Source organism: Staurois parvus, unplaced genomic scaffold (genome assembly GCF_062004578.1).
Source record: "Staurois parvus isolate SC_StPar_1 unplaced genomic scaffold, SC_StPar_1.0 ptg001051l, whole genome shotgun sequence".
Lineage (NCBI taxonomy): Eukaryota > Metazoa > Chordata > Amphibia > Anura > Ranidae > Staurois > Staurois parvus.
Window position 1 is genome coordinate 1,669,358 of NW_028318847.1, and position 144,179 is coordinate 1,813,536.

General features: G+C 43.8%; 1 protein-coding gene across 1 annotated transcript; it reads left to right on the top strand.

The window, feature by feature from the left end:
• The first annotated feature begins 3,630 nt into the window (after nt 1-3,630).
• On the top strand, nt 3,631-71,637 carry LOC149440816 (transmembrane protein 272-like). Its single transcript, XM_089658117.1, has 6 exons — nt 3,631-3,652; nt 5,304-5,351; nt 45,425-45,484; nt 45,598-45,774; nt 60,375-60,532; nt 71,151-71,637. The coding sequence occupies exons 2-6, from the start codon at nt 5,315-5,317 to the stop codon at nt 71,205-71,207; spliced, it is 489 nt and encodes a 162-aa protein (XP_089514243.1). The 5' UTR covers nt 3,631-3,652; nt 5,304-5,314; the 3' UTR covers nt 71,208-71,637.
• The last annotated feature ends 72,542 nt before the right edge of the window (nt 71,638-144,179 follow it).

Sequence of the window (144,179 nt, forward strand, 5' to 3'; positions counted from 1 at the left end):
CTTGCTACAGATATGTAGTAAGAGTACACTCATTCATGGGCTTAAGGTATTTGATTTTGGTCTGGTGTTAACCATTTGGATGTAAGGTAAACAATGGCAATGGTATTCAGTTATATTGTTGTGCGCAGTACATTCCACTCCAATAGGAATTAATTACAGCTGAGCATACATTTTTTATATATTTGAATAAAGGTTATATTTTAGATTCATCAATTGGCCAGATGGTGAGTAGGGAAACGCACCCTCGTTCAGTAGATTTGTTATTTTCCAAAAATTATGATTTTCAATTAGGGCTTAGTTCAATAGTCAAACCAATTATATACACTTTCTGGGATTTTTTTTTTACCCAAGACAAGTAGCAGAATCAATTTTGGCCTAAATTTATGAAGAAATGTGATTAAAAGAATTAAAAAATGTTTTAAAATATCAAATGGTAATCCTAGAACAAATACACCCCATTTATAAAGAAAATCTAACATTTATTCCAAAATAGAACACACACAAAATGCATAGGATAAAATTAAACACATTTTTTTGCCAAAGGTTGAGGGTTAATCTGTCAACAGGGTATGTTAACCACTTCAATACCGGGCACTTTTACCCCCTTCCTGCCCAGGCCAATTTTCAGGTTTCAGCGCTCTCACACTTTGAATGACAATTGCGTGGTCATACAACACTGTACCCAAACTAAAATTGTATCATTTTGTTCACACTACTAGAGCTTTCTTTTGGTGGTATTAATTCACCACTGCGGTTTTTATTTTTTGCTAAATTAACAAAAAAAACCCACATTTCCTGGAGTACTAACAGCCAATCTAATTTCTTGAGGCCCAAAAATGTCAGAACAGTACAGATATCCTTCAAATGACCCCTTTTTGCAGTAGACAGTCCAATATATTTCATAAGAGGCATGGCAAGTTTTTTGAAGTTGTAATTTTTTTGTCATAATTTTTCGGAAAATTAAGAAATTAAAAAAAATATTTTCACAATTTTTGTTTTTTACGTACTGTCACCAGTGCAGTACAGCATCATCATATAACTGGTGTGGTGATGATCAGGGACCCTGACTGGTGACAGTATAAAAAAAAAAGATCATTTTTAAAAAATGTTATTTTATTTTTTTATTTTTTTTTTTTTTTTCATATTGCACTATGACCAAAGTAGTAACATAGTAACATTGTACTACTTTGGGGAGGTGATTATTTTTTTTTTTTACACAATTTGTTTGCATATAGCAAAGTATTTCTTTGCTATAAGCAAGTATTTAACTGAATTAAATCGATTAATTCAACTTTTTTTTTTGTGATTAGCTGTGATTGGCCACGGCTAATCACATGACACAGATGGGCTGTGATTGGCCCAGCCTGTGCATGTGATCGCTGTGACCATTCACAGCTAGACACAGTTGTATACAATGGATGGCATGAGAGGAAGCAATCCATTGTACACAACTGCCATGTGACCTGCCGGCACGTGCAATGCGCGTTCTGGGAAGGACGTCATATGACACCCTCCAGGAGGGACAAAGTGTCCGCCATCATTTGACCATAGGCAGGGCAGCAAGTGGTTAACAGGCTACAAGCCTTTGTAGAATCACAATAATAAAGTGTAAATCAAATAACTATATTCACAGTAAGTACCATTTCCCTATTATTATAGGGCAGGGGTAGTAAATCAAAACTCATGGAGGTCCGACCAGTAAAATTTTCTTCCAACAGAGGTCTGAACCACATTTTTTTTTCAGCCCTCTCCTACTGTATATCACAATCCCTATACTTCAGTGTCCTCAGCCCTGTCCCTCCTTTTTGTATTAACCAGCAAGCGATTGGCTGCTAGCACTGCCCTGCTTCCAATCAGCTGCTGATTAACTTAAAAAAGTAACCCTGGCAGCTCTCGCACTCTATTCAATGCTGTATTGTGCGTCCCGCATCCGATCAAGAAATGTTATGACAGCTCCCACTCCCGCACACTGTACTGGTATTCCACACTCGCTCCAGAAATGTTTAGTCTCCTGCTGTCCGCTCTGCTGTTATAACAGCGGTGGAGGATGCTGGGAAATAAGCGGCTCCTAAATGGCGTGATCGGGTGCGGATGAAACAGTGGCTAGGTCCGCATCTGGACCATGGACCGCCATTTAGTGATGCCTGTTATAGGGGATCCCATCAGGAGCGCAGAATATAAGATTTGGATCATTGCATATACTAAGTCTGTGCTTGAAACACTCATATAGAGGGCATCAAATGCTAGACAGTCCCAGCATATCCCACATGGCTTATAAAAACTTGGGCTGAAACTTGCAGTTGTTTAATAAACTCAAATGTGCAAATGTGTGGTACAAATTTCAATTCAAGAGAGTGAGTCCACATAGACGGTAGATCCACAGATGTAAGCTATAGTGGCTGCACATGTACACATCACACTGCATAAATGGGTGTATTCTGTAATCCACAGTCTTTTGTAAGAACTCCCAAATGTTCTGTTCACTTATCATATACTAACATCCAGGGCTTTTTTTCCTCAGAGAATAGGTGCAGGAACTCCCCCCTTCTGATTCACCCCTTGTCTCCTCCCCCTACCCACCTCTGAGCACTAACCCTTGGTTCCACCCCCTACCCACCTCCCATTACCACCCCTTTTAGAGAATACAGAACAAAGCATAATTTTGTGGTGACAAATAATTTGTTTGGAATGTGGTTATGGTAACAAGAAAAATAGTAAAATAGATTACCTGCAGCCAGCAATGATATATCCCCCAGCAACAGTAGACCAGCAACAATGGACCCCCACAACAAAACTATCCTTCCAGCAACAATAGATCCACCAGAGCAACAATAGACTGCAACATAACAGCAACAACTGATCCCCCAGAAGCCAACATCAATAGACCCCCTCCCTCAACAGTAGATCCCTCCCAGCTACAACGTACCACCCAGTAACATAAGACCCACCCCAAGTAAAAAGAGATCCCCACCAGCAACAATAGACCCCCCTGCTAAAATAGATCTCCTTCAGCAACAATAGACCCCCCCAGCAGTTAGTATCAGTAGACCCTCCAGCACACCCAAGCACCCCTTGCTATTACATACATTCAGTGCTGGAGGTGCTGAGGTGCCGGAATTGTGTTCCCCCACGTTCCTGCTGAAAAAAGGCCCTGCTAATATCACACAAGCAATGGTAATATGGTAATTCCATCCAAAGTCCATTCCAATGCAAAAAAAGAAGACGAAATCATATACTTAGCACTCCAGGACATAGTGAGACTGTAAGGGCATCAGGCACACAGTAAGTCATCAGGTCAAATAGCCGCCTGACCTGTTTTGCCGAATCACACTGGCTGCATCAGAGGCTGTTCTTGACGAAGGAAACATTGATCTGTGCCACGTGTCGTTTACTGACTCTGTTTTCTCATGTTGTAGGTACAGGATTAGCATGCTTGCTAATCAGTTAATAAAGTTAAAAAAAAAACTGACAGTGGTTCTAACCCTGTACTTTTCTATATAAAAATGGTGTGGCTTTAGATGTACTTTCACTTTTGTTTTCAGTTTGTTGAAGTTAGAAGGAGGTCTCTGGGATGTGCCAAAGCTATATATAATGACAGAACAACGAAAGTGGATGTGAATAACTGATGAAGCAAGGAAACTACTCATAAAAAGTAAGTAGCAAAGACATCTATAACTGTTCACAAAATCAGAAGCCAGAGAAACAATCCACTACACAGACAGCATCACGACATTTACTGTATTATTCATATATGAATCACACTATATGTTTTCACTTTAAATTCTGTTGTTTAAAATAAGCAAAATTGGAACATGAAAATGAAAGCATTTAGTGAAATGGTGTTGGTAATAAGTGAGAATTAAAATCAGAATGCATTTCTAAAAAAAATGCTAACCCCCACAGAAAGAGAGGGAGAGCAGACAGAAAAATACTGTATATTATACAAAAGATATATAATGATAAATGTATTCTAATAAATCAAAACAAGCTACAGCAATCTGACAAATCATAATGGAACCTGTATTGTATAGCTTTGTAGTTGTTTTTCTTTTCAAAAAACGAGTTTCTCTTGCAATGACATGCACAAACATATTATACAATGCAATAGTGTGCAGTGATAAAGGATTCCGTGTTGTCTTTAGGCTTTTAAAAAATCTTTGACTTTGATGACCATCTTTGCCTCTGTGATTCATTCCTTATCCCACACACCTAATCTAGCTAATTCTAATGTTTTCGTCATAGAATGTTTTATTAAAGCTGAACCCCAGGAAAGTCCTCCTTTGCAGTGGGGCTGTACCTGCACTGTAAGGGTTAACTGCTCATTTATGCCTAAGGAATGGAGAAAAACAGTTTTACTTAATCAGTCTTCTGCTCCTGCAGGCTCCTCTGCACAACTAGATTTGCCTGCAGGCTCCAGAACCAGAACTCCGGCAGTCTAAACCAGGGTATACATAATCAGTTTTCTTTTTTTTCAATCAAACAGTGCGTGATGCAGGGATTTCTCCCATTAAGCTACTGTATTCTGGAGAGGCCCTGTTTTCTTTTTCCTGGTTGCAGTGAAGCAAAAAGAAAAGTACATGTGAACTATGCACTATCTGTTCTGTTGGGTTATATACAGAATTTCTAACAGTTTCCCTTTTCAATCAAACAGTGCGTGATGCAGGGATTTCTCCCATTAAGCTATTGTATTCTGGAGAGGAACTGTTTTCTTTTTCCTGGTTGCAGTGAAGCAAAAAGAAAAGTACATGTGAACTATGCACTTTCTGTTATGTTGGGTTATATACAGAATTTCTAACAGTTTCCCTTGGCAACAGCAGTCTTTTTTATTTGCAGAAAGTTTAAAGCTGGCCATACACCATACAAACTTCAGCCAGTTCATCAGAAACTGGCTGAAACTCAACTGGTGGATGGCCCTGCCAGCCCTCTCCTGCCTAACATTTTAAAAATCAAAGGAAGGATGGAAACTTGTCAGCTGAACAGTGGCTGCATCCAATCAGAAGGCAGCCTCTGTCTGGAAATTCTGGCAGCCTCCGGTGGCAGCTTTGAGACTATCATAGCCCAGCAGGGATCTGGTAGATTTTTTTCATTCTTTTGTTTTTTGGTGCATGGCAAGCTTATTATTTTCCACTCAATCCAAAAATGTTTTTGCATTTCTTTGAAATTTGTGTGTATCAACATTATTTTGTCATGATGAAGAGTGCATATCTGGAAACTTAAAGAAAAGAATAACATACAGTCCAAAATAAAATTGCTATTTTAAACAGTCAAGTTGATTTTTTCATCATAAATTAATTTTTTTTCAGAAACCCTCACTATGTCTGATTCTGCATCCTCTAACACGAACCTCACAGGTAAGAAAACATGACAGATTATTTATCTGTTGATAGACTCTGATAAGTAGAAAACATCTCAGCACATCCTAGGGTACTATAAAAAAAAAAAATAAAAACACAAATTGGTATACTTACACATTTGAGACATTCCTCAGTCATTGATATGGTAGATTTGGTAATTAAGGCTACAATGCAAAAGTGATAAGTACCCACATACATTAGATAACATACTCAGTTTCTTGGCTATATAGGGTGATGATAAAAAATTTGGGACTTCTAAGTGACCAGCAAGTGACATTGGACACTTTAGTAAGGAATATGTTATGTGCAGCACAGCTGACAAAGTTCAGTAGTCAGGACTAAGTAACATACAATAACACTTATAATGCACATTGCCCAAGAGTGTGGAATGTATTGTGCAGTATACAGAATACAGCAGTCAGAAGTACAGGTGAAACTCAAAAAATTAGAATATCGTGCAAAAGTTCATTTATTTTAGTAATGCAACTTAAAAGGTGAAACTAATATATGAGATAGACACATTACATGCAAAGCAAGATAGTTCAAGCCATGATTTGTCATAATTGTGATGATTATGGCTTACAGCTCATGAAAACCCCAAATCCACAATCTCAGAAAATTAGAATATTGTGAAAAGGTGCAATATTCTCGGCTCAAAGTGTCCCACTCTAATCAGCTAATTAAGCCAAAACACCTTCAAAGGGTTCCTGAGCCTTTATATGGTCTCTCAGTCTGGTTCAGTAGGAATCACAATCATGGGAAAGACTGCTGACCTGACAGTTGTGCAGAAAACCATCATTGACACCCTCCATAAGGAGGGAAAACCTCAAAAGGTCATTGCAAAAGAAGTTGGATGTTCCCAAAGTGCTGTATCAAAGCACATTAATAGAAAGTTATGTGGAAGGGAAAAGTGTGGAAGAAAAAGGTGCACAAGCAGCAGGGATGACTGCAGCCTGGAGAGGATTGTCAGGAAAAGTCCATTCAAAAGTGTTGGGGACTTTCACAAGGAGTGGACGGAGGCTGGAGTCAGTGCATCAAGAGCCACCACACACACACAGACAGATCCTGGACATGGGCTTCAAATGTTATATTCCTCTCGTCAAGCCGCTCCTGAACAACAAACAATGTCAGAAGCGTCTTACCTGGGCTAAAGAAAAACAGACCTGGTCTGTTGCTCAGTGGTCCAAAGTCCTCTTTTCTGATGAGAGCAACTTTTGCAATACATTTGGAAACCAAGGACCCCGAGTATGGAGGAAGAATGGAGAGGCACACACTGCAAGATGCTTGAAGTCCAGTGTGAAGTTTCCACAGTGTGTGTTGATTTGGGGAGCCATTTCATCTGCTGGTGTTGGTCCACTGTGCTTCATTAAGTCCAGGGTCAACGCAGCCATCTACCAGGAGATTTTGGAGCACTTCATACTTCCTTCCGCAGACGAGCTTTATGGGGATGCTGACTTCATTTTCCAGCAGGACTTGGCACCTGTCCACACTGCCAAAAGCACCAAAACCTGGTTCAATGACCGTGGGATTACTATGCTTGATTGGCCAGCAAACTCGCCTGACCTGAACCCCATAGAGAATCTATGGGGCATTGCCAAGAGAAAGACGAGAGACATGAGACCGAACAATGCAGAAGAGCTGAAGGCCGCTATTGAAGCATCCTGGTCTTCCATAACACCTCAGCAGTGCCACAGGCTGATAGCTTCGATGCCATGCCGCATTGAGGCAGTAATTGCTGCAAAAGGGGCCCAAACCAAGTACTGAGTACATATGCATGCTTATACTTTTCAGAGGTCAGATATTGTTCTATGTACAATCCTTCTTTTATTGATTGCATGTAATATTCTAATTTTCTGAGATTGTGGATTTGGGGTTTTCATGAGCTGTAAGCCATAATCATCACACTTATGACAAATCACGGCTTGAACTATCTTGCTTTGCATGTAATGAGTCTATCTCATATATTAGTTTCACCTTTTAAGTTGCATTACTGAAATAAATGAACTTTTGCACGATATTCTAATTTTTCGAGTTTCACCTGTATGTAATGTGTAGCATTAAATAGTTCAGGAGTATGTCATGTACAACACAGCCTATAAATTCAGGAGTATTTAATAGAAAACACACCTTAAAAGAGAAGAGTAGGAGTGCAAAAAATTAAACATCCATATTCAGCTCTATGGCTGCAGCATCAGAGTGATACTACAGCTGTCCCCCACTGGCTCTAAGCTGAAGAACTAAGCAATCACATGACTGCTGATCAGTCCACTCTGAGGAGACTGCCAGTCACTGATCTCTGCTTTGCTCATCCAGTGCTCACTGGAGCACCAGGCTGGGGAAGGAGTGGAAGCAGCTGTCTCAGGTCTCAGAGGGGACTGTGAAGCTGAGCCAGTTGCTGATCAGGCATCTGGGTGGATCCTGACATTTTGTCAGGATCCTTCTAGCGCATTGAGTGGCTCTGTGATGTTTTTGGGTCACAGGAGAGCACAAGTAAGTGTACTCCTATGACTCATAGGAGAAGCATGACCAAAAAAGCTTTCTTTTTTAAAAAGTGGAGCAGTCAGGAGTATGTAATGGACTGCACAGCTTACGGAATGCAACAGTGAGAATTGCGTAGCAGCTTACAAATGACAGCAAGCAAGAGTATGTAACACATAGCATTACTTACAGAGTGCAGAAGGTATGTTTGAGGTATGCACTCTGCAGTAAGCCTCACACTATTGGTCATTCAGCGGTCTGATTACCCTCTGCCTGACAGTCAAATGGCTATCATGTCCATACCTAACTGTTAAACAAGCATCATATACAGGTGTCTGCCCCTGCCAGATCTCATAAACAGAATAGCATCAGGTACAGAGTAAGAGGAAGTAGTGTTGGAGTACAAATCACATGGTTCCACACCCACAATTCACAGGAACCTTGTGAACTTTACATCTCTAATTACAAATCTGATTACCATTGGTTGGCTAGTGGTCTAAAGTGCCATCTTTTTATACAGCCTACTTAATGGTGCTCTATGCAACCCTCCCACTGGCTCACTGGCATTTACATTTAAAGCCCAGTGTACCTTGGTAGTCAATGTAAGGAACAGATTTCCCTATAAAAAGCTGCTGTACATTGGTGTTCATTGTCAAAGCCCCATTGTGTTAGTGGTCAGTGTAAATGTCCTCTTTGCAGTGGTGATTGTTGTAGTGTCCTTTAACATAGGATCCTATGAAGAATGAATCTTTTGTAGGCAAGTGCTGATCAGTAAAGAAGAGCGAATGTGCCTGGGTTCTTTTTGCGAACCATGCCTGAAAATTGAAAATTTTAATTTGAATCTCCATTGAAGTTTATGGAGGAAGGGAGGGGTGTGTGCAGCAAATCCTTAATACTCAATTCTGGCTATTTTCAAGGCTAATAGACAAGAGATTGTGAAAAAGGGCATTGGGCATGAGGCACTGCAATCCAACAATGTTTTGTTTTTTCCTATTAATGCCATACAGTAGAGGGAGAATCTTCCTTTTAATGCAACATTGAAGACAACATGAGTAAAACACCAGTCCTTTTAATTACCTGCTTAGGAGCTGAATTTAGGCTCTTTGTGGTGTGACAGTGTGAGGCCCTGCCACTATGAAAATGGTATAGGAATGATGCAGGATTCGCATGAGGGCAGAGTACAAAGCTCCAGAGCATTTTATTAATGGAAAAGACTGGTTTGCCAGTATACTCCAGGTTTTGTAGTCAGTAAATCAGGGTCTGGAGCTTGAAGGCTTCAAAGAGATTTGGGTGGGAAAAAGGCTTAAATCTTGTGTACATGTCTGTCTGGAGAACTGACCATAGCTCAGAGCCTTTATTTGTAGGTAGAGTTGTGCTCCAGCAAGGAGAGGTGATTCACTCAGGATACGAGACTCTAATTTGGAGGGATTACCTTACCTGAAGGACTGGGAGAGTTGGGACTGTTGAGTGAGTCTGAAAGACTGAGAATACTGAGGCAATTAGCGAGTCCAGGGTAATGGAGGAGGTCTGTAAGTCTAAGAACAGTGTGAGAGCCAAGGGTGCTAGGAGAACCATGAGAACCCTATCTAGAGGCTAGGAGTGGGTGATAAAAATACAGCAGCAGACAGCAGTGTTTTTCACATCATGTGTGCAAGCGGGTTGCAATTGAGCTAGTTGGGTGCTGCACCAGACAGAAGGAATAGATTTAACCAGTTTCCATGGTCTTTCCTTGGTGGAAAACCCGTAACCCGATCATCCAGCATGCGAAGAAGGAGGGAGAGAGAGAGAGGCCTACTTTTGCCTCGTCATCTCTAAGAAGTGCATAGTTACGGTTAGGGATGTAGAGACAGAACTGTTTTTTTTATATTATGGACTTTGTATGCTTGGAGTCTTTCTTAAGTGAAGCATTGAAATCTTGCCTTCTGCCCGGTCTGAAGTCATTTAAAGGAGTGCAATGCAAGTAACCAACCCATTTCTACAGCTGTTGGGTCACTAGCATATTAAGGTATGAAGAGATAGCACTTTAGAGTCACCCTGCTGCAGTACAACAGGTGGTTACCATGGGTAACAGAATTCTACAGCCTGTTGTTAGCAAGTGCCTGTTATAGATGGAACAGCCTCTAGCAGCGAGGGAGATGTTATCAACACTCCTTCTGCCATGGTCTGTCTCCCACAGCAAAGGAAGAGGACTCACATCTCAGAGGTCCCATCCTGAGAGGTACAGAAGCTCAAGAATCAGGTCAATTAGTTGGTGCACCGCGGGGCCTACTCTGCTACTGGGACTGATAGTGAAAAACTCTGGACAGGTGGTTGTGGACAAGACTCAGTGTGTTCCTCCTAATTGTATATTACAGTAGAAGGATGTACATTTACACAAGGACCCGAGAGTTAACTGAAGAATAATTGTAGTGCAAGTGTGCATGGTGTATGTTTATCTCTAAGAGTAGAGGCCCATTTGAAGATTGATTATTCCCCCATGGCAACCTCAGTCTTGTCCTAGGGCATTGATAAAAATGGCACAGAGTAAAGGTACCCCATATGGTACCCTCATCTCCTGTACTATGTCTGCAGTGTTTCACCATCTCCTGTACTATGTCTGGAGTCTCTGACCATCTTTTGTAGTATGTCTGTAGTCACTGACTGTCTCCTATAGTATGTCTGCTGTCTATGACCATCTCCTGTAGTATGTCTGCAGTCCCTGACCATCTCCTATAGTATATCTGAAGTCTCTGACCATCTCCTGTACTATGTCTGCAGTCGCTGATCATCTCCTGTGGTATGTTTGCAATCTCTGACCACATCCTGTGGTATGTCTGCAGTCTCTGACTATCTCCTGTAGTATTTCTGTAGTTTCTGACCATCTCCTGTAGTATGTCTGCAGTCTCTGATCATCTCCTGTATTACGTCTGCAATCTCTGGTCATCTCCTGTAGTATTTCTGCAGTCTCTGACCATCCCTTGTAAAATGTCTGCAGTCTCTGATCATCTCCTGTAGTATGTCTGCAGTCTCTGACCATCTCTTGTAAAATTTCTGCAGTCTCTGATCATCTCCTGTAGAATGTCTGCAGTCTCTGACCATCTCTTGTAAAATGTCTGCAGTCACTGATCATCTCCTGTAGTATGTTTGCAGTCTCTGACCATCTCCTGTAGTATGTCTACAGTCTCTGATCATCTCCTGTAGTATGTCTGCAGTCTCTGACCATCTCTTGTAAAATGTCTGCAGTCTCTGATCATCTCCTGTAGTGTGTCTGATGGGAGAGTGACAGTCCTTCTCAGAGATGGTGGGGAGAGAGCAGTGTGCGGAGATGGAGGTGATGTGAGGTGTATACGTGTAATATAGGCAGTGTGTGTGTGATGTGAGGTATAAATGTGTAATACAAACTGTATGTGATGTGAGGTGTGTAATATAGGCTGCATGTCAGTGACATTACACGCACATATACGGACAAAACATACATGGACAAAAAAGCACAGGTATACTGTCATTACATGCATACAAATATATATATATATATATATATATATATATATATATATATATATAGTTTTTTCAGTGGTATGATTTAGTGGTGAAAATCATTAGGCCCCCCCAGTTTTGACTGTGGTGTTTTATGTGTTTTATGTGCCCCCTCTATGTATTGTTCCTAGAGTCACCCTGGATGGATGAGACCTAAAAGATAATCAATTGACGGAAAGGATACATTTACGTGGCACCAAAAATAACACCTTTTGTAGATACAAGCCCTTTCTTTAGACTCATGGTGTAGTGCTACCGTTGGTGAAGTTCTACAGTAAAAACATAAATGGTACAAACACAGAGATTAAAAATAGCGTAACTAACACACTGTAAGATACTCTAACAAACTGAAGCCAAGCTCGAGCTCACACTGCAGTTACAGCAAACAGTTTTTCTCATTTTGAGATAAATGTTTTACATGAATAAATAAAAGCTGAGCATTGTAAGCACCCCTGTCAGTGGTAAATGTCTCAACTGATACATCTCCAGGAGAACTTTTTCTGTTGAAAACAGCTGACTTATCAGCTTGATCATTTGATGAAAATAAAGAAAAGAAAGCCTAAAAAAGAAAACTATTACAGCCATCACATCTATGAATTGGTAAGCGGCAATATAATAAAGGTTTGCTTTTGGGTTTAATACCGCTTTAAGGAAGCTCATAGTATACTGTCTGATATAATGTACTATGTTTAAAAAATAGAGTATAATGGTTCTCCTAAAGAAGACCACAAAGCATACAAATTAATGATTAATAGAGTTAACACTTATCAAAAAAGCAGAAAAAGAATTTGTAATGATAAACTATTCTGCTCAGCCCTTTTTTTACCATCCTCCAAAGATCAACAAGAGGCTCAAATATCCTCCAGGCCACAAAGTATTGATTCTTTCAGCCAAGGGGCTTATTAAAAAAGAATGAATGGATTCCTCTATCCACACAAGCAAGATGGATTGGAAGATCCTCCCCATTGATCCTCCCCATTGTATTCTGACTTCTGTCAGAATACACTGATCAGTGGCTACAGCCTTTTTTTGATTTAATTTGTTGGGTGAGTGGTAGTCAATAAAGGGATTGGCAAAGATTGATGGCACAACCCAAATTAAATTTATGCCTTTTTTTCCATGAATTGAGCTTTATTTCGGTGGTATTTGATCACCTGTGCGTTTTTTATTTTTTGCGCTCTAAAAAAAAAAGATTGACAATTTTGGGAAAAAAACAATATTTTTGACTATTTGCTATTAACTATTTCCATACCGGGCACTTTTACCCCCTTCCTGCCCAGGCCATTTTTCAGGTTTCAGCGCTCTCACACTTTGAATGACAATTGCGCGGTCATACAACATTGTACCCAAACTAAAATTTTATACTTTTCTTCACACAACTAGAGCTTTCTTTTGGTGGTATTTAATCACCGCTGGGGTTTTTATTTTTTGCTAAATTAACAAAAAAAAAACGAAAATTTAGAAAAAAACCCATGTTTTTCTTGTTTCTGTTATAAAAGTTTGGAAATAAATAATTGTTCTTCATAAATTTAGGCCAAGATGTATTCTGCTACATGTCTTTGGTGAAAATAACCCAAATTAGGATGTATTTTTAGTTTGTAGGAAAGTTATAGAGTTCACAAACTATGGTATAGATCTGTACATTGATCAGTCCTGAAGTACTGCCAGCCAATATAATTTCTTGAGGTCCAAGAATGTCAGAAAAGTACAGATATCAACCAAATGACCCCTTTTTGCAAAGTAGACAGTCCGACGTACTTCATAAGAGGCATGGCGAGTTTTTTGAAGTTGTATTTTTTTGTCATAATTTTTCGGAAAATGAAAAAATTAAAAAAAAATTTTCACTATTTTTTTTTTAAATACTGTCACCAGTGCAGTACAGTGTCATCATATAACTGGCATGGCGGTGATCAGGGACACTGACTGATGACAGTATGAAAAAAAAAATTGGCCCAGCTTGTGCATGTGATTGCTGTGACCATTCACAGCTAGCCACACTAGTATACAATGGATGGCATGAAGGAAGCCATCCATTGTATACAACTGTCATGTGACCTGCTGTGATTGGTCACAGCAGGTCACATGGTACCGGCAACAGGGCTGGTACTCAGATCTGTCATCGGCCGTGTCCGAGGTACAAGGCCGGTGACAGATCGCGCCGCTGTGCGGCTCTGCAGGCGCGTAAACTGTACATACTGCCATATGGCGTCCACCTGGAACGCTGAAGGATTTTGCCGGCCGCCAAACGGCCATTAGCCGGGTGGCTAATGGTTAAACATGTCCAGTAAAAAAAATTTTAAAAATTAAATTTCGTCATAAATTTAGACCTAAATGTATTCTGCTACATGTCTTTGCTAAGAAAAAAACCAATATGTGTAAATTAATTGGTTTACGTGAAAGTTATAGAGTTTACAAATGGCAGTAGATATACTGTGATTTTTTAATTTTTAATAATTTTTTTACTAGTAATGGCAGCGATCAGCAACTTATAGCGGGACTGCGGGACTGCAGGACTGCGGTGGGAATTCTGACACTGAGGAGGGAACTGACTTGGTGTCACTGACATCCCCAGTGACACCAATACTGCTAATAAAAAGCACTGACACTGTACTAATGACACTGGGCAGGAAGTGGTTAACATCTGGGGCGATCAAAGGATTAACTGTGTGCTGTTTTACTGTAAACTGTGAGAGTGTGCTTCACTGTAAGCACATTGCTATGCATGGCTCTGCTGTGCAAAGCCATGCATAGCAGTGCGCAGGAGCTGACAGGGTAGCGAACTGTATTGTTTACTTACAGTTTTCTCCCTTCGTTGGTAATGCTCCTCAATCGCTGGGTGCTGGCGAGAGATCACCGGCTAGGACCCAGTGATTGACAGCTGAGGATGTGAGTAGCGGCACGGGTAGGGCGCTCGCGCATGCCCCGTACCCGGACATGCTAAATCAAGTATATATAAGGATTTTGCACACCCCTGCTGCCCTGTAGCAGTATATCTGCTATAGGGCGGCGGGAAAGCGGCTAATAAGCTCTCCATTGGGATGCTTTGGTGAGATATCAGCGTCTAAACAGACTCCTGATGTTTCTGATGTTTCACCTTTGAGACAGAGAAAGAAGATTGAGAACTCTGTACAGTGCTTCCTGCTCATTCACAAATTGAAGCATAGTAAACACAGTTATTAATGGACAGTGTTAGTGATCAGTAAAGTTCAGAAAATGAATGGGCCAGTAAATAACTTATTTATCAGCCGCTTTCCTGCTCGCCATCCTGACACATCCCCCGCAGCAGCCAGCGGGAGAGGGCAATGAGGAACTCAGCAGTGCTGCGGGGAGAGGGGGCAGGAGATCAATCAGGGGCCTGGGGTCAGAAAGAAGAGGAAGCTGGATAGGAGGGGTGGTGGGGGCAGAATATAGCAGAACTGATCCCCTCCATTTTCCTCCTGCAGGCACTGAATGCCTGTGGGAGGGAGAAGAGGAGAAGCAGGCTTTCAGCAGCTGCAGGAGGAAAATAGAGGGGATCGGTTCTTCTATATGCTGCCCTGCCGCCCTTCCTGTCCAGATGTACAGGGGTTCCTGGTAGCTATGACCCCTGTAGTTATGCCCCTGTGTGTGAGTTTACGTATGAGTGTACCCAGGCCTGGACTGGCCATAGGGCACACCGAATATTTACCCGGTGGACCAGGGCCACCTGGATAGGTGGGGCGGCTGGGGGATACATACAGTAGAGGATTCGGACCGTGTATTTATCTCTATGTGCTGCCAGCGAACCCCTCCTATCATCTCCTGCAGCCCTGGGCTTCTGTATGCTCCCCCCGCAGCCAGCCCCCCCTCATCTCCTGCAGCCGTGGGCTCCTGTATGCTTCCCCCTGTGGCCGGCCCCCCCTCCCTGCAGTTGCTGTGGGGCATCTGTTAGGATAGACTGTCCCCACTGCTGACAGTTCTCCGCCCACCACAGATGGGAGAGGAGAGAGAAAGCTGGTTCTGCCTCTCCTCCTCCCGCCCTCTCCTCCTGTGTCTGCCCCGCCCACACTCCCCACCAGTCTTGTGTCTTCTCCCTTTCTTTCCTTCTTTCTTTCTCTCTCTCTTTATCTCTCTTTCTCCTTTTTCTATTTCTTTTTTTCTCTCTCTCCATCTTCTTTCTTTCTTTCCTTCCTCTCTCTCTTTTTTTCCTTCCTTCCTTCCTTGCTTTCTTTCTCTCTTTCTCTATCTTCTCTTTCTTTCTCTTTCCTTTTTAATATTTTGTTGAGAATCCTTTACTGGCAATGACTGCCTGAAGTTTGGAACCCATGGACATTACCAAAGACTGGGTTTCCTCCTTTCTGATGTTTTGCCAGGCTCTATTTGCAACTGTCTTCAGTTTGTCTTGTTTGTGGGTCTTTCTGCCTTTAGTTTTTCCTTCAGCAAGTGAAATGCATGCTCAGTTGGGTTGAGATACAGGTGATTGACTTGGCCATTGCAGAATATTCTTTTCCTTCGAAAAGCTCCTGGGTTGCTTTTGCAGTGTATTTTGGATCATTGTCCAGCTGTACTGTGAAGCTCCATCCAATCAACTTTACTGCATTTGGCTGAATCTGGGCTGACAGTATATCTCTAAACACTGCAGAATTCATCCGGCTGCTTCTGTCTTCTGTCACATCAATAAACACTAATGACCCAGTGCCATTGGAAGCCATGCATGCCCATGCCATCACACTGCCTCCACCATGTTCTACAGATGATGTTGTGTGCTTTGGATCATGAGCTGTTCCAACCTCTCTCCACATTTTTTCTTCCCATCATTCTGGTACAGATTAATCTTAGTTTGATCTGTCCAAAGAATGCTTTTCCAGAACTGGTCTGGCTTTTTTAGATGTTTTTTGGCAAAGTCTAATCTGGCTTTTCTATTCTTCAGGCTTATGAATGGTTTGCACCTTGTGTTGAACCCTCTGTATTTGCTCTCGTGATGTCTTCTCTTCATTGTAGGACTTTTACAATGATACGCCCACCTCCTGGAGAGTGTCCTTCACTTGTCTGGATGTTGTGAATGGGTTTTTCCTTACCATAGAGAGGATCCTGCAATCATCCACCACTGTTGTCTTCCGTGAACGTCCATGCCTTTTTATGTTGCTGAGCTCACCAGTGCGTTCTTCTTTCCTCAGAATGTACCAAACTGTTGATTTGGCCACTCCTAATGTTGCTGCTATCTCTCTGGGGGATTCATTTCATTTTTGAAGCCTTACAATGGCCTGTTTCACTTGCATGGACAGCTTCTTTGAAAGCATGATGTAGGTTCACAGCAATAGATTCCAAATGCAAATACCACACTTAGAATCAACTCCAGACATTTTGCCTGCTTAATTGATGAAGAAATAACGAAGGAATAGCCCAAACCTGGCCATGAAACAGCTTTTGATTCAATTGTCCAATTACTTTTGGTCTCTTGAAAAAGGGGGGATGGCTAGTCTTAAGAGCTGTAATTCCCAAACCCTTCCTCCAATTTGGATGTACATACCCTCAAATTAAACCTTAGAGTGTGCACTTTTAGCCCATATCCAATATATAACTATAGCTTGAATATGTTTTGGTCTATACCTGAAAAAGGCTAAAATTGTGCCTGTGTCCAAATATATATGGACCTAACTGTATGTACAGTATATTTATGTGTATATATATATATATATGTATGTCTGTACATTACTGTTAAGACTTGTTCACATGGGCATACCTAAGCATAAACTGTGTGAGGTCTGGGTTTGCCCACACAGGCATGAGATGCACAGGTAAGAGTTAAAGTGTTACTAAACCCACAACCAGGGGCGGACTGACCATTTGGAAACTTGGGCACTGCCCAAGGGCCTGGGGTCAGTAGGGTGCCCCATGAGATGCCCCTGGTAACTTTTTCATAGGCTTTTTTGACTTTGGGCAAGGACACAGGGGCCCCATGATCCCCTATTGCCCGGGGGCCCCATGAGTCGTCAGTCCGCCCCTGCCCACAATAGTAAAATAAGTCTGCATTGCGTAAAAAGACTGTTTGATACTGTCTTCTCTGATCCTCCCCTTCTTCCACTGTCCCCTAAATATCTCCTGATAGAACAGAAGTTTGGAGTCACTCTGCACATGTTGAGTTTGGTGTGTATTGCTACAGAGGTTTTATTTTTTCTTGGGAGATTGCATGTGATCAGCACAGGCCAATCAGCACTCTCCAGAGGACAGGGGTTCTGCATCCTCCTAGTGCAGAAAGAAAATTCCTACAAGTAAACCAGTGCTCTGCTGGACACTGATAGAAGTCTCGAGACTGCTCTAACTGCTGATGAGAAAAGGTATTTAGCAGTTTATGTTTACTAAAATAATTGCATTTCCATGTTCTGTGGGAGACCAGATATAGTGAATGCAGTGTCCTGGGTTTAGCAACACTTTAAAGGTAGAGAAGAGTTGATGGGGAATGGATGAGAAGGTGATCAAATGGGTTTGCTTGGTAATGGTGAGACTCGCAGAGAGCCCAAGAATAATGCCACATAGCGTGATACTGCATTCAATAGGGTATTTATTCCAAAAAAGGTGCAAAGCATACAAGGAAAGAATAAGCAAAAACTGAGCATGTGTATAAAGATGGCCGCCAGCGGCGGTAGGATGCAGGATGCTGTAGCCCATTACTCTGACGCGTTTCATGCGAAGCACTTAGTCATAGGGTGCAGGCTTACAGCACCAGACGTCTATCCGCATGCGCCGGATCACCGGCAAAATGGCGGCCCCTAGATGTGATGCACGCCATTTTTTGCCTATAAATAGAGCCAAATAGATGTCTGGTGCTGTACGCCTGCACCCTATGACTAAGTGCTTCGCACGAAATGTGTCAGGTTAAGGGGCTGCAGCATCCTGATGTACTGCCGTCGCTGGCGGTCATCTTTATACAAATGGTCAGTTTTTGCTTATTCTTTCCTTGTATGCTTTGCACCTTTTTTGAAATAAATACCCTATTGAATGCAGTATCACTCTATGTGGCATTATTCTTGGGCTCTCTGCGAGTCTCACCATTCACAGAGGCCGGTTTAGAAGTGTCCTGAGACAGTGGTACCATTTGAGAGGTCCTTAAAGGCACAGGCGCAGGAACCTGATCATACCTGGAAGTGATTGTTCTGGCTGACCTGATGAGACGAATATGATCTCAAATACGTTTGGATAGCGCACTTCTGGTGAGTGCGCAATTCTCTTATTTTTCATCACATCACTGGTCACTCCTGATTATATGGAATTTAACTCCTAGAATTAAGATCTGTTATGACCTAAAAGTCTACAATTGGGACTTATTCTCACTGACTCACCTCCCAAACCACCTAACTGTGGTAGATTACTACTTTGTGCACCTTATTAATATTGCACTTTCATTGTGGTATTGTTTGGTTTATTATATCTTTTGCTCATTCATACAACAGCGCTGCACTATTTCCTATATACAATCCATTTTTAGAGGTTTTATGGTACCTTTAGGTGTCCTAGCTGCTGTCACTTTCCAATAGCGCTCACATATCTTTATCTGTATAAAATCAAGCACCTAGACATGCAGACTGCTTTTATGAACATTTGTGAAAGAATGAGCCGCTCTCAGGAGCTCAGTGAACTCAAGCATGGTACCATGATAGGTTGCCACTAGAGATGAGCGAAGTATTCAAAAATTCAATTCGGCTGATTCGGCGAATTCGAGGAATAAATTTGATTCGATGCGAATATATTCGCTGCGATTTTAACTTATAAAAGGGTGTTTCTAGGCTTCAGAGAGCCTTTATATTAGTGCAGAACACTGTACCTTTAATTTAAATGCCCTTGGAGTCTGCTGGGGAAGAGAAATAATACTGTCAGTCAGTATGACATGCAGATGAGTGCCGTCGATCTTAGAATCACCGCACACTTCACTCATTTGGGCAGTCACGGGGCCAAAACCAGAGTGTGGAGCCACAGTGCGGCGGTGGAGGCAGCAGCAATGGGAGGCCATACAGCACCCTATGACAAAAATGGAACCCACCAGCAGTGTGAGGAGACCTGAAAGTGGCACATGGCAGAGTGTGGCGATGGAGACAGCAGCAATGGGAGGCCGTACAGGGACCCATGACACACTCTGGACCTGGCAGCAGCATTGGGAGGCGGTACAGGGGCCCATGGCAGATTACGGGCCTGGCAGCAGCAATGGGAGGCCCGTAATCTGCCAGCACCCTATGACAAAAAATGGAACACACCAGCAGTGTGAGGAGACCTGAAAGTGGCACATGGCAGAGTGTGGTGATGGAGACAGCAGCAATGGGAGGCCGTACAGGGACCCATGAGAGACTCTGGACCTGGCAGCAGCATGAGGAGGCGGTACAGGGGCCCATGGCAGATTACGGGCCTGGCAGCAGCAATGGGAGGCCCGTAATCTGCCAGCACCCTATGACAAAAAATGTAACACACCAGCAGTGTGAGGAGACCTGAAAGTGGCACATGGCAGAGTGTGGCGATGGAGACAGCAGCAATGGGAGGCCGTACAGGGACCCATGAGAGACTCTAGACCTGGCAGCAGCATGAGGAGGCGGTACGGGGGCCCATGGCAGATTACGGGCCTGGCAGCAGCAATGGGAGGCCCGTAATCTGCCAGCACCTTATGACAAAAAATGGAACACACCAGCAGTGTGAGGAGACCTGAAACTGGCACATGGCAGAGTGTGGCGATGGAGACAGCAGCAATGGGAGGCCGTACAGGGACCCATGAGAGACTCTGGACCTGGCAGCAGCATGAAGAGGCGGTACAGGGGCCCATGGCAGATTACGGGCCTGGCAGCAGCAATGGGAGGCCCGTAATCTGCCAGCACCCTATGACAAAAAATGGAAAACACCAGCAGTGTGAGGAGACCTGAAAGTGGCACATGGCAGAGTGTGGCGATGGAGACAGCAGCAATGGGAGGCCGTACAGGGACCCATGAGAGACTCTGGACCTGGCAGCAGCATGAGGAGGCGGTACAGGGGCCCATGGCAGATTACGGGCCTGGCAGCAGCAATGGGAGGCCCGTAATCTGCCAGCACCCTATGACAAAAAATGGAACACACCAGCAGTGTGAGGAGATCTGAAAGTGGCACATGTTTGGGGCATGATTCATGGCGGATTTAGTCAGTTGTGTCAGGAACTGGTGGTTTGAAATCCAGACTAATCCACGCCTGATTCATTTTCACAAACGTGAGTCTCTCCACACTTTGGTGGACAGTCGTGTCCTCCGCGGAGTTACAATACCTCCTGCCGCACTAAACACGCGCTCCGATGCCACGCTACTGGCCGGGCATGACAGCCTTTCAAGGGCAAATTCAGCTAGCTGGGGCCAAAGGTCAAGTTTCGTTGCCCAGTAGTCAAGGGGATTGTCTACCTCGGTTGGCAGGGTGCTGTCCAAGTAGGCCCAAGCCTGTTGTTTGAGGTCCTGCTCCAGGTCCACCTGATGCTGCTGCTGCTGCTGCGGCTGGTTAGTAGTTTCCTCACTGCGCTGGTGAAGAAAGCTACTCATCATCGACTGCAGACTGAGGCAGCCGCTGCTGGTGGAGCTGCCACTGCTCTTACCACCCCACCCCTCCCCTGCTGCCATGGCAGCGGAACGCGAGCGCACAGGGCCCACAGTGTCTGAGGATGGACGTTGGCGCAGAACAGCAGAGACCAACTGACTACATAGGTGGTTTTTATAGTACGTTATTTTGGCCTCCCTCTCAGCAGGTGTGAAAAAGGCCACCATTTTTGAACGGTAGCGAGGGTCCAACAAGGTGGACAGCCAAAATTCATCCCTCTGTCTGATGGTTATTATTCGGCTGTTGCTACGCAAGCAACCGAGCATGCTATGGGCCATTTGTGCCAAGGAATGCGAGGGACTCCCTGCCTCCATCTCCACAGCATACTGCCACGGTGCGTCTGGGTCCTCTGTCTCCTCCTCCTCCTCCTCTACCAGATGCTCCTGCTCCTCCACTCCTGTCCGCTGAGTGGAAAAACCACCCATTTCACTCAATAATTCCTGAGCACCAATGTCCTCCTCTACCTCCTCCTCTTCTTCTTGTCCTGCCCCCACAGGGGTCATGTGGCGTTGAGATCTGTGCGCCACGTCTACCGCACCCTGACCAGCCATTGTTAACAGCATTTGTTCCAGGACGTGCAACAGAGGAATGACGTCGTTCATCCCATAGTCCTGCCGACTCACGAATAGCGTGGCCTCCTCAAAGGGCCTGAGCAAGCGGCAGGTGTCACGCATGAGCTGCCAATGGCTGACATCGAAGTTACACAGGGGAGTACCTTTATCCGCTTGTAACATCAGGAAATCGGTGATGGCCTTTCGCTGTTCGTAAAGGCGGTCTAACATGTGTAGGGTTGAATTCCACCTTGTTGCAACGTCGCAGATGCTGTGGAATTCCGTTCTGCCGCTGCAGCTCAAGGAGGGTGTGCTTTGCGGTGTAGGAATGGCTGAAATGCATGCAAAGTTTACGTGACATTTTAAGGATGTCTTGCAGTGGGATGGTGGATTTTAGGAACCGCTTGACAACCAGATTGAACACGTGAGCCATGCATGGCGCATGGCACAACCTTCCTTGACGCAGAGCAGACACCATGTTCTTTCCGTTGTCGGTCAACATGGTTCCGATTTTCAGTTTGCGCGGAGACAGCCATCTGTCGATTTCTCTGTTCATTACACTCAGAAGTTCCTCCCCTGTGTGACTACGTTCGCCAAGGCATACCAGGTGCAGCACAGCGTGACACCGTTGCGCCCTGGACATGTGATATGCCGGTCGGGTAATGGGACTTGGCACGGGGGTGGCGGCTGAGGACACGGCGGAAGAAGAGGTGGTAGAGGCGGACATCTTTTCTGGACCAAGGACGTGCAAACGTGGAGGCAAAAGCGGCGTGACCTGTCCAAGTTGCTGGTGCGGCTGTGCCGGCACCACGTTCACCCAGTGGGCCGTAAATGACATGTACTGTCCCTGACCGTAGTTACAGCTCCACACGTCGGCACTGCCATGCACTTTGGCAGAGACCGACATGCTCAAAGACTGGCCCACCATCTCTTCTACATGTGAATGCAGGGCTGGCACTGCCTTTTTGGCGAAGAAATGACGGCTTGGCACTCTCCACCGCGGCGCGGCACAAGCCATCATTTCTCGGAAAGGTGCTGAGTCCACCACTTGGAAGGAGGGACTGCAGCACCAGCAACTTGGATAGGAGGACGTTCAGCTTCTGCACCGTCGGGTGCGTGCTCGCAAACTGTTGTCTCTTGGAAACGGATTCCAAGAAAGACTGCTGACGGAATCCGTGAAGAGGAGTAGCAGGAGAAGGAGCATCTGAACGAGCGGAAGATGCCAACGAGCGACAACTCTCCTCAGCAGAGGTGTTGGAGCCTTGACTGGCTGATAGAGGGCGATTGACGTCGGGTGACGGAGCAAGTAACGGAGCAGGTGATGGAGCGGGGGCTGGGGCAGGCAGAACCGCCGTATCTTTATCACGGTTTTCCCAGGCCACCAAATGGCGACGCTGCATATGCTGCCGCAACGCTGTAGTCCCAACATGGGCCCCCTGGCCACGCTTGACTTTCTGGCCACATAGTCGACATACGGCTACGTTTACTTCCTCGGGCGGCTTGACGAAAAATTGCCACACCGCCGAGTAGGAAACTTTGCCCCCGATACTCCTCACTGGCTGACTGCTACTTCCTCCGTGCACACCGACACCACTACTGGCCGTGGTGGTGGGCTGCAGTGGAGCTGGTGCTCTACTCCGTGGCCGTTTGCCTCCACTGACACTGCTGCGACCCTGCTGCCCCCTGGGCAACCCACCGACTGTTTTGCTCGCTGTCAAGCTGCCACCCTCTTCTCCTGATGATGCGGAAGCAATAGCCTGATGACGACGAGGCTGCCAAGTGCGATCAGCCTCATCATCAATTAGGGTCTCCGCCTCACTACTAGCCCTCTCGGCTGCGTGTGGTTCCGGAGACAGACCTGTCTCTAGACCGGCTACCGAGCCACTCTCCTCGCCAGTACTTCTTCGCCTGGCTGCTGAAGAGGCGGATGTCTCCCCCCGTTCCTGACCGCCCTCTGTTAGCTCTTCCTCACTGTACAGTAGGGCTGAGCCCACAGCATGCGATACTTCGCTTGGTGAGGGAACACCAAAGGACAGGGGCAGGTAGAGGACACGTGATTTCAGTGGGCTTGCTCCCGGGCCATGCCAACTAACGGTTGTGTCTGACGTACCCACCGACCGTTGGCTGTAGGTGTCAGAGGTGACCTGGGAAGAGGAAGACGACCGAGCCAACCAATCGATGACGGCAGGGTTGTCGGTGGAGACACGACCGCTGGATGACACCGGGAGCACTGGCCTCTGGCTGCGACTAGTGCTGCCTCGACCCCTTACTCTGCTGCCACGTCTGCTCGCTCCTAAAACATTGCCTCCTCTGCCACTCCTCTGCATGTTGTCTGACATACTCTTTAATTCAACGATTCTGTGTCCCTGAGTAACAATTCTGTGTCCCTGAGTAACAATTCTGTGTCTGTCCCTGAGTAACAATTCTGTGTCCCTCAGTAATAATTCTGTGTCCCTGAGTAACAATTCTGTGTCCCTCAGTAACAATTCTGAGTCTGTCCCTGAGTAACAATTCTGTGTCCCTGAGTAACAATTCTGTGTCCCTGAGTAACAATTCTGTGTCCCTCAGTAACAATTCTGTGTCCCTCAGTAACAATTCTGTGTCTGTCCCTGAGTAACAATTCTGTGTCCCTCAGTAACAATTCTGTGTCCCTCAGTAACAATTCTGTGTCTGTCCCTGAGTAACAATTCTGTGTCTGTCCCTGAGTAACAATTCTGTGTCTGTCCCTCAGTAACAATTCTGTGTCCCTCAGTAACAATTCTGTGTCCCTCAGTAACAATTCTGTGTCCCTCAGTAACAATTCTGTGTCTGTCCCTGAGTAACAATTCTGTGTCTGTCCCTGAGTAACAATTCTGTGTCCCTCAGTAACAATTCTGTGTCCCTCAGTAACAATTCTGTGTCTGTCCCTGAGTAACAATTCTGTGTCTGTCCCTGAGTAACAATTCTGTGTCTGTCCCTGAGTAACAATTCTGTGTCCCTCAGTAACAATTCTGTGTCCCTCAGTAACAATTCTGTGTCTGTCCCCGAGTAACAATTCTGTGTCTGTCCCTGAGTAACAATTCTGTGTCTGTCCCTGAGTAACAATTCTGTGTCTGTCCCTGAGTAACAATTCTGTGTCTGTCCCTGAGTAACAATTCTGTGTCCCTCAGTAACAATTCTGTGTCCCTCAGTAACAATTCTGTGTCCCTCAGTAACAATTCTGTGTCCCTCAGTAACAATTCTGTGTCTGTCCCTGAGTAACAATTCTGTGTCTGTCCCTGAGTAACAATTCTGTGTCTGTCCCTGAGTAACAATTCTGTGTCTGTCCCTGAGTAACAATTCTGTGTCCCTCAGTAACAATTCTGTGTCCCTCAGTAACAATTCTGTGTCTGTCCCTGAGTAACAATTCTGTGTCTGTCCCTGAGTAACAATTCTGTGTCTGTCCCTGAGTAACAATTCTGTGTCCCTCAGTAACAATTCTGTGTCCCTCAGTAACAATTCTGTGTCCCTGAGTAACAATTCTGTGTCTGTCCCTGAGTAACAATTTTGTGTCTGTCCCTGAGTAACAATTCTGTGTCCCTCAGTAACAATTCTGTGTCCCTCAGTAACAATTCTGTGTCTGTCCCTGAGTAACAATTCTGTGTCCCTCAGTAACAATTCTGTGTCCCTCAGTAACAATTCTGTGTCTGTCCCTGAGTAACAATTCTGTGTCTGTCCCTGAGTAACAATTCTGTGTCTGTCGCTGAGTAACAATTCTGTGTCTGTCCCTGAGTAACAATTCTGTGTCCCTCAGTAACAATTCTGTGTCCCTCAGTAACAATTCTGTGTCTGTCCCTGAGTAACAATTCTGTGTCTGTCCCTGAGTAACAATTCTGTGTCTGTCCCTGAGTAACAATTCTGTGTCTGTCCCTGAGTAACAATTCTGTGTCCCTCAGTAACAATTCTGTGTCCCTCAGTAACAATTCTGTGTCCCTCAGTAACAATTCTGTGTCTGTCCCTGAGTAACAATTCTGTGTCTGTCCCTGAGTAACAATTCTGTGTCTGTCCCTCAGTAACAATTCTGTGTCCCTCAGTAACAATTCTGTGTCCCTCAGTAACAATTCTGTGTCTGTCCCTGAGTAACAATTCTGTGTCCTTAAGTAATGTTTCTGTGGCCCTAAGTAACGGTTCTGTGTCCCTATGTAACGATTCTGTGGCCCTAAGTAACGTTTCTGTGGCCCTAAGTAACGTTTCTGTGTCCCTAAGTAACGATTCTGTGGCCCTAAGTAACGTTTCTGTGGCCCTAAGTAACGTTTCTGTGGCCCTAAGTAACGATTCTGTGGCCCTAAGTAACGTTTCTGTGGCCCTAAGTAACGATTCTGTGGCCCTAAGTAACGATTCTGTGGCCCTAAGTAACGTTTCTGTGGCCCTAAGTAACGTTTCTGTGGCCTTAAGTAACGATTCTGTGGCCCTAAGTAACGTTTCTGTGGCCCTAAGTAACGTTTCTGTGGCCCTAAGTAACGTTTCTGTGTCCCTAAGTAACGTTTCTCTGGCCCTAAGTAACGTTTCTGTGTCCCTAACTCTCTCCCTCAATACAGCCAGGTCTGCCTCTCTTGAATGACTGGAGGCAAATGGAGAATTCTAAAATGGCCGCCATTTATAGCTCGACCATTACACAGTGCTGGCTGGCTGGCTGCTGATTGGCTAATGCGATCACATGTCATGAATGAATGCATTATGGGTCAGCGCGCCTTGTCTGCACGCCTTCCCAGACATCTCCGCTCCGTCGCCGCACATGTCGCCGCCATTTTAGGAAAAATTTTGATTCGCGCATCCGAAGTCTGCTAATTTTCGGATTCGTCGCGAATCAAATTTTCCTAATATTCGAAACGAATTCCACTTCGCCGAGTTCGATTCGCTCATCTCTAGTTGCCACCTGTGCAATAAGTATATCCATGAAATATCCTAGTATGTGTATAGTGTATGTAAGAGACCCATTAAATGACACATAACACTTGTATTTCTGAAAGCATTCCTGAATTACATCTTTTTTTCACACCTGTTTAAAACTGTTGTACAGTAGTGTACAGTAATGGATAAATTAACCACTTCAAGTCCGGACACTTTAACCGCCTTCCAGTCCAGGCCAATTTTCAGTTTTCAGCACTATCACACTTTGAGTCATGCAACACTGTACCCATATGAAAATTTTATCCTTATTTTTAGATAGATAGAGCTTTCTTTTGCTGGTATTTGATCCCCACTGGATTTTTTATTTGTACTATTCTTATTATTCATATAAATTATTCTTATTATGCATATAAATTAAAAAGTACCGAAAATTGTGAAAAAAAAATGCTTAGATTTGCTTAGATTTTGTTATAAAATTTAGCAAATAGATATTTTTTCTTTATAAATTTAGGCTAAAATGGCGCAGCTGTCAGATGGCCGGAGCCAGCATTGAGAGCGGAGCATTTCTTTTGTTTTGTTTCTTGGGACAGTGGTGGCAGCAGGTATCGTGACTGGTGTTGGATCTACTTCAGGGGACATTTTTAAATTTTTTGTTTTTAATAAAGGATTTGTCAAAGACTGTCTCCTGTCATTTTTCACTACACTTTTTTTTGTGAATGGGTAGCGGTACCCTGTACCCCATACTCCATCACATAGGGGGGGCTAGGATCTGGGGGCCCCTTGTTAAATTAGATTCCGATAAGCCCCCCACCTGTAGACCACCAGCCACAGTTGTGGGGAAGAGGCCCTTGTCCCCATCAACATGGGGACAACGTGCTTTGGGGGGGAGCCCACGCCATCACAAAGCACCTCCCCATGTTGAATTGTGGGCATGTGGCCTGGTATGGTTCAGAAGGGGGGGCTCACTCGCCCCCCCCCTTTCCTGACCTGCTGAGCTGCATGTTCAGATAAGGGTCTGGTATTGATTTTGGGGAAGGCCACGCCATTTAAAAAAAAAATGTTGGCACGGGGGATACCTTCAAAATCCATACCAGACCCGAAGAATTTGGTATGAATGGGGGGGACCCCCACACATTTGATTAAAATTTTTTTTTTAATTGCTGGGCAATGCCGCCAATTCTTTTTACATTCCCCACTGACAGCTGAAACAATAAAGAATGTTTTTAGGAGCTGCACAGTATCTTACCGCATAGTCAGAGACAGTAAGATATCGCTTAGTGAATTGTCCCCTCTGCTCGAAGTTTGCAATCGAACTTTCGTTATGTTCGAATGTTCAACTGTGAACCGAACAGGGGGGTGTTCAGCCCAACACTTATGTATAATTAGATACATTTTTGAACAAGAATTCCGTACAGTTTATAGGTCAATTGGCAGAAATTTTGAATATAATTTTTGGCTGATGAATATTTCTGCCTAGTATGGACACCTAAATTTCTGCACTGTTGCAGAGACGCACATTAACCCCTTCCTGCAGCTGTTTAAGAACTTCTAAATGCCAGGAGGCAGAGGTATGCATTCCAGTCAAGTTACTGCTGCGATTAGCTCTCACAGTGGTCACATGATCTGAAAGCTCCTGGTTGCAAGTGTGCGTCGGGAGCTTTCTGGTCCCCACAGATAACTGTGTTGGGAGCACACACAGGGTGTGCTTTCTCAGATCACTAATGTATTTACATACATATATGTGGGCTCTCAGCATTAACCACCTCCCGCCAGCCTATAGTAATATGACGGACGCAAGGCGGTTCTCTCGTTCTGGGAGGACATCATATGATGTCCTCCCATTCTCACCGTGCATGCGCGGCTCAGGATTGGCAGTGCGCTGTGTCCCTCGGACACAGCGGATTACCGATCCCGGAAAGAGCCGAAGATGTCGGCTCGGTCATGTGATCAGCTGTGTCCAATCACAGCTGATCACATGTAAACAGGGAAATGCCGGTTATCGGCCTTTCTCTCCTCTCGAGCTATCACGCTGAAACCTCGAGAGGAGAGGAGAGCCGGTAATCGGCTTTCCGCAGAGGGGACATGTACACTGATCATCAGGGCACTGATGATCAGTGTGCCCTGATGATCAGTGTAGCCCCAGCAGTGCCACCTGTCAGTGTCCATCAGTGCCTTGTGCCAGTGCTCATCAGTGCCTCGTGCCAGTGCCCATCAGTGCCACATATCAGTGCCTACCAGTGCACATCAATGCCACATATCAGTGCCCATCTGAGCTGCCTTTCAGTGTCACCCATCAGTGCCAGTCAGTGCCACCTATTAGTGCTGCCAATCAGTGCCAGTCAGTGCCGCCTATCAGTGCCAGTCAGTGCCGCCTATCTGTGCCGCCTATCAGTGCCTGTCAGTGCTGCCTATCAGTGCCAGTCAGTGCCGCCTAACAGTGCCAGTCAGTGCCGCCTATCAGTGCTGCCTTTCAGTGCCCATCAGTGATGCCTGTCAATGCCCATCAGTGCCACCTACCAGTGCCTCCTCATCAGTGCCCATCAGTGCCACCTATCAGTGTCTATCAGTGCAGCCTATCAGTGCCCATCACTGCAGCCTCATTAGCACACATCAGTGAAGGAGAAAAATCACTTATTTACAAAATTTTATAACAAAAACTAAGAAAAAACTTTTTTTTTTCAAAATTTTCAGTGGTTTTTGGTTTGTTTAAGAAAAAGCCCATAGGTGATTAAATACCACCAAAATAAAGCTCTATCTGTCACAAAACAAATGATAAAAATTTCATATGGGTACAGTGTTGTATGACCGCACAATTGTCATTCAAAGTGCAACAGCACTGAAAGCTGGAAATTGGCCTGGGCAGGAAGGGGGTATAAGTGCCGTGTAGGCTTGTGGTTAAAGCCCACCTATCTAGAGGCTGCATATATGTGTACCTCTGGCAGGAAGTGGTTAAAAATACCTCTCTATGCAGTGAGCAATTTGCTCTCATAAGATCAGTTCAACTTGATCAACACCTTTTTGTTCCTCCAGGTTCTTCCTCCCCTAGCCTGCAGTTTTGAGGAGGACATTACAGTGATCCTCATCACACCAGATTGTTCAATGACTGCTCAGTCCTCAGTCTTCAGTGAGCAGAGAGCGGTGACTGTCAGTCTCTGGCTCTCTCCTCTGCCCCTCTAGCGCTCACTGCTGTCTCAGGCTTTGGAGGGGACTGGAGTGGCAGGCTCAGACTTTCAGCAGCATGCTGAGAAGTTGGGCCAGTTGCCTCTCAGGCATCTTGTTGGATCCCGACATTAATATCAGGTTCCTTGCAAAATGATGTCAGCTGACAGCTGATGTACAGGTATTATTATATTATACAGTATTTATAAAGCGCCAATAGTTCGCTCAGCGCTGTACATTACAAAGGGGGACAGAACATGTGACAGAACAATACCAATACAATGCAAAACATGAGGGGATTGAGGGCCCTGCTCTTTCAAGCTTACAATCTAGGAGGGAGGGGATGGTGGCACAGGAGGAGATAGCTGTGGGGGATGGAGTGGTAGGAAGAGTGGAGGAGGTCGGTCAAGTTAGCAGGGGGTGGGGTAGGCTTCCCTGAAGAGATGGGTTTTCAGGGTGCGCCTAAAGGAGAGGAGAGTAGGTGATAATCTGATGGGTTGGGGCAGGGAGTTCCAGAGGATGGGTGACACCCTGGAGAAGTCCTGGAGGCGGGCATGGGAGGAGGAGACCAGGGAACTAGAGAGAAGGAGGTCTTGTGAGGAGCGGAGTGTGCGTGCTGGGCGGTACTTTGATATTAGGTCAGTGATGTAGTTTGGGGCAGTGTGGTGGACGGCTTTGTACGTCAGTGTTAGGATTTTGAATTTGATCCGTTGCGCAATCGGAAGCCAGTGGAGGGATTGGCAGAGGGGGGTGGCGGAAATGGAGCGGTTGGAAAGGTGAATGAGTCTGGCAGCCGTATTCAGGATCGACTGAAGCGGGGATAGCCAGCGGCGAGGCAGGACAGTGAGGAGGGAGTTGCAGTAGTCGAGTCGTGATATGATGAGGGAGTGGATGAGCTGTTTAGTGGTTTCTGGGGTTAGGAACGTGCGTATTTTGGCGATGTTGCGGAGGTGGAGTCTGCACGAGTTTGTTAAAGATTGGACTTGCTTAGCCTGCTTGTTCCGCCCGCCTGCCTGCAGTAAATGTACTGTGGACGTTCAGGAAGCAGTTAATTTCAGCATATGCAGAGTCATGTATGATTAATCGTTCCTCTAGCTGCCACACAGCAAACTTGCATGTTTTTTGAACACTTTTAAATAAAATGAAAAGTAAGCAGCCAGGTGGCTGATTGGGTTTGCCTATAATTGTAATAAGATGAACATCAGACCACATTTTAGGAGCCATTTATATGGAAATCCTGGAATTAAGTGCACAAAAACTTTTTCTCGCAATTGTAGATGACAAGCCCAAATAAAACCTGAAAATGGTCTACAAAGTGCTTAATAATTAAAAATGTGCAGCAAAATCTAGGGGCAGGCGGTAGTTCTTCTAAGATCTAAAATGAGTACATTGAGTAGGTTTGCAAACTTTATAGAGTACCATTGTTCTCAGGGGCGATGCCAGTAGGGTGCTTAGGGGTGCTAAAGCACCTCCAAAGATATTGCTAGAACCGCCATAGCACCCCCATGGTTGCTGACATGGGACTCAGGGTTGTGCCCTGCACTGGGATGCCGCCCTACTCTCCTCTTGTAACCCTCCAGCTCCCAGGCCATATGTTGTTCCCCAATCACTGAGTGGCCTGCCCTCTGCCTGTCCAACGCCGAGAGAGTTACAATACAAAGGAAGCTGCGACAGCCAATGGGAGATTTTCAAGCAGTGGGAGAGTCAGTCTAGAAGCGAGCGAGAGTGTGGGTGAGTGTTTACACAGTGCTCATTACTGTCATGGTATACACTGCATTGTCATCACAAAGCCTGGTGATGGTGCAGGAAGCCCTTGAGTGGTGTACACACATGGTGGGAGCATGGGAACTCTAGAAAAGTGTAGGTGTCGGAGAGGTAAGTAAAGTGGGGGATTGGAGTGACTAGGTAATGGCGAGGAGTCACAATTTGGTGGGAAATCCTGACTGGTCAATTCTTCTCCCAGGTGACCTTGTCTGGGGAGGGGGTACTGATGAATCCTTCTCCCAAAGAGGGGAGTACATCTCTCTGTATGCACCAAGATCACACCGACCCTCCCTGATGTTTGTTGGCAGGTTGGCTGAGTCCATTTGCCATGTTTCTTCAGCCCTGATGTAAGCTGGAACTGTGCAGAACTCCAGAATAACCAAAGACCACCTTACATCAGAGTACCCCTTTACACCAGAGTCTGTAGCATTCCCCCTTACACTGTAAGGGGGGCTTGAAGACTCGTATGTAAAAGGGAACTCTGTGGACTCTGATATGGGAAGAACTATGTGCATTCTGATGTAATGGGGAAATTTGTGGATATAAAGGAGAACTCTGGGGTAGGAGGCGAAGGAGGCTCTAGTGACCAGAGATCTCCTTATATTAGAGTTTTCCTTTTAGCAAGAGTCCACAGCATTCAACCTTATTTCAGAGTCCTCAGAGTTCTCCTTTTCATCAGAAGCCACAGTGTTCCCTTTTACATCAGAGTCTATAGAGTTCCCCCTTGCACTGTAAAGGCTAATCCTCCAGACTCTGATGTAAGAGAGAATCCTGTAGACTCTGATGTAAGGGGGAACTCTGTGGACTCTGATTTAAGTGGTAACTCTGGGGTCTCTGGTGTAAGGAGGAAGTCTGCGGACTCTGATGTAAAGGGGAACTTTGATGTGAGGTGGGGCTCTGATGGAATCCTGATGTATAGAGAAATGCTGGGGGACTCTAATGTGAACACAGGGTTCATCCTGATTGATGAACTTTTGTTTTGTACATTACTTATTCCTGACCCCTGCACTCTATACATTATGCTGTACATTACATAGTCCAGACTAAGATGTTCATAGTCCCAACAGTTGCTGGTTTTATTGAAGTTCTTCTTTAAGGTTGGCTCATTCAGTCAGTCCTTTCTGTGTGCATGAAAGCATATGCAATGGAAATGTTTAATTTTTAAAAAATGAACCTTTGTCCTGAGGTTTTATGTGTCTGTGAGGCAGTTGTGGTACAGTAATTAGGAATATTTTGTGGGTACAAGGACCATTATATGTGTGCAGTTTATACAGCGACTAGGTCCAGATTCTGTTTAATGATTTCCCTTTAAGCCTCTCCCACTTTTAGTTAAAATCTGTCAATGTATAATGATCATCACAACACGCTGCAGAACTTATCTTTTATCATCCTGATCATGCTCACATTTTGCCACAGCTTGGTATTTTTCATCGTTAAGCCAGCAGATTACTTGTCCTGAGTATTGTTAATGTTTATATATTGTTTATACTGCTTAAATATACTGCCCCACTACATACTGCTCACTGCTCCACTACATACTGCTCACTGCCCCAACTACATACCGCTCACTGCCCTCACTGCATACTATTCACTCCCCCAATACATACTAAAGGGGACACACTGACTGCTATACTCCTGGAGGTTAATTATTATTTAATGTTGGGGGTTAATTATTCTGTAGTTATTAATGCACAATCCTGGGGGTTTATTGCTGTGCTGGGAGTTACTGTGCCACCCTGTTTTTTTTTTATTGTGCCATGCTGGGATTTATTGTTGTGCCATGCTAAGACATTATGTATTGCGCATTGTTGGAGGTTAATTGTTGTGCCGTGCTGGGGGTTAATTATTGTTATGTGATTGGGGCTAATTATTGTGCCAGGCTGTTTATTTTTGTTCAATGCAGGGGGTTAATTATTATGCCGTTCTGGCCTTAACACTTGCTGGGGTTATTGCTGACCCTGACACTTGCTGGGGATATCATTGCTGGTCCCATTTGGGCTTTTTTTTACTCCAGAAATGTCTTTAGTAGTGATGGGCTGAACACCCCCCATTTGGTTTGCGGTTGAACATTCGAACCTACTGAAAGTTCAGCCGTGAACTTTGAACAGGGATGATTTACTGAGCGGTAATTTAACCGCATCTGAGTATGCGGTAAGATACCGCTCAGTTACTAAAATACTGCATGAGTTTTATTATTAAGTCATGCAGTATTTTAGTAGTGAAACTTTAATTCATGTTTCAGCTGTCAGCGGGGTTCCCTGCTGACAGCTGAATGTCAAAAGAATTGTGGGAAAAAGTTTTAAAAAAACGGCATAGTGCCCCCCCTCACATCCATACCAAGCCCTTTGAGTCTAATATGGATTTTGAGGGGAACCCCCCACGCCATAATTTTTTTGGAAAATGAAGTGGGGGTCCCCCCCAAAATTCATACCAAACCCTTATCCATGCATGCAGCCCAGCAGGTCAGGAAAAGTGGGGAAAGAGTGAGCCCCCCCCACCTCCTGAACCATACCAGGCCACATGCCCTCAACATAGGGGGGATGCTTTGGGGCAGGAGGGCTTCCCCCCAAAGCATCTTGTTGATGGGGACAAGGGCCTCTTCCCCACAACCGTGGTTTTGGCGGCCTGTGGGCAGGGGGCTTATTGGAATCTGGAAGCCCCCTTTAACAAGGGGGCCCCCAGATCACAGCTCCCACCTATGTGAATGATTATGCGTTACATGGTACCGCTACCCATTCACAAAAAAAGTGTAAAAAAAGACAGGAGACAGTCTTTTCCAAGTCCTTTATTAAAAATAAAAATAAAAGTAAAAACAATGTCCCCTGAAGTAGATCCAACATCAATCATGCCACCACCGACACGAAAAAAGGAAAAAATTCTGCTCCGCCCTCGAAGCTGGCTCTATATGACAGGTCCTAAATAGGGTGATGTCTCAAGGGGGCGGGGGCAGGGGTGATCCCTCAGGTCATCATGCCCTGTGATTGGCCAAAGCATTGCACCTGACCTGTGATCAAGTGCGATGCTTTGGCCAATCAAAATACACTGTCAGGGAGCAGTGCATTGTGGGGCGCAGCGGGCAAACAGCCCGTTGAACGCCCGTACCGCTCGTGTGTTCATCGTACACACGAACGGCCCATGTTTAAGTCGAACATGCAACCCATCGCTACGCTTTAGTGTGCCCCAAGTCCCTATTTTGTCTTTACTATAATGGGATAGACCATGAAAAAACACCCAATTTTTGGCCATGCCCACCTTTGGCCACACCCAATTTTTGGCCACAGGAGCACTCCAGGAGGCCCGATACATGTGCCACATGAGCACCCTCTCTCATTCTTTCAGCACCAACATAGCGCCCCCCAAAAAAATTGTCTGGAGACGCCCATGATTGTTCTTTCTCACTCTGTATAAGGACCAGCCACCATTCTCAAATTAACAGAAGTATGTGAACCATCATTGTTAGTAACTGAACTGAAAGACCACAAATAACATAATTATGCCAGCACATAATGTACAAAATGTACACAATCAGGTAAGAAAAAAACATTGTTCTGGCCATTAACTGGCAATCTTTGCTCATGAGGGATTCTTGCCAGAATTTAGAATAAACCTCTATAAAAATGTACTAAAGAGATTTTTGAAGTCATATGTAGAATAATTTTTACATTTATTTGTTATACAATATGTATAAATCAAAATGTCTAATTTATAAAGTACCATGCATGTTTTTATTGCATACAGTATGTATGTATATAAATATGAAAAGCGATTAATCTTGACAACTTTTGTATGTTTTATATATAGTTTAGTGGGTAACATTGGTTAAAATAAATGAAAGGTGCTGGATTTCATTTTCCTATAAAGGTGCTTGTGTGAATAGCTAGTGCAACAATGAATTCAGATAACTGAAATATTTGAAGCTGAAGATAACAGATTCAGATCAATTATAACTAAAGCCTTTTTTTAAACATCTCTGTCCAGTAGTAAATTACCAAAATATATTAAAAATATCTAATAAAAAAAAAATGAGCACAAGGGGCATTACTTACTATCAATTGATGCGCTTCTTGTGCTGCTGGCTCCTGCCTTCTCTGAAATTTTCCAGCCTCTGATTCACTGGAAAATTACGGGGGTTAATAGAGATGAGGGACCTGCCATATGCACTCAACAAAAGTGCAAACTATGCCTGTCCTTTCTGCCCACCTCCTTTATTCATGGAAGCTGTACTTTAGCTTCTAAGAAAGAAAAATGACCTATGAATGAAGGATAGGAGGATGAAAGAAAAGTCCACCTCTTCTATTCATAGAACACATTTCTATTATCATTCACTTTAATGAGATATATGGGAAGGAGAAACCAGAACCATGATGGCCCTTGTGTGTGTGATTTGTTTATTCTGATGCAGAGCAAGAGGCTGTCAGTAACAGTGGATCTCTGCTGATTACACAGGGATAGTCGCACAGTCCTGTGTTAGCTGCAGGAATGAACAGTCAGTATGACATAGTTACATAGTTAGTTTGGTTGAAAAAGACACAAGTCCATCTACTTCAACCAATGACAGTTTAGTTCTGCAGTGCAAGTGTGATGGATTTGGTAAAATGCCTATTTCGTTTCCTATTGAATATATATATATATATATATATATACGCTATTTCTATAAGTTTTTTTTTTGTTTACAAACAATTTTATTGTACATAAGTAGACAGTAAAACAACAGCACAGTATGAAAGTGATATTGTCAACAAAAATATGGCACATTTGAAATGTACAATACATAAAAGTATATTAACATAAAAAAGAAGATAGAGGAAGAAAGAAAGTTATGAGTGCATGAGATACATAAATGATAAAACAGATTGAGTGATACAGCTATCAACAATATATGTCAGCCATTCTTTACCGGGGATGTTGTCAATCATGCAATAAATGTCCTTCCATGACTCCCATTTTTTATCGTATAAGTGCATCTTATCCAGTAGTGTATAATGAATACGTTCCATAAGCATTACAGCGTCAATTCTGTGTAAAACAGATTCCAAGGGTACAGCATTAGACCGCCAATGCAGGGCAATGGACCACAAAGTGGCAATACATAATGTATGTAGCAATCTCAGAGTGGCATCAGAGACCCCTGGGATATGAACCCCCAATAAACAGGTCTGTATAGACAACTGTATCGGGTTGCCCGATAGTGAGGTAGCCACCTCAGATATCTTACGCCAGATCAAAGATATGTTTGGGCAATCCCAAAACATATGGACCAAAGTACCTGTGCGGCCACAGCCCCGGAAACATAAAGGGGATGTTTGTGGAAACATTGTATGTAGTCTGGACGGAGTATAATACCATCTGGTTAAAACTTTAAGAGCCGTCTCACGAACCGAAAGAGATCTAGAGCTCTTGCATATATTATCCACCATGGAGTCCCAATCCTCATCCGAAAAAGTGATACCACAATCCTCCTCCCACCTCTGCCTGTACATAGGAGGAGCATGAAAAAGACAGATTAAAAAATGGTGATAAAGATCTGAAATAAGACCCCTACCTCTAGGAGAGTCACGGCTGACACGCTCAAAAAAAGAGATCGGAGAAGACGGGGTAAGGCCAAAGTGCGCATTAAAAAAGTGCCTAATCTGTCTATAACGAAGGTACTCATGAAGAGGAACATCAAATAGCACGCGCAGCATATCGAAGGTAATATAAGATCCTCCTCTTTGGAAATCAGACAATCTGATAAAGGATCGATCAATTTCTATAAGTTTTATAAATATTTACTTTTATACTTTAATACATATGTTGTGTGAATATTTTCTGCCTGCTGGGCTTTGTGGTACTATAAGAAATCCTTGCTTAAGAAATGTCTGCTCACACACACAGACCCCCTCCCACTGTGTGATTTGGGAAACAAAGGAATGTTTTTCTCTCTTTAAGATAAGAAGGAAGAAGATCACACCTATACCATGACGGAGATTGTTTTCGTGTAAAGTGACCAATCAAAGACTAATATAATGCTTATGCTGTTATCACGTGATGTTCGCGTCATTTTTCATATATAAACTCACGGTTTCATTTCAATAAATTAGAGAGAAGTTTTCACAGACCAAACGTGTCAGTGTGAGTTTCTTCATGTGCGCACATTCCAGAAGCTGGCTAGCATCATAAATTAGGACAGGAACAGATAAGCACTAGACGATTAGGTCCTCGACTAAATCAACTGGTGCCAAGAAACCCGGGAACTCTGAGTAATTAACCTGCAGCCAGCCGATCTGAAAAGGCGTTCGGTGTCAGTCAAACTGGACAGGCCGGAGATTGATCACCTCTGGAGCATGGTAAGATATATTTTGCTATCTTACCATTGCTTATCCTGTCTTTGTTGTTGATTCATACCTGTGCCTAGTACGGCTGCTAAAGGTCACTAAAGGCAGGTAACCTTGCTTGCCCGGAGTTTATTTAAATATACCTGCATGTGCTTATCTGTTACCTGGGTCTCTGTTGTGTGTTTTTATGTATCAGTCTTGAGGTGGAAGAGGAGTGGACCTACTGAGGGTTTTGACACATAATTTCTCTTGGGTGTGTGGTAACCTTGTGTGTTGACCACAAGAGAGGAGGTGTCGGGTACGCGTCACGTAGGGTGACAGCGGGGTGCCGTAACCGTGTTTGTGTGGGTTACGAAGATTTACTCAGTGATCTGTACTCATAGCCCACCAAGATAGACTGCTATGTTATGTCCTAAATGTGTGTCTGTGAGTTAATGTTTGCCATTCATAACAGAAGGTTGGGGTTTGTTAAGGGTTAAGGAAAGTTTGGACAGCAGCCTGTGAAGTGTCTTAGATTCCTGTTAGGAAGGACAGAGAAGGGGGGAGGAGATGGGTCAGAAGCTGATAAGACCCCTAGAAAGGAATGTTAGCATGTGACCTGGTTGCAGAGAGAGAAGAGGAAAAGAAAGGAATTAAAGATAAGGAGGTATGGGAAAAAAAAAAAAAAAAGAAGAAAGATGTCTTAGTTGACAAATATTTGCTGAAGACAGCAAGAAGCTTGGTATAATATAGCCAAAGTTATCCACAAAGAGCAGTGGACAGAACAGGTATTGCTACAGGAAAAAAGAAAAAAAACTGTTTGTGTACCATTAATGTGTTAAATATTGAAAAGGATTACTGGCATGTCATATTGTGAAGAGGTGTGAAGGAAGTGGAGCAGTTAAAAAAGTTATCTAAAGTAGCGAAAGTTTGTAAGCTGAAGGTCAGCGTTGCCTGGCATAAATTATTATAGGAACAGAGAGGAATTTTATGTGATAAAGGTTTACTGAACGTGACAGAAGCTTGGTAAAAAAAAAAATAAATAAAAAAAAAATAAACTGTAAAAGCGTTGCATAAAGAAGGATGGTTGGAAGAAATTCAATAAAATGGCGATTGTATAATGTATGTGTAGCATAAAAGTGAAAATGGAAGTGTGCTAAAACCACCGCCCTATGATGATAGAATTCAGAACAAAGGAGGCCAGGAACAGCCCTGCCCTTCATCTAACGCCCACTTTATGCCCACCACCCCAGCCCTGCCCAGTACTCTTCCTGCTAGCAGCCATCTTGCTACACCTGCTTTGTCCCTTCCTGCCCAGCCCAGTACACTTCCTGATGGCAGCCATCTTGCTGCACCTGTTTTGTCCCTTCCTGCCCAGCCCAGTACACTTCCTGGAGGCGGCCATATTGGTACACCAAATTAGACAAATGGAAGGCCAACGCCTCGAGTGAGCCGCCTCTACCCAGTGTGTCCGGTCTTACAAGTCAATGGTACATTCTACGTAGCACCGGATGTGCTGAGCAGAATCCCAAGTTGTTTATGGTCCACAGGACCTGAAGATATTGTACGTTTAAAAGGTACCCCCAATTATGGTGGAACTGAAGCCTGGAGCTCCACTACCCAGGAAACCACAGTACCCACTGAAACCAGCGCAATCCAAGGCCATTTCGAAGCAGGTCAAGTCCCTTTTGGCAAATGGTGCACTCATACCTTGTACCTCTCCATGTAATACACTTTTGTTCTGGATAAAAAAGAAGACACCCAAAGGAGAACCAGAGAAGTACAGGATGGTACAGGACCTTCGAGCAGTGAATGAAGCCACTGTCTTAGAGACACCTATCGTTCCAAATCCCCACACTTTACTCATAGGGGTACCTCCAACAGCAAAGTATTTCACCGTGGTGGACCTGGCAAATGCATTCTTCAGCGTTCCCTTGCATCCTTCCTGCAGATACCTCTTCGCTTTTACCCATGAGGGGAAGCAATACACCTGGGCAGTTATGCCACAAGGGGCGCAAAATTCTCCGAGCCAGTTTGCCAAAGCCATGACCACCATACTGGGCACGTGACAAAAGGAACATTCGGCAGTGGTCCTTCTTCAATATGTGGATGACTTTCTCCTCTGTGCTGATGACCTGCCCACGGCTGAAGAAGCCTCAGAGAGTTTACTATGTTACTTGGCACACCAAAGCTGTAAGGCCTCTAAACCAAAGTTGCAATGGTGCTCTACAACAGTCGTGTTCTTGGGCCACTGCCTCTCACATGGAACAAGGCATCTTACGGAGGAAAGAGTTAAGGCCATCCAGAACTTGCCACTACCGTTAGGCCAGAAGCCACTCCATGCCTTTCTTGGCCTCATATTCTACTGTAGATCATGGATTCCTGATGTTTCTTGGTTTATGCAACCACTCTACGATGCTCTCAAGTCTGAGCCCTTCCATCTGTCCGAAGAGGCCGCCTCCAACTTTTTGGCTCTACAACGCTTACTTTCTTTAGCCCCAGCCCTAGGTCTACCAGACTACGAGAAACCTTTCAAACTGTTCGTGTCTGAACTCCAAGGCCATGCCACAGGAGTATTGGCCCAGTCCCATGGCGACCGCCTACGACCCGTAGGCTACTACTCATGCCGTTTAGACCCAGTGGCTAGAGGAGCACCGTCGTGTCTGCATGCAGTTTTCGCTGCTCCAGCTCTGCTGGATAAGACCTCTGATATCGTACTGGGACATGAACTTGTTCTTCTGGCGCCGCATGACATTGCTGCCATTTTAAACCAAGTCCAACCTAAACATTTGTCCACAGCGAGGCATCTTAGACTACAGTGTTCCCTCCAACTTCCTGATAACGTCACTCTCCTACGTTGCCAAACCCTGAATCCGGCCACTCTCCTCCCAATTGCTGAGGGGGGTAATGAAGGTAATGCAGAAAGTGGAGAGGATGATGGAGCCACTGAGCCTCATTATTGTCTTGAAGTGATGAAAATGGAAACCTTCCATCTCCCCACAGTGAGTGAAACACCACTGCAGGACCTAGACCTCACCTTTTTTGTTGATGGTTCCAGATATGCAGATGATGGAGGCAAATATTATACAGGATTTGCGGTCACTACTGCAGACACAGTCCTACAGGCAAGAGCCCTATCACCAGCAATATCTGCACAGGGAGCTGAACTTCAAGCACTTACAACAGCATGGCAGATGGCGGAAGGAAAAAAAGAATTTATGACTGCGGCAGGTACGTCCATAAGACATGGAGCAGCCATTGGACGACTGCTGGAAGCACTTTTTCTACCAATTCAAGTGGCTATTCTGAAGGTAAAAGCTCATGGGAAATTAAACTCTTCAGAAGCCAAAGGCAATAATCTGGCAGATTAGGCAGCAAAACGAGAGGCCATGGGACCACCAGAAATGGAAGGAGAGGTGACCGGAGAGTGGGAACCAATATTCACCTTACAGACTTTACCTGTGGACAGAAGCTACCTCAAGGAACTCCAAGAAGCAGCAAGTCCAGAAGAAAAAGAAAGCTGGAGACGGAGAGGAGCTATTCTCAAAGACGGTCTGTTTGAGTGCAACAAGAGGCTTTGTTTATCCAGGAATATGTTTCCAGCTGTAGTACAGTGGGCACACGGAGCAGCCCATCTGTCAAAGAGCCTCATGAACTCTTTTATCAACAAGTACGATATAGCGCCTGGAATCACCACATTGACGAACAATTTTTGCAGAACATGTGCCATCTGTGCAAAAATGCAATACGGGACACACAGAGAAGACACCACAGAAACACTTGGCCAAACCCCTATACCCTTTTCAAAGGATACAAATTGATCATATCCAGATGCCAAAGAGTGGGTGGTTGAGTACACCCTAGTGGTGTTGGACATGTTTTCCAGTTGGCCAGAGGCCTTTGCTGTAACTAACATGACTGCTAAAACAACTGCGAAGAAACTCCCCACTGAGGTTGTATGCAGATATGGGCTTCCAGAGGTGATAGAGAGTGACCAGGGCCCCGCCTTCACAGCTTCAGTAACCAAAGAAATATGGGCGGCATTAGGAGTCACTCTGGCGTTTCATACCCCCTATCACCCCCAAAGTAGTGGGAAAGTAGAACGAATGCTAAAAGTAGCCCAAGAGACTGGCATGAGTTGGCCAGACAGTCTGCTTATTGCCCTATTTAGTGTCAGATACACACCAAGAGAGAACACTCCCTATCCCCTTATGAGATTTTGTTTAGCTCAGTCCCCAAACTTGGTTGTTATTTTCCACAACAGTTGCAATTACAATTTGATGTGTTAACTGATTATGTGACTGTATTATCACGTGAATTAACCCGTATCCATGTCCAAGTGTTTTCTCCATTCCAGATCCTGAGTCAGATACAGGAACTCACAGCCTATTACCCGGAGATTGGGTATTAGTAAAGAAATTTATGAGGAAACATTCCCTTGAGCCAAGATATGATGGTCCCTTCCAAGTTCTGCTGACCACAGCCCCTTCTGACAAGGTGGCCGGGAAGAACACTTGGATACACGCCTCCCACTGCAAGAAAGTCCCAAACCCTGAGGGAAAGGCGTCATCTACACCATGACAACTATGTTGTATATCCTTTTTCTTATAAGTCTGACAGAGGCTCAACAGGTGGATATCACCGAAATAGGTGACACCACTATATTTTGGTACAACTCATCCAACACTCATGTAGCTATTTTCACCTTTGATTTCTGTAGTATAGATCCCATGTGGTGCTATGACCATAATTTATATGATCTTGACACAACGAGCATGTTCCGATAGTAGTGACCAGGTATACATATATGTCATGGATGATTACTGGGGACCAAAAGATTAGAATCAGATTGGAAGGGATTTGGACTGGTGAGTATGCTCTTGCAAAGGCCATTATGCCTCTCCACATCCTAGCAGAAAATACCCCTGACCCAACGCCTGGCCGTAGGAGGAAACAAAAAGCTCCTTCTGGTAGTTTTGACCCACATGTGTATATAGATGCTATTGGAGTCCCAAGGGGGGTGCCTAATAAATTTATAGCCAGAGACCAAGTAAAGCAGGCTTTGAATCCCTGATTCCCATGATAACTGTTAATAAAAATGTAGATTGGATAAATTACATATACTACAACTAATAGAGGTTTGTGAATTACACCAGGGATGCCCTTCAAGGAATCGTTGACCAGCTAGCCCCTACATTCTACATGACATTCCAGAATAGAATGGCTCTGGACATGATTTTAGCGGAAAAAGGAGGTGTTTGTAAAATGATAGAAGGAACCGGAACATGTTGTACATATATTCCTGACAATACTGGCCCGAATGGTAAGGTTACTCTGGCTATAAAGAAATTAGAAGACCTGTCAGTTGAGCTGAAAAAGAATTCAGGGATCACAGACTCGTGGGATCAATATTTCAGTTGGATGAGTGGGTGGCAAAAGATACTTGCCCAAATAGGGGTAATTGTACTAATAATTCTGATTCTCCTGGTCCTGGTTGTATGCTGTGTTATACCATGTGTGAGGAAATTGATGAGCAAAGCTGTAGACAACAGTACACCTATCTTCCTGAACCAGGAGCAAGAGGATCCCCACATGATAGATGAAGAAAAACCTTATACCCCATTACGGTCCCTCCCTGCCACCGGTAATCTCACAATTTTGTAGGGATAGCATCTGACTTCCTTATGTACAAAGTCTGTGGCAAGGGAGGTGATGAAATAGTCATCACCTGTCTAACGTGCAGCATAAAAGAGTTCCAAGGTACATAAGGACAGATGAGCGAGGTCTTATAGGGACAGAGGAAAATAGTCATTTAAGGGGGGACTGTGATGGATTTGGTAAAATGCCTATTTTGTTTCCTATTGAATAGGCTATTTATACGCTATTTCTATAAGTTTTATAAATATTTACTTTTATACTTTAATACATATGTTGTGTGAATATTTTCTGCCTGCTGGGCTTTGTGGTACTATAAGAAATCCTTGCTTAAGAAATGTCTGCTCACACACACAGACCCCCTCCCACCGTGTGATTTGGGAAACAAAGGAATGTTTTTCTCTCTTTAAGATAAGACAGAAGAAGATCACACCTATACCATGACGGAGATTGTTTTCGTGTAAAGTGACCAATCAAAGACTAATATAATGCTTATGCTGTTATCACGTGATGTTCGCATCATTTTTCATATATAAACTCACGGTTTCATTTCAATAAATTAGAGAGAAGTTTTCACAGACCAAACGTGTCAGTGTGAGTTTCTTCATGTGCGCACATTCCAGAAGCTGGCCAGCATCATAAATTAGGACAGGAACAGATAAGCACTGGACGATTAGGTCCTTGACTAAATCACAAGGACAAGACTACCTATTTCCTGCCTCATGGGATTAAAATGGAGGCCCTAAAAGCTGCATGCATGATGCTAGCCACCAGTTAAACAGCAATGGCTCAGAAGAAGCATGACAAGCTGGTCATACTCTATGCAATCTGATTGTACAATCACCTTTAGATCTACCATCAGCAAGTGGGTCAAGGGCTATCATGATATAATACAAATTAAATTGGTTTTCTAGGTTTGCCCTCATACTACATAATTTAGTCTAAATAAGATAGTATAGAGAAGGTTGTATACTATATAGCCATATTTAGCTGTATCTGCCAATGTAGGCTCCAGGCTGAAATAAGAAACAATGGAGGGCAATTAAGTGACCCAAAGGAAAGCATGAATGTTTGTGACTTTGTGCAACATTTCTGTTAGAGCAGGGGTCTCCAAACTGCGGCCCTGGAGCTGGATGCAGCCCTTTGCTTATCTTTATTCGGCCCTTGGGGCACTATTCTTCCCTCACATAAAAGGCACCATTCCCCCCACTGACACTTACAATGGGCCATTATTCCTCCCACTGACGCCAACATTGGGTGACTATTCTTCCCGCTGACACCAATGATGGGGCACTATTCCTCCTGACACCAACAATAGGCCATTATTCCTCCTACTGACACCAATGATGGGGCACTATTCCTCCCACTGACACCAACAATGGGCCATTATTCCTCCTACTGACACTAATGATGGGGCACTATTCCTCCCACTGACACTAATGATGGGGCACTATTCCTCCTACTGACACCAATGATGGGGCACTATTCCTCCCACTGACACTAATGATGGGGCACTATTCCTCCCACTGGCGCCAACATTAGGGGACTATTCTTCCCACTGACACTAATGATGGGGCACTATTCCTCCTACTGACACCAACAATGGGCCATTATTCCCCCCACTGACACCAACAATGAGCCATTATTCCTCCCACTGACACCAATGATGGGGCACTATTCCTCCCATGACACCAATGATGGGACACTATTCCTCCCACTGACACCAATGAATGGGCACTATTCCCCCCCACTGATACCAACAATGGGCCAATATTACTCCCGCTTACACCAATGATGGGGCACTATTCCCCCCACTGACACCCCCAATGGGCCATTATTCCTCCCAATGACACCAATGATGGAGTACTATTCCCATTACTGGCACCAAAAATGGGACCTAATTTCTGCCACTGACACAAACAACGGGCCACTATTCCTCCCATTGATGCCAACGATGGGGCACTATTCCTCTCTCTAATACCAAAGATGGGACATTGTTTAGTCCCACTAATGCCAAAATATTTTCTACTCCCACTGGTCACAGTCCCCCTAAAGTCTGAATGATAGTAAACCAGCCCTTTGTATAGAAAGTTTGGAGACCCCTGTGTTAAAGAAATAGAGACAAATAAAAACATATTTATGGTTCGAGTAAGCTAATTACTTTTGTTTCTTCAATGTATTAGCATTGTGATATAATTGTCCACAATTAACATGCTACTTGATATAATTTCAGGTTTACAGATATGCAGTATGGTATTCTACACACCACTCAGCATAGCTATGATTGTCGTAGGTAATTTCAATATTTGATTTGTTTCCAATTACATATAGCAGTAATTATTTTGCTAATTTTATATTGTTATGCTGTACATTATGTGTAATTACTTTATTTTGTTGTATCAACAGGGTTCTTATACAGTGATAAATGCCATGTTGCACCTACGATCCCAATCTACCTTACAGTGGCTGGAGTAATTTGTCTAGTTGGATTCGTGCTCTTACCATTGAAGTGTATCTCGGTGATGGCAACGCATATTGTGGAGAGAATTCTGGGTTTCTTTTCACTGTGCTGGTTCATTGCAGGTATATGTACAGTATAAAAGATGTATTGTAGTATATTACACATACAAAGGTGCATAAATAGAGGTACAGAAGGTGCCAATACTCTATATCCCATGAACACTAGCATAACTGCTATTTCTCCTTAAAGCCTAGCTTCAGCTTTTCTTTTAAATTATTATTATTTTTGAGACAGTGAGGAGGAATGAATATTTCTGTAAGGCTTTTTGATGTCCCTGAACCCATTGGAGAGATTTTTCTTTATTGTCTCTGTGACACCAGAACAAAAAATGGGAGCAAGATAGCACAAACAGCAATTACATTGTTAGAACTTTTAGCCCTTCCCATGTTATTAAAAATATGTTTTTTGTTGTATCTGTTTGGACAGATCTTTCGTCACTTGATGGGAAGTTAGTGAAAGCCTTCCCTAGAAGAACCAGATAGCTATAAGGACTCCAACCTTTCTACATTCTTTGCAAAGAAAGCTAAACATTAGAGATGCACCAATACCGTTATTTATTGGCGAATACTTGCCGATACTAAATACCGATAATTTGCGGTGTGATTTGTGTCAATGCATAACGTATGGAGGCAAATTGCACCACAAGGATTAGCATGCGCTTTGAATAGGAATGCAATAGCTTTCCAAATTGCATGCAGTTTCCTTACTAATTCTGTGTGACCCCAGGTTGTCATAGCCTGAGTTCACACAGGAGCGGTGCAAGGAGGTTTCCCGCAACAGACAGTGGGATATATATATGGTGGCAGATGCTTCATATTCTCAGTGCTAGAAGAGGAGAAAAAATGGAGGGGATTTGAAGTTCTTGACACTTTCTCTCTTCTCCTTGCAGCAATGACAGTTCAGGCTAGAGAACTTTTGATTGGTCAGCACCATCACATGGGTGGTGCTGACGAATCAGATACCATCTAGTCCAAACTGTCATTGCTACAAGGAGAGGAGAGAAAGTGGCAGGGATTTCAAATCCCCTGCCACTTTCTCTCCTCTCCTACCACTGAGAATATAGAGCAGCTGCCTCCATGGTATACATTCCCACATGCCCACTCTAAACTCGCTCATGTGTGATCTCGGGCTATGACAAGTCTGGGTTCACGCAGGAGCAGTGGGGAAATTAAATGTGATTTGGACAGGAATCACATCGATGGTAAGGCCTAGTTGGGTCTCCAATATGTCCGGAGCTAGTCTGACGTCATTGGGATGCAATGCGTTTCTGAGCATGTGCGTGAACCAGTATGGGCCGGCACGCTCTTTCATCAGGCACGGTGGAGCATAGCAGAGCATAAAATTGTCATACAGTTTACACTTAGAAGTGCTGTGTCCTTTGTTTATTCTTCTACTCCAGAGTTTGGTTCACTCCATCGCAGCCTGCCCTGGTGCTTACTGGATTGCCTTTGCCCTAACTGGAACTTTATCCATTTATTCATCACCCTTTGATATCACTTAGTGTGCCTGCAGCTGGTTTTCTTATATATTTGTTTGGTTTATTCAACCACTTTTCTATCTTTTCTAGTTTTTTTTTTTCAGTTTGCAATATCCAATAAGAACCATAGAATGATTTATGATTACAAGGCAACATAAATAGGTCATTGCAGAAGTCTTGAAGTGATTGTAAAGGCAGTTTTTTTAAAAACAAACATACTTACCTGCTCTATGCAGTGGTTTTGCACAGAAAAGCCACAATCCTCCTCTTGGATCCCCCGCAAGTGCTCTTGGCCCTTACTCCTGCCAAGTGCTGCCACAGCAAGCAACTTGCTATGGGGACACCCAAGCTGGCTCGCTCTCAAGCAGCTGCTCTGAGTGTCCATTTACACACAGATGTCGCTCAGCCCCGACCCCTCTCTGCATTGGCTCACTGGCTGTGATTGACAGTAGTGGGAGCCAATGGCTCCTGCTGCTGTCTCAGCCAATGTGGAGGGAAAGAACCAGGACAGCCGAGGCTCTCGTACACATTTCTGGATCGAGATGGGGCTCAGGTAAGTATTTGGGGGCTGCTCCACACAGAAGGTTTTTTTACCTTCATGGAATGCATGAAGGTATAATACCTTGGGCCTTTACAAGAACTTCTAATGTGCTATAAAAAAAGGGTACACATATGGAGCTACAACGATTTACACACTTAAGTATACAACATTTTTTCCCTGTGATCTAAGGCAATAGGTAATCAGTTTCTTGCATTTCCCTTCAGGTTGAACATAGGTCCCACAGTGTATACCAAAATTCTAGCCCCTGTCTTCGCAAAGCTCAGAACCAGGGTCACATTGGTACCTCAGTGCTTACTTTGACAGCTTAATCATCAAGACAGTATTGGCTTGGGAGATTTGTCTCCTGCTGCATGGGAAGATATTGAGGTCTGAGAACCCTCAAACTGAACGGGGAAGTTGGGTTGTGCACAATATCATTTTAATTACACTGGGGTTTGAAAGTCTGCAATGTCGTTGAAATTTAAGTTTGTTGCTTGTGGACCAGCCAGTTAATTTTTTTTATTTATAAAGTCACTCTTTCTCTGGTTCTCCTGCACTAGTCAGATCAGCTGCAGAGTCTGCCAGTAACGATTCAGTTGGATAGTGCCCAGAATGAGGTGAACTTCATCTTGCCATGGGCAGAGCTTTATGTTCCCACTCTGACCGCAGTTCATATTGCAGGAGAGTTACATAGGCATGTGGATTTCCTCAGCCGATGACAGTTGTCACCAGGGTAGTGAACTCTCTACCTGGAGGTATTTGAGGCTATCAGTGCTGGGGCACGCAGGACGTGAATCTGGTGGCATCCAGGTTCAATTCAAAACTGGAAAGGTTAATTGCAAGGACCAGGGATCATCAGGCGTTTATGGTAGATGCCCTGGTGTCGCCATGGGACCAGTTCTTTTTGATACTGTATACTGTAGGCCTTTCCTCTATTACAGCTTTTTCCGTGTCTGCTTCGCAGGATTCAAGTGGAGGGAATGCTGATGATTGATAGCACCAACTTGGCCCAGAAGGACATGATATTCCAACATCATTAATATATTCAGTGGATGGTCTTTAGATGCTTCCAACCTGCTCAGTCCACCTGTCCACAGTATGATCTTCCATGCTTTATGGTTGCTGGCTTTAATGGAATCGCTATTGAAGCCAGAGTCTTGAAGGATGGGGGGTGGATGCCTGAGGCAATCAGTCCTATGCTTTTGAGAGCTAGAACGCTACTTCAAGAAGGATTTACCACAGAACCTGGAAATCCTATGTATTCTGGTGTGAGACTAGGAGGTTTCACCCTTGCAAGAATGTCATGGACCGTATTTTGTCTTTTCTCCAGCTGGGGGTTGATATGCGATTGGCCTTGATTACAATCACATGTCAGATCTTGGCTTTCTCAGTCTTTCCAAAGGCCAGTTGCTGCTCATTCCTTGGTGCATGCCTTTGTTCAGGGTGTCATGCATATTGTGCCTCAGGACACCTTTGATTCTGTGTAATCTGAATTTTTATTTTTTACAGTCATTGGGGGGCAAGATCCTACACACTTAGTATGTTGTTTGAGCTGTAAGTGTCACTGAGGGTGTGACTTTTGGCTGCAGTGTTTTGCAGACTGCTGTATGTATTCTTTGTGGCCTGTCCGTGGTTGCTGTGTCTCCCACCCCTTATAGGTATTGCTTTAGGACATCCCTGTGAGTAAGAATTACTAGAACTGTTCTGTGTTCCATGATGTACAATTCAAAAGAATTGGATTGTTGACTTACCTGTAAAATCCATTTATTGGAGTACATCACAGGACACAGAGGTGAACCCCCCCCCCTCCCATCCAGTACTGGGATGTATGTCTTGTTACAAAAACTGAGGCACTTTCTGTAGGAGAGGGATTTTAGAGGAGAGGACTTCCTGTCTATTTGCCAGTGTGCAATCACCTGTAGGTGATGCATGGCCCTGTGAGTAGGGATTGAAAGAGCTGCTTTGTGTGCCGTGACGTCCTCCAAGAAATGTATTGTACAATTAAGTCAAAAATCTAGTTTTAGCTGCTAGAGCCCAATTCTATTTATATTTCATAAGTCCTGATCTAACAAACCTACATTAAAAGTGTTCACACAAAAGCATAAGAGGATCGTGACAAATTGGATAGCGCAGAAGACTTTGGTATGACATAAAGGAAGCTGAAGCTGCTGGAAAATCTCTGAGCTGGAAAATCACTGTACAGGATGAGGCAGAGAGTGCCATTGTCACAATGAAGACCAAAGTGTTTTCTATGTTTTCTTCAGTTACCCTTTGGTGTCACAGGGCTTATCCTTTCTGCCCCTTTGTTGAAAGATTTTCATTACAGGCATGAGCCCCTCTGCTTTAAATCATTTTCTCCTGAACAGGGAAGCTAGACTCAAAAGGAGTTCAAGCTGTCATTCAACCTGAAGATTCTTGCAATACTCCTTACTTCCAGGAGCGTAGATAAGCTGGGGGGGTCAGGGGGGTCCAACCCCCCCTTCCCCCAGAGCGTCCAACTGCGCAGCAGCTAGACTAGTGTGTAGCTGCTAGTGTTCAACAGCCTGTATCCTCCATACTGCATAATAAAACAGACAAGCCACCGGACCATGGACTATCTGAGGTGACATCAAGTAGGAGGGATTTTTGAGAGAGCTCCAGCTACCCATTGGTTGAGGAGTCAAGGGGGCAGGGCAGCCTATAGGCTACAGGCTCCCCACCTCCCACTGCCTCCTCAGCCAATGGGTGCACATAGTGTTTTGTCCATTAGTGCAGCTAAATCATCCCGCGCTGCAGGCTTCCTGTAGTGCAGGATGGAGCGGGTCTCAGGGCTGGCTCTGGTGAGGAGAGAGAATGCAGAAAATATTTTCCCTTGTAGAAATGAAAAAGAACAGGCAGCTGTTAGAAGTGCCTGTTCCTAGTCATTTTAATGCCACCTATTATCCTGTCCTTTTAAACAGGGTGACAGCAACCTAACACATAGGTCTCCGCTTACTGTCACCATGTTAAAGGTAGCATTAAAATGACTGCTATTAGGCTAGGTTCACATTAGCCATAGCTTTGAAAAGTGATCTGCGGTGGATCAATATTTAGAGGGCATCTAAGCAGCTGCTGTCAGATGTTCAGGAGGTGACCTGTTTTGCCAAATACAAGTTTATAATGGTGCTAATGTACCAGAACTATGAGCCAAGTGTTTGACTTGCAGTTGTGGCGTAGTCCCATTGACGTAACCTCCCTAGCGGTCTGATTATGTCCATATTTCTGTGCTCAAAGCAGTACATTTTTTTGCATGGAAATATGTATTTTTTTTATTGTAGGCCTGTAATTTTTAGGAATACCTCACTGAAATCTGTCCGAACAAGAGCCTAGTAAACATCCCGGGTATGTTAAAATTTGAAAAACGAAATCATAAATAATAATTTAATAAATAATCATAAAAAATAATAATATAATAATAAATGTAATTCAATAATATAATCAAAACAAAAACACTGAAATTTGAAATATAGCGCCAAGTTCGCACATCGCTGAGCAATGTCGCAAAATCGTTTTCAGTGTCTGATGACGAATTTCCCCACAATTCATTATCACTCAATTTTGCAAGTAGTTCTAATTTACTATCGCTGTTCTCTAACTGGTCTAAAACCGCTTTTGACCTAAAGGGACGCTTGTTGGACGCCATGGACATTTCTCAGTTTCCAGGCAGAAAGAACAGTAAAAATGCAGGCAGGGCACAGGACAAAGCACTCGGGACAAAATGTATGTGAAATGCTTTGATACAGTAATGTTTTACTATGTGATTTTAGTGTATTTAGTTAATGTCACTTTTTCACATTTTTTAATTTCCCGCCGTTCCGTCCCCCACACGTCCTGGCGTCGCAGGGAACGGAACCCAGAAGACAGATGCCGCCATGGGCCGGAGGACATTGCAGGGGACACTGCAGGAGGGACATCGCGGGAGCGCAGGACAAGGTAAGTGAAGAAGAGATCCCGGAGCAGTGCTGCAAGGTATTCCAAGTGTAGCTCGGGGTTACCGCTTGTGGTGCTGAAACTTTACCCCGCGCTACACTCGGGAATCCCTCCAGGGAGGTTAAATTGCTGAGTTTGATCAACTCAATATGCCACGTTAAAATGTTTTGCTTGTCTGTGACACAAAGCATCGTGGCCACAGCATGTGAGCATCTTCCTCTACCTGTATTTTAGACCTTAAGTGGTTGGCCAGGAGGCAGTAAAACTGAGGCTCAATCACCTGTTTTTACTGCCCCTGACCACCCATATGAAAGAGGCTTTAAAGGGGGAAAAATTATCTGTCTACAGGCACTGACCCTTTAAAAACCAGTAAATGACCATTCTTTTGTGCTTATTATTGTCCTGACCCCTGCGCTCTGTATTTGACACATTCTTGACCTCTGCTGCACGTTACGCAATCCTGACTCCTGTGCTCTGTATATTACTTATTCCTGACTCCTGTGCTCTGTATATTACTTATTCCTGACTCCTGTACTCTGTACGTTATTAACAAACAAATATGTGTATTGCTCCACCACCCTATATACTAAATCAATGTGATAAAAAACAACCTAATATAAATCAAATAAATAAACCTCCACATTGCCATATCAAGTATTAATCATTGCACACAGTGCAGTGCTGCACATCACTATTAGTGAAAATCAATAAATAATCATAGCAAACATACTCAGTTCATGAAATACATGTATTCCTTATTATGTCCGTATTCCACTGCATGTGTTTATTTCACAATATGCAAGGATGTGTTTGCCACCACTATTCCATCCTGATTTGTCCCTGCCCACTAGGAGAGCGAAGACTGCAGCAGAGAGTGTTGTTTACTAAACTGGGTAAATCATGAGGAGTGTGAGCTAGGGGAAAGAATAGCTGTGCAGGAAACACACAAAGCACCTGGAATCAGCAGCAGAGCTACATCCAGTATACAGTGCTGTGCTCCGGCAGTGGTACAGGGACTTCATGTCCCGCTTCGACAACAAAATTAAGTCAGGTTTAGCATTGCTCAGCCATTCAAAGGGATCTTTGTATTTTATCAATGAATACAAGTCTTCCTCTGATTGACTGAGGTGGGTGGATAATGTCATGATCTCCAACTCAAGCAAAGTAATAAAGCCAATGTGGTGCTTATACACTATATTGCCCAAAGTACTAGGACATCCCTCCAAATCATTGGATTCAGGTGTTCAAATCACCTCCATGGCCACAGGTGAATAAATTCAAGCACCTAGGCATGCAGACTGCTTTTAAAAACATTTGTGAACTAATGGGTCACTCTCAGGAGCTCACTGAATTCAACCATGAAACAGTGATACATTGCCACCTGTGCAATAAGTTCATCCATGAAATTTCTTTGCTAATACATATTCCAATGATCAACTGTTAGTGGTATTATAATAAAGTGGAAGCAACTGGGAATAACAGCAACTCAGCCATGAAGTGGTAGGCCATGTAAAATGACAGATCCGGGTCAGTGCATGCTGAATCACAGTGCGCAGTAGTCACCATCCGCCTGCAGAGTCAGTAACTAAAGCCTTCCAAACTTCATGTGGCCTTTAGATTAACACAACAGTGCGTAGAGAGCTTCATGGATTGGGTTTCCATGGCTGAGCAGAGACATCCAAGCCTTACATCACCAAGAAGTGGAGACATGTTCTCTGGAGTGATGAATCATGCTTCTCTGTCTGGAAATCCGGTGAACATGTCTGGGTTTGGCAGTTGCCAGGAGAATGGTGCTTGCCTGACTGCATTGTGCCAAGTGAAAATTTTTGTAGAGGGAGGATTATGGTGTGGGGTTGTTTTTCAGGGGTTGGGCTTGACCCCTTAAATCTAGTGAAGGGAACTCTTAAGATGTCAGCATACAAAGAGATTTTGGACAATTTTATTTTCCCAACTTTTTGGGAATAGTTTGGAGATGGCCCCTTCCTGTTCCAACATGACTGCACACCAGTGCACAAAGCAAGGTCCATAAAGACATGGATGAGCGAGTTTGGGGTGGAGGAACTTGACTGGCCTGCACAGAGTCCTGACCTCAACCCGATAGAACACAGTTGGGATGAAATAGAGCGGAGACTGCGAGCCAGGCCTTCTTGTTCAACATCAGTGCCTGACCTCACTAATGTGCTTCTGGAAGAATGGTCAGACATTCCCCTAGACACTCTGCTAAACCTTGTGGGCAGCCTTCCCAAAAGAGTTGAAGCTGTTATAGCTGAAAAGGGTGGGCCAACTCAATATTGAACCCTACGGACTAAGACTGGGATGCTATTAAAGTTCATGTGCGTGTAAATAAGGATCAAAGTCTTTGCCAAATTGCTACAGACCATTTGAACCTTTTTTTAAGAAATAGCATGGTTTCACAAAAGACTGTAGTTTTCAAGCAAATCTAATTTCTTTTTGTGAGGAAGTAAGCAAAGACTTAGAGGAGTGGCTGTGTATACGTAGTATATTTGGATTTTGCAGAAGCGTTTGACAGAGTTCCCCACACACTAATGTGTAAGTTAAAGTTTAAAGGCTAAGAAAATTCAGTTTATAAATGGAAAAGGGACTAAAAGACCGTTTTCAGAGAGTAGTAATTAATGAGACATACTCTGAAAGGTCTAAGGTTATTAGTGGAGTACCCCAAGGTTCAGTGTTGAGACCCTTACTTTTAAACCTATTTTATAAATTAGTTTTTGGGATTAAAAGTACCATTTCAGTCTCTGCAGATGACACCAAGCTATGCAGTGGAATAACGTCCTTACAGGATGTCTCACACGCCGACCTCAATGCACTGTTTAATTGGGCAACTATCTGAAAAATGAGGTTTAAATGAGAAGTTTACCTTTAGGAATATGTTACATATTCCGCCCATTTTTAGAGTGGAACATGTAACATGTTCCAGCAGATGCAACCTCTTTCCCTCTACTTCCACTCTCAGTGACAGCAAGAGGGGGATCTTCTCCCTGCGCCCCCTGTCACAAATTAAAACTGATGCAACCATGCGAGGCTCTGCCCGTGTCATTCATTCACAGTTTCCTGTGAATGAATGCCGACAAGCACCGTTAGCCTTTGCAGCTGATGGCTTATAGTTCTCAATGTACTGCAAGGGTGCTAGTGAGCACTCTCATAGTCCATTCAGCTTCCTTAACTGTAGTAACTGCCTGCCCATATCAGAGATATAGGCAGACAGTGTTCTGACAGTCTGCAAGAGTCTGGCATTGCACCCACGATATGCTGACCGCAGGTGCAATTATTTACAGGCTACTGACAAAAAAAATAAATGCACATTTTTTTTTACCTGAGAGACATCATTTTGCTACTGTACAAACCATTAGTTAGATCTCATCTGGAATATGCAGTTCAGTTTTAGGCACCTATTCACAAAAAGATTATTGGAGAACTAGCATTCAGAGAAGGGCAACTAAACTGATAAGAGGCATTGAGGAGCTCTACTATGAGGACAGATTAGATGATCTGAATGTATTCTCCTCTCAAGAAGAGGAGATCACCATGTATAAATAGGTCCTTATAGTTAACTTGGTGTTGAGTTATTCACTTTCAGGTCATTACAGAGGACAAGGGGGCACTCTATTTCTGGCAGAAAATAGATGCAACCTCCACATACAGAAATACTTCTTCACAGTAAAAGCTGTACAAATGTGGAATAGATTCCCCAAGAACTAGTTCTGGCCAGCTCAGTAGATTATTTAAAAAAAAAGAGCTGTATGTTATCCTAAATGTACAAAATATGACTGGATACTAAAATGTATAAGTAATAACATCACGGGTAGTTGATCCAGTTGTCTCCTGGTGGATCATAAAGGAATTTTTTGAGTCATTGAGTCATTACCTTCTCCTGGCTCATCTGTGGGTATACAGCAGGATTGTGTATAGGAAGTTTTTTTTTCTTATTGATTGAACTAGATTGACCTACGGTATGTGTTTTTTCAACCCAACTATGTAACTACATACAGTATATAGGAAATGCAGGGAGTACTTTAAATAATTTCATTTAATCACCAACTCATCCATTGGGATGTACTCCCTTAACAACAATATACTAAAAATAAACCAATAAGACCACAAGGTGTGTTCGCATAAAGAGGTAATTTATGGAACACAATGCAGTATAAAAATATATGTTTTATTAGATCAACATTGCAATAAAAATAGAACCATACAAAAATCCTCAACCTTCCACCATAAAATACAGTAAATTGATAACGTTGTCACTACACTGTTACCACAAACCCAGGCCACTCATACAATACTACCTAAGGCTATATTCATCAATGACCTGGATCCAATTTTTAAACTAGTAGGTGACCTTAGTCATGGTCACATACCTGCTTAGTGAGCCTGATATGAAGAGAAAGGCCTAATAGTGGAACAGTAACCGCAAGAGCACAGCGAGGTATGAGTGCCTGGGAATAGTCCAGTAGTCTGCGTAGGTAGACGTTGACACCTCACTGGAAGGATGCAAGGAAATAGAGCAGCTGGCAGCAGGCAGATATGGCAGCAGGACAGGCCGGTGGCACATGAGCTGGCACGATACTTGGCTGGCAACAAGCTGTGGATGTGCAGCAAGGAGCAAGAGCCAGACGTGAGCGTGCTGAACTGAAGGAGCTGTAGCAGGCTGGATGAGCAGGATACAGGGTCAGACAAACTTGGTTGATAACAGACAGGCAGATTAGGCATAACACCAGGAAAAGGCGTAGTCAGGTCACAGGCCAATGTCAGCAACAGTGAAGCAGATCAGGCAAGAACAGGAGGCGGAAGCAGAATCCGGGACAAGCCGAGGTCAGGGCTGGTAGAAGACAAGCATCATCAGGCATAGGAATCAGGAACAAAATACACAGAATGCTGTAGACCAGGGGTCTCCAAACTATGGCCCTCCAGCTGTCGAAGTACTGCAAGTCCCATCATGCCTCTGCCTCTGGGAGTCTTGCTTGTGGCTGTCAGAGTCTTGCAAGGCCTCCTGGGACTTGCAGTTCCTCAATACCTGGAGGGTCATAGTTTGGAGACCCCTGCTGTAGACCAAACAGCATTGAGCCAGTACGGCAGCCCTGTTTAAATAGCCTGTTTGGCGCCAATATTGGTGACTCTATGGCCACTTCAAGCTTAACCAGACTTTCTAATTTTGTGTCCTGCATCACAGTCACTAGCTTTAATGGCAATGCTATTGGAGCTCTGATCTTGAGAAAGTGAGGACTCTGAGGTAGTTCTCATCACTATGCACAGAGCTTGTAATGCTTGCCATACACAGGTCGCAAAATTGTTCAAACGCATTTTTGAAAAACAAACTCATGGTCATGAGAGCAAGCTATATTGCCATTGTGTAATGTCCAATTTTTGAATAATAAATCTTTCAATGGGCATAAATGAATCAGTTTTTTGTTTGTTTTATCATATATGAGCAGTACGAACAGTTCGATTTTTAACAGGCGAGAAACACATTAACCTTTCAACTTATCGTCCTTTCACCAGTAGTTTTCCAAACTTTTCCTTAATTTGTTTTCCTAAAAAACGTCACTACCAATTTTTGATTTGTATGGCCATCATAAGTTTTCCTCCCCAATACACTTCTTCAAATAGTGCAAGGCTTTCAAACCTAACCTTTGTACCTTTTCTGTCATTTAGATCCCAAGCTCTCTTAATTCAGTGATGCAACTCAGGGCAGAGTTGTGTGTCACTTTATTTATTTATTGTTGTTATAATTTTGACTTTTACTCGTTGGGTGAGTAGAAGCCAGTGAAGGGATTGACAGAGAGGGGGTGCAGACACTGAAAGGTTGGTAAATGGATGAGTCTGAAAGCAACATCCATAATAGCCTTAAGGGGGTTAGCCTAGATGTACTGAAAAGGTAAGCCAATGAGAAAAGAATTGCAATAGACAAGATTACTCTGATTACTTGTTCTATGGTGCACTTACTCATTGGCATATAAATCCAAATTAAAGACCTCCATTTTCAAATGCTTTCTGCCATGTGAGCAAGTAGTTTGCAGCAAAGGGACAGCATGAAATAAAAAGATTTCTTTTTGAATGTTTTTTTACCGAGGGGTCACACTCCCATATTACCTCCCTCACCATTCTGCTTTTCCTAACTTCTGGAGATATATCCCCAAACCCTAGGCTTTCTTCTTTTAACATTGACCAACACACTCATCACCCAACACCCTTTTGCAGCAGCCACAATTCACAAAATTTTAGGTTCTTTTCCTTCTCTTCCCAAAACTTATGCACCCTTTGGAATGCCTGCTTTGTCTGTAACAAACTCACCTCTGTCCTTTTTATTACGAACTCTTTTCATTTCATCTACTTACTGTTACTGAAACTTGGTTTCATGAATTCAACTCTGCATCTCCTGATTACCTCTCCCATGGTGGCCATCTCTGGGTTCATTCTCCCAGACCCAGTGAACTGAAGGGAGGTGGAGTTGGAACCCTATGACCACAAGCTGACTTCAACATCCCTGTTAAAGTGTTACTAGACCCACAACAGTAAAATCAGTCTGTGTATGCAGTAAAGAATGCATGATATACTCACTGTGGAACCTAAGGGGTTAATCCTCTGCATTGTGTAAAAAGGCTGATTTATCCTGACTTCTATGATCCTCCCCTTCTTCCAGTATCCCCCTCTTATCTCCTGATAAGACATATTGTGTGGAGACACTCTGCACATGCTCAGTTTGATGTGTATTGCTAGAGAGTTTTTTTTTTTTTTTTGGGGAGAGTGCATGTGATCAGCACAGAGCCAGACAGCACTATCCAGACAGAGGTTAGGGGTTCTGCATCCTCCTAGAGCAGAAAGAAAACTCCTCCTACAAGCTTTAACCAGTGCTCTGCTGACAACTGATAGAAGTCACAAGACTGCTGATGAGAAAAGATATTTAGCAGTTTATATTTACTAAAATAATTGCATTTCCATGTTCTGTGTACTGTGGTAGAGCAGATATAGTAAGTGCAGGGTCCTAGGTTCAGTAATATTGTAATGCTAACACTCCTGCCACTTCTAAACCTTTCAGTATAACCACAGCCTTTGGTAAAAAAGAACAGACAAGGGCGCACTCTCATCGTACATTACCGTGGTACACCACATGTTTTAATGAATGAACAAATGGATGTATACTCACAAACCAACAAAATTAAAAGCAGTGTATAGGGTCCACAAAAACGTCACAAAGGTGCTGTGTTTAAATGCGGGTAAGCTGTCGCGTTTCGAAACGATCAAATTTCCTGATCTTTGAAGGGCAGCACCTCTTCGGTTGGCATCCAGTTATCTTTCAAGTTTGCATGAGGATTGGAGCGCTGGTTTCGTTTGTTTGCTTTTTGGAGTGTAACCACAGCCTTTGACCTGACATGCTCCTGCTCATTCTGATGGCAACAACCTTGACCTTGTATTCTCTTACCTATGCACTCTGTGCACCCTTTCCAATAATCCTTTTCCTCCTCCAATCACTACCTTATTAATTTCACTCTATCCCTGTTTTCCACCTCCACTCCCTCCAACTGCTAAACAGATACCCGTAGAAACCTTTGCCACTAACTCTTCTCCTTTAGTCTGCTACTGACCACCTCTTTATAAATGCCCACATGGCTGAAATAACTCTTTGGCTATTGTTTGGCTGAGGTGCTTCGGAGAGGAATTGCTTCTGGGTAACAGGTGGCATAGTCCATTATCACCAAAATGTGTTGGTGTCCTCTAGAAGACTTCAGCTCTCCTGGGTCTTTAAAGCTCCTAAATGTTCCCAAAGAATGTGCCCATGGGCTAGTTCTAACATCAACTCACAATAAGGTTTGGGCACCACCAGTTGCTCAATGGTTTCCTCCACCCCCTGTGACACCTGTTGTAATAGGTCCCTTTCCATTGTGAAGTACAGGAGGGAAATCCTCTCATCTTGGTTAACTAATTCCCCATCTACTTTCACCACATTCTCACAGTAATGTGGGGTCCTTCATTTGTTCAGTAACAAAATTATTTCTGCCTACTTCTAAATCAGCAAACACTGAAGGTTGCTGTTCCTCTTCTGAGGTTGCAATCTCCTCCCTAGGTCTTGTTATTTCCCCTGTTAACAATTATAGGCAGGTGCCCATAGAAGGATTTTTTTTTCTATGCTGAGTCATGTTCTTCAGTTATCTGGATCAAGCGAGCTGTTTTTCCACTGAAATTTTACAATGTTGATGTGTGGTGGATCTGACGAATTGATTGGCTAGTTTTTCCTACCCATTTTCTAGAGATGGCACAAGGCCTCTTGGGAGATGTAGTATTAGACAGGCATTGCATGTGACAATGATGATACATGCACTGCTGAAACCTCAGAAACAGCTTAGATTTGTTGCCTAGCAATGAGCTCAGTACCATGAGAGACACCAAAGAAAGATAAAGCCCTTAGTACAAGGTATGTGTAAGTGGGGTTGTGGCACTGGCAATGGCAGGATTTACCATCTTTTTTGAGTTGTACTATAATACAAATAAGAAAAGGCATGCTACCATTGGGGTACACATTTGGATACAGGTAAGCAAAAAATATGTAGATTGTTCCTAAAATGAAAATTATTTGGCTGGATGTGTTTTGTTCTAGAATCCCATTGTACAACCAACTGTTTCTATTTGTGAAAGCCAAATGTGAACAAAACCAATACTTGCATTTTTCATTCTAGGAAGTATCTGGGTGTTTTCGGTCTATCAGGTCAACCCTAGAGACTGTGATGAAAATGTTTATGAATTTGCATTTGGAATCTTGATTTTTCAATACATCTGTCTATGTATTGCCATAGTCATGATCTGCCTTGGAATTTGCTGCGGTTCCTCCAACATGGTAAGTATTTAATAAATGATTCACATAAAAATGTATTGGTATATATTAGGAGGGATTACCATTATTCATTTGTGTTTGATTATATTGCCTTAACAAGCACAATGGCAATAGACCACCTTTTGTTATTTGCAATATTCTTGCAAAGCATGCCGCTATACTAGGATATTAAGGATAGCACTACACCAGTGTTTTGCAGCCTTTTTTCAGTCAAGGCATCCTTTAAAATTCTGCACAATCTGAAGGCACCCTTTCAAATTCTGGACAATCTAGAGCACAGGTGTCAAACTGGCGGCCCTCCAGCTGTTGCCAAACTACAAATCCCATGCGGCATTGCAAGATTGACAGTTACAAGCATGACTCCCAAAGGCAGAGGCATAATGGGACTTGTAGTTTCGCAACAGCTGGAGAACCGACAGTTTGACTCCCCTGATCTAGAGGCACCCTTTCTTAATCTGCACAAATCTCGAGCCACCCTTTAAAATTCTGCACAATCTTGAGGCGCCCATTACAAAATGTAAAAATTAAATGAATAGTTTTACAAATGCAGCAACATATGCACGTGTAGTTCACCCAACGTTAGAGGTGATATATTCTTCCAAACCAAATACACTTTTGTACACTGGTACTGACTAGTATTCCATTGTTTCTCTTCTCTCTCAGTTTCTCTCACTCACCTAATGTGACCCCAGTGCTGATGGAGAGATGCAGGGAGGGGCAAGCAAGGATGCCTTTGCAAGTGCCCCTGATGTCCTTATCAACTGATGACATCATTGGTTGTTATATCGCCGGTGTCTAGAAAGTTGTAATGGTGCACTATGAAAACCTGTGGGTTTGTGTAACTAAAAGGCAGGCTTATATACAATTTTTGGGGCAATTTTTAGGCATTTTGCCAAGGCACCCATGAAGAAACCTGAAGGCACCCTGGTTGAAAAAGGCTGCAATACAATATACTACATGCTTTTTTGGCAACAATTTGCACCTAAACAGGATTTTGTATCCACCATAAAATCTATTTATTTTGGTGGTGTGAGAAGCTGGTTCCTCTTTACAGATACTATATGGAATAACAAAAAGAGTCAATCTCTCAATGAAAAAAAGTGGCTGAGAGGTAAACCCCTATACAAAGGTCTAAAAAGAGAATTACGGGCTTTAGAGAAAAAAAATTGTACTCACCTAGGTGGATGCAGCATCGATCCGATGCTGCACCAGTCCTCCGCTGGCTCTGCACTGAGCGATCAAACACCGCTGTCGCTCAGTTCTCCCCCTCCACTCTGAGCAGAGAGCCATGACTGTCAGTTACCAGCTCTCTGCTTTGCCCCTCCAGCTCTCACTGTTGTGCTGGGCTGTGGAGGAGACTGGAGCAGTTGCCGGTTCAGGCATCTGGGTGGATCCCAATCATATGGTCGGGATCTTTTCAGAGTCTGGACCAGTCACAGGAGTGCAGAACTAACTGTACTCCTGTGATCCATAGAAGTACAGTCAAAGAAGCTTTGGCTATACCTTTCCTTTAACTAAAGAATGAGTATGTGAACTAACACAGAAGCAACACACACTGTATCAGCTCAAATTAATCCAAGAGAAAAAATACCGGGTAGCAAAACAGGTGGATTCACACAGAAATTTATGTTTCTTAAAATATAGACAGGTGATGATTATGAATGAAGTTTGGATTTTAAATGAAATTAAGATAACCTGCATAGCGGATGCTATATAAGGATATATAGGTTGTTGCTAGCACCTGACACAAAAAATGAGTGTGATGATGAAACTAAATAAAAGCTGCTCTGCCAATCCTGTTCCTTTTTTAAAACCACAGTGAAAAAATCTTCTAAAAGTGTTAAACACCTCCCTATTATTGGGAAAGTGCATAAGTGAAAAAAATCCCCACCTGTTTACAGCTGTGATGAGTAAATCATAAAAAAATGTAAAACATATACAATGAGAATTTAGTGGGCGTGCAATAATACACCTCCCCCACCTGCTAATATATGTGATAAGTGAACCAATCAATGTATCAAATCAACTATTAAATGAATATAAAATACATTTGAAGTTAGATTATTTAGTGTCTATGACAGGTGCTCAATGCACCTTCCCCTATCACAACTCGCACAAATGTCCATATATCAGAAGCAATGCATCAAAACCATTGATTGGTTTTTAACAAAATTTTATGATTTACTCATCACAGTTGTAAACAGGTGGGGATTTTTTTTCACTTATACACTTCCCCAGTAATAGGGAGGTGTTTATAACACATTTAGAAGATTTTGCACTCTGGTTTTATAAAGGAATTGGATTGGCAGTGCAGTATTTATTTTGTTTCATCAAAGTTTGGATTTTGACCACTTTTAGCTGCTGTCCTGTCAATAGCAAACAATTCTTCTTTGCTGCGTGATTTCTCTTAAAATAAAAAAGGCTTCTGTTTTAAGAAAAGGGTATGTATTTTTGGGGTCTTCGTTTATTTTGTTGGTTTATTGTTAATTTTATGTTGATATAGCCTTTCTTTCAGTTTTTACTGTCTTTTTGCAGAAAGTCTTTCCTTAAAAATTAATGGGCTGTTGTGTTAGTGGGTATTATTTGTGCGTTTTACTTGCTTTGGAGATACATTGATTTTCATTGATTTTTGATAGGGTCTTTTTAAGTTAGCAGAATGTTTAGTTTTTTTCAGTTTTTTGTTTCTCTGCTGCAAGGCTTACTTTTAGGAAAGTGGGATTTTGTTGCATTTTGGAATTTTCTCTACGTCCTGGGCCTTTAAGAAGTTCTAAATGCGTGGAGGCGGGCATTCCAGTCATGTGACCGCTGTGATTGGTAGTCATAGCAGTCACATAATCGGAAAGCTTCCGATCGCTAGTATGCATTGGGAGCTTTCCGGTACTCGCCGGGAACTGTGCTGGGAGTGTGCAGGGATTACGATCTCCGCACAAAAATGTTTACATTTGGGATGCATATATGCGGCCTCTTTGCATTAAACCCCACCTGCGAGTGGCTGCAAATATGCATACAGCCAGTGGGAACAAGTTAATTTATATTTCATGTTGATAGGGCGTTTTTAAAATGATGAGGTTCCCGAAGTGCAGCATTCATTTGTTTCTGATCACTTATTGCTGCTGCTGCCTTTTGTTTAAAACTATTTGCGAGAATAAATTACCCCAAATGTTATCACTCCTATTTAATGCACCCCTTATCCCCATGTATGAAACAAAAATTAGGCATATACCAGTTAGGTCTATTATCCCTGATTAAAACTTTCCTGCTGCTGGATAATTTTATACTGCTGTATCTTCTGCAGCATCTTACTTCTTGCAGCAAAAATTCTGTCTGTTTTGTGTTTATTAAATTTGGGCCTAAATTGTCCTCCTGGACACTTTTACATTGGTGTGTCATCTGCAGTCTGCTAGTTCTTGTTGTAAAACACTTGCCTGTGTTCTTTGTTTCTAGAACATTTCGGTAATTTCTCCCTCATTAAAAATATCCTGCTGCTTGCTAAATTTACACTGCTTGGTCATCTGTGGTCTCTTAATTTTTGTAGTAAAACACCTGCCTCTACTGTTTGTCTCTAGTACATTCCAGCTATATCTCTGGGAATCCAGGTGATATAGTTAGCTAAATTTGGTTTATGGGGTCACACGGAACTGTTCACATTACTTCAGTCCAGGAATCAATTAGTGATGGGAATGTGACGTGCAAATATTGATGGACAATGGGCCAATATCATTGACAAGGATTATATCGCTGGATGTGCATTTACTTTGGGGGACATTTAGAAAATGTATTTTTATGTACCTGGGTTTTATTTTAACTAAACAATGTTTTTGAAGGCATATGTCTGTTTATTTAATTTAGTCAAATTAAATTTTTTTGGGAAGAGAAACATGAGAACAAACAAAGCAGCAATGACATGTACAAGAAACTATCAATTAGGAAAATGGGCTCTGAATTTAGAGATGTCACGTACCTTGGTTGGAGGCCAGACTGACGAGAGGGCTTCCTTTGTGGCTCTGTTCCGAGCACCCCTAAAGGTTTTGACAGAGGTACAAGGCTCAAAGAAGCATGGGTGCTGATAGCTTGATTGCAGGTGAATGCCACGGTCAGAGACGTAGTCTAAGTGGGCCAGGGGCATACACTGAGACAGCAGAGTGATCAGGAAGCAGGCTGGGGTAAGTACCAGGTTAGCAGGCAGAACAAGGTCTAGTAGCAAGCTGAGGTTACATGAATTAGCATTACCTGTATTAGTTTCCTGACAAGGGGTCTCTATGCATACCAGCTATGCTGTCCACATTGCCCAAAATTGTCCTGTCTTTATCTTGGGCTATCATATTCTTTATCCACATAATGTCGTTCAGTGCTTTAAAACATTCCGCCAAGGTAGTGACCATTTTCAACTTCCAATGTTTAGGGATAACTTGTTTACCTGTTATTAATAAAAATAAAATAAATTGATTTTATAGTGTCTGAGATAATAGACAATAACACTGTATGAGGGTTATTGTTATAAGCAGTAAGGTAACATTCATTATAAATTCTAAAGATTGCGTTGCAGAATGGTTTGATTTGTAGGCATCCCCAAATATGAATGAAGTTGTCTTAAAGGCAGCACTGGCATGTATGTTATAGAACATCTTAGCAGGCTTTGTGGGATAATAGTACCATCTTGTGGGGATTTTTCAATTGTGTTCCTGTGCTTTACAGAAAAGGGAAATAGACTGGGGAAGTACAAATATCTTCCACCAGTCCTCATTCGTGATATTAATTTGTCTCTCCTACTGAGACTGAAAAAGGTATTGGGGTGTATGGTCTACTATGTAAAAGGAGTTGGTATACCAGAAAGATTGCATGTTGTGGAGGTGAAGATTGAATGCAAAGGTGTTGAAATATTTTTTTTTACTTTAACTTTTTTAGGAATGGTTAAGGGATACTAATGTACCCTAGTATTCATTCCCCCAAGAGGTGGCAGATATTTGGGCTATCCAATAATATAAAGGGTGCTTCTAAATTGCACAATATATGTACACTGCACTTATAAGCCCAACTATTCCTTAGGGCATTGGAAATGGGGAAAAGACACTAACTCCTCATAACTGGGACAGCCCACATGAAAGAAAAATATATTTGAAATATATTTTAAAAATATTCTTCCCAAATACCGTATTTTCCGGTGTATAAGGCGACTGGGTTTAGAAGACGACCCCCTAATTTTCCAGTTAAGCCCAAAATAGGTTTTGGGCTGTACTTGTCGTATAAGACTACCCCCCTTCTGAGGCAACACCATTTAACCCCGCGCCTACCGGGCACCTATACCCACTTCCCCCCCAGGCCAATTTTCAGCTTTCAGCGCTGTCACACTTTGAATGGCAATTGCACGGTCATGCAACACTGTACCCATATGAAATAGGTGGGACTGATGGGCACTGATGAGGAGGCAATGGTGGGTGGTACTGATGGGCATTGACAGGCATCACTGATGGGCACTGAAAGGCAGCACTGATACATGGCACTGATATATGGCATTGATATGCGGCACTGACTGGCACTGTTAGGTGGCACTGACTGGTACTGATAGGCAGCACTGATGCGCACTGATAGGCGCAACTGACTGGCACTGATAGGCAGCACTGACTGGCACCGATAGGTGGCACTGACTGGCACTGATAGGCAACACTGATTGGCAGCACTTGATGGGCATTGACAGGTATCACTGATGGGCACTGAAAGGCAGCACTGATAGGCGGCACTGACTGGCACTAATAGGTGGCACTGATTGGCAGCACTGATAGGTGGCACTGACTGGCACTGATGGGTGACACTGAAAGGCAGCTCAGATGGGCACTGATATGTGCCTATGTGGCACTGATATGTGGCATTGATGTGGCACTGATGGACACTGACAGCTGGCACTGACAGCTGGCATTGCTGGGGCTACACTGATCATCAGGGCACACTGATCATCAGTGCCCTGATGATCAGTGTACATGTCCCCTCCGCGGAAAGCCGATTACCGGCTCTCCTCTCCTCTGTCAGCGTGACAGCTCAAGAGGAGAGAAATGCCGATAACTGGCATTTCCCTGTTTACATGTGATCAGCTGTGATTGGACACAGCTGATCACATGACCGAGCCGACATCTTCGGCTCTTTCCGTGATCGGTGATCCGCTGTGTCCGAGGGACACAGCCCATCACCGCGCATTGCCATGCATCGCCGCGCATGCGCAGAGAATGGGAGGACGTCATATGAGCCAATCACGGCAAGTGATGTATTCTATTAATGAATACAGAGCCTGCTCGATTGGCTGCGTCAGAGAGGCTGATGATGTCACAACTTCAGCCAATCCGAGCAGGCTCTGTATTCATTAATAGAATACATCGCTCGCCGTGATTGGCTCAGTGCGGTACACTGTATGTAGCTGAAGCTACTGTACAGTATTACCGCACATCCAGCGGTTCGTATAAGACGACCCCCAATTGTTGGGGTATGTTTTTAAGTAAAAAAAGTCGTCTTATACGCCGGAAAATACGGTATATTGCCATATATTTGAAATGCTACAATTTTGGCCATATTCAATACATTAAATAAAAAAAATATATATATACAGTATATATATACATACACACACACTGCATGTTGAAATGCGTTTTTATTACAAAATACATTTCAAATATTTAAAAAAATACATTTCAAATATACTGTATATCTTTAAAAATACATGTCTACATTTTTGCAATGCATTTACAAATATGTAAAAATATATGTTAAAATGACTTTTTTATATGTAAAAAAAAATCTGAAGAATATATTTACAAAATATATATTTTTAAAAATATATTTCTTAAAAATATATTCTTCAGATTTTTTTAACATAAAAAAGTCATTTATTTTTATTGATTCACATATATGTTTTTAATTTTCCTTAATAAAGTGATTATTTTACATATAGTGATTTTTTTAATATATACTGTATACATTATATTACCAAAAGTATTGTAGAACCCCTCCAAATCTTTGGATTCAGGTGTTCCAATCACCTCCATGGCCACAGGTGTATAAAATCAAGCACCTAGGCATGCAGACTGCTTCTACAAACATTTGTGAAAAAATAGGTCGCTCCCAGGAGCTTTCTGAATTCAAGCATGGTACAGTGATAGGTTGCCACCTGTGCAATATGTCCATCCGTGAAATTTCCTTGCTACTTAATAACGGTTAGCTGTTAGTGGTATTATAACAAAGTGGAAACAACTGGGAACAACAGCAACTCAGCCACGAAGTGGTAGGCCTCGTAAAATGACAGAGCGGGGTCAGTGCATGCTGAAGTGTACAGTGTGCAGAAGACGCCAACTGTCTGCAGAGTCAATAGCTAAAGACCTCCAAACCTTGTGGCCTTCAGATTAGCACAACAGTACATAGAGAGCTTCATGGAATGTGTTTCCATGGTTGAGCAGCTGCATCCAAGCCTTACATCACAAAGTACAATGCAAAGCGAAAGCTGTAATGGTGTAAAGCACGCCACCACTGGACTCTAGAGCAGTGGAGACGTATTCTCTGGAGTGACGAATCACGCTTTTCTGTCTGGCAATCCGATGGACGTGCCAGGAGAACGGTACTTGCCTGACTACAGTGTGCCAAGTTTAAAGTTTGGTGAGGGGGGATTATGGTGTGGGGTGGTTTTTAAGGGTTTTTGCTTGGCCCCTTAGATCCAGTGAAGTGAACCTCTTAAGGCATCAGCATACAAAAGACATTTGGACAATTTCATGCTCCCAGCTTTGTGGGAACAATTTGGGGGTGGCCTTTTCCTGTTTCAACATGACTGCACACCAGTGCACAAAGTAAGGTCCATAAAGATATAGATGAGTGTGTTTGGGGTGAAGAAATTTGACTGGCCTGCACAGAGTCCTGACCTCAACCCAATAGAAATCCTTTGGGATGAATTAGAGTGGAGACTGAGCCAGGCCTTCTCGTCCGACATCAGTGCCTGACCTCACAAATGCACTTCTGGAAGAATGGTCAAACCAGGGTAACAAAACAAATAACATGGTGTTGCACTAATATCAATAGTATTCAGGACACAATAATTTGAAGAGTGGGGAGACAAAAAAAATAACCCTAAAATCGAGGTGATAAGTATAAAGGCCTGAATCCAGACCTAATTAGGTGCAATATGAACTGTGACAAAGACAACGTGAGTAATGATCAGCAAGTGAACATCAATAATACATAAAAATGTAAAGGCCTGAACCCAGACCAAACTAAGTGCAATATAGATTGTGATGAAATACAACGTGAACAATAGTCACCAAAATGAACATAAATAATGTGTTCAACATAATAGGACTAACACATCCTAAATAAAAGTGCACAAAAACACAGTGCAAAGAAAACTATGCCAAAATCAAATGGCAAAAAATATGTGTAAAACTAATCATATCATACTATTGATATTAGCGCAACACCATTTTATTTGTTTTGTTTCCTTGTGCTAGTGGTGTCTAGGTCTAGGTGTTTGCAGCTTTTTTCAATAGTCCTATCTATACCTATAGCAGCGCAGAAGTTTTTTCAAATTTTTTTTAGTCTTCAAACCAGGGTAACGTCAACAGGCTAGGGGATCTTATAGTGTGCCTTTGACAACTGCCAGCTAAATAATATACAGGAGATCCATGGCCAGGACTTCAGTGCATGCAGAGTGCTCTCCACCATCCATCTTCATTGCTTACCCACTGCAGGAGCTACTGCAGGAGCAAATTCAGTCTGTGGGACTATTAGGCCCAGGGGAAGAAAGAAATTATGCTTAACCGCTTCCTTGCCGCCCTATAATAGAACTACTGCTACAGGGCGGCAGTGATGTGCAACATCACACATATATATGTGATTTTCACGTTTGCGTAGAGGGGCGCTCGCGCGCTGCCCTGCCCGTGCTGCCATTGGCAGCTAGGCATGTCAATCACTGGGTTGGCACCGGATCACCAAGTAACACTGACAGGGGAGATACCTGTGTGTAAACACAGCATCATGTTTCCCTAGTAAAACACACACAGCACTTGATGTAAAACACAGCACAGCACACAGTTAACCCTTTGATTGCCCCAGATGTTAACCCCTTCCTGCCTAGTGTCATTAGTACAGTGTCAGTGCTTTTTATTAGCACTGATCACTGTATTAGTGTCTCTGAGGATGTCAGTGGCAGTTAGTCAGTTCCCACCCAGTGTCAAAACACCCACCGCAGCCCCGCTATCACTCGCTGATTGCCTCCATTAGTAGTATAAAAGAAAAAAATAAAATTCCAGTATATATACTACCATTTGTAGATGCTATAACTTTAATGTAAACCAATTAATTTACATGTATTGGGATTTTTTTTTAACAAAGACATGTAGCAGAATACATTTTGGCCTAAATTTATGAAGACATTTGATTTTTTTGATTTTTTTTTACTGGATTTGTTTTATAGCAAAAAGTAAATATTTTTTTTTTCCAAATTGTATAGCACAAAAAATTAAAAATGCACAGATGATCAAATACCACCGAAAAAAGCTCTATTTGTGGGGGAAAGGACATAAATTTCATTTATGTACAGCGTTGCGCAATTGTCATTTAAAGTAATGAAGTGCCATATAGCAAAAAATAGCCTGGTCGGGAAGGGGGGTAAATCCTCTGGAGGGCAAGTGGTTAACTAAATACTAAAAGTATCTTTATGCTTGCTCTGTTTTATTATGTGAAGAGTTACTTGAAAGATTTTTTTAGGCTGATCACAGAGGTCTGATTATGAGTTGTAAATCAGTATGCATTTATCATACATGGTGTTATTCCTGGTGTTTTGGGCAGGATTTTAATTGCTTTTATCTTAAATTGCTGCTGAACCCAGGAACCTGCATTCACTATATCTGGTCTCCCACAGTACACAGAACATGGAAATGCAATTTTAATAAATATAAACTGCTAAATAACTTTTCTATAAGCAATATATAGCAGTCTTGTGACTTTTATCACTGTCCAGCGGAGCACTGGTTAATCTTGTACGAGAAGTTTTTATTCTCCTCCGACTGTCCTATGAGGCTGGATGACCTCTGACCCACTGATTGGACAGTGCTGGATGGCCTTGTGCTATTCACATGCACCCTCCCAAAGAAAAAAAACTCGCTAGCCATACACACTAAACTGAACATGTGCAGAATGCCTCCTAGAGCTGTGTACTATCAGAAAACGGATTGGGTACAGTAGAAGGAGAGGATCAAAGAAAACAGGACTAAACATCCTTTTTACACAATGCTGAGGATTAACCCCTTAGGTTCCACAGTGAGTATAACAAGCATGCTTTACTGCATATACAGACTGATTTTACTGTTGTGGGTTTAGTAACATTTTAAGGAGTTTGCTAACCATTTGGTGTCTAATTTTCTAAGGTGACTGCTATGTACATGAGATTGATGATTGAAAAAGTGCAAGCACAATCTAAAATTGTATATTTTGGATTTATTTGCATTGTGGTGGATCTAAACTTTAGGTGTGCAGCTGCCCATATACGGTTATATCCTCTTGTGTTGACTGTGGTTGTATTGTATTTTCTAGATAGATTCAAACTAGTTACTAGTGTCTACAATAACAATGTTTTTTTTTGTTTGTTTTTTAGTCAGCAAGCATGGCTATAGATCCAGAAGTGGCACATCTTGTTTCTGCAGAAAACTAAAACTGACACACCTGAAACAACTGCATTTGGATAAATAATTATATGTTAAGAAAGACTGCATGTGCACTAGTATTATATTCCTGAGTCAAATAGCTTTAGAACTTGCATATTCTATTTATTCTAAACAATATAAATCTAATGGCCAAAAAAGAGCAAAATAATATAATATAAAGTAAATACCTATAATATAAGTAACCGATCCACCATCATCTATCTCTTAGGAAAAAATTACCAAATGATCCAGAATTTCAAAATGCATCTGTTCAGAGGTTTATGTCCCCATTTTCCATATAAAAGACCCATGGAAGCCATTCAGTTTTTCTTCTTTTCTTATCTTCAGGATTGGGTTAAATGTGGATGTAATAATTGTAAAATTTGTATTGATGTTGTTGAGTAAAAAAAAATATAAACAGCCAAAATCAGATTAGAATTATGTGGGTCATTAAAGAGTCGCTACACTTTTATTGAGAAAAAAAAAACATTCCCCTCTGGGTGACCTATGTGCATTGCAGGGATTTTAAGAAACTTTGTTGCAGATTCCTACATTTTATAATTCTGAAGGATTGGCTGTTTGTCTGTGTCCATGTGCTAAGTGAATCTGTATGGGAATGGTTGTACAATGATCATTCAGCTGCTGCACCTGCAGGACTCAAATGAGGAAACTGGCAGCTTCTGCATCCCTTTTGACGTGAGAGTTTCTTAACAAAAATTAAATTTTTGTTGGAGGGGATGCTCAAAATCTGACTTGTATCTTCGTGCAAACTTCTGGGGAAATCAGTAGGTCAATCACACAAGCAGGAAACTACATTTCTGGGGAAGCATTCTGTACACCATATGAGTACAGGACACCTCCAGGTAGCCATATTGCATTTTATAGAAAATTACAGCGCTGCAGATTGAAAGTTCCTTTTCAATTAAAATATGACTTGTGTTGCAATTGTATATGCTATGTATTTTTTTTAATTGCTATTTTTTCCCACAAAAGTGGAGTTACCCTTTTAAGCATTTTCAGGTGCTTTTTTTAATGCACATAAATAATACGTTTCTCAGAACTGATTCTGATATGGCTGTCTTTTAGGAAACATAGTGTAGCACTACCCCCTTATCACTGAGTTATTTTCAGGCTCCCTGTCATTCTGGACCTCTTTCTTAAAGCCCAACCCCTGCTGACACCACAGGATTCTTTTGACCAGAGTAATTTACCACCAGAAAGTAAACTCACACACAAATTAGAGTAAACTGATATGAGGTTTATATTAAACTTCAATGTAAGCTTAGATAAAAAGTACAAAATGGTATGGGTACGTGGAATGGCAATGATTACTCTTCGCATCTCTAAGCAAAGAAACAACACATCCAGCAGAATCTCAATCAGTGTTAGCAGGCCTGCTTTTCAGAAGTTAACCCAATACCTTCAACCCAAGGTGGGGTCAACTCCAGTGAGCAAAGAAAACTAGCAACAAGAGAACTAGCTCACTTTGGGACCTCAGAATCTGACGGCAAGGTTTAAATCTGATATAAAAGAGCTCTTTGACCAGTTTAGTCAATGTCCCTTTAAATGCAGTGAGGACTCTTCTGCATGCTCGCTAGGGCCCAGTTGCTGCACAAGTAGGAAGTGATGTAGGTGACAGTTCCTTACAGGATCAATACACAGGAAGAAGAAAGGACAAGTACTTTCCCTTTAGTGGCACTTGACTTGGGTGCCGTCCCCTTTAGTGCACTGAGAAAAGGACAGCTTTAGGCAAATAAGGTGTCAACTGGCAATAAGGCTTTTTGGCAGAGGACAACTCCACATTGGGCTGCAGTAACTAATGGCAATGGTGGTAAAAGTTCTTTTAGAAGGGTAGGCCAATGGTTAAGGGAGCACTGATATTATCTGGTCTGCAGAAAGCATGCACTGTGGTCAGCTCTGATGGAACTGTGCTGAAAATGAGTTCAACAGTAGCGGCTATGGGAGCTAGGCCGCAATACGTATTAACTGAATACAATATCCACAACTGTGTGCAGGTAAAGCAGCAGGTATGAGGAGAATGTCAGTGTTCTCTTGCTTAACTGGTGTATGGGACTCTCTCACCCGATTGGTGGCTTCCAGATGGTCCTGGCTGTCTCTTTTTGTCAGTGGATCAGGACCCCCACAGGTTCTCCGGCATCACTTGCAGTGTTTTGTCTGGTCACCTGCTGGCAGACTGTATCGCTGAACAGGGTGTCATAGCTAGCGGTCAGCGACTCCTTCTTGCCTCTCCTCTCTCTAGCTCTGTGACCTGGTCCAGTTCTCCAGCAGTCAACAACTGTTTCTCTGTTTCTTCTCCCCAGCTCTCTCCCCTCTCACTTCCTGTTCCAGTTCCCAGGCTTCCACATTTGTATGCCTCTGCCCACACGCCAGCTCTTCTGGGAAAAAAGTAGTCCCCCAATTAGCAGCCTTCTACCAAAGTCCTGCAGTTCAGCCTATAAGATCCATAAAGCTTCTACCAGAGTGTGTATTATTGAGTTACAGGACACTGCCATCTTGTGTTGATTTTAACATCCTGCAGCTGACATTACAGCAAGGGTGTTATAATAGCATCCTTACAGTGTCCATGAATTAGGATTAGGACTAGAATTGGAAAAAAGTACAGTAACAGTAGCTTGTTAGCACTTCTAAATAAGAAAAAGTATAGATCTACTGGCCATAGACTCATCTGATCTTGAGTCACTGTGCATAATGTAATTTGTTATAGCCCAAATTGGAAAATTATGAAAACATGTTATGGCCACTTTGTTTACTGCTTCTGTACCTACTACAACTGCTAACAGGGGAATATACTGTAAATATCGCACAATGCAAATATTTTAATTATATATTTTACTTTTGTCCTAAAAATTGGTTTGCTTCCTTGATGATGTATCTGCCCCCAGAAATGTTTATTTGTAGTTGCAGGAAAGGTGGGTAGAAAAAGTAATTGAGGGTTGAATACTTTAGATCAGGGGTCCCCAACCCCCAGGCTTTGGCCCGGTACCGGCCTGTTGCCTGTTTTGTAACTGGGCTGCAGCGATGTACTGCAGGAGGTGAGCAGCTGATGAGCAAAGTGGCTTTATGTTTGATTACAGCTGCTCCCTGACAGAAAGGAGGGCGGGGCCAATGATAGCGGGTGGTGGGAGATGTGTTTGTGTCCAATACAGGACAGAGTGCCACACAGACCCGCCTCCTCTGGTGCCAGCTGCCCCAGTGCCTGGCATTAATTTCCGCCCCCACTTGGTGTCCCACCCAGCAGCACCCACCCCTGGTGATTGTGGTACATCGGCTGAAGAGGACAGATGTGATCTAAGATTAGAGAAGAACAAGGAATCTAGTGGCCATGTGTCTTCCAGGACAGGATATCAGCAAGAATAGATCACTTCCATGGCCCCCTACTTAGGCATTGTGTGTGCATAGATCAGCTCAAGCATGTAGCACTACTCTCTTAAGGGTTGCTTAGTAAATGTTGGGTTCCCTGTCAATCTGGACCTCTCGTTGAAAGTCCAACCTCTGCTGACACCACCATGCTCTGGTGACCCAGATAAATCACGCCTGTAAAATGGACTCACATACATAGAGTAGTATAAACCAAAAATGAAGTTTATATTGGATTTGGAAGGAACTGAGTCAAGAACAACAAAATAACTCTGGTATTTGCAGCAAATCTGATCACTATTGGCAATTGTGAGCAAAAGTAACCACTTTCCCAATAAAATAACAGTATCTGTTAGCAGGACTTCTTTCAGAAATAATCCACTGCCACCAACCTGAATCCCCACTGAGAAAAAAGCAACTATCAAGAAACAGGCAAGCTCAATGTGGTCCCTCAGAACGAGATGACAAGGATTAAGTGTGAAAGAGAATTCTCAGGTATAATTGGAGTTGTCCCCTTTAGAAGCTCTATTATATCTTGTTGGGGCCCAACTGGTATGCAGTTGCGTCTAGTTGTGGATGATAGTTCCTCAAGGTAATCACTTCTGAGATGGTGAGGAAAAAGCAGTAGATTTAATACTTCCATGATTGAAGGCAAATAATTAGCACAAGCTTCCCTTTAAGAACTCTAATGATGAAGTGAGCTTGGAGTATTAAGTAGCAACAAGTGGATAGAGACAGTCCTCAGGCCCTCTGGTTTTGACTTGGTGTGCTGCTCTGTCTCTTGCTGTCAGAGTGGCCTGCTTGGAACCATGGCAAGCTGGGCGGTCAGTGAGTTCTTTCCAATCTCTCCCCAATCCTGGCTCTGCTGCAAGTTCAGAACTTCAGCCATCAGCACACCTCCTTCTCCTTCAATCTCTGTAATATATATATTGTCGCCACAGGGTGGAGCTGTGGACATAGTTCAAAATTAACTAATGCCACATCCTATTTTATACAGAAGTACTTTTTGGGAAATAGAAGAGAACATGGACTTTTTAGGCATTAACTAGACAGATGTATATTTTTTTTTGTTTCAATTTTTATTATACCAAAACTCAAACCATCATTAAAAACAGAATTGAGATATTCCATTAAAATACACAGACGTAATCACATTGGTTCTGAGATTTTCTTATAGTATGCAGTTTCCTACTCAAGGTAACGATCTAACATCACCAAACAATATTCCATATGTCATCATATAATCTGGGGAAGCTGCAACCTATAAGTAACAACTTCAGCTCTTCAGCTCAACATATTTTGCACATATTGCTTCTTCAGGAGATTGATACAGTGTCGTCTATTTGGACAGAATAGACAACATTTATCACAATGATAATAAGACATATATCTTTACATTAACCTGATATTTATAATGGTTAACTTACAGTGTACCAATGTAAAAAAACAACATAGGAGGGAGAGTCAGGTCAGCGGTACATCCTATTTTGAATGTGGGGGCACACCTAAAAGATAACAGCCAAGGAGCGTGAGCAGAATAGGAGGACTGAAAAGGTATGCCCTCATGGTGAGCGTTTGAGTGAGTAGTAGGTCTTTCTCATGGCCTATTATTGTATATATCTTTTCTATTACACGACCAGTGAAGGGTAAACTTTAGGCAACTGATATATAGAAACATCTCTGTACTTTTGAATATTGGATAGTACCCATGGGTAGCAACTAGAGAGGTGGTCCTCTTTAGAGTATTGGGTATTGGTAATGGAAACATGTGTGCCTTACACATACTAGTTGAACTGGGTCCTAGTAGTTGACTTTGAAGAAGACAAGTGGTGTAGTTTTGTGTAACGTATAAATCTTTTTAGTCCTCCTGTAGGAGTAGGCAATAACTGTAGAAACCTCCTCAGAGATGGTGTCAGCAGAGGGGGTTATAGATTCTGGAAGTTGATCTAATAAAGTAACAGTCTCAAAGACTTCATCAGAATTGATGACAGCAAGTACTGTCGGGCTTGATTTGGCAAACACACAAAAGGAAAGGCCGTTTGGCAGACAGGGCATTGTGATTGGCCAAAGTATTGCGCCTGACCACAGGCCAATCACAGCACACGATGATGTCACAAGGTGGGGGGGTCACCCAGTTGATGTCATGGGGTGACCCTGCCCCTTAGATATTTAAGAACTGTCAGGGGACAAGGTGCTTTGGAGGGGAGATTCCCATCTGCCCCAAAGAACCCCCCATGTTGAGGTTGAGGTCCACTTATGGTTCAGGAAGGGGGGCGCTCACATGTGTGCCCCCTTTCCTGAACTGCTAGGTTGCATTCTCAGATAAGGGTCTGGTATGGATTTTGGGGGGGACCTCCACACCATTTTCAAAAAATTTTGCTGGGAGTGTTCCCCTCAAAAACCATACCAGACCTGAAGGGCTTGGTATGGATGGTGGGGACCCCACGCCATTTTTTTTTGCAAAATTAATAATTGCCTGCAATTTTTTTTACATTAAGCTGTCAGCAAGGAATGTACGATTGTGAACCAAACAGGGGGATGTTCGGCCCATTATTAGCGGCAAGGGAGTTTACAGAGTCCCAAATTTTTTCTAACAAGCTATAGATGGGAGCCTCTAAGATTCTTTGACTTCCATAGAAGGCTTCTTCAGAGCTTTCTCCCAGGACATCCTAAGTCAGTCTTTTAGGTGCTTTTATCTCCCTTTTTTCTCTAAACCCCTCCTGAGAAGAAACACTCTCTGCTTCTTCTGTGAAATCATTACCCACGGATTGATAGGTTCAGCAGCCTCTTTGATTGCAGATCCTGTTTGAAGACTCATTGGGGAATCAATTGCAGGTTCAGGAAGGAGGAAGTCTTTGATATTAAAGCCTGGTGAAGGTATAGGTTAAGCAAATCCTGTAGGGATGGTTTTTGACTGAACACTTGTAGATGGGACATCTGAACTTGAGGCAGGGGTAGATGCCAAGAGATTATCTTTTAAAGATGTTAGGATTGAGCGACAATCTATCCCTATATCTACCCCTCTTCATCTTTGTTCCCCTCCTCTTCTGGGTCTGGGAACTGAGGAGGGGATGGAGAAGGTCTACGAGCTCGAGTTCTGGCAACGGGTGGCTCATTTACCTGGATTGGGACCCGCACAGCATCAAACAAGGGTAGGAGATGGTTACGGTTCCATGATTTAACTGGGCCTTTCTTTCCCTCCAGGCAGATCTGATAAACAGATAGATCGGGTAACTTCCGACAGACAATTAAGGGTTGAGATTTCGAGCAAGCTACAATTTTATTTCCTGGGATCCCAAGGTTCCTAAGTAGCACTTGATCTCCTGGTTGCAAATCCTGTAGTTTCACCTTGGTGTCATAATGTTGTTTATTTCTTTGCCCTGCTAATTGAGTGGCTCGCCTAGCTTCTTCAAGCAGACTCTAGCCGATATTTCAGTCTCTCAACATACCCTTGATGTGATAAGGGTGTCAAGTGATCAAGAGCAGTGCCAAAGGCCAAGTCCGCAGGCAACGTAGCCCCTCTACCCAAACATCAGACGGTAAAGAAAAAACCCTGTGGCATCGTTCTCAGTAATGTTATAGGCATGCACTACTGCGGCAATGTGTTAACTCCTTTGTTGGGTGCCCAGCATGTTCAGAAGAGTTCTGTTGAAATGTTCCAGTTGAGGGTCACCTTGAGGTTGATAAGGGGTAGTTCTGAACTTGTTGATGCCTAACAAGGTTTAATACTCTTTAAATACTTTGCTTTCAAAGTCTCTACCCTAATCTGAGTAGATTCTCTCCAGAAGCCCACAGTGCACAAAAAACTGTTCTACTAGCACTTTTGCTACAGTGGAGGCTTGTTGGTTCTTTGTGGCAAATGCCTGAGCATATCTAGTAAGGTGATTTGTCACTATCAAGATATTCCCCCTTCCACTAAGATCGGGTTGCAGACACAAGAAATCAATACACACCAGCTCCATTGGTCCTTGGCTCTGGAGGTGTCCCAAGGGGGCAGTTTATTTAGGTAATGCTTTCCTTTGGATACAGCTGAGACAGGTGTGACAGTACTCCTCTACTTAAGATTTCATACGTGGGCAATAGAACTGGTTTCTCACCAACAAATACGTTCTTTCCTGCCCCAGGTGCCCATTGTCATCATGTAATGACTTCAAAACCATTTTTTGGGAGTTTGTGGCTAAAAAGCTGCCATAGATATTCACCTCGGTCTAAGGGGCCCCTTTGGTAGACCACTCTGTCCCTCATTTCCAATCTGTCCCACTCTTGATGGACATGGACAATCTAAGTGCCATGGGGATCTTATATCCAAAATAGATCAGGTTGCTTCTTCACAAGAGCATTTCTTGTGAGCTGACAGAGGTGATCTTGGTCCTGAGCCTCTTGCATATCTTTGTTGGTGAGCTGTGGTAACTCTTCACCTTTCAACTGAGATACATAGCAATAATAAGATGGGATGCAAGCACTCCGGGCTCCCACTACTGTAGCATATGCACCTCCCTTTAGTCATGTAGTCAGCTCCCTGACTCATGGCTTGTACTTCAACTGGGGATACCTGCAGCCAGTTTTATCCAGAAATCTGTTGCCCATGGGTTCTCCTGCTTAGAGCATCTGCATCCTTATTTCCTGCTTCAGGCCTGTACTTTCAAGCTGAAATGGAAGTGAGATAAAGCAGTAGTCATCGGTGTCCAGTGGCATCTATTTTAGCTATGGTGAGCACATAGGTCAGGGGATTGTTATCCATCTTCACAAGGAATTCAGCCCCACATAAATAATCCTTCAACTTGTCTACAATGACCCACTTTAGAGCAAGAAACTCCAACTTGTGTGTCGTGTAACACTTTTCTGCAGGGGAGAGGCTCCTGCTCTTGAAAGCCACAGGTTGCAGTAGCCCAGCATGCTCTTGATAGATAACTTCCCCCAGTCCCTCCCGACCATCATCTACATAAAGTTCATATGGCTTGGAAGGATCAGCATAAGCCAACACAGGAGCCTGTGTCAAATATCACTTGATCTTGATGAAAGCTTGTTCACACTGCTACGTCCACTGACTACTGATGGGCTCCCGAGGTCTCTGCAGCCCTTTTCTAGGAGGGTTCTTAATGGCTCACTGATTTTGCCCTCCATATTCTTTAGAAGGATGGTGAGTGGTGCAGCTCTCTTTGCAAATACCCCCACAAACCGACGATATTACAAACAGAATCCCAGGAAGGACCTCAATTGAGCGATGTATGGTTGGGACTAGGTAGTCACAGCTTCAATCTTACCGGGGTCTGTAGCTACCCTCTCTGCAGAAACCACATAACCCAGATAGGTGACAGGATTCCTTCAGAACTGTTATTTTTACAGTGACAGTTTCAAAACTTTGTCTTTAAGTCTCTGGAATGCCTTCTCTAGCTGTTCTTCATGCTCCTCTAAGGTTCTTCTGAACACTATTATGTCATCTAGGTAGACTAGAACCTCGATTAAATTCATGTCCCCCACCATACATTCCATCAACCTCTGGAATGAGGCTGGCGCACCGGATTGGCCTTGGGGCATGCAATTGAATTCAAAGAATCCCAGTGGGCTAATGGAGGCAGTTTTTTTTTTATCTTCAGGAGGCATAGGGATTTGGTAGTATCCACTCTTTAAGTCCAGGATGCTAAACCATTTGGCTCCTGATAGACACTGCAAAGCATCTTCAATTCGGGGGGGTTGTATATTGGTCTGGGACAGTCTGCTTATTCAGAGTCCTATAGTCCACACATCCGTAAGGTACCATTCTTCTTGTGGACCACTACAATGGTAGAAGCATAGGGACTCCTTGACTCCTGGATAATCCTGGCCTTCTTCAGCTCAGTCAGTTCTCTTAAGTCTTCTAAGTCCCCCAGAGGGACTTGCGGGCTCACTCTTGGAATATTGCCCACTTTTGCCACACCCAACATCATAATCATTCAAGGAGAACACTCTCTCCCAGCTGGTCAGCCTATCTCTGTCTTTCTTCTTCCACTCCATGGACAGAGGGGAATCTTGCAGGCCAAACTCCTTCCAACCCTGGCTGTCTGGGTTGTTGGGTTTACTAACTGGGTTGGCCACTTGTACTTGCCCCAAAAGAGCCCGGGCCTTCAAAGTTACAGAATTTTCTGCGCTGTTACAGACTTGGACTAACACGTTTCCTCTGTTGTGTTGCAGGTCCTTTGTCGTAATCACTTCTGGAATAATCTCCACCCCAGCTATTTTTTCTTTAGTCTCCGTTTCCAACACCACAAATGGCCCCAGCTCAGCTTAATTCTTGCTCTGGCTCACCCTAGCTGGAGCACTTTCTATTCAGGGCCATTCTTCCAAGCTTTCCCCACTTCCTCTTCTGGAGCCCTCAATTCTCTGACAACTCTTTGATACACTTGTAGGAGTTGTGGGTGGAAGCTTTTGATAGGTACCGTGTTCTGCTCAGCTAGTAGAGTGAGGAGCCTGTGTGCTAAATTGGTGTTGGTCCCAATTAGTAGTGAACACTGCTTTATCCCCGCAGGTCTGGAGCAAACGATTGCCAAGGTATCGTAAGTCTCTGATTTTCCTGTCAAGGTTGGCCTAAAAGTCAACCTTGACAGGTATGTAACCATCATAGAAGCACTTCTGGGTCCCGATTCCCCAGATCTCCAGTTACGCTAACTTCCGGATGATTTCATGCTTCAGGTATTTGTCATTAAAATCCCTATAGAGTAGAGTCACCTGAGCCCTGGTATCCAGCAAACTTTGGTTTATACTCCCTCCATTTGAATATAGACCACTGGAGATAGGCCTATTAGTTTGTCTGGAAGTCTCTCGGGTTGAGACTTGGCACTTCTGATGCGGGCTTTCCCAGGTTTACTCACTTGCTTTCGGAGGGTTGGCTTTTTCAGCTTCTTGGAGTGGTGTGTATTAATTTCTTGTGCTAGAGTCTCAGTCAACAGAGTTGGAGGCTGACTTGACTCTAAGGGATGACTAACAACAGGAGTCTGGGTGGTTTTGGTCTCTAAGGTTTGCGTTCCTTGAAAGTTGGAGCTCAGGAAGTTCTTCAGGCCCTCAGTTGGCTCCTTCACTAAGGTCCCCAAAAGTGTTCTGCTATCTTAGGGAAGAATAGCTTCTTTAAGACCTGTATCACTTCAGCTGTCAGGTCATCCACTGGATAAGTCTGCGGGCATTGGGCCCAAAAGTGTCCTAGTTCTCTGCATTGGAAACAACGTCTGGGGTACCCTGGACTGGCATCCACTCTCCCGGCTTACATAGCCAACACTGTCTGTCCCATGTCCGACATGGTCTTCTGCATGGCAATGTGGGCTTCTATAACTTGTCCCACAGTCTTTTGGACAAGCCCTGGGCCTGATTCCACCTTGGACTTCAGCCTTTCTGGCCTTGGCCGCCATCAGAGATTCCTCCTCTCATATGGTCTTTAGCAGCTTTGAGTATGTTATAGGACCATGAGGTAATTGACCCTCAGTTTCTGTACAATTTGATCCATAGGCTAGGCCCCTTCTGCACTTGGGTTTATAGGGCCTTGCTGGCACCTTCTGCCTTTACCAGTCGTTCGATGACAGCTGGTGCAGGATCTTGTCCAACCTTTGAACATAGTCGAACAGTTTCTCCCCTTCTCATTGATAGGTGTGTTCAAAAAGATAGATCAACTCTGTACAGTTTTCAACTCACCCAAACTCATCTTGTAAGGCCTCAAGACACTCGTGGGCAGTACAGCCAGGCTTGTTCCATTTCAGGTTATGTACAACTTCCAAGACAGGAGCCCACAAGCTTTCCACTACCCTCTGTCTCTTTAAAGTTTTGACTAATTCCCATTCTTCTATAACCTTGAGGGCTTGGTCTACCCATGTTTCAAAGTCTTCTTCCCCTAAGGGTGTAGGAGTCTTCCTAGAGAAGAACCTTAGTCTACGATCATAATAGAGGCAGAATTTTTCAATAACATCTCTATAAACATCTCTAGTTCAGCCAGTGAGGTGGCAGATATGCTTTCCCCAGCACAGCGGAAGTGGATGGCTCTGGCTCAGGGGTACTTTTCCGTGACCTCTACTTGCTTCAGTAACATCAGATCTGAATACCTGTGCCATTATTGTGTCAGTCAGGTATATACTCTGTTCTTCGAGCAAAGGGGGGATCACTTTTGCCCACTCAATCAACACCAACACATTGGGTGCATCTGGATTACTTCTGATATTGATGATGCTTCCTTTCTAACCAGGTATGCAGGCTGCCAACATCTGCTCAACCTGTTCCTTTGGCCAGTCATCTCCGGGAGGGCTCAGCACCACCCACTGCTCCGATTTCTTATTCTCCTCCTGGCACCATGCAATGATGTTAGATGGTTCCATGCTTCTTTCTGGGGTTCACAGATTTTCTGAACAGGAATATCTCAGATGAGCCCCCACATGTAGCACTACCCCCTTAAGAGCTGCTTAGTAAATTTTAGGTTCCCTGTCAATCTGGACCTCTTTTTGAAAGCCCAAACTCTGCTGACACCACCATGCTCTGGTGACCCAGATAAATCACACCTGTAAAATGGACTCACACACAGAGTAGTATAAACCAAAAATGAAGTTTATATTGGATTTGGAAAGAACTGAGAGCGTGACCCTGGTTCTTCATTAAGCTGACTAAGGGGAGCTGTCCACCAAAGCTCTGTCTGGTATTACTGGAGGGTTTCGCATGGACGATTGGAAGGAGGCATCCATTCTGTTCGTGAGCCTTGTGAGTACTGACATTGAGGAATTTGGGGATGCTGTGCGCTTGCTACCTCCTCTGGTGTTTGATAGTCAGCATGGGTCTGGAAAAAGAGAACACTGGCTAGTGTTCCGAAGAGTACTGTCCAAGTGCTACTACTGCAAAGGACTTTACCTAGATACATTACCTTTGGGCTGTTGCAGTGTGTTGTAACTGTAATTAGTTGGGGAGCTTGCCCTGTAACTACTACTACTGCTAAAGGGACTTTGCTCACTCCTTAATCACTTGCTGCTATATGTGACAAAGGGAAGTCTGCTATCTATTGTCAGTCAAGGCATCTACAGTACTCAACTAAGAGATCGGCTAGAAATTCTAAGTGTGAATAGTTCTGATTTGGAGTATCCCACTACAATTCCCCATCCCTATCCCCAGTTCTACAATAAACTTCATAAACAAAACATCCCCTAGACTGGTCATTGAAAACAACGAGGTAAAGTGTTTGTGAGTTTATATGGGTGCGGAAATACACTGTGCCTGGCTGCAAGGCACAAAATGGGGAAACCCAGGCAACAAACAAGTGACTCCTGTGGGGGTAGTGCTGCATAAAGCATGATCCAATTTGCTCCAACAATGGAAAAAGAATCCTTCTTGATCCTCCAACAGGCAATCGGATATTCCCTGGATCAACTTTATCTATAAATATTACTATCCAATTATATTATGTGTATCTAGTAAATAATCCAGGCCTTTTATAAAATAATCTACTGAGCTAACCAGAACCACCTTTTGAGGGAGTCTATTTCACATTTGCACAGGTGGCAACCTATCACGGTACCACGCTCGAATTCACTGAGCTTCTGAGAGCAACCCATTCTTTCACAAATATTTGTAGAAGCAGCCTGCATGCATAGGTGCTTGATTTTATACACCTATGGCCACGGAGGTGATAGGAACACCTGAATCCAATGATTTGGAGGGGTGTCCCAATACTTTTGGCAGTATAGTGTATATATATCATACAGTTGCAAGAAAAAGTATGTGAACCCCGTGGGATTACGTGGAGTTTTGCATGAATTGGGCATAAAATGTGCTCTGAACGTCATCTAAGTCACAACAATAGAAGAACACAGTCTGCTGAACATAATACTACACAAACATTAGATGTTGCCATGATTTAATTGCACATAACATGTAAACATTCACAGTACAGGGAGGAAAAAGTATGTGAACCTTTGGACTTAATAACTGGTTGACCCTCCTTTGGCAGCAATAACCTCAACCAAACGTTTCCTGTAGTTGCAGATCAGACCTGCACAACGATCTGGAGTAATTTTGGACCACTCCTCTTCACAAAACTGTTTCAGTGTAGCAATATTCTTGGGATGTCTGGTGTGAATCGCTCTCTTAAGGTCATGCCACAGCATTTCAATCGGGTTGAGGTCCGGACTCTGACTGGGCCACTCCAGAAGGCGTATTCTGTGCTGTTGCAGCCATTGTTTTGTTGAATTACTTGTATGCTTTGGGTCATTTACCTGTTGCATCACCCATCCTCTGCAGAGCTTCAGTTGGCGGACAGATGGTCGTACGTTTTCCTGCAAAATGTCTTGATCAACTCTGGAATTCATTTTCCCATCAATGACAACAATCCGTCCAGGCCCTGAGGCAGCAAAGCAGCCCCAAACCATGATGCTCCCTCCGCCATGTTTTACAGTGGGGATGAGGTTTTGATGTTGGTGTGCTGTGCCTTTTTTTTTCCACACATAGTGTTGTGTGTTCTTCCCAAACAACTCAATCTTGGTTTCATCTGTCCACAGTATATTTTGCCAGTAGTGCTGTGGAACATCCAGGTGCTCTTTTGCAAACTTCAAACGTGCTGCAATATTCTTTTTGGACAGCAATGGCTTCCTCCGTGGTGTCCTCCCATGTACTCCATTCTTGTTTAATGTTTTCCTTATTGTAGATGTGTCAACAAAAATGTTAGCATGTGCCAGAGATTTCTGTAGGTCTTTAGCTGACACTCTGGGATTCTTCTTTACCTCATGCAGCATTCTGCCCTGTGCTCTTGCAGTCATTTTTACAGGACGACCACGCCTTGGGAGAGTAGCAACAGTGCTAAACTTTCTCCATTTGTAGACAGTCTGTCTTACTGTGGACACATGAACATCAAGGCTTTTGGAGATACTTTTGTAACCCTTTCCAGCTTCATGCAAGTCAACAATTCTTGATCGTAGGTCTTCTGAGAGCTCTTTTCTGCGAGGCATGGTTCACATCAGACAGTGCTTCTTGAAACCAGTAAACCCAAAACAGGTGTGTGTTTTTTAAGGGCAGGACAGCTGTCAGCAACACATCCAATATCATTACACTGATTGGAGTCAAGGTTGGCTCACTCCTGGCTCCAATTAGCTCTGGGAGAAGTCATTAAGCTAGAACCTCACATACTTTTTCCTCCCTGCACTGTGAATGTTTACATGTTATGTGCAATTAAACCATGGCAACATCTAATGTTTGTGTAGTATTATGTTCAGCAGACTGTGTTCTTCTATTGTTGTGACTTAGATGACGTTCAGAGCACATTTTATGCCCAATTCATGCAAAACTCCAAGTAATCCCAAGGGGTTCACATACTTTTTCTTGCAACTGTACACCTGACATCTGCCCCCTATGCATGAGTCATAAAACAGAATGTACTATATAATATGGTTTTGTACAATTTCTTAATAGGTTATTTATGGTTTTGTCCCATAGGTGGTGTTGAGGATGCATGTGTGGGTTGCATCACCGTCTTTAACCATCTACAGTGAGGATGGGGATGGTGCTGTCCCTGCGTGAGCATGCACCTCTCTAGCAGGGGGCCTGTAGGAGGAGGATAGCATTCCATTTAGTGTGGTTGCACTTCCTTGTTCCATCCCCTGATTTAGCTTGAGAACAGCTGGATGCTGCTTTCAGTTGAGCTTGGGCAGTTTCACTGTGCATGTGTGGGTCACTGGCATGTACGGGTATATGCATGGTCTTGAGCACATTCACGGGTTCCCCAGCACATGCACATTAGTGAGTCAGGCTGGACGATGAAACTTTCTGGCCTAATAGGCCAGGGGTTGTGCTGCTGGTTGGAGCTATCTATGAAGGGGGCTTAGGCACAGTTAGCAAATGTAGAGGGATTGATCCCAGAAACCTGATATACTGTAGGAGTCTCTCTTTGCACTGTGATTAGGGTATTCCTCGCCCTGTTACTAAGCAGCTAATAACTGAATGTGTCTTCCTTGTACTAGTACTCCAGTTCTTTTCTATGTCTGTTTTGCCTTAATTTGTTGGTCCAATGCTGTTCAACTCGTTTACTGTTCACCTTTGAGCAAGCCATGCTCTGCATTTTGTACCTCTGTAAGGATTTAACTGTCAGCAGTGGGACCATTTCTGGAGGATTGGGTTGATTTCCTCACTTCCTTTTGGCTCTAAATTGGGGACATGAAATTAGCCTAATTGGCCAGTGGATGTGTCGCTAGTTGCAGCTGATATAGAGGTCCCCTCTATATCAGCTGCAAGTACAGGTAGAAAATGGAGAGGTGTTGACCCCAGGAGCCCTACTGAGGAGACTACTCTTGTTTATTATGGCTAAGGTATGCCTCACCCTGTTTTTAGGCAGTGTATAAATTAAAGTGGCTGCTCTATATAAGTAATATGTGGTTCCTTCTTTATGTTTGTTTTCTTAGTGTGTTGGTTCAGTGCTGTTCAACTCTTATGTTGTTCACCTTTGAGCAAGCCACTCTATGCCTATTGTGCTTCTGGAAGGATTTAACTGTCAGCAATAGGATCACTTCTGGAAGACTGGGTGTATATCCCTGCCTGGCAAGTTGTTGCTGCACTCCTGACTACCTTTACTTTTAAGTTTACTACGAAGTAAAACACATTTTATGATTGAATATCCTGTTTACTTACCTGTGTGGTTTACATACTATTGTAAGGTATGCTTTTTATATACAGGCAAGCTGCTTGAGTAAAGCATTTTCTGTAGCTGTAGTCTGAGACCAAGAACATTCCCCATATCTGATGGTTCTGTGCATACCTGCTGGTAGCTTACTGGAGTAAGTGGAGATAATTAATATCTTCTAAAATATGTATATTTGGGTGTGGGGTTTAACAGATCCTTTTTAGTTAACCCCCCATTTATGTACTTGTAAGAAGGTGCAGTCTTTTTCCTCCACTGTAGGTGCAGCTGGAGGGGGAAGTCAAGGGAAACTGGGTTTTTCTATGAACCCCTCAGTTCCCTGGAGCAGTGTTCCGGTTGACCTATGCTGCATCCAGGTGACCCTGGTGGTCATCTTGTGCATACCCATCTATCAGGGAGAGCTCTAGCAGCAGGAAGAGGTTCCAGAGGAGTATGGAAAACTTAGGGCCTACGTGTCAGGGACTTCCTATGAGACATCTGGCATGCAGAAAGGAGCATGTTAACGGCATTTCCTGCAGAATGGTTACCAGATATGCATGCATGTACACAGGAATGCACGCACGTGTGCACGAGCATGCGCACAGTGCATGTTGGCACCAGGCGATCTATTTAAGGATTCCTCTGCCCTTTCTCAAGTGCTGACTGGTCTTTCAGCTGTTCCCTGTGTTCATTTGGTGTTTCCCTTGTTGCTGACCTGCTTGCTCCTGACCTGACCTTGGATCCTGCTTCTGACTTGTTACCAGTTCCTGACCCCAGCTCTGTTCCTGACTTTGGCTTTGCTTATGATTTGGTACCACACTGTCTGCCCATTGATGACCCTGGCTATTCCTGTGACCACGCTCCTGCCTGGCTGTCTGCTGTACCAACTCTGCGCACTGCTCAGTGCTCCTGTCTCTAAGTCTGCTGAGAGCCCTGACAAGCCACACTTCCTGAACCAGCAAGTGGAGTGCCCCTTTAACCTCGGCTGGACTTCTGTTCTTGTCCTGATGGCCCACGTGTTGCTTCAAGACTTCATCTCCTGCTGCAAGCTCTCCTATTAACATCTGCTGGCACTTGTGTTCCTCTTGTCACTCAGTACCTTCTGTTCCACTGTCAGTGTTGCCTGGGCTTGAGATACAGGAGAGGCCACGCCTCACTCCACCTTCCTTGGCAGGCGCTGTCTTCAGTTTGGCCCTACTCAATGCTGACTCTCCGCTTCATTGACTGTAAGTTCCCGGTCTAGTGACTTTCTCACCGGGCTGTTGCACTGTTTACAAGTTCTTCAATACATTGTTTCATGCATCCTGAGCATTTGTGTGTTTACGGCAACCGCACCACGCTGCACCTACCCAAAATGCTCCCACTCTTACCCAGAGATACGTTGGCTCATTTGGCAGCCGTAGTGTGACTCCCCGCTTTCTGACATGGGTGTAACTCAAACATGGCTGTTTATACCATACTGAACCTTACAAATAAGTTTATGATAAATATTTATTGGTGTATATAGGTTGTTAAATATTAGCAATTTTGTCTATTTTGTATATGTTTAGATTATAAAATTACTCCTGAGGGAGTGGGATTCTGCAAAACATGTTGAGGACACAAATGGTGGAACTCATGTAATATATAGTGACATTATTGACTGAGTGTTACTGAACAGTAAGTGATATGGGAGTTCTCCTTCCTGTTATATGGTTGTATATGCATATTTTATTGTCCTGCTGTCTTTAAGATAATTGTTTAATACATTTCTAGTTTTTATATCATGTTGTTGTGATCCATGGAGTGCTAATAAAGTCCAGAAGCCTTTCTAACTAAATTGTTTTCAGTAACATGGGATGTGGCACCCCAGTACAATTTATCTCATCCCAATCCTTGCATTGATTTTCACATTATAACCTAATTTAGTTCTTAAAGAGGGGCTCTCATATATAAGCTTAGGGGTTTTAAGGAGAAGTTTATCCAGTGTCTCATCCTTTAAAAAGATTGGACAATGCTTTCTATCATTTTTCTCCACTAGTCTGTACTGTTTGTTGAAATTTGTAATGGATGCAGCTTCATGGTTGTTATTTGATATTTATATTTATGTCCCTTCAAATAGTTCCCTACTTATTCCTTTCACTTTCATTTTTTGCAGCCTCTAAACTAGCTTTTTTATATCTTTTTTTTTTCCTCAAACCTTTCTTAAAGGATGTTTGTTCCTAAAACCCTAATCTAGGTCACAATTTCTCCTAATTGTAACCATTTGACCTTCTGGTATATTTGTAGTCCATTTCAGGTGATGGCAACTAGAAGTAAGTGAAAAGCTGTTGTGTTTCTTAAAAACATGTTATTGTATCCTCCCCACGTTCGTAAATATAATGTCAGGGCAGGAGCCGAGGAACGGACAGGCAGGCCTAACAATGTAACGCACTGGCTGACGACAACCACCACCCACAGACCGAAGTCCCTCAGGGCGCGGAGTCTAAGTCCCAGGCTGCCCTTCACCAGGGCCCCTGATGGTGGGGATGGACTTGACGCAGCCAGGAACCAGGTCGCGGCCCCCGAGACACCTCAGCTGCGGTAATGGCCGCCGCCAATGGCGTGTAGCTGGTGGAAGAGACAAAAGAGTAGTCAGACAGGCCGGGGTCAACAACAACAGGACAAAACAGTACAGGATAGCAGATGAGAATCACAGGTCACGAGCCGGGTTCAGCAACAGAGGGTCAGATCAAAGGAGAATACAAAGAATAGTCAAGTCACAAGCCGAATCAGATACCAGGAGAGTCACGAGAGTCAGAACAGAGTAATAGCAACACAAAGACACAAGACACAAGTGCAAAGAGCATGTGCAGGCCACAGGCTTATATGTCATCAGCCACGCCCCTCTGGGGGGTGGACCTCAGAGACCTGAAGGCATAAAAGGATTCCCACCATGCACAGCAGAATCCAAGATGGACGCCAGCACATGGAGTAACATAACCTCAGGGAAAAGGTAGGACCTTGACATATAACCAGCTTTTGAAAATGTACCTCATCATAATCCCATCCTCTTAAAAATGTGATCTCATATTTATTGGTTGGTTATTATTGATGTATCTTATAAGTTCTTCCAGTGATTTTGGGCATCCCTCACAGATAACTCTAATATCATCAGTATAGTGCTTGTAAAAACTTAGCTTGGGCCATGATTTTCCATAGATCTCCTCTTCCCACTTTGCCATGGACAAGTATGCTACACTGGGAGTATTCCTGGCTCCCTTTGCAACTCCATTCATTTGCAAATAAAACTCATTGTTATACCAAAAATTGTTGATTTTCATTGCCAGTTCTAGACTTTCTATTATGAATTTTATTTGATCCACTTTTAGTCCTTTTTTACCATCTAGCACCTATCTAACTCCATTTAAACCATCTTTTTGCTTTTTGGTTGTATAGAGGGAATTCACACCTAATATGGCAAAAATGTAATCCTCTTTATAAGGTACAGTGCATCCAGAAAGTATTAACAGTTGCCACATTTTGTTATGTTACAGCCTTATTCCAAAATAGATTAAATTAATTTTGTTCCTCAGCATTCTACAAACAATATCCTACAATGACATCATGAAAGAAGTTCCTTTTGAAATCTCTGCAATTTATTAAAAATAACAAATGAAAAAAAACACATGTACATAAGTATTCACAGCCTTTGCCATGACTCTCAAAATTGAACTCTGGTGTATCCTGTTCCCACTGATCATCCTTGAGATGTTTTCACAACTTGATTGGAGTCCACCTGTGGGAAATTCAGTTGATTAGGAAAGGCATAAACCTATCTATATAAGGTCCCACAGTTAACAGTGCATGTCAGTGCACAAATCGAGCCATGAAGTCAAGGAATTGTTCGTAGACCTCCGAGACAGGATTGTATCAAGGCACAAATCTGGGGAAGGGTACAGAAAAATTTCTGCAGCATTGAAGGTCCCAATGAGCACAATGGCCTCCATTATCTGTAAATGGAAGAAGTTTGGAACCACCAGGAATCTTCCTAGAGCGGGCCACCAGGCCAAAATGAGTGATCAAGGGAAAAGGGCCTTAGCCAGTGAGGTAACCAAGCACCCGATGGTCACTCTGAAAGAGCTCCAGCATTTCTCTGTGGAGAGAGTAGAAGCTTCCAGAAGAACAACCATCTCTGCAGCACTCCACCAGTCAGGCCTGTATGGTAGAATGGCCAGATGGAAGCCACTCTTTAGTAAAAGGCAAATGGCAGGTCCTCCTGGAGTTTGCCAAAAGGCACCTGAGGGACTCTCAGACCATGAGAAACAAAACTCTCTGGTTTCATGAAACATAGATTGAACTCTTTGGCCTGAATGCCAAGTGTCATGTCTGGGGGAAACCAGACACTGCTCACCACCTGGCCAACACCATTCCTACAGTGAAGCGTGGTGGTGGCAGCATCATGCTGTGGGGATGTTTTTCAACAGCAGGAACTGGGAGACTAGTCAGGATTGAAGGAAAGATGAATGCAGCAATGTACAGAGACATCCTTGATGAAAACCTGTTCCAGAGCGCTTTGGACCTTAGACTGGGGTGACAGTTCATCTTTCAACAGGACAAGAGCCCTAAGCACATATCCCACATAACAAAGGAGTGGCTACGGACCAACTCTGTGAATGTCCTGGAGTGGCCCAGCCAGAGCCCAGACTTGAACCCGATTAAACATCTCTGGAGAGATCTGAAAATGGCTGCGCATCGATGCTCCCCATCCAATCTGATGGAGCTTGAGAGGTATTGCAAAGAACAATGGGAGAAATTGCCCATAAATTGATGTGCCAAGCTTGTAGCATCGTACTCAAAATGACTTGAGGCTGTAATTGGTACTAAAGGTGCTTCAACAAAGTATTGAGCAAAACCTGTGAATACTTATGTACATGTGTTTTTTTGTTTTTTTATTTTTAATAAATTGCAAAGATTTCAAAACAAACTTCTTTCATGTTGTCATTATGAGGTGTTTGTAGAATGTTGAGGAAAAAAATGAATTTAATCCATTTTGGCATAAGGCTGTAACATAACAAAATTTGGCAAAAGTTAAGCGTTGTGAATACTTTCTGGATGCACTGTATATCTTTTAACAATGAGATTAGTTCTTTAACCACTTGCCCTCTAGTGGATTTACCCCCCCTAATGACCAGGCTTCTTTTTGCTACTCGGTGCTGCACTAATTCAACTGATAATTACGCGGTCATGCAATGTTGCACCCAAACAAAATTGACGTCTTTTTTCACACAAATAGAGCTTTCTTTTGGTGGTATTTGATCACCTGTGTGCTTTTTATTTTTTGCGCTATAAATAAAAAAAGACCGAAAATTTTTAAGAAAAACAATATTTTTTACTTTCGGCTATAAAAAATATGTTTTTGGTAAAAAAAATCCCAATAAGTGTATATTGATTGCTTTGTGTGGAAGTTACACAAATAGAGCTTTCTTTTGGTGGTATTTGATCACCTGTGCACTTTTTATTTTTGGTGTTATAAAATAAAAAAAAGTTTTGAGAACAAAAATTTTTTTTTTTAAAAAAAACAATATTTTCTCATTTCTGTCATAAAAAATATCCAAAAAAACTCTAAAATTTTGTCATAAATTTAGGCCAAAATGTATTTTGCTACATATTTTTGGGTAAAAAAAAATCCCAATAAGTGTATATTGATTGCTTTGTGTGAAAGTTATAGCATCTACAAACTATGGTATAGATAATGGAATTTACACAGCTTTTCCTTTCTGACATTTCTTGAGGTGCTAAAATACCAGGATAGTACAAACACCCCCAAATGACCCCTTTTTGGAAAGTAGACACCCTAAGCTATCTGCTGAGAGGCATTTTGAGTCCATGGAAGATTTATTTTTTTTCCACAAGTTTCGGGAAAATGACAAAAATGTTTTTTTTTTTTTACACAAAGTTGTCATTTAAATGATATATTTCTCGCACAAGCCATGGGCATATGTGGAATTACACCCTAAAATACATTCTGCTACTTCTACCAAGTATGGGGTTACCACATGTGTGAGACTTTTTGGGAGCCTAGACACATACAGCAGCCTGAAATCCAATGACCACTTTGAAAGCCTGAAGGTGTGTAACTTCCTCATTTCACTTCCTCACTACCTAACACAGTTTCCAAGGCCCTGAAATGCCAGGATAGCACCAAACCCCCCCCAAATTACCCCTTTTTGGAAAGTAGACACCCCAAGGATTTTAAATAAAGGCATGGTGAGTATTTTGCAGAGCTCATTTTTTCTCACAAGGTTTTGAAATATAAAAAAAGAAAAGAAAAAATATGCTTTTGTTTTTTTTCTTCATTTTCCAAAAACTTGTGGCAACAAGCGAGATCCTTGGGGTGTCTACTTTCCAAAAAGTATTCATTTGGGGGGGTTTGGTGCTATCCTGGCATTTCAGGGCCTCCGAAACTGATAGGTAGTCAGGAAGTGTAATGAGGAAATAAAGCCCTTTAAAAGCCCGAAGCCTATTGGATTTTCGGGTCCTGTACTTGGCTAGACTGCCAAAACGTTTCTCACATGTGGAATCCCATACTCGGGAGAAGTAGCAGAATGTATTTTGAGGAGTAATTCCACATATACCCATGGCATGTGTGAGCAATACATCATTTAAGTTACAATTTTGTGTAAAAAAAATACATTTTTGTTTGTCATTTTCCAAAAACTTGTGATAAAAAAATAAATCTTTCTATTGATTCAACATGCCTCTCACCAAATAGTCTGGGGTGTCTACTTTCCAAAAAGAAGTCATTTTGGGGGGTGGGAGCATTTTATGCCCAGCATTAGATGTTTATGCCACACATCATTCACTCTACTAACCACCTGAAGACCAAGCCTTTTATGACACTTTTTGTTCACATGAAAAAAATCAATATTTGTTGCTAGGAAATTAATTTAAACCCAAATATTATATATTTTTAAAGCAAATACCCTAGTGAATAAAATGGTGGGTGCTGCAATTTTTTATGTCACATAGTACTTTTTTTCAAATGCAATTTTGAAAAAAAAAAAAACTTTTTAACTTTTAATGCACAAAAAAACACAATATATTGGACAATTAATTGGTAAAATATAAAAGATGATGGTATGCCGAGTAAATAGATACCAAACATGACATGCTTTAAAACTATGCATGCCCCGTGCAATGGCGACAAACTGCATACGTTTTTAATATCCATAGGCAACATTTTAAAAGCCTTTACAAGCTACAATTTTAGATTTACAGAGGAGGTCTAGTATTAGAATTACTGCCCTTGATCTGACGTTCGTGGCAATACCTCACACGCATGGTGCAACTGCTGTTTCCATACTCACACATGGTCAAGGCTCACGAACGCAGGTATGTGCGTGCGGGGGGATGTGAGGGTACTTTTTTTTAAATTCTGGTCTCCAATCAGCTCTATGGTCAGCTGGCAGAAACACTGGCTGCATTCTCAGGTTTCCCCGATGGCACAGTACTGCCTGAGAAGACTGTGGAAGGCAGCGGGGGAGGGGGGCATTGTCTCCCGCTGCTTGTAAAAGCAGCTAATTAGCCACTAGGATTTCTTTTACATGAAAGCTGATCGCCAGCTGAAAAATTATACAAGGATGATGCCTGCTGGTCGCTGTTGGGTATATATGCTATGTTCTTTTTTTTTTGTATGCAGCCTGTGGGCTGAATGAAAAAAAGAGAAGAAATCTCTGCAAAAAAAATGTGTGGTATGCCTACCATTAAAATATACCGCCCTGCATCCACCCACTTCTAATGGTGGGCACACACACATTAGGCCACATGTGCCAGTTACAAGATTGTACAAATGTCTAAATAGTGGCACGCTTGAATAAAAATTGTCCACGTATAAGTGGTACCCCATATGGAAAAAGGATGACACCAAGTCCCAAACTATCTTGCCACTACTCCCCATGTAGTCTGGGTATCCAGGGGGCTCCACGTGAATATCTTTTCCCTCGTATAGCCTGTTGTCCTCTCAAAGGTCTTCTACATCTTGACCCCATATCTGGCACGCATGCTGGGGAGAAATTGTTTGAATGCAAGGCGACCAGAAAAATTAATGAGGGACTCATCAATGCAGATTTTTTGCTGGGGAGTATAGACATCTGCAAATTTTTGGTTAAGGTGATTTACGAGGGGCTGAATTTTGTGGAACCAGTCAAATTCAGGGTCACCTCAAGGATGACAGAGTGTATTGTTGTTGAAATGCATAAACACATTATACTCTCATATCTATGCCTGGCTATGGCAGCAGAGAACTCGGACATTTGATGAATCGGGTCTGTGGACCAATACAACCGGAATTTTTTTTTTAGTAATGCCCATGTTGAGGGTTAGGCCCCCAACAAATATAAATTCGAAAACCGTAATGTGTTTCCATGCGAATGGTCTGGCAAGGTTTGAATTTGGGTTGGTAGCGATAACTTGTGCATATAAAATGCTTTGATCCACAATCAATGCATACAGATCTTCCATGAAAAACAGCTCCAAAAAATCAAGGGGAGTAGTAAAATTTGCCATTTCCACCTGAATTCCGGGTTGGGCAGTGAATGGGGAAGTACTGACGCTGAAGAATTTGTGGGCTGCCAAACGGGATTTGCAAGCACATCCGGAAGGATACTAAGGGCTCTACGGGCCTGTGTGTGAATTCTTGGTGGTTGAGGGACAATACTTGTGCTCGCCACCGCACCAGCTTGTACTGCACTTATGGGACTTGCCACATCACCACGTCATACTGCAGTGCTTGTATTATTATTATTATTATTATTATACAGGATTTATATAGCGCCAACAGTAGACAATACAGCAACAATACATTTCAATACAAGAGGGTTAGGAGGGCCCTGCCCCTTGGAGCTTACAATCTAAGAGGTATGTGAAAGACCAGGATGTACTAGGCCGCTGGTGCTCGCCAGTTCACCAAAAAGGTAGCGCGGCACTAGCACTGGCACTCTTCTGCATATGAGAGTCATCAAACTTTACTGGCAAGTGCTAACAGAGATCAGGCCTGATTCTGCGAACACTGCGGTTTTGTGCGCAATGTATGAAGTGACACTGACCTACTGACACTGCACTTGCTGGGGGAGAAGGGGGGGGGTAAGCATAGGGGCTAAACGCAGGTGCTGGCAGGTGCCGAGGCTGATCCCGTTAACGCTGCGTTTTTGGGGACACTATACTAATGTAAACGCTGGTATAGTGCTGATCTGATCAAACATATTGATCCGTTCAGACACTAAACTAGCAGTGGAGGTTTATTGTGTATAGGCGTGTTCCTGGCAATCAAGGGGTTAAATGTGATTACTGGTGTACTAGCGGGCAATCTGACGCTATCTGGGAGGGGCCTGAAAACACGTGTATATATATATATATATATGTTTGTGATTTTGTGCACCTGTGATGCCTTGTAGCAGTATTTCTGCTATTGGGCGGTCAGGAAGCAGTTACATAAGCGGTTTGTGTTACAACACTGCGTTACTTTAACTGATAATTGCGCGGTCATGCAACGCTGCACCAAAATTAAATTAACATATTTTTTCCCCACGATTTGGGCTTTCTTTTGGTGATATTTGATTGCCTGTGTGTTTTTTATTATTTGCGCTATAAAAAAAAAGACTGACAATTTTGAGAAAAAAAAACAATATTTTGGATTTTTTGCTATAAAACATGTCCAGTAAAAAAATTTAAAAATCAAATTTTGTCATAAATGTCTGCCAAAATGTATTCTGCGACATATATGGTAAGTAAAATCAGTGAGCGCTTCAAATAATAGCAGCTATAGCACACAAAGGCAACCAAAACATAAACCTCAAATATATGTATAAAAAGTGCAGCACTACAAAGGTATATACTCCAAATGAATCACTATGTACTCCAGTCCAAATAAAGTAATAAAACATACACAGTAAAATAATAAATTAATAAAATGTTGACAGTTCGTGATGAGTGATCAATACAGGAGTTGCTGGTGACTCCAGTGGTTTGGTGACAAATAGTAAAAATACGCACTCACTTTACCCTCAGCTTCTTTAGCAAGGCAGTGGTCATTTTGGAGGTGTGTTTGGGGTCGTTATGTTGGAATACTGCCCTGCGGCCCAGTCTCCGAAGGGAGGGGATCATGCTCTGCTTCAGTATGTCACAGTACATGCTGGCATTCAAGGTTCCCTCAATGAACTGTAGCTCCCCATTGCCAGCAGCACTCATGCAGCCCCAGACTATGACACTCCCACCACCATGCTTGACTGTACTCCTCAGCTGGTTGCCGCCACACACACTTGACACCATCTGAACCAAATAAGTTTATCTTGGTCTCATCAGACCACAGGACATGGTTCCAGTAATCCATGTCCTTAATCTGCTTGTCTTCAGCAAACTGTTTGCGGGCTTTCTTGTGCATCAACTTTAGAAGAGGCTTCCTTCTGGGATGACAGCCATGCAGACCAATTTGATGCAGTGTGCAGCGTATGGTCTGAGCACTGACAGGCTGACCCCCCACCCCTTCAACTTCTGCAGCAATTCTGGCAGCACTCATACATCTATTTCCCAAAGGCAACTTCTGGATATGATGCTGAGCATGTGCACTCAACTCCTTTGGTCGACCATGGCGAAGCCTGTTCTGAGTGGAACCTGTCCTGTTAAACCACTGTATGGTCTTAGCCACCATGCTGCAGCTCAGTTTCAGGGTCTTGGCAATCTTCTTATAGCCTAGGCCATCTTTATGTAGAGCAACAATTCTTTTTTTCAGATCCTCAGAGAGTTTTTTGCCATGAGGTGCCATGTTGAACTTCCAGTGACCAGTATGAGAGAGTGAGAGCGATAACACCAACTTTAACACACCTGCTCCCCATTCACACCTGAGACCTTGTTGCACTAACGAGTCACATGACCCCGGGGAGGGAAAATGGCTAATTGGGCCCAATTTGGACATTTTCACTTAGGGGTGTACTCACTTTTGTTGCCAGTGGTTTAGACATTAATGGCTGTGTGTGAGTTATTTTGAGGGGCCAGCAAATTTACACTTATACAAGCTGTACACTCACTACTTTACATTGCAGCAAAGTGTCATTTCTTCAGTGTTGTCACATGAAAAGATATAATAAAATATTTCCAGAAATGTGAGAGGTATACTCCTTCTGTGAGATACTGTACATTTACTATGTTTGGTGAGTACAGCATGAACGAGCCAAATTTTGGTAAATGTGCACAACTGTTTGTTTGACAAAAGCTGATCTAATGACTGGCTTCTATCAAACAGTCTTGCTGTAAAACCAGTATTCAATAAGCACTAGAGATGGGAAGCCTTATAAAAAAAATTGAAAAATTGGGAAAAAACATTTATTTTCCAAAGCCGTTTTTGTTTTTTGTTTTCTGGAAACATTGAAAAGAAAGGAGTGTGGAATATATTTTTTACAAAGATAAATATTATATCTATGACATGGTATTCAAACTATATAACACGAAGACCTCAACTAAAGATTTCTAAGACTTTATGTAAAGTCTTAACCACTTGCCACTGACACATACACTAGCATGCCCACTGGGGTGCACAGCAGCGCATTCCTATGTCTGCTGTGTCCACTGACGCTTGGTACCCAGCCTCTGTGAGCGGCCTGGGTATCATGTATCACTTCGACCAATCATATTGATATGATATTATGTAAACAAGAACATGAATTGATTTCCATTCATAACAGCTTGCTTACTGTTGTGAGCTGTGATTGGCCCACAGCTATCACACAGTACCATGTGACTATCTGTAGCCAATCACGGAATGTCAACAATAGCAAAGCTATCATAAATGGAAAGCAATTCATGTCAGCTTAAATGACTGCTTATAGTAGTGATCACCACTGTTCTAAGCAATAACTGTGTAAAAAAAAATTCCTGACCATCCCTCAGAGTAATACAGTGTCACGATGGTGACACTGAACTACTATGATGAAAGTATGTTATAAAAGAAAAAAAAGAAAAAAAAAAGAAAAAAAAATGTTTAAAAAAAAATAGAATAAAAAAAAAAAAATAACTGTCACCAATCAGTATCCCTGATCACTGTCACACCAGTGACACTGTACTGCACTGGTGACAGTATGTAAAAAAGAATTGTGAAAAAAATTTATTTAATTTCTTAAATTTCCAAAATATTGTGACACAGTGCCTTGGACTGTACACATTCCAAAAAGAAGTCATTTAGGTGGTGTCACAAGTTAGCTTGCAGCCTCTTGTGTGTTTATTCTTACCTCCTTGCTGCTCTTGATTCCTTCACATGTGTGTTGTCTGTGCTCACCTGTGGGCGTCATCTGCTATTCCGTGGGTTTTATGTCCTTCCCTTTCATCACTTCCTGGGCCACCTCCAAGCTGGCTTGTCTATTTAAGACATGCTCAGTCTGTCCCACTTTGCCTGAGCAACTTTGTGTTGTTGGAGCTCCCGTGTGTTTCCGCTGTGAAGCCTGTGGTGTCTATCTGTGTATCAACCCCGGCTTCGTTCCTGACCTTGCTAGTTTTCCGCCTGTCCTGACCTCGGCTTGCCCATTGGATCCCCTGCGTCTTCTCACTTGCACCCTGGAGCGGTCTGCTCCACCTCAGCTGGGTGTAGCTGGGGGCCGCAACCTGGTCCCAGCCTACTGCAAGTCCATCCCCACCATCAGGGGCCCTGGTGAACAAGCAGGCTGGGGCTTAGATTCCGCGCCCTGGGGAACTCCAAGCTGTGGATCTACAGAGCTCACTACCATAGGTGATGACAGGTGGTATATGTACTGTCCTGGCATTTTAAGGCCTAAAGAATTGAGATAGTCCGTCAGCACATCAGGATTATTCAGTTTTCAAATATATATACCATAGTTTGTAACTTTCACACAAACTAAATAATATACACTGATTTCAATTGTTTTTACCAAAGAAATGGAGCAGAATACATTTTGGCCTACATTTATGAAAAACATTTTTTTTTGCAAAATTTTATAACAGAAACTTTTTTTTACATTTTTGTTTTTATAGCAAAATATAAAACCCCAGTGGTAATTAAATACCACCAAAAGAAAGCTCTATTTGTGTGAAAAAAGATACAAATTTCATTTGGAAACAGTGTTGCATGATTGAGCAATTACCAATTAAATTTACACAGTGCTGAATAGAAATAATGTCCTGGTCATGAAGAGGGTAAAATGGATGTCAAGTGGTTCAATTATTACAAGTTCTCTAAGCTGTAGACAAGCAAATTCTGGAATACAATTCAGGTAACACTGTACTTCTCAATGAAGTTCTCAAACAAGATAAATATTCATTTATGCCACTAGAGGGCAATGCAGGGTGAAAGCTCCAGTCTAGTTTGCTTATGGGCTCTATCTTGTACAATAAATGATAGTTTCTGTCCTCCTCTCAGGCCTTATTTGACAGGTAAGAGGGTACATTTGTCTGACAAATTAATTTTATCTTTTTAATCTTTGAATGATTAATATTAACGTTCTCCATCATCATAGCATAATGTTCACCTATAGTCTGGTCAGTAAATTTTTGTCTTTTTCTCCTCTCAATTAAATGGTGAGACCACCAAGAGTTTGGATGTTAAAACACATCCTGGCATGCCAGAGGTGACTTTAAGACATTAAAAATAACTTATGGAATTAAATGACGGGGACCATAATGAAAGTGCAAGTAACTTTTCTCTCCAGAGTTTTCATTCCAGAAACACTTTTTTCTGCTACTGAATCATCACAAATTTTAAAAAGCAAGTTTATTTACTGAATAAGCTGTACTTTTATTTCAAGCATAATGCTTATATATAAGCAGATTGCAATGTAGGGTTTAGTAAGACAGCCGGCTGGCCCAGGTTAGGGAAGGTTCGTTCTGCAGTTCCTGTTTTTTCTGGGCTCTGCCTCCCTCGCTGTGCTGTAAATAAATGGAGGGAGGGGGGCAACTGTATGGGAAGAAGACATAGACAAGCCAAAAAGAAGTCATCTCCAGCTGATTTACAGAGAGGGGCTCCCCATGATTACTGCTGTGCTGTGGTGCAGATTCCATACTCAGAGGAGAACTTCTAACTAGCAAAGATCCCATGATACCGCCAGCCATGGACACTGCCACCCACTATGAACTAAGCTACTGCCTATTGACTCTAACACTGAATCTACATTCAAAAGGTATGCCTGGACCTGTTGGTAGCTAGTTAGGGTTACAATAAGGCTGCTGGTGCTGTTCCCCTGTTTTGTCATGTTTGCACTAAAAGATCAGTAAAGACTTGATCCATTTCCTTAAACCTGGTTATTCACAAAGGGTTTTATAATGGGGATGTCGTATACAAAGAACCTGGGCCTTTTTAAGCACTAGACGAGCATAAAGTTCATGGTACTCTAGTGACAAGTGTGGCAGGCGCAGCACCCTTTGGTGCCTAGTGCGCTGTGGCATTAGAAAAATTATGCAATTGCTGTTTCTTTGTTTGATTAGACTGACTTTACTCTGTAATTCCTCCAATGCCGCTCTATGGATGCAGTAGGTTTAAAGAGCACACCGAATACTTTAGTTAACTTCTTTAATAACTTCAATCTTCTTCATATAACACTGCTTACAATGGCTTATTTCTTTCATATTACAATGGTTTAATTCGTATTACATTGGGTTGATTCGATAGCTTATCTCGATAGATTCATTAGATTCGGTAAATTGTATCGATTATGATTACTCTACAGTGACTTGATTCGTAAATTCGGTGGAACTACAAGTAAACACATACAACAGTTTTTAGACACAGATCTACCTGCACTGTTAAACAATAGAGGGACACACAAGTGCATTAAATACCTATTTGGCCTTCTCTACTTCCATGGAGCTTTTCTGATTGGAACTTTGTCTGTTTCCTCCTCTGTCTGGTGAGCATGTGTCTCTAGAAAATCCTAGCAGGGAGTTTTACACAGGCATAAATGTGAAACTGGCTGGGATTGGTTAAGGCTCTGTACAGTGTGAGGCTGTCTGTGATTGGCTCACCTTTAACTAACTCTTAAAGGCATATTTCCTTTTCTGCTTCTGCTAACACAATGAATATAGAAATGTCATATAACAATCAAAGACATAAATCACAGCAATGATTCTGCTTTTGGCTTTAACATGTGCACATATACACTGCACTGAGGTTATTGGCAGGTTTGGTATACACATATATGTGAACCATATTAGCAACCTAGGACTGGTCTTAGCTGGCCAGCTACAACAAGTCAACTTCACTTTTGACAAGAAACAAGGTTGTTACTAAGGGTAGCCAAGTCTACATTGGACAGCCATCAGTAACCAGTTGAGGTATGGTGTCTTGGTAGGTGAGTTATTCTCCAGTAGTGGGCTCCCTCCCTAGCAGTCTGGCTCCCATGGCAGACCAGCCTTACAAAGATTTCCATTCTGACCAGAGGGTACGGTGTGGGAGGAGTTAAACGAAGGGCATGTATGAGACCCATGTTATGTGTCTGGCAGGGTATTATTCTGTTACTGGGAGTGTGGTAGCGGAGATACACTGGCTGGTGGAGTGGCGTAGTTTGGCTCAGCACCCCGAATACAATGTATTACACTGGGAATAGAGCAATGAGACAACTCTTGAGAAAGGGAGCTGATTTTATACTACTTACAGTGTTTGCTCATCTCTAAGTCAGGAGACTGCTTTAATGTTAGACTTTTATATAACCTTAGTTCCAGCGTGGTCCCGGGCATTGATGAGCATGCCTCTGGCAAGGTACCCCTAGTAAATGGGCATGCTAGGCCCCACCCTCAACAAAATGGCATAGTTGGAGTATTCATTTCAAACCAACTACCTTCATATGTATATGTATACTTTTATAAATATAAAACACAGCTCCGAAGCCCCAATGGAGCATGGTCCTTCTGAATGAAAGATCAAAAATAGAAAGCAACAGGTCCACGTCCTGACCTTTTAAAATCATGTGAACAGCTTCACTTCCAATCACAGAATTCTCTTTTTTTGTGTTAAAGCGGAACTAAACCCTCCTATTTCTTACAGCCAAAGAAGCGTACATTTTAGCCTCTGTCTGATCTGCAGTGTCATTGTGCTGTAACGTGATCAGTTATGACACCAGTCATTTTATGGCTTGACAGTTCTGTGAGGAGCAAAAGCAACTGTGACAGAATTCATGGCATCCCCTGAATGCAACTGTTTGTAAGCCGCTCAGTTGATGGGTTTATTTCCACTTATAGGAGAGAGAACTCAGTGAGGTTCTGCAGTCTCTACAATCTGGCCAGCATTTTATGAATGAGCAGTGAAATGCAGGCTGTGTCATGGAATAACCTGTGATGTCTGTGAATGGATATAGATATCTGCTCTATGTTATAAATGAGCCCCTTAATGTTACAGCACCACAGTATGTCACCCTAGAATACTGACCCTTTCACAATTACTGGCATTTAATAATTAATGATTAAAGAGTAAACTCACTTTTGCTAAAGTGTAACTATGGGCAATATGAAACAATTACATACATAAAGTAGTCAGTCACTAGCACAGCAGTTAGTGTTTTTCGGAGTCCACCTGCAACATAGTTTTTTAACCTGTTGCTCTCCCCAGCAGATTTGCTATCTTTCCACTTTCTTTAACCACTTGCCCTCCAGAGGATTTATCCCCCTTCCTGACCAGGCCATTTTTTGCGTTACGGCGCTGCGTTACTTTAACTGACAATTGCGCGGTCATACAACGCTGCACCCAAATGAAATTTATGTTCTTTTTTTCCCCACAATTGAGCTTTCTTTTGGTGGTATTTGATTGCCTGTGCATTTTTTATTTGTTGCGTTATAAAAAAGAAAAGACTGACAATTTTGAGAAAAAAACAATATTTTAGAATTTTTGCTATTAAACATGGCCAGTAAAATTGTTTTTTAACAAATTTCATCATAAACTTAGGCCAAAATGTATTCTGCCACAATACGTGTAAATTAATTGGTGTACGTGAAAGTTATAGCGTTTGCAAATGGCGGTATATATACTGGGATATTTATTTTTTTATTTTTACTACTAATGGCGGCAATCAGCGACTTATAGCGGGACTGCGGTGGACATTCTGATACTGGGGGGGAACTGACTTGGTGTCACTGACAGCCCCAGTGACACCAATACAGCGCTCAGTGCTAAAAAAAAGCACTGACACTGTACTAATGGCACTAGGCAGGAAGGGGTTAACATGAGGGGTGATCAAAGGGTTAACTGTGTGCAGGGAGTGTTTTACTTGGGGGCGGGCGGTGTCTGTGTGCTTCACCATAAGCCATCCAAAGCAGTGTGCCCGAGCTGACAGGGAGGAGAACTGTTAGTAAACAAAACAGTTCCCCTCCCCATCGGAGATCCTCAGTAATCACCGGGTGCGGCGACTAATCACCGTCCGGGACCCGGTGATTGGCAGCCTCCCTATCCGGAAATGCAAAATCGCATGTATAATATATATATATACAGTATATACACTTGATTTTCCGCACTTGTGCCGCCCTGTAGAAGTATTTCTGCTATAGGATGGTCGGGAAGTGGTTAACAGGGTTGCAGTGCTGTCACCCTGTGGATAGAATAGTCTTAGATGGATTGTTTATTTGTTTTTATTTATTTGTTACAGGTACTTTTATATCGCTGGCAATTTATGCAGCGCTTTACATATATGTAATGCTACTCCCGAAGGAGCCGCTTGTATGTGTTCTACGGGATCGCTTTGCAGTCAGGCAAAGTGTATTTCTGCAGCCAAATACACTCACACACACTTCCGCTCATTGTCTTCAATGATCAGTCTAGGGGATGCTTTGTTTTGGACTTTTATTGTAGAACTGGGGATAGGGATGGTGAATTGTAGTAGGATTCTCTGAAATCATAACTATTCACACTGAGGACATCTAGCTGATCTCTTAGCTGAAGACTTATGAAGTCTTGGCTGACAGTAGATAGCAGACTTCCTTGTAAAATATAGCAGCAAGTAGTTTAGGAGTGAGAAAAGTCCCTTTTTGCAATTGTAGTAGTTACAGGGCTGAACTCCTCAGGTATAAACCAGTTACGACAGACTGTGACAGCCCAAAGTTAACATAGCTGAGCAAAGCCCTTTTGCAGTAGCAACACTTGGACAAGCCCTCAGAACACTAGTCAGTGTTCCCTTTCCTTTTTAGACCGACGCTGACTATCAAGCACCAGAGGCGTAGCAAGCATACAGTCCCCAAGATCTTTGTGTCTGTACTCACAAGTACAGAATGGTTGCTTCCTTCCAATCTTCCAAGCCACTCTCCAGAGATAGCAGAGAGATCTTCAGCAGACAGCTCCCCTTAGTCAGCTTACTGAAGAACCAGGGTCACTCTCTCTGACTTCAGGCCCTCAGGTCGACCCACCTGAGGCCGCATGGCAGCACGTGCCAGGTGAGGCAGCCTGCCTCCAGTCTGACTTGGTGCAATCCACTCCCAGGAAAGACTCTGAAACCATGTGCTCTCAGAATATAAATAGTACTCCCAGCATTCAATGGGATGCCTAGCCTCAATTTGCCTAGCCCCTACCCATGTTCTGGAAGTATCTCATCACTTCCTGAAGGCGGGCAGATCTCCAACAGCACCAGACCTGCATGAGCAGACCTAACTAATCAGTCACAGCAGTCTGTTAAGCAGAATACCATATTGAATTTACCTGGCAGCTATGCTTAACCACATCCTAGCACCTGACTAGGAGGGTGCTACATAAATATTGTACATTCACATCAGTCAATGCCCTAGGGACCTTACAATCTACGGTCCCTAACTCACATTTATACATACACATATTAGGGCCAATTTAGACAGGAGCCACAGGGAGAACATGCAAACTCCAGGCAGATAATGCAGTGGTTGGGATTTGAACAGACAACCCTAGTGCTGCTAGGCTGAAGAACTAACCACTGTTAGTTTTAGAAAGACTTTAAAAGGTAACAAACAAGCAGAATTAAACTCAGATTTTTTTAAACGGGCACCTTGGTGGTGTTAGCTGTAATGTGCTAATATGCACCAAACAATCCCCTCCAGCACTCAGCTGTCAGCGATTCTATGTTCTCCCAGTCTTACTTCTAGGTTTGGACTCTTCAGCCACTTGATTGGCTGCACTGTGATGACATCACTCCTGTGCATGCAAGTCACAGCCCATTGTTTTCAATGGCACCTGTTCGGATCTATGCAACTTTTAAAAGGTTCCTGCACTACTTTGATGCAACTTTGATGCAACTTGGTGTCAGAGTGTAAAGTCAGATCAAAGTCACATCAAGGTCACACTCCAAATCACACTGGAAATCGTGTGAAGTTGGAGTCGCACAAATGTGAACGGAGCCTTAGTCTATGTTGAACTGCGCATGAGTGTACGTTAATGTTGATAGGCAGAGGGAAGCATTCTTTTCTGCCAGTTTTTTATCTTTAGTTCAATTCCTTTTTAAACCCTAGCACTAGCTAAAGCTTTTTAAACAGTTACAACAACAATTTTTATTTTCTTATGAAAAAAGGCTTCAAGTGGTTGTAAAGCCACTTTCACACGGGTGTTCCGTATGTCCGTTTTTCATCTGTCCATTTACGGATGAAAAACAGACACCCATGTATTTCTACGGACTAGCAGATGTAAATGGATCATCATCTGTTTACATCTGTTAATGTCCGCATCCATTAACATCTGTTTTTTAAAAGGAAGAAAACCCTATTTTTCTTTTATTTAAAAAAATGGAACAGACGAAAAATGGATGTAAACGGACATAAACTGAAGTAAACAGACAATAAACAGGCATTCTATGCATTAGATAAAAAAACCTTCTGTATCTGGCCCCCCCTCCCCATTTCCCAGCCCCCTTTATACTTACCTGAGCCCCATCACAATCCAATGCTGTACATGACAGCAGCAGAGCTGGAGGCTGTGTCCCTCCTTAGAGGGCAGACCGATAGAAGCAAGAGCCATTGGCTCCTGCTGCTGTCAATCAAACTCTGTGATGTGGGAGCAGGGGGTGGGGCTTAGGAGCAAGCTTGCACAAGTGCCCCCTAGGAAGAGGTTTCCTAAGAGGCACTGGATGAAGAGGAGGAGCCAGGAGCACTGGCGGTTGACCCAAGAAGAGGAGGATCGGGACGGCTCTGTGCAATACTATTGCACAGAGCCAGGGCCATCTTAATAGTATAATGGGCTCCTGAGCAAAGTAGTGCACTATGGCCCGTACCAAAGAGACAGTGGCCTGCGGCATGCTGTGCATGCCCCTGCTAAAAAGAGGTGTGGCTGAATTATACTAAATATTGGGTGTGGCTTTTTAGTCTGATTAGAAACCTAAGTAAACACAACCAGGGAATTATTCCAAAATAAATTTACCCCCTGTGAATTTATGTCCCAATATGACATCTGTGTGGGTATGGGTACCCAGATCCACACTGTCTGTGTTTGGGGACCCACACGGATGTCAAATTGGGAGCATTAGCTCTGTCCGTGCAACAGCTGCATCCCAATTGACATGAATGGGGATGCCTGCACAGGGATGCACGTAACACACGGCTCTCACATAGGTGTAAGCTTAGGTATGCAATAGGCATAGGCCTACCAGCAACATGCAGATATACATATATATATATAGATATACACACACATTATAAATATATAAATATATGCATGTACACACTAACATATATACATACACACACTGTACATACATAAACTCACAAACATATTATTATTATTATTATACAGTATTTATAAAGCGCCAATAGTTCGCTCAGCGCTGTACATTACAAAGGGGGACAGAACATGTGACAGAACAATACCAATACAATGCAAAACATGAGGGGATTGAGGGCCCTGCTCTTTCGAGCTTACAATCTAGGAGGGAGGGGATGGTGGCACAGGAGGAGATAGCTGTGGGGGATGGAGTGGTAGAAAGAGTGGAGGAGGTCGGCAAGTTAGCAGGGGGTGGGGTAGGCTTCCCTGAAGAGATGGGTTTTCAGGGTGCGCCTAAAGGAGAGGAGAGTAGGTGATAATCTGATGGGTTGGGGCAGGGAGTTCCAGAGGATGGGTGACAGCCTGGAGAAGTCCTGGAGGCGGGCATGGGAGGAGGAGACCAGGGAACTAGAGAGAAGGAGGTCTTGTGAGGAGTGGAGTGTGCGTGCTGGGTGGTACCTGGATATTAGGTCAGTGATGTAGTTCGGGGCAGTATGGTGGACAGCTTTGTACGTCAGCGTTAGGATTTTGAATTTGATCCGTTGCACAATCGGAAGCCAGTGGAGGGATTGGCAGAGGGGGGTGGCGGAGACAGAGCGGTTGGAAAGGTGAATGAGTCTGGCAGCCGTATTCAGGATCGACTGAAGCGGGGATAGCCAGCGGCGAGGCAGGCCAGTGAGGAGGGAGTTGCAGTAGTCGAGTCGTGATATGATGAGGGAGTGGATGAGCTGTTTAGTGGTTTCTGGGGTTAGGAACATGCGTATTTTGGCGATGTTGCGGAGGTGGAGTCTGCACGAGTTTGGTAAAGATTGGACTTGGGGTTGAAAGGATAGGTTGGAGTCCAGAATTACACCAAGTACTCTGGCCTGCAGGGCGGGTTTGATGGTAGCGTTGTTGGATGTGACGGAGAAGTCAATGGGGGGTGGTGTCCGGGCTGGGGGGAAGACAAGAAACTCGGTTTTGGAGAGGTTCAATTTAAGGAAGTGGAGTGACATCCAGTCTGATATGTCGCTCAGTAGGTGTGTGATTCGGGCAGAGACCGAGGGGGTGAGGCGGGGGGTTGAGAGATAGATTTGTGTGTCGTCGGCATAGAGGTGGTAGTTGAAGCCGTGAGAGTGTATGGGTTGGCCAAGGGAGGAGGTATAGATGGAGAAGAGAAGGGGCCCGAGGACAGAGCCTTGAGGGACCCCAACAGAGAGGGGGAGTGAGGGGGAGGTGGTAGCATTATAGGTAACGCTGAAGGAGCGTTGTGACAGGTAGGATGAGAGCCAGGAGAGAGCAGAATCTCTGAGGCCGAGGGAGTGTTGTTATTTGAGGAGGAGGGGGTGGTCGACTGTGTCGAAGGCCGCAGAGAGGTCAAGGAGTAGGAGTACTGAATAGTGGCCATTAGCTTTGTCGGTTAGCAGGTCGTTGGAGAGTTTGAGTAAGGCAGTTTCGGTGGAGTGTAGGGGACGGAAGCCGGACTGTAGGGGATCGAGGAGGTTGTTGTCGTTGAGGTGAGAGCATAGGCGGGTGTAGACTAGGCGCTCAAGGAGTTTAGATGTAAATGGGAGCAGGGAGATGGGTCTGAGGTTGTTCGGGTCATTGGGGTCCAGGGAGGGCTTTTTAAGTATGGGGGTGATGTGTGCATGTTTCAGAGGGGAGGGGAAAGTGCCGGAGGAGAGGGAGAGATTGAAGATGTGGGTGAGGGAGCGTAGGATGGAGGGGTAGGAGGTTGTAGGAGTTGTGAGGGGATAGGGTCGAGGGGGCAGGTGGTGAGGCGGGCATCAGAGAGGATCTTGGAGACTTCCTCGATGGTAGTAAGGTCAAAGGTGCGGAGTGTTGGGGGAGCTTCAGTATGAGGAATGTAGGGTGGGGTGGAAGAGGAGGTCAGAGCAGTGGTGGGGCCGTGGGAGAGGGGTGATGAGGGGGTAGCTGAGTGAGGGTGAAGGGGGTTGGAGAGAGTTTGAGCAGCGACGAAGTCCCTGCGGGTTATGTCAAGGGGGAGGGGGGATAAGGGGGTAGCTGTGTGAGAGGGGACGGGTTGAGAGGGTGTGTGAGTTGCGGCAATGTCCTTGCGAATTGTGTCAATCTTGTTTTTGAAGTGATTGGCAATCTCAAGGGCAGTGAGTGAGGTGCTGGGTGGAGGTGGGGGTAGAGAGAGTAGAGAGTTGAAGGTGGAGAAGAGTCGGCGAGGATTGGAGGAGAGGGCCTTGATGAGGGTCAAGAAGTAGGCCTGTTTGGCAGCATGGAGGGAGGAGGTGTAGGTGTGGAAGGCAGATTTGTAGCGGGTGAAGGCTTGTTGGGATTTGGTTTTGCGCCATAGTCGCTCCAGGGCACGACTGTGTCGTTTGAGGGTTTTGGTGTGATCAGTCTGCCAGGGCTGGAGCGGTCGGGGTCTGATGTTGCGTGTGGTTAAAGGCGCTAGTGAGTCAAGGGCTGTTGAGAGCGTGTTGTTGTAGGCAGTCATAGCCAAGTCAGGGCAGGACAGAGGGAGGATGCGGTCGTGGAGTTGATCAGCTGCAGAGTGGAGGGGGGCAGGGTTAAGGTTGCGGAGGTTACGGCTGGTAGTAGTGTGACATTTGGAGGGGTAGGCGTTGGAGGACGAGGAGATAGAGAAGGTGATCAGGTTGTGGTCAGAGAGAGGGAAGGGGGTGTTAGTGAGGTTGTGGGGAGCGCAGCGGTTGGAGAAGACGAGATCAAGGATAATACCGTCGGAGTGGGTGGTGGATTGTATGCACTGTGCAAGTGTAAAGGAGGAGGTTAAGTGGAGGAGACGGGCTGTGTCCGGGTTGTCGAGGTTGACAGGGATGTTGAAATCCCCAAGGATGATGGTGGGTAGCTCGGAGGAGAGGAAGAAGGGTAGCCAGGAGGAGAAGTCGTCCAGGAAGCGGGGTATGGATCCAGGAGGCTGGTATATCACAGCAATCTTCAGGGGGGTTGGGGATAATAGTCGGACGCAGTGGGCCTCGAAGGAGGAGAAGGATAGGGAGGGGGGGTTTGGGAGGACTCGGAAGGTGCTCTGCCGTGACAGGAGTAGACCAAACCCACCACCTTTACGACACACTAACATACATATATACATACAGTACATAGCCTGTTGAAAAACCTCAGCTTACTGTACTGTGCTGACCAGTGTTTGGCACCTGCACCAATCAGTAAGATGCCTGTGTGCACAGTACTGCATGGAAGGGTGGTGGGGCAGGTCGGGACTCAGGAAGCAGCTTTCCCCCTGCACAGCTCTGCCCATTACTGCCCGCTCTAGCTCTGTAGTTCAGTGTTTAAACATGGTTAGCTATCGAGGCTGTACTAGAATACAGACGTACCTTGGTTTACGAATTTAATGCGTTCTGTGGGACATTTTGCATTGCGAAAAATTCGTAAACCGAAACGCGGTTTCCGATAGGAATGCACTGAAAACCAATTAATCCATTCCGGAGGTCAGAAAAAAGTAAAAAAAAAAGTCATATCTGTTCAAAACTCTTTCTAAAGTGCACTTTAAAGGCACGGGGCCGGCGCTATAAACACTTCGTATTGCGAAAAAAAATGTGTAAACCGAGGCATTATTTTCAATGGATTTTCATTCATAAACTGAAATTACGTTAACCGAGGCGTCATAAACTGAGGTACACTTGTACTACAAAAAATAGTGGCTACCTTCCCCTGCCTGGCCACACTTTTCAAGACTAGGTGGTGCTGCCTTGCTTCTCCTCCACCCTGCTGACAGGAGAAGTGAGTGACACTGCTGTCCCATCTCCTGCCAGCCTATAGTGGCAGAGCTTAATGCAAGATTATCATGGGTAGGGCCCAGAGGAGCCCATGCATTAAGACAGACTTGCACAGATCAGGTAAGTATGACATGTTTGACATGTTTATTATTTTAATAAAAAAATGAAGCTTTACAAGCACTTTAAGTCATATAAATAAATGTGATGGTTGTAAGCATCTCTGTCAATAGCAAATGTCTGTCCCAACCCCTATACCTGCCACATTTGCTGGATAGCTTGGTCTTTTAAAGCAAGTGGGAAAATAACAGATGTACTGGCAGGATCAACAGAAGCTAGGTTACCAGAGACTATAAGTAGACACTACAATTGACAAAGTGCATCATATATGTATTTTTTCCCATGGTGCACATTATTGTTAATATATAGTTGCTAAATGAGCAATTTTGCAATTTATTATTAAAAATTACTTTTCCCTTTCAGCCTGCCATCTGTAAACTTCTTCTATTACTGCAAATAAATGTACATTTTGTTTGCAAACAAGTAAGTTGAGGTTGTTCCATACATCATATGTGTACAGAACTCTTCCAGGAATATCATTTACTGCTCATGTGACTGAATTACAGTGTTTTCTGTGGGTTTTCTCTTATTGCAATAATGACACTGATCGTGGGATTGTAGCAAGTGACTTTCCCAGTAGGCAAGGAGGAAGTAAAAGGAAATCATTATGACTTTCAGATAAACAGCAGGAATCAGGAGTTCACAATGAAGTTTGCTAAATTCTTTGCAGTGTATATGCCTAACTCCAAGAAGAGCGTTTTTCCTAAACAATAGTGCAGTTACACTTCAAAAAGTATGCAACAAATATTGCTTGCTGTATAACAAAATTAAAAACGAAAAGACAAATTATAACCTTCACTGCACTAAATACACCCATATTACACTTGGTGTTATACTAGTTACAACATATACTGTTAAATATACAGTATACAGTGAGTAAAAATGAATCACCTACTAGCTTTTCATCTCTTTTTCACTCTGTAATCACAGATTTTTTCTCTTGCATCAGGTAAAGTGGGGTTCATAATCTCTCTGCTCCAAGGTGAACCTCAGACCTGGGCCCATTGGCTGTTAAAAGAAGACAAAGCACTGCTACACACAATGTCTTCTTTCTTTGATGCTAGGACCCAGCTGTATGACCGCCCAAAGCAAAAGGCCACAGTGGAGGCTGCTCGGGAGCACAGATGCCACATGAAATAATGCAGCCCTGCAGCACCAATTTTATCTTGGCCGCTCAGAGGCTTTAAAGGATGAGCTAGCTTGGATCAGAATACCAAATTCACTGGAAGATTTGATCACCTTGTTAATCCAGGTCAATTGTTGGCTCTGTGATTGCCGGTTGGAAAGATCTATGCAGCAAACTCATCCTGTTTGGATACCCAGAGTTCATGCACCTCCAAGCTCCATTTTTTCAGCATCTGAAGCACCAGCGCCCATTCAACTAAGTCTGATGCATCCCTCACTGTCACCTGAGAAATGCTAATGCTGCAGAATGCACAACCTCTGCCTGTACTGTGGGGAAGCTGCTCACTACATACACACCTGCCCTGCCTAGCTGCATAAGTCTCTGTCCATTTCCTCTGTTAATCAGCCACCATTGTCTGCCATCTCAACTTATATACAGTAGCTCTTCCTGTTCCAGCTTCTGGGAAGAGTTATTTTGGTGTCTGCAGTTATTGAATCTGGAGTTAGCAGTTGCGTTAGTGATTTGGCCCTTGCTGCACAGCAATGAATCTATTTACAGTCTTAAGCTCAAGGAATCTCTGTATTTAATTAGAACTTGTGACTCAGGAGACTTCGCCATTACGGATCATCACTTCCACGTATCAAACAGAACTGTTACATCTCCTCACTGTGTTGCCATCTCCTTACCAGGGGCGGACTGACAACTCATGGGGCCCCCGGGCAATAGGGGATCATGGGGCCCCTGTGTCCTTGCCCAAACTCAAAAAAGCCTATGAAAAAGGTACCAGGGGCATCTCATGGGGCCCCCTACTGACCCCAGGCCCTCGGGCAGTGCCCGAGTTTCCAAATGGTCAGTCCGCCCCTGCTCCTTACCATTGTTTCCTGTTATCTTGGGTCTGTCCTGGGCTCAGGCTCATTATCTGCATGTTGACTGGATTTCTGCAGGGAATATTGCATGTCAGGATTATCAGTTCCATCTGCAAGTGCCATTGGCAAGTGCAGTACCAGAGGCAAATCATGAGTACCTTGACATAATCAGGAAGAGTGAGGCAGACACTCTTCCTCCACAAAGGTCCTATGATTGCCTGATTGAGTTGCTTCCCAGGTCCAAAATTCCCTTTGGGCATATCTTTCCTCTGTTGGAACATGAACTGAGAGCCCCAAAGGAATATATTGATGAAAATCTTCAGAAGGGGTTCATCTGCCCCTCCTCTTCCCCAACCAGTGCAGGAATCTTCTTTGAGAAAAAAAAAGGGTAATTCTCTTCAGCCGTACATGGACTACTGGGAACTTAATTAGATCATGGCAAAGAATTATTTATTCCCTTCCCCTGGTAGCTGAACTTTTCTAGAGACTTAAATCCGCAACCATTTTCACTAATTGGATCTGCAGAGGTCCTAAAACCTGGTCTGTATTCAGGAAGGGGATTAGTGGACCGCTTTTAGCACTTGGTTCAGTCATTTCAAGTACCTTGTCATGCTTTTTGGCTTACAGTATGTAATGCACTGGCTACTTTGCAGCATTTTATTAATGACATTTTTAATTACTTCCTAGGCATCTTTGTCATTGTGTACCTGGATGATATTCTGATTTTTTCTGTTTCCCTTGATGTGCACTGGGGATGTTAAGAGTGTTCTCTGCCAGCTCGAACAACATGGACCCTATGCTAAGCCAGAAAAATGTGAATTCAAGTGGTGGAGCATTCAGTTTTTGTGACTGGGTGATTTCCACTGAAGGAATTAAGATGAACCCAGACAAGGTCTCTGCTATCTGCTATCTTAGACTGGCCTGCACCAGTAGATAAAAAAGGGGTTCTGAGTTTTGTACAATTTTGCAACTTCTACCAAAGATTCACTAAGGGGTTCTCGGCTATTATTACCCCCATCACACAGTTGACAAAGCAGGACACTCAATTCTGCTGGACTCCTGAGGCAAAATCTGTCTTTGAAACATTTGAAATTACTTTTTATGTCAGCTCATGTCCTAAGTCACCCGGATCCTACTCTGCCCTAAATTTTGGAGGTGGATACATCAGAAAATGTAGTGGGGGCAGTTTTGTCTCTGCACTAAAGCCTTAAGGACTTAATTCATCACTTAATGCATATTCTTAGCCCCCAAGTGCATAGCCTTACATTTATCAACATTAAACCTCATTTGCCACATAGTTGCCCAATTAAACAGAGCATTGAGGTCGGCTTGTAAGTTGGAGACATCCTGTAAGGACGTTATTCCACTACACAGCTTGGTGTCATCTACAAAGACTGAAATTGTATTTTTTAACCCAGACCCTATATCATTCATAAATATAATAAAAAGTAAGGGTCCCAACACTGAACCTTGGGGTACACCACTGACAACCCTAAACCATTCAGAGTATGAATCATTAACCACTAATCTCTGAATACAATCTTTTAGCCAGTTTTCTATCCATTTACATACAGATTTTTTCAAGCCTGTAGACTTTACCTTACACATTAGCCGTGTGTGGGGAACTGTGTCAAATACTTTTGCAAAATCCAAGTATACCACATCCATCGCCACTATTCTGTCCAAAGTTTTGCTCACCTCCTCATAAAAAGAAATCAGATTTGTTTGACAACGTTTGTCTTTTATGAATCCATGCTGTCTGTTGCTTAAAAATATTTTTTTCCAGCAAGAACTCATCTATGTGGTCTTTTATTAAACTCTCCAGTATCTTCCCAACTATAGAAGTTAAACTAACAGGTCTATAATTACTTGGTAAAGATGTTGACCCCTTTTTAAATATTGGCACCACATTGGCCTTATGTCAATCCAGTGGTACTATGCCAGTCATTAAAAAGTCCCTAAAAATGAGAAACGATGGCTTTGAAATGACAGCGCTCAATTCTTTAAGGACCCATGGGTGTACCTGGTCCAGTTGCTTTATTCACCTTTATTCTGTCTAAATATTTCTGTATCATATCAATTGTAAGCCAATGCGTATCATCTGGAGCTGTGTCATTACCATGCCCATTATGGACTGGAGCTCCCCCATGCTTCTCTGTATACACAGAGCTGAAGAAGTGATTTAAAAAATGTGCCTTCTCTTTGTCCCCAGTCACCCACTCTAGATTATTTTGTAAAGGGCCTACATGCTCGGACCAGACCTTTTTACTATTAATATATTTGAAGAATTTTATGGGGTGTGTCCTGCTATTTTATGCAATCTGTCATTTGTTTTCAATTTTTACTGCCTTTATTTCCTTTTTGCATATTCTGTTATATTTTTTATAATGTTTCAATGATGATAGCATTCCTTCATTTTTATATTTAATAAAAGCTCTTTCCTTTTTATCTATAGTTTTTTAAACTTTGGTCATAAGCCACATAGGTTTGATTTTTAGCCATGTAAACTTGTTGCCCATGGAAATATATTTTGCAGTGTGTTCACATACAGTCTTTGAAGAACTCCCATTTCTGTGTTGTGTTCATCGATGTCAATATGCCCTCCCAGTCTAAGTCTTCGAGAGCAGCTCTCAGCCTTTGAAAATTAGCTCTCTTAAAGTTGAGCATTTTTATTTTTCCTGTATGTGCTTGCTGTTCACAGCCAACAATAAATGAAATGATGTTATGGTCACTGCTACCCAGATGCTCTTTTATATAGACATTTGTAATCAGCTCTGCATGTTTTGAGATTACCAGGTCCAGCAGAGCATCATTCCTAGTTCTGGCCTCTATGAACTGTACCATAAAATTGTCCTGTTGTAGGTTTAAAAATGTTTGCCCTTTAACTGTTCCTGCAGTACTATTACTCCAGTCAATTTCTGGTAGTTAAAATACCCCATTATTATCACTGTTCCAGCCCTTTTGATCTGTGCAAGGAGCTGAGTCTCCACTTCCTCATTAACACTGGGAGGCCTATAACAAACTCCAATGATGATAGTATGCACCCCATGTGCAGTTCCACCTATAATGCTTTAGCCTCATCACACTCTCCATCAACTAGGACCTCTTTCACACTCGCACTTGCCTCCTGCCTTATCTAATCTGCTCCACTGCTGCTGACCTTTGGCCTGTGTCCTGGCTATTCTTCTGCTTGCTACTTATGCCTGATCTGATCTTCCGTTTTTGACTCGGCACATCCTGCCTTATCCTGTCTGCCAAGTGCTTCCTGACCAGTATTCTACCTACCTGGTCTCCACTAGCCTGCTCTGCATCAGCATTCTATCATATGCCAACCAAGCATCAACCAGTCTGCTTTCTGCCAGTTCAGGGTCTGCTGCATCTGCATCTATGTGCTGCTGTGCAGTCTGCTGGACACTCTACAGGCGCTCATTACTCACCATGCTCTTGTAGCCACTGTCTCACTACCAGCAGCCCCTGAGCAGCAAGAGAGGCCTTCCTCTTCACCATAGGCTCTACAACTCATTACGTGACATAATTCCTGTATAGTAATAGTAGTAATAATAATTTTAGCTACCTTAGGAAATCACAAGGACGACCAACAAGCATGCAGCCAAAACGTGATTATCTCAATTTCTGCATACTTGTTCTTGGACAGATACCCAGAAAATGTTAGGATCAGTATGACAGCTGGGCACTAAACTTTTCAAAAAATAGATCAGAAATAGCAGCCTAAATTTTCTTCTCATCTTAGGTTTCCTTTTGTAGCCTTGGTCTGCTACTGCTTGGTCCTCAGCACTGGCAGCAGGGACCAGAATATTATTGCTGCTAATGCACTCCCTCTTTTTCTCTTCCCCTTAGGAAGTTGCAGAGCAGAGGAGTGTCTGCATCTGTAGGAAGAGATAGTGATAAAACACTAAGCAGCGCTGGGCTGTGGAGAGATATAAAGCCAGAGGGAAATCCCACAAACAAGAAGGAGAACAGAGGAATAAGACATGGACTGTTCTACATCCTGGGACAACAAAAGCCTGCTGGAAGGAGGAGTCTGTCCCCAGACAGACAGCCTGTATTTCACATTGGCAATGGATCTATGCATCTCAGCATGGCCAGGGCTCTGTTGCACAGTGCGGTGTGTGGCGTGACGTCATTGGACTTTAGCGCCAATGGCGTCTGCACCTCGCCAGTGATGTCATATGCTGGAGAGGTGGGGAGGGGATATTTAAGGGCCCTGCCAGCCGCACTTGCATTGACTGCGGCATATACTCCTGGCGGGAACTGGAGAATATTTATGTCCTGACTGGTAAGATCCTTTATGGTGAAGTACTATGAGGAGGGAAGTACTACTGGGAAGCCTAGTGTCCCTTTTCCTACTAAATTTCAAATCCCCCCTTTTTTGTCTTTTTTTCATGTAGTGGGTTTACTGTCTGTTCCTCAACTACTGTTCTGGGGCATAGGAATGTTAATGTCTTTTCCAAGAAAAAAAATGGTGTTTATGCTGACTGATTTTGGTTGGACATGAGATGTGGGAGTATTGTACTCATCCCTTAAAAGGTAATGAAGGTCCTGGTTTAGTTCATTTTTTTCAAACATATATAGATATTATGTACATCCATTATAATTAGAATATCGCCTATGCTTGTAGGATTGAATTTGGAATACCCTGCCCCCCCCATGGCCAATTATATGGCACCCTCTAAGGATGTCATTATAACATTGAATTTGTACTTAATATGTATCTATCATTGTATGTGATATTTGATATCCCATGTGATGTTTTCTGCCTTTTTATGTTTCCTTTTAATGGTGACATCAAGTGCAGTGCTCACTAAACTCCTGAAGAAGCCAACTTATGGTGAAACATGTTGAGTAGAAGCTGCTGCAAAAAAACACTCAGAGTCGTTTTGACCTCAAATGTAATAAAATGATGTTTTTATTACTAATACCATATTCATTGGTGTTTGTTTTTATATGCTGTCATTCAATAAAACTGTTACAGTTTTCACAACATTGTAATATTGGACTATATGAACTATCACCCCTTCACTACATAACGCACACTGCATGTTGTGAAGGGGGGGGCAGTCTGTGCTATGTAGTGGGGGTGGGGGGCAGTGTGCGGTACTTAGTGAAGGGGGGGGCAGTGTGCTGTTTGTAGTGAAGGGGGGGGGGGACAGTGTGAGGTATGTAGTGAAGGGGAGGGGGCAGTGTGCAGCATATAGTGAAGGGGGGCAGTGTGAGGTATGTAGTGAAAATGTGGGAAGTGTGAAGTATATACTGCAGGGGGGGGGCAGTGTGAAGTGTATAGTGAAGGGGGGGGCAGTGTGCGGTACGTAGTGAAGCGGGGGCAGCGTGCGGTACGTAGTGAAGGAAGGGGGCAGCGTGCGGTACATAGTGAAGGGGGGGCAGCGTGAGGTACGTAGTGAAGGAAGGGGGCAGCGTGAGGTACGTAGTGAGGGGGGGGGGCAGCGTGAGGTACGTAGTGAGGGGGGGGGCAGCGTGAGGTACGTAGTGAAGGGGGGGGGGCAGCGTGAGGTACGTAGTGAAGGGGGGGTAAGTGTGAGGTATGTAGTGAAGGGGGGGTCAGTGTGATGTGTGTAGGGGAGGGGCAGTGTGAGGTATGTAGTGAAGGGGGGGCAATGTGAAGTATGTAGTGAAGAGAAGGGCAGTGTAAGGTATGTAGTAAAGGGGGGGCAGTGTGAGGTACATAGTGAAGGGGGGGCAGTGTGAGGTACGTAGTGAAGGGGAGGGGGCAGTGTGAAGTACGTAGTAAAGGGGGGGGCAGTGTGAGGTATGTAGTGAAGGGGGGGGCAGTGTGAGGTACGTAGTGAAGGGGGGCTGCAGTGTGAGATATGTAGTGAAGGGGGGGGCAGTGTGAAGTACGTGGTGAAAGGGGGGGCAGTGTGAAGTACGTGGTGAAGGGGGGGGGCAGTGTGAGGTATGTAGTGCAGGGGGAGCAGTGTGAGGTATGTAGTGCAGGGGGGCAGTGTGAAGTATGTAGTAAAGGCAGGGGCAGTGTGAGGTATGTATTGAAGGGGGGGGGCAGTGTAAGGTATGTAGTGAAGGGGAGGCAGTGTGAAGTATGTAGTGAAGGGGGGGCAGTGTGAAGTATGTAGAGAAGGGGGGGGCTGTCTGTGGTATATAGTGAAGGGGGGGCAGTGTGTGGTATGTAGTGGTGGGAGGGATACTGTGCATTATGTAGTGAAGGGGGGGCAGTTCTACGATGGCCAGGCGGTGAGCACCTCTCCAGTACTCCCAACCCGCCCTTACCTGACTGTGGGAAGTACTGCAATCCATCCTGGACTTACTGTAGAACTATCACCCCTTCACTACAAAACACACACTGTATGCTGACAAAGGGGGAGACAGTTCGTGGTATTTAGTGAGGGTAAGGGGCGGTCCAAGGTATGTAGTGGGGTTGAGGGGGCGGTTCGTGGTATGGGGTGAGGGACGATCTATAATATATAGTGGGGGTGGGGACGGTCTGTTGTATGCAGTGGGGTTGGGGACAGTCCGTGGTATGTAGTGGGGGGAGGAGGTCCGTGGTATGTATTGGGGGTGGGGGGGAGGTCCGTGGTATGTAGTGGGGGTGAGGGGCGGTGCGTGGTATGTAGTGGGGGTCCGTGGTATGTAGTGGGGGTGGGGGGCTGTATGGGGTATGTAGTGTGGGTGGAGGGCTGTATGGGGTATGTAGTGGGGGGAAGTGTGCGGTATATAGTGAAGGGAGGGGCAGTGTGCACTGTGTAGTGGGGGGGAGCAGTGTGCGCTATGCAGTGAAGGGGGGAGGCAGTGTGCGGTATGTAGTGAAGGGGGGCAGTGTGAAGTATGAGGTGAAGGGGGCAGTGTGAGGTATGTAGTGAAGGGGGGGCAGTGTGAGGTATGTAATTAAGGCGGGGAAGTGTGAGGTATGTAGTTAAGGGGGGCAGTGTGAGGTATGTATTAAAGGGGAGGGGCAGTGTGAGATATGTAGTAAAGGGGGGTAGTGTGAAGTAGGTAGTGAAGGGGGGCAGTGTGAAGTATGTAATGAAGGGGGGGGCAGTATGTAGAGAAGGGGGGGTAGTGTTAAGTATGCAGTGAAGGATGGGCAATGTGAGGTATGTAGTGAAGGGGGGGCAGTGTGCGATATGTAGCTAGTGAAGGGGGGGAGCAGTGTGTAGAATGTAGTGAAGGAGGGAGTGGTGTGTGGTATGTAGTGAAGGGGGGGCATTGTGCGGCATACAGTGAAGGAGGGGGGGCAGTGTGCGGCATACAGTGAAGGAGGGGGGGCAGTGTGCTGTATGTAGTGAAGGGGGGGTAGTTCTACGATGGCCAGGCGGTGAGCACCTCTCCAGTACTCCCAACCTGCCCTTACCTGACTGTGGGAAGTACTGCAATCCATCCTGGACTTATTGTATTAACTATCACCCCTTCACTACATAATGCACACGGCATGTTGTGAAGGGGGGCAGTCTTTGCTATGTAGAGGGGGTGGGGAGCACTGTGCGGTCTGTAGTAAAGGAGGGACAGTGTTCGGTGAAGGGGAGGACAGTGTGTGGTACGTAGTGAGGGGGGGTAGTGTGGGTACGTAGTGAAGGGGGGGCAGTGTGCGGTACGTACTGAAGGGGGGGCAATGGGAGGTACGTAGTGAAGGGGGGGCAGTGTGAAGTATGTGGTGAACGGGGGGGGTCAATGTGAGGTGTGTAGTGAAGGGGAGGGGCAGTGTGAGGTATGTAGTGAGTGGGGGGCAGTGTGAGGTATGTAGTGAGTGGTGAAAGTAGGTAGGTGGTCTTTTTCCTTTGTTCCTTGAGGGCCCCCTCAAGATACCAATGGTCACACCTGGACACAGCTACGAGATCTCGGAAAGTGAATGCACTCAAGTCACCTCAGTTGCGATTGCAAACAATTCAGTTTTATTCGCATAACATCAGGGTTATTATACTGTAGTCTTTGGGCAAACACACCCTCAGACCTTCCAATCAAATACATGTACATTTTTTTACCTTAACCGCTTGCCGCCCTGCCACTGTGTATATACGTGTGCAGGGCGGCAGTGGAGCGCAAAAGCACGTTTTAAAATGTGCTCCGCGCTCCCGACATATTCGCGGGTAGGGGGCGCGCGCGCGCGCTCCCGCCGACCCGCGGGTGACACGATTGGATCCAGGAGGGATCAATCATTAGATTTCAGCCAGTGATTTCTGGCTGAAATCACATGATCGGTCCCTGTCCTATCCTGTCCTGTGTTGACATTTACACAGGGCAGGATATGATGTCATTCTTCTCTGCCTGGACACATTCCGTTCCAGACAGAGAAGAAGACATCCAAACAGTGAGTAAAACACTACACACTGACAGTTAGAACACTCTAGGTCACATTTAACCCCCTGATCGCCCCCCCCCATTAACCCCTTCACTGCCCTGTCACCAGTGTCACTGATCAGTGAAGCGATTTTTACTGATCACTGTATCAGTGTCGCTGGCGACTTCCAATAGAGTTAGCGCCCCTCCCAGATAAAGCCAGTTTGCCCGCTAATACACCAGTAGTCCCGTCTAACCCCTTGATCGCCCCCCCCCCCCCAGTTAAACCCTTCACTGCCCTGTCACCAGTGTCACTGATCAGTGAACCAATTTTTACTGATCACTGTATCAGTGTCGCTGGCGACTTCCGATAGTGTTAGCGCCCCTCCCAGACAGTGCCAGATTGGCCGCTAGTACACCTGTAATCCCATTTAACCCTTTAATCTCCCCCCCCAGTTAACCCCTTCACTGCCCTGTCACCAGTGTCACTGATCAGTGAACCAATTTTTACTGATCACTGTATCAGTGTCGCTGGCGACTTCCGATAGTGTTCGTGCCCCTCCCAGATAGCGCCAGATTGCCCACCAGTACACCAGTAATCCCGTTTAACCCCTTGATCGCCCCCCCCCCCAGTTAACCCCTTCACTGCCCTGTCACCAGTGTCACTGATCAGTGAACCAATTTTTACTGATCACTGTATCAGTGTTGCTGGTGACTTCCGATAGTGTTAGCGCCTCTCCCAGATAGCGCTATATTGCCCGCTAGTACACCAGTAATCCTGTTTAACCCCTTAATCTCCCCCCCCCAGTTAACCCCTTCACTGCCCTGTCACCAGTGTCACTGATCAGTGAACCAATTTTTACTGATCACTGTATCAGTGTCGCTGGCGACTTCCGATAGTGTTCGTGCCCCTCCCAGATAGCGCCAGATTGCCCACCAGTACACCAGTAATCCCGTTTAACCCCTTGATCGCCCCCCCCAGTTAACCCCTTCACTGCCCTGTCACCAGTGTCACTGATCAGTGAACCAATTTTTACTGATCACTGTATCAGTGTCGCTGGTGACTTCCGATAGTGTTAGCGCCTCTCCCAGATAGCGCCAGATTGCCCGCTAGTACACCAGTAATCCTGTTTAATCCCTTAATCTCCCCCCCAGTTAACCCCTTCACTGCCCTGTCACCAGTGTCACTGATCAGTGAAGCGATTTTTACTGATCACTGTATCAGTGTCGCTGGCGACTTCCGATAGTGTTAGCGCCCCTCCCAGATAGCGCCAGATTGCCCGCTAATACACCAATAATCCCGTCTAACCCCTTGATCGCCCCCCCCCCCCCGAGTTGACCCCTTCACTGCCCTGTCACCAGTGTCATTGATCAGTGAACAGATTTTTACTGATCACTGTATCAGTGTCCCTGGCGACTTCCAATAGTGTTCGTGCCCCTCCCAGATAGCGCCAGATTGCCCACCAGTACACCAGTAATCCCGTTTAACCCCTTGATCGCCCCCCCCAGTTAACCCCTTCACTGCCCTGTCACCAGTGTCACTGATCAGTGAACCAATTTTTACTGATCACTGTATCAGTGTCGCTGGTGACTTCCGATAGTGTTAGCGCCTCTCCCAGATAGCGCTAGATTGCCCGCTAGTACACCAGTAATCCTGTTTAACCCCTTAATCTCCCCCCCCAGTTAACCCCTTCACTGCCCTGTCACCAGTGTCACTGATCAGTGAACCAATTTTTACTGATCACTGTATCAGTGTCGCTGGCGACTTCCGATAGTGTTCGTGCCCCTCCCAGATAGCGCCAGATTGCCCACCAGTACACCAGTAATCCCGTTTAACCCCTTGATCGCCCCCCCAGTTAACCCCTTCACTGCCCTGTCACCAGTGTCACTGATCAGTGAACCAATTTTTACTGATCACTGTATCAGTGTCGCTGGTGACTTCCGATAGTGTTAGCGCCTCTCCCAGATAGCGCCAGATTGCCCGCTAGTACACCAATAATCCCGTCTAACCCCTTGATCGCCCCCCCCCCCCCCCGAGTTGACCCCTTCACTGCCCTGTCACCAGTGTCATTGATCAGTGAACAGATTTTTACTGATCACTGTATCAGTGTCCCTGGCGACTTCCAATAGTGTTAGCGCCCCTCCCAGATAGCGCCAGTTTGCCCGCTAGTGCACCAGAAATCCCATTTAACCCCTTGATCTCCCCCCTCCCCCCCCCAGTTAACCCCTTCACTGCCCTGTCACCAGTGTCATTGATTACAGTGAACAGATTTTTACTGATCACTGTATTAGTGTCACTGGTGACTTCCGATAGTGTTAGCGCCCCTCCTAGATAGCGCCAGTTTGCCCGCTAATGCACAGGATTTTTTTTACCAAAAACATGTAGCAGAATACATGTTGGCTTAAATTTATGACTAACTTTGAGTTTACGATATATTTTTTATTGCTGTGTATAGTTTTGTGTTTTTTTTGTTTATAGCGCAAAAAATAAAAAGTGCACAGGTGATCAAATACCACCAAAAGAAAGCTCTATTTGTGTGAAAAAAGGACATAAATTTTGTTTGGGTACAGCATTGCATGACCGCGCAATTATCATTTGAATTAGTGCAGCGCTGTATAGCAAAAAAATGGCGTAAATTGCAATATCTATACCATAGTTTGTAGACGCTATAACTTTCACACAAAGCAATCAATATACACTTATTGGGATTTTTTTTACCAAAAACATGTAGCAGAATACATTTTGGCTTAAATTTATGACTAACTTTGAGTTTACGATATATTTTTATAGCTGAAAGTAGAAAATATAGTTTTTTTTCAAAATTTTTGTGGTTTTTTTGTTTATAGCGCAAAAAATAAAAAGCGCACAGGTGATCAAATACCACCAAAAGAAAGCTCTATTTGTGAGAAAAAAAGGACGAAAATTTCGTTTGGGTACAGCATTGCATGACCGCGCAAATATCATTTGAATTAGTGCAGCGCTGTATAGCAAAAAAAGGCATAAATTACAATATCTATACCAGCAATGGGCAAACTACGGCCCGGCGGACCTTTTAATCCGGCCCGCGGAGCGTGATAAGAAAAAAAAACAGCCAGGGCAGGCAAACATTGGCTGTCAGGATGTGTGTAGGTGGAGCAGCGTGACGAACGTGAGGGGAGCTAGGCTCCTCTCACAGTCCGCCCTGAAGACCGGAACGGCGCGGGAACTCGGCGAGAGGAACGCGCGGAGCAAAGGTAAGCAAATTGACACAGAGGGGACTTGGCTTACTACTTGGGGGGGAATAGTACTATGGGGGATGAAATACTATATGAGGGATGAATTAATATGGGGGATGAATTAATACGGGGAATGAATTACTATAGGGGGGATGAATTACTATGGGGGGATGAATTACTATATGGGGGATGAATTACTATGGGGGATGAAATACTATATGAGGGATGAATTAATATGGGGGATGAATTAATATGGGGAATGAATTACTATAGGGGGGATGAATTACTATAGGGGGGGAGAATTACTATGGGGGATGAATTACTATGGGGGATTAATTACTATATGGGGGATTAATTACTATATGGGGGATGAATTACTATGGGGGATGAATTACTATATGGGGGATTAATTACTATGCTTACTATGGGGGAATATTACTATACTTGTGGCAGGCGCAGCACCCTTTGGTGCCTAGTGCACTGTGGCATTAGAAAAATTATGCAATTGCTGTTCTTTGTTTGATTAGACTGACTTTACTCTGTAATTCCTCCAATGCCGCTCTATGGATGCAGTAGGTTTAAAGAGCACACCGAATACTTTAGTTAACTTCTTTAATAACTTCAATCTTCTTCATATAACACTGCTTACAATGGCTTGTTTCATTTATCATACAGTAGCTTATTTCTTTCAAATTACAGTGGTTTGATTCGATAGCTTATCTCGATAGGTTCAATAGATTCGATAAATTTGTTCTGTATATTTCAATAGATTGATAAATTCACTTGGATTTATAAATTCGTTATATTCGTAAATTCGATAAGTTCGATAAGTTCGGTGGAACTACAAGTAAAACACACACAACAGTTTTACACACAGATCTACCTGCACTGTTAAACAATAGAGGAACACACAAGTGCATTAAATACCTATTTGGCCTGCTCTGCTTCCATAAAGCTTTTCTGATTGGAACTGTCTGTTTCCTCTTCTGTCTGGTGAGCATGTGTCTCTAGAAAATCCTAGCAGGGAGTTTTACACAGGCATAAATGTGAAACTGGCTGGGATTGGTTAAGGCTCTGTACAGTGTGAGGCTGTCTGTGATTGGCTCATCTTTAACTAACTCGTAAAGGCATATTTTCCTTTTCTGCTTCTGCTAACACAATGAATATATAAATGTCATATAACAATCAAAGACATAAATTACAGCAATGATTTTGCTTTTGGCTTTAACATGTGCACATATACACTGTACTGAGGTTATTGGCAGGTTTGGTATACACATATATGTGAACCATATTAACAACCTAGGACTGGTCTTAGCTGGCCAGCTACAATACTTACTGTGGATGGCAAGGTAGTGTTTAAATTAATCTAAACATTTAATGTTACAAATTTTAATTTAATTTATATTAATTCACACATACACATCATTCATCTACTCTTGGTCCGGCCCCCGGGTCCAATATATGAACCCATTGCGGCCCTCAAGTCAAAAAGTTTGCCCACCCCTGATCTATACCATAGTTTGTAGACGCTATAACTTTCACACAAAGCAATCAATATACACTTATTGGGATTTTTTTTACCAAAAACACGTAGCAGAATACATTTGGGCTTAAATTTATGACTAACTTTGAGTTTACGATATATTTTTTATAGCTGAAAGTAGAAAATATTGGTTTTTTTTCAAAATTTTCGTGGTTTTTTTGTTTATAGCGCAAAAAATAAAAAGCGCACAGGTGATCAAATACCACCAAAAGAAAGCTCTATTTGTGAGAAAAAAAGGACGTAAATTTCGTTTGGGTACAGCATTGCATAACCGCGCAATTATCATTTGAATTAGTGCAGCACTGTATAGCAAAAAAAGGCATAAATTACAATATCTATACCATAGTTTGTAGACGCTATAACTTTCACACAAAGCAATCAATATACACTTATTGGGATTTTATTTACCAAAAACATGTAGCAGAATACATTTTGGCTTAAATTTATGACTAACTTTGAGTTTACGATATATTTTTTATAGCTGAAAGTAGAAAATATTGTTTTTTTTTTCAAAAGTTTCATGTTTTTTTTGTTTATAGCGCATAAAATAAAAAGCGCACAGGTGATAAAATACCACCAAAAGAAAGCTCTATTTGTGTGAAAAAAAGGACGTAAATTTCGTTTGGGTACAGCATTGCATGACCGCGCAATTATCTGGTCTAAAGCCCAGACCATGGCTGTAATCTGACCCAACACCCAAGTTGTAGTTAAAACTTTTCAGAAGTGAGAGTAAACCTTATCTGTTTTTTGTAAAGATTGCAAAAACACTTATTTCTACATGAAGCTGGCATAGACAGTTTTGTTTAGTGTGTACAAATTTCATATATATGTTAAACTAGCATCTTGTACTAGTGTATACAAAATGGATTCAGTTATATTCCATTTAATCCTTTCAAGTGGGGGGCAGTGTGAGGCATGTAGTGAGTGGGGGGGCAGTGTGAGGTATGTAGTGAGTGGGGGGCAGTGTGAGGTATGTAGTGAGTGGGGGGCAGTGTGAGGTATGTAGTGAAGGGGTGGCAGTGTGAGGTATGTAGTGAGTGGGGGGGCAGTGTGAGGTATGTAGTGAGGGGGGGGGCAGTGTGAGGTATGTAGTCAGTGGGGGCAGTGTGAGGTATGTAGTGGGGGAGGGCAGTGTGCGGTATGTAGTGGGGGGGGGGGGTAGTGTGCGGTATGTAGTGAAGGGGGTGCAATGTAAGGTACGTAGTAAAGGGGGGGGCAGTGTGAAGTATGTGGTGAAGGGGGGGTCAGTCTGAGGTGTGTAGTGAAGGGGAGGGGCAGTGTGAGGTGTTTAGTGAGTGGGGGGGCAGTGTGAGGTATGTAGTGAGGGGAGGGCAGTGTGAGGTATGTAGTGAGTGGGGGGCAGTGTGAGGTATGTAGTGAGTGGGGGGCAGAGTGAGATATGTAGTGAGTGGGGGGCAGAGTGAGGTATGTAGTGAGGTGGGGGCAGTGTGAGGTATGTAGTGAAGGGCTGGCAGTGTGAGGTATGTAGTGAAGGGGGGGGCAGTGTGAAGTATGTAGTGAAGGGGAGGCAGTGTAAAGTATGTAGTGAAGGGGGGGGCAGTGTGAAGTAAGTACTGGGGGCGCAGTGTGAAGTATGTACTGAAGGGGGGCAGTGTGAAGTATATAGTGAAGGTGGGGGCAGTGTGAAGTATGTACTGAAGGGGGGGCAGTGTGAAGTTTGTAAAGAAGGTGGGGGCAGTGTGAAGTATGTAGTGGAGGGGGGGCAGTGTGAAGTATGTAGTGAAGGGGGGCAGTGTGCGATATGTAGTGAAGGGGGGGCAGTGTGAAGTATATAGTGAAGGGGGGGGCAGTGCGCGGTATGTAGTGAAGGGGGGGCAATGAGCAGTATGTAGTGAAGGGGGGGCAGTGTGTGGTTTGTAGTGAAGGGGGGGGCAGTGTGTGGTATGTAGTGAAGGGAGGGACACTGTGCATTATGTAGTTAAGGGGGGGTAGTTCTACGATGGCCAGGCGGTGAGCACCTCTCCAGTCCTCCCAACCCGCGCTTACCTGACTGGGAAGTACTGCAATCCATCCTGGACATACTGTAGAACCATTACCCCTTCACTACATAACGCACACTGCATGTTGTGTGTGGGGGGGCAGTCTGTGCTTTAGTGGGGGTGGGGGGGGGGCACTGTGCAGTACGTAGTTAAGGGGGGCAGTGTGTGGTACATAGTGAAGGGGGGGCAGTGTGAGGTATGTAGTGAGGGGGGCTGTGTGAGGTATGTAGTGAAGGGGTGGCAGTGTGAGGTATGTAGTGAGGGGGGGCAGTGTGAGGTATTTAGTGAGGGGGGGCAGTGTGAGGTATGTAGTGAAGGGGGGGCAGTGTGAAGTATGTAGTGAAGGGGAGGCAGTGTGAAGTATGTACTGAAGGGGGTCGCAGTGTGAAGTATGTACTGAAGGGGGGGGCAGTGTGAAGTATATAGTGAAGGTGGGGGCAGTGTGAAGTATGTACTGAAGGGGGGGCAGTGTGAACTATGTAGAGAAGGTGGGGGCAGTGTGAAGTATGTAGTGAGGGGAGGGCAGTGTGACGTATGTAGTGAAGGGGGGCAGTGTGCGATATGTAGTGAAGGGAGGGACACTGTGCATTATGTAGTTAAGGGGGGGGAGTTCTACGATGGCCAGGCAGTGAGCACCTCTCCAATACTCCCAACCCGCCTTTACCTGACTGGGAAGTACTGCAATCCATCCTGGACTTACTGTAGAACCATTACCCCTTCACTACATAACGCACACTGGGGGGGCAGTCTGTGCTTTAGTGGGGGTGGGGGGGGCACTGTGCAGTACGTAGTGAAGGGGGGGGGCAGTGTGAGGTGTGTAGTGAGGGGGGCAGTGTGAGGTACGTAGTGATGGGGGGACAGTGTGAGGTATGTAGTGAAGGGGGGGCAGTGTGAGGTATGTAGTGAAGCGGGGGGCAGTGTGCGGTATATAGTGAAGGGGGGGCAGTGTGACGTATGTAGTGAAAAGGTGGGAAGTGTGAAGTATGTACTGAACGGGGGGGCAGTGTGAAGTATATAGTGATGGGGGGGCAGTGTGCGGTATGTAGTGAATGGGGGAATGCAGTGCGCGGTAGGTAGTGAAGGTGGAGAAGGGGGGTGGAGTCTGTGGTATGTAGTGGGGGGGCAGCCTGTTGTATGTAGTGATATGTAGCGGAGGGGCAGTCTGTGGTATGTATTGTGGGAGGAGGCAGTCTGCGGAATGTAAGGGGGGGGCAGTGTGTTGCATGTAGTGGGGAGAGGGGGCTGTCTGTGATATGTAGCAAAGGGGGGGGGGACAGTGTGAGGCATGTAGTGAAGGGGGGTAGTTCTATGATGGCCAGGCGATGAGCACCTCTCCAGTACTCCCAACCCACCCTTACTTGACTGTGGGAAATACTGCAATCCATCCTGGACTTACTGTAGAACCTTCACTACAAAACACACACTGTATGTTGAGAAGGGGGGGCAGTTTGTGGTATTTAGTGAGGGTGAGGAACGGTTCGTGGTATATAGTGGGGGTGGGGTTGGTCCATGGTATGTAGTGGGGGTGGAGTCAGTCCGTGGTATGTAGTGGGGGTGGGGTCGGTCCGTGGTATGTAGTGGGGGGGACGTACCATGGTATGTAGATGGGGCTGTCCGTGGTATGTAATGGGAGTGGGGGGGAGGGCAGTCCGTGGTATGTAGTGGGGGTGGGGGACGGTCCGTGGTATGCAGTGGGGGTCCGTGGTATGTAGTGGGGGTCTGCATGGGGTATGTAGTGTGGGGAGGGCTGTATGGGGTATGTAGTAGGGGGGGCAGTGTGCGGTATGTATTGAAGAGTGGGGCAGTGTGCGGTATGTAGTGAGGGGAGGGGCAGTGTGCAGTATATAGTGAAGGGAGGGGCAGTGTGCGGTATGTAGTGGGGGGGGGGAGCAGTGTGCGGTATGTAGTGAAGGGGGGCAGTGTGCAGTATGTAGTGAAGGGGGGGCAGTGTGCGGTATGTAGTGAAGGGGGGGCAGTGTGCGGTATGTAGTGAAGGGTGGCAGTGTGCGGTATGTAGTGAAGGGGGGGCAGTGTGAGGTACGTAGTGAAGGTGGGGCATTGTGCGGTACACAGTGTAGAGGGGGCAGTGTGAGGTACGTAGTGAGGGGTGGGGAGTGTGAAGTATGTGGTTAAGAGGGAGGAGGGGCAGTGTGAGGTATGTAGTGAAGGAAGGGCAGTATGAAGTGTGTAGAGAAGGGGGGGGGCAGTGTGAAGTATGTAGTGAAGGGGAGGGGCAGTGTGAGTTATGTAGTGAAGGGGAGGGGCAGAGTGAGGTATGTGGTGAAGGGGGGGGCAGTGTGAAGTATGTACTGGGGGGGGAAGTATGAAATATGTAGAGGGGGGGGGGCAGTGTGAAGTATGTAGTGAAGAAGGGCAGTGTGCGATATGTAGTGAAGGGGGGGCAGTGTGTGGTATGTAGTGAAGGGAGGGGGGCAATGTGCATTATGTAGTGAAGGGGGTAGTTCTACAATGGCCAGGCGGTGAGCACCTCTCCAGTACTCCCAACCCACTCTTACCTGACTGTGGGAAGTACTGCAATCCATGCTGGACTTACTGTAGAACCATCACCTCTCCACTACATAACGCACACTGCATGTTGAGAAGGGGGGGCAGTCTGTGCTTTAGTGGGGGTGGCAGTCTGTGCTTTAGTGGGGGTGGCAGTCTGTGCTTTAGTGGGTGTGGGGGGCACTGTGCGGTACGTAGTGAAGGGGGGGCAGTGTGTGGTACGTAGTGAAGGGGGGGGCAGTGTGCAGTACGTAGTGAAGGGGGGGCAGTGTGCTGTATGTAGTGAAAAGGTGGGAAGCGTGAAGTATGTACTGAAAGTGGGGGGGGGCAGTGTGAAGTATGTAGTGAAGGGGGGTATTTCTACGATGGCCAGGCGGTGAGCACCTCTCCAGTACTCCCAACCTGCCCTTACCTGACTGTGGGAAGTACTGGACTTACTGTAGAACTATCACCTCTTCACTACATAATGCACACTGCATGTTGTGAAGGGGGGGCAGTCATTGCTATGTAGTGGGGGGCACTGTGCGGTACGTAGTGAAGGAGGGGCAGTGTGTGGTACGTAGTGAAGGGGGGGTAGTGTGTGGTACGTAGTGAAGGGGGAGGCAGTGTGCGATATGCAGTGAAGGGGGGGACAGTGTGCGATACGTAGTGAAGGGGGGGACAGTGTGCGATACGTAGTGAAGGGGGGCAGCGTGCGGTACGTAGTAAAGGGGGGGGCAGTGTGAGGTATGTAGTTAAGGGAGGGTCAGTGTGAGGCGTGTAGTGAAGGGGAGGGGCAGTGTTAGGTGTGTAGTGAAGGGGAGGGGCAGTGTTAGGTATGTAGTGAAGGGAGGCAGTGTGAGGTATGTAGTGAAGGGAGGCAGTGTGAAGTATGTAGTGAAGAGGGGGTCAGTGTGAAGTATCTAGTGAAGATGGGGGCAGTGTAAGGTATGTAGTGAAGGGGGGGCAGTGTGAAGTATGTACTGAAGGGGGGGCAGTGTGAAGTATGTACTGAAGGGGGGGGGCAATGTGAAGTATGTAGAGAAGGGGGGGGGGCAGTGTGTGGCATATAGTGAAAGGAGGGGCATTGTGAGGTATGTAGGGAAAAAGGTGGTAAGTATGTAGTGAAGGGGGGGCAGTGTGAAGTATATTGTGAAGGGGGGGCACTGTGTGGTATGTAGTGAAGGGAGGGGCAATGTGCGGAATGTAGTGAAGGGGGGTAGTTCTACGATGGCCAGGCGGTGAGCACCTCTCCAGTACTCCCAACCCGCCCTTACCTGACTGTGGGAAGTACTGCAATCCATCCTGGACATACTGTAGTATATGGTGTATATGGTGGCACCCTATAAAATCACTCTGTTCTTCAATATTTGGTGTATTTCTATTTCGGATTGGGTACCTTTGGTTTTTGGACACCTAAACACCTTATTGCTTTTTAAAAAAACAGATCAGAAATAGCAGCCTAAATATTTTTCTCATCTTAGGTTTCCTTTTGTAGCTCCTGGTCTGCTACTGCCTGGTCCTCAGTACTAGCAGCAGGGACCAGAATATTATTGCTGCTAATACCCCCCTTCTTTTTCTCTTCCCCTTAGGACGTTGTAGAGAAGAGGAGTGGCCGTGGGAGAGATAGTGATAGGACACTGAGCAGCACAGGGCTGTAGAGAGATATAAAGCCAGAGGGAAATCCCACAAAGGAGAAGAACAGAGAAATGGGATATGAACTGCTGAGCATCCTGGGACAACAAAAGCCTGCTGGGAGGAACTGAAATTTGGGGATGTAGTACCCAGACAGACTGAGCCTGTATTTCAGATTGGCAATGGATCTATGCATCCCAGCACAACCAGGGTTCTGTTGAGAGGAAAAAGGAGGGACTGTTCCTGGGCTTGGGGCACATTGGACCTTGTGGGAGACAGACTGTGCAGCAGGCTGCTAACAAAATGTTTAGCCGATGCATCAGGGACGGAGAGAGGCAGATTAAAGGATATCTCTTGGTGCGTGTGAATGCCACCATCGCTAACTGGTGTGGCCTCATTGGGGAGAACAATATTGTTCCTGATTGGTGTCACCGCCTGATTGTGGGGTTTGATGCTGCTGCCATAGATTACACTGAGCTGCCAACGGAGAATGGAAGGAGATAAGTTGCCACTACAGAACTTTGTAAGAGATCGCTGGCCAAACCCTACTGCACACTATTAGAGGAAAAGTGCTACATTTTGAAGTATTAGATTGAAAAGACCCCACTTATGGTTTTTGTAAAGGGTTAATGTTGGGTCTGGCTTCTCAAGAAGCACACTATAGGTGTTCCTACTGAGGATGCATCTATTCCGAATACTCCCTATAGTGGGTAAGTGGCAAATACATTAGTAATGAGACCCCATTTACCAATAGGATACTGATATTCAGTCTCTTCAGGCAAATCAGCCTCAAGCTTCTGTGCGATGCCAGCGGTGTTGTGAGTAACGCCTAGCAGGGGCGATAGGTGCTGCAGCATTGGATGTTTGGACTGCTTGGATGTAAATTGATAAAGTGTTCCTGAGTAAGAGGACATTAGTCTGTGAATTATTCTGTGCAGTGTGTAGAGCTTAGTGGTTTATCTTTCACAGTGTTTCCTCATGTTTCAGGTACAGGCTTCAGTGAAGACCATTCTTGATATTCTGTTAATATTCACGTCTTGGGTAGAAACTTGTTGTACTTGTATATTTCTGTTTATATAGTTCTGTATCGGTAAATATAGGTAAGGGTAGGGGTGAATATGCTAAACACAGACAAAACATCAGAAAATCACGATATATGGGGGAGGGGCTGGATTATGGCTGGATCATGGCGCTCGCTGCCTTGATTGCCCTGTCCTGACTACCCTGTACTTACCTGCAGTGGCGGGTGGGGATGGAGGATCTTCCTGGAGCTGAGTCCCCAAAATGGCCGGAAGGCCTGTGGACGACAACCGTAAAGAGCCCTGGGATCCCGTAGTCCAGAAGCAGGAGGAGGAGATTGATTGTCCCAGAGACAGAGACGAATAGATAAGTGTGGAAAGTATCATGGAACAGAGTGTCACAGAACAACAAGGAGCCATGTCACAAATACCTACAAAAATTGACATGGCGGAAATGTTCGCAAAAATGGAGATGTGCCTGAAAAATGAGTTGGGGGTATTACTTAATGACCTGGGTCGGCTACTAGCTAGAGTGGAAGAGGTAGAAGAGAGATTAGAAACACATACTCAATTAATCAACAAATTGGAAATGCAGGTAGAGGAGATGCGAATTGAACAAAGAAAGCTCTCATATAAGTTAGAGGACCAGGAGAACCTCGATAGAAGAAAGAACTTAAGGATTCTGTGCATACCAGAAGATCAGGCAGAAGATCTAGAGGAGAGAAGAGTGTGTAACCCAATAATGGGTAGACCGGTGTCCAAAAACCTCTAAATTGAGAGAGCACACAGGATTAGAAGGCCTTTAGCAATATCGGTGGACAGCCCCAGAGACGTGATAGTCCGATTTCATCATTATGCAGACAGAAAAAGTCTATGGAGAAGTATACGGGACACTACTGAAATAAAATATGAGGAAATAAAGTTGCATATCTTTGCTGACATCTCCCCAGAGACTCTGGCAAGAAGAAGATCTTTGGAACCGTTATTGGAACAAATGAGAGAGAAATAAATTCAATATAACTGCGGCTTTCCTGCATGTCTGATTGGTTGGAAAGATGGTAAATCAGCAAGACTTCAGTGATTTCTGCAAGAAACTAGAGGTACAAAAAATAGTACTTGAAGGATGGTCAGAGGGTCTTCATGTGAATGACAGGTGGGGGGCATGAAAATGGCAGCAGGTAACTAGGAGGTCAGGCGTGGCAGGGGGTGGGGGACAGTATGGAAGATCGAAGAGTGGGGGAGATTTGGGGATGGGGTGTGAAGGGAGCCCCTAGGTAAAGTCTTGGAGTAGCAGGCCCTGTTCCTACCTCGTACCCCTTCCCTCTCCCCTTTTTTTTTTCTATATTCTCTCCAAAGCCACCTGCCCTCTCCCAGTTGTGCAATGAACTCCCTTTGCTCGGTCCCTCCATGCCTAGGTGTGACGAAGGTCGGGAGGGATGGAGGGGTAAAGAAAATTTTCTAAATTGGGCAGCCCGAAGGCTAGACACACTGTCAAACCCCAATCTAACTAACGTTACGAACTAGGGATTGGAGTGGACGTGCATGCTCTGAGTCTCACCCCAAATTAGGAAACACTAGTGGAAAATATCTACGTCCGATTCCAGGGCAATATATATGCCACGAAGATCCAAGGAGTATGGGGGAGGGGGAGAGGGATAGTGAGGTTGTTGGGGGGGTGGTGGAGGGAGGGTTGTGGGAGGGGGGAGGTCCTTGTCTTGGGTTGTTCATATCTGTGTCCCTGTGTTGGGCAAGTGGATAGGATAGAGAAAGGATTTCAGAAATGAGATCGATTACGTTTATGAATTATAACGTAAAAGGATTAAACTCCCCAATAAAAAGACATAAGATACTCAGGGAAATATACCAACATTCCATAGATGTAGTGTTTCTTCAAGAGACACATATAATTTATGATACAAATGTAAAACTATATTCAAAGTACTATCCAACTTGGTATTATGCTGATTGCCCAATTAAAAGGGCTAAAGGGGTAGCAATTGGGCTTTCAAAAAATATTAGCTTCACCCCGGAGGGGAGACTGGGGGACCCAGAGGGTCAGTTTTTATTCCTTAAGGGAAGACTACAGGGAACTGAATATACATTAGTTAACATCTATTGTCCAAATAAAAATCCAGTAACATTCTTGGAGAGTACGTTAAGAAAAATCTCTGAAAATAAAAGGGGTAATCTGGTTGTGGCAGGATATTTTATTTATTTATTTATTTCAGGTACTTATATAGCGCCATAAATTTACGCAGTGCTTTACATATATATATTGTATGTTCACATCAGTCCCTAGCCCTCGAGGGGTGTACAATCTAAGGCCCTTAGCTCACATTCATACATACTAGGGCCAATTTAGACAGGAACCAATTAACCTACCAGCATGTCTTTGGAGTGTGAGATGAAACCAGAGTACCCGGAGGAAACCCACATAGGCACAGGGAGAACATGCAAACTCCAGGCAGGTGATGCTGTGGTTGGGATTTAAACCAACGACCCTAGTACTGCCAGGCGGAAGTGCTAACCATTTAGCCACTGTGCTGCCCACATTTGTGTCTAGATCCGAATTGGATGCGTCTTCTGGTACTTCGAGAGAGGGTGGTAGGAAATTAAAATCATTGAAGAAATTACTACATCAAGGTCGATTGACCGACTCTTGGAGAGTAAAACATCCAAGAGAAAGAGACTACACCTTCTCTCCAGTACATGTAACGTACCCAAGACTGGGTTATATTTTGATTGAACATAGACAACTAGAGTTGCTGGTTAGCTCCAATATAGAGGTAATGTCTATCTCTGATCATGCTCCTGTCACAACGAGACTTCGGGTTGGAGTGGAGCAGGACAAAATAACTACTTGGAGACTTAATGAGATGCTTATACAAGATCCTGAAATAGAAAGAAAGATTAGACAGGAAATTGAGCAATTTTTTAGTCTAATGAGACCAAAGAGGTCTCCGTAGCCATGGTGTAGGAGGCTCATAAGGCATATATAGGGGAATATTGTTAGCGATAGGGGCCTAAAAAAAGAGAGAAAAGGGGGGAGGGAATATAAAGCGGGTAAGCTATATAAGTTAGAACAGTTACAAAAAAAATAAGAGAGGTATGGATATATATCAGAAGATAATCCTTAAAAGAGAACTAAAAGATCGAAACAGGAGGAAGATATTTAATAGGGTATCAAAAGAGAGATATCAGTGGGGGAATAGGCCTGGAAAACATTTAATGAAGAGGTTAAAGGAAAAGAAATACAAAAACTTTATAGATAAAATTCAAACTGGCAAAGGAGAACTGGTGTATTCCATCACTGATATCAGTAACAGGTTTCAAGAATATCATAGTAGGCTTTATGATGTGAGCCCGAAAAACCAAAAAGAAATAGAGGTTGATATGAAGAGAAAAAGGCAGAAATATTTAAAGGAGGTAGAGTTGCCAAGATTAGCAGAATAAAAACTAGAGGCCCTAGAAAGAACTACCGTATTTTTCGCTCCATAAGACGCACTTTTTTCCCCCCAAAAAAGGGGGGAAAATGTCAGTGCGTCTTATGGAGCGAATGTAAAGCGGACGGTCCGGTATTTCGGCTAACACCATGTCAGAATATCGGGCCGGCCGTTTAGCTCTTCTGTCCTGCAGGACCTTACCAGTTCCTCGCTGCAGTCTTCCCGCGGCGGCTTCTGTGACAGCTGGGTGCCCACTGCGCATGCGCGAGAAGCGCCGCGCTTTGTGAATGGTGCGGTATCTTCTGGGACACATGACAGGTCCCGGAAGGCTCCGGGCCACTCACAAAGTGCGGCGCTTCTCGCGCATGCGCAGTGGGCACCCGGCTGTCACAGAAGCCGCCGCGGGAAGGAGAAGGAAGGACAACTCCGCAGAAGTGGGAGCGGGTACCTGTCAAATTCAGGTACCCGCTCCCCCTCCCTCCCCAAAGGTCCGCAGTCTCTGGTCATCTCCTTTACTGTCTGCAGTCTCTGGTCATCTCTACTATGTCCTTAGTCTCTGGTCATCTGTACTATGTCCGCAGTCTCTGGTCATTCCCTGTACTATGTCCGCAGTCTCTGGTCATTCCCTGTACTATGTCCGCAGTCTCTGGTCATCTCCTGTGCTGTGTCCTCAGTCTCTGGTCATCTCCTTTACTGTGTCCGCAGTCTCTGGTCATCTCCTGTACTGTGTCCGCAGTCTCTGGTCATCTCCTGTACTGTGTCCGCAGTCTCTGGTCATCTCCTGTACTGTGTCCGCAGTCTCTGACCATGCCCTGTACTGTGTCCGCAGTCTCTGGTCATCTCCTGTACTGTGTCCACAGTCTCTGGTAATCCCCTGTACTAGGTCCGCAGTCTCTGGTCATCCCCTGTACTAGGTCCGCAGTCTCTGGTCATCTCCTGTACTGTGTCCGCAGTCTCTGGTCATCTCCTGTACTATGTCCGCAGTCTCTGGTCATCCCTTGTACTAGGTTCGCAGTCCCTGGTCATCTCCTGTACTGTGTCCGCAGTCTCTGGTCATCTCCTGTACTGTGTACGCAGTCTCTGGTCATCTCCTGTACTGTGTCCGCAGTCTCTGGTCATCTCCTGTACTGTGTCCGCAGTCTCTGGCCATCTCCTGTACTGTGTCCGCAGTCCATTGGTTCAGAATATTTTTTTTGTTTTTCTCCTCTAAAACCTAGGTACGTCTTATGGTCAGGTGCGTCTTATGGAGCGAAAAATACAGTAATACCCCAGAGGATATTAATTTGGCCTTAAAGAACAGGACCTCAGGAAAGAGCCCTGGTCCGGATGGATATCCGGTGGGTTATTTTAAAAAATGTGGAAATCTTTTGATCCCCAAAATGTGTGGCTATATAAATGCAATAGGAGAAGGGATGCAAATGAGGGAGGAATCATTGCAAGCACATATAACTATTATACTCAAAGAAGGCAAGGATAGCTCACAGTGTGCTAACTATAGACCCATATCCTTATTAAACGTTGATACACAATTGTTTGCTAAGGTTTTGGAAACTAGATTGAAGGAGCAGATGCCGGAGTGGATACACCTGGATCAGGTAGGATTTATCCAGGGTAGAGAGGGGTGGGACAATGGTCTGAGATCATTGTTCCTCTTACAAAGAGTAAAGAGAGAGAAACTGCCAACAATATTCCTATCAATAGATGCCAAGAAAGCTTTTGACAGAGTCAACTGGGGATTTATGTTCGATACGTTAGAAGTCTTAGGATTAGGGCCCAAAATGTTGAAGTGGATGAGAGGTTTTTACAATGGAATGACAGCGGCGGTCAAGGTCAACAGATCCCTCTCCCAGTTTTTTAAAAAGCATAACGGTACCAGACAGGGATGCCCACTATCTCCATTGTTATTTGTACTGTCACTGGAACCCGTTTTGGCAAAGGTAAGATGGTGTGTAGATATAGGGGGAAGAAAGGTAGGGAAAGTGGAGCATAAGGTGGCAGCATACGCAGATGATATGTTATTTTATATAAGTAGAATAACATTGCTTAATTTAATGAGACAATTAAAACAATATGGTGAACTGTCAAATCTGAAAATGATCTTAAATGTTATCATTCCAAAGCAAGAGAAATTGAGTCTCCAAAAAGAATTCCCATTTACGTGGAAGGAAAAGGAAATAGGTTACCTGGGAATAAAACTAACTCCTTCAATGAAAAGCATATACCAGGCAAATTTCATCCCCTTAATTAATGAAATAAAGGGTGAGTTGGGGAGACTTTCAAAAATAGTAGCTTCTTGGATAGGTCGTATAAATTTGGTAAAGATGGTGATAGTCCCAAAGATTCCAAAGTTTTACATGCTTCCAATAAACTTGCCAAGGTCCTTCGAGGTATAAAGAAGCTGATGCTCAGGTTTATATGGGCAAATAAGAAACTGAGAATCAGTTATGATGTATTGTGTAGGGTAAAAAGGAATGGTGGATTGGGGTTGCCTAATTTTAGGAAATATTATTGTTATTATCATGAATAGTAGACTGGACATTTAATTCACAAGGGAAAGGTTGGGTAAATATGGAAGGAACACTAAGTAAAGCACAGCTAGGGAAGATTATATGGATACAACATACATTTCATACACTAGATGACAGAAAAAACTGAGTACTGCCCGTGATACTTTTTTTATTTGCACTAACATACAATTTTGAGGACAAGCTTTCAGAGTATGTCCCCTTCTTCAAGGTCCAAGCAGTACTATGACCATGGATCACTTGGACAATTGCACCTATCACTTTATCTCACCATGTAATATGGACTGAGTTTTTTCATTTATGCTATTGTGCAACCTATGTTCTGATTTTCCATTTGTTCTTATTAGGGAGGTGCCCCTGACCTGTGTACTCATACCACAAGGCCATCCTGACTGACATCCTGGTGGCCAGATCTTATTCTGGATGTAAGTTTATCCATTATTTGTACATGCTGTAATTTTGCTTATTAAAGATATATTACACTATTAAAAGCCTCTCTGGGTCTCATCTTGCATGGGAGCCCGCTTTTGAAGGTTCCTGCTGGTTTGGAGTGATGTGTGATTACCCCCTCCCCCGCTGATGATCTTCCTGGTGGATGACTTACGAATATACCTGGATTGATGACATCTGGTGGCTAACCTGTAGATGACATCCTCCTGATATCACAAGTCCAGAGCACCAGGAGCGGGTCTTAATTGCTCCATGCGCACTTTATGCGCTATCTGGTTAGTGCATTATTTGTACAATTACAAGATCACAAGAGTCACAATTATCTCTTACCATGGATCACTTGGACAATTGCACCTATCACTTTATCTCACCATGTAATATGGACTGAGTTTTTTCATTTATGCTATTGTGCAACCTATGTTCTGATTTTCCATTTGTTCTTATTAGCTTTATTAGCGCTGCATATATTTTTTTACAAGTACTATTACAAAGTTTTATTTTTTATTATTTATATATATATATATATTTTTTTTTTATTTTATGACTCTCTCTGTGAGTTTTGTTCTCCCCCCCCCCAGTCTTTGCTTTTGCTTTGCTGTGTCTTATCTCTAGTCTAACCCTAGGCTTGTGTTTCTTTCTGCTTTTTTTTTTTCATCCCCCACATCTCTTCTAACATTTTGCTAAAACTTTGTAATAGTACTGCTTGGACCTTGAAGAAGGGGACATACCCCGAAAGCTTGTCCTCAAAATTGTATGTTAGTGCAAATAAAAAAAGTATCACGGACAGTACTCAATTGTTTCTGTCGCAAGTGCACTAATACGGCTACAATCACCTCATACACTAGATGAGAATACTAGTCCTTTAACAAAAAAAGTGTTAGGTGTGTGGAATGGAATTTATAAGCAGAAAGGATGAAAATATAACTTCGGCTTGACTCCTTTAGTGGGTACGGAGTGCTTTCCTCCTTGGAAGGATACAATTTATGGTAAATGGATTAAAGATAAAAATGCACGTTTGAAGGATATTTTGCACAAAAGGAAGTTACACACATACCAAAAGTTAAAGAGTAAAAATTATTTATTTTTCTCATTAGATGATTGGCGGTATGGGCAATTAGGACATTTTGTTTCATCGCTCCCTCAATCACTAGGGACCTCGAAGGATATTCACCCATTTGAAAAACTGTTGAATGTTAATACAGTTCCAAAACAAGCCAACGCCAGGATATATAAGATCCTGATAGATATGGAGGGAGCTGATCCTCCTGGGTTCTTGGAAAAATGGGAAAAGGAGTTTGGAACAGAATTGAATGAACAACAAAGGAATAAAATATTTAAATTAACACATGAAGTGACAAACATGAGCACAGCAGATATTAATTATAAATGTTTGTATATTACACCGTGTGTGGCACATAAACAGCAAATGGATGTTGCACCTTTATGTTGGAGAGGCAGTGGGAATAACGGTACAATGGTATCAGGGGCGGACTGACCATTTGGAAACTCGGGCACTGCCCGAGGGGTCGAGGTCAGTAGGGGGCCCCATGAGATGCCCCTGGTACCTTTTTCATAGGCTTTTTTGAGTTTGGGCAAGGACACAGGGGCCCCATGATCCCCTATTGCCCGGGGGCCCCATGAGTTGTCATTCCCCCCCGAATGGCACATACTGTATATGGTGGGATTGCCCGAAAATACAGGATTTTTGGAAATAAATAATTGTATCCAGGAAATCAGTGGGATTACTATGCAAATGGACCCGTGGGCATGTCTATTTTATTTAGAGCCTGTAGGCAAACAGTATAAAAACAGTGTATTATATAATTTAGTCAGGGCGGCTAAGGGCTTGATCCCCAAATTCTGGTGAGCCCTGGAGCCGCCAAGAAAAAATGATTGGCTAAATAGAGTGATAAATATTTTTAGGATGGAGGAACTGTGTCATATGGAAGAGGATAAAATGGAAGAATTTAGGAAAATATGGAGTTGTTGGTTGAACTTTAAAACATTGAGACGATACTGAGAACTGGTATGGAGTTTAGAGTCCGGGGAAGCCTGATGGGGAACTTGAAATAACAAGAGGTTGTGAGAAATTTGGGCACATAGTTACTGATAGATAAGATGAGTAAGAATTTAGTCAAGATCTGGACAGGGGTCTTAAGATGGGGTGGGAGGGGGGGGGGGTATAAGAAAGAGATCTTTTGAACTTAAGAATGTGATGTATATTTTGTTTTTAAATGTCTTTTATTATTTTTGTATTGGAAAACTAAATAAAGACATAATAATAACATTTTTAAAAAAAATAAGTATGCCAATCACAGGGAAAAAAAAAGAAAAGAAAATCAATATATGGTCAAAATGATTAAACTTGATCAATATTTACAAAATTAAAATTAACTATAGCACCGCTCACAGTTATTAAATTGCAACTAGTCAGTTATAATGTCTTAACAATAAAGTAAACACATGCGCTTGTTTGAGGTATTGTTTGAGGTATTAAACCTTAATTGTATGGGAAAGGCTGTTAATTAAAGCCCCATGTTTCCCCTGCAGAGAAATAGCAAGCAGTATGTGCTGTTTTTCATATGTATATTTTTCATATGTCCTTAGGCTGGTCTCATGGTACATGGAATCCTCTTCTTCTTCAGATCTTCTCTAGCAGTGGGTAATACTCAACATACAGAGAACAGTGCTTCCATGATGATGCCAGCACCACTCTCTTTATCACTGTAAGCATATGCAAGGTGCCATTGTGACACCCACTCGGGATAAGTTGCACTGCACTCACAACATATGGTCTTCCATGCTGAATATCGCTAAACAATGTTTAACTAAGGGACATCTAGTAGCTGAAATGCAGTGAGAGACAGCGCCAGCGTAGTAGTAATTAATGCAGCCAGAGCTGCGTTTTTGTTTTAAATCCCAGCTGAAGGACAATTTTTTAAATTAGTTAAATAGTTCCTATGCAGTTAACCAAAAGGCATGTGAATGACAATGGCTGTTGTAGCTAGCATAAAGAGCAATTATGTGCAGAACAGAAATGTTGTTTTTATTTCTCCTGCTGAGAATGCCTGATGCTTGTCACGCTGACCTCCATGTTTTAATACTATGAGCATTGATCTATAACAGCTGTGCAAATAAGGATCTCTGGCTTTACACTTTCCTGATTTAAATTCTTGCTCTAAGTTAGTGGCTCAGACAGTATTAAAATCAGAGGGTCACTATAACTACTAACTACTAAGTGGCATTTTGAGTAAATGGATGTCAGCACTGGAAACCCATAATTCCTTAGTGACAGGTTTACTTTATACCTATCAGTAAGGTAGCTTCAGCTGGTGACTATGGAAGAGAGGGATGCTGTTTTGTGGCCCTCATAAGCAATATCTGCAGTTGTTCCCAACTCTGTTTCTTCATTCTGACATTGTTTCAGCGTCATATTAAAGAACATGCCACAGTGGTAAATACTAAAAAGAGAACAGTTAACCCTGTCATATTGCCACCTCTGTTAAGTATGTTAGTTGGCCTTCTGGTTCAAGCTTAAAAGAAGAATTCCAGATATGTATATTTTATGCATAGTTACATTGTTCCAGCTTGGACCGATATAACTGTGTAACGTCGATCAGGTAGCTAGGTTTTTTTGTTTTTTAGATAGAGGCTTGGTATCAGCCTGGGATGAGTTAGCCTTGGAGTGAGGCAGGAGCTCACCTCAGGACAGGCTGGAAGGCTCTACAGGTCAGGGCCTCTGGAGCCCTCCCACCCTTCCAGAAACTCAGAGAACTTTCTGGAAGAGGGGCGGAGGAGGTGAGGAGGCCCAGATCTGTATGTTTGAGGTACCTTGGTCAATCCCTAGGCAGGAGGCTGGGCATGGTGACCAAGGACAACCCTTAAATGTGACAGATCCCCAGGGGAGTGGGTGGACAATGGACTGAGAGGATGGCTGGAGTGTGGA

Excerpts from the sequence above, each read along its gene's own strand:
- LOC149440816 (XM_089658117.1), top strand. The coding sequence starts at position 5,315 with ATGTCTGATTCTGCATCCTCTAACACGAACCTCACAG. Across the intron at positions 45,775-60,374 it reads ACTGTGCTGGTTCATTGCAG|GAAGTATCTGGGTGTTTTCG; the intron begins GTATATGTACAG and ends TTTTCATTCTAG. Across the intron at positions 60,533-71,150 it reads GCTGCGGTTCCTCCAACATG|TCAGCAAGCATGGCTATAGA; the intron begins GTAAGTATTTAA and ends TTTGTTTTTTAG.